This window comes from Plecotus auritus (genome assembly GCF_963455305.1).
Source record: "Plecotus auritus genome assembly, chromosome: X".
Lineage (NCBI taxonomy): Eukaryota > Metazoa > Chordata > Mammalia > Chiroptera > Vespertilionidae > Plecotus > Plecotus auritus.
This window is the reverse complement of record NC_137784.1, coordinates 133126460-133260617: the sequence shown is the minus strand read 5'-3', so window position 1 is coordinate 133260617 and position 134158 is coordinate 133126460. Positions and strand designations below refer to the sequence as shown.

The window sequence follows — 134158 nt, the reverse complement described above, 5'->3', positions numbered from 1 at the left end:
TGGACCCCCGTGGCTCTTTCCGCAGTTCCTCTTTGCATAATTGGAATAAACACAATTGGCTGATGGAAAAATTCCCACAGGGGCTCCCTGACTCAAGGGCTGAGGACAATTATGAACAGAAAGGTCAAAAGGAACCCCCCCACCCCCACACTGTCCCTTCAGTGCTCTGGCCCATTATCATAATTAAGTCCCCAGGGGGCTGACTTGATCATCTAATTGTCTCCCAAGGCATCCTGCTGGCTGGTCTATGGCATTAATGACATCATGCTGACTGGGCCTGGTGCATAGGAAGTAGCAAATATTTCACCACAGGATGAGAGAAAAGCCCCAGGAACATTCAGGGGCCCAGCACCTCTGTGAAGTTTCTAGGCATCCAGTGCACTGAGGCATATCGAGATGGTCCCTCTAAAGCAGTGGTTCTCAACCTTTCTAATGCTGCGACCCTTTAATACAGTTCCTCATGCTGTGGTGACCCCCAACCATAAAATTATTTTCGTTGCTACTTCATAACTGTAATTTTGCTGTTATGAATTGTAATGTAAATATCTGTGTTTTCCGATGGTCTTAGGCGACCCTGCTAGCGGCGACCCACAGGTTAAGAACCGCTGCTGTAGAGCCTAAGACCATCAGAAACCACAGATATTTACATTACGATTCATTAACAGTAGCAAAATTACAGTTATGAAGTAGCAACGAAAATAATTTTATGGTTGGGGGTCACCACAACATGAGGAACTGTATTAAAGGGTCGTGGCATTAAAAAGGTTGAAAACTGCCCTGACTGGTTTGGCTCAGTGGATAGAGCGTCGGCCTGTGGACTCAGGGGTCCCGGGTTCGATTCCGGTCAGGGGCATGTGCCTTGGTTGCGGGCGCATGCCCAGTGGGGAGTGTGCAGGAGGCAGCTGATCGGTGTTTCTCTCTCGTCGATGTTTCTGACTCTCTATCCCTCTCCCTTCCTTTCTGTAAAAAATCAATAAAATATATTTTTAAAAAAAGGTTGAAAACCACTGCTCTAGACAGTGGTCAGCAAACTGCGGCTCTGTTGACTAATGAGTTTGCCGACCACTGGGATAGGGGCTTAAATCACAAGGAACAACAACAGCCTGTAATTATTGGAATCGAGAGTCTAGGTCAGTGGTCGGCAAATTCATTAGTCAACAGAGCGGCAAACTTCGGCTCGCGAGCCACAGTTTGCCGACCACTGCTCTAGCAATATCCCAAGTCTTGATTGCTGTAGCTATATAATAAGCCTTAAAATTGTGTAAAGAGCTTTGTGTAATGATCTGGCATCCTGCAGCCTTGTAAAACTCATTAGTTATGGAAGTTTTTCTGTAGATTCCTTGGAATTTTCTATGAAGACAATTCTATCATCCGTAAATTGAGACAGTTTTATTTCTTCCTCTCCACTCTGTGCCTTTTGGTTTCTCCTCCTCCTCCTCCTTCTCCTCCTCCTCCTCCTTCCTCTCCTTCTTCTTCTCCTTTTGTCTTATTTTACTGGCTAGAATTTCCAATACTATGCTGAACAAGAGTAGTGAGAGTGGCCCAGCCGGCGTGGCTCAGTGGTTGACCATTGACCTGTGAACCAGGAGGTCAGGGTTCGATTCCTGGTCAGGGAACATGCCCGGGTTTCGGCCTCAATCTCCACTGTGGGGCATGCAGGAGGCAGCCAATCAATGATTCACTCTCATCATTGATGTTTCTATCTCTCTTTCTCTCCCTTCCTCTCTGAAATCCATAAAAAATCTATTTAAAAAAAATAAGAGTAGTGAGAGTGGATATCCGTGCCTGTTCCCAATCTTAGGGGGAATGTATCCAGTTTTTCACCAGTAAGATGTTAGTCATATGTCTTCTGTAGATGGACATTAACAAGTTGCGGCCAAGGCCGAAACCGGTTTGGCTCAGTGGATAGAGCGTCGGCCTGCAGACTGAAGGGTCCCGGGTTCGATTCCGGTCAAGGGCATGTACCTTGGCTGCGGGCAAATCCCCAGTGGGGGGTGTGCAAGAGGCAGCTGGTCGATGTTTCTCTCTCATCGATGTTTCTAGCTTTCTATCCCTCTCCCTTCCTCTCTGTAAAAATATCAATAAAATATATTAAAAAAAAAAAAAACAAGTTGCGGCCAAAACTGGTTTGGCTCAGTGGATAGAGCGTCGGCCTGCGGACTGAAAGGTCCCAGGTTCGATTCCGGTCAAGGGCATGTAACTTGGTTGCGGGCACATCCCCAGTAGGGGGTGTGCAAGAGGCAGCTGGTCGATGTTTCTCTCTCATCGATGTTTCTGACTATTTATCACTCTTCCTTCCTCTCTGTAAAAAATCAATAAAAAATATTTTTAAAAAAAACAACAAGTTGCGGAAGTTCCCCCTCTATTCCTAGTTTTATGAGAGTTTTGTCATGAATTGGTGTTGGGTTTTGTTAAGTGCTCATTCTGCATCAATTGATAGGATCATGTGATTTTTCTTCCTTTGCTTGTTAATGTGGTGGATTGCATTGACTGGTTTTTATATATTAAGCTAGCATTGAAACTCTAGGATAAACCCCACCTGGTCATGGTGTGTAAGTCTTTATATATTTGTAAATTCTACTTGCCAGTATTTTGCTAAGGAGTTTTCTGCATTAGGCATTTTGGTCTGTAGGTTCAAAAAATTATTTTTACTGTATTTTTTTCTGGTTTGGGCATCAGAGTAATACTGTCCTCATAGAATGAGTTGAAAAGTGTTTGATTTGGACTTGTGACAGCATTTTTTTTCCTCATTAAACTTTGTTTCAATGGGTCTCAACATTCTGTGACATATTTTTGGTCAAGTTGTTTCTATTACAAAGTACTGATTGTAGAGACTAATCACTCAAAAGTTGCCACACAAAGAAAACCAAATGGTCCACAGAACATTCTCTTTTCCTTCTGAAATTTTACGATGCATTGTAATCATTAACCAGTCTTCTACTGTTAAACGTAAGTGGCCAATTGAGACAAACAGTTCTTGCCTCTGTGTGTGTGTGTGTGTGTGTGTGTGTGTACGCACACGTGTGTGTAGGGATTTTTTTGTTTGTTTTTTCATTTTGACGTTTCAGATGCAATTTATTATTATATTTGGGATTGCTTTATTAAACCATAACACTTGGGACCTGTCTGTCATTTTTTTATGGTTGCATATAGAGACAAACAGTTCTGAGACCGTTCTTCCACCACTAATTAAGTCCGCGGTGGCAGCGTTGGGAATAATATTCATTTAGCTTTCCGAGCTTTCTGGGCAGACGTGGTGACTTTGCCAGCTCCAGCTGCCTTCTTGTCCACTGCTTTGATGACACACCCACAGCAACTGTCTCATGTCATGAACAGCAAAGTGGTCCAGAGGAGGAAGGTAGTCAAAGAAGCTCTCAGCACATATGGGCTTGCCCCAGGAACCATAGCAACAGTGGCAGTATCACCAGATTTTAAACACTTGGAGCCAACTTCCAGCTTTTCCCCAGAACGATGATCAGCCTCCTCCTTCGGCTCAGCAAATTTGCAAGTGATGTGAGCTGTGTGACAATACAGCACAGGTACATCCCCAGCACTGGTTTGGCCTGAATGGTTCAGGATGAGTTTTGTAGACCTCCTAGAGCAGTGGTCGGCAAACTGCGGCTCGCGAGCCACATGCGGCTCTTTGGCCCCTTGAGTGTGGCTCTTCCACAAAACACCACGGCCTGGGTGAGTCTGTTTTGAAGAAGTGGCGTTAGAAGAAGTTTAAGTTTACAAAATGTGGCTCTCCAAAGAAATGTCAGTCGTTGTACTGTTGATATTTGGCTCTGTTAACTAATGAGTTTGCCGACCACTGGGCTAGAGGAGCGGACCCAAGGACTTGTCAGTTGGACGAGTCAGTGGCTGGATGCAAACCAGAGCTTCAGGCAGTGCGGTTCCAATGGCACCGCCATCTTCACGGGGGACTTTCCATGCCTTGAACCAAGGCATGTTAGCACTTGGCTCCAGCAGGTTGTCACCATTCCAACCAGAAATTGCTGCAGATGCTATTGTGTCAGGGTTGTAGCCCATTTTCTTTTTCCTTCTTTTCTTAAATATATATATATATTTTTTAAATATATTTTATTGATATTTCACAGAGAGGAAGGGAGAGGGATAGAGAGCTAGAAACTTCGATGAGAGAGAAACATCGATCAGCTGCCTCCTGCACACCTCCCACTGGGGATGTGCCCGCAACCAAGGTACATGCCCTTGACCGGAATCGAACCCGGGACCTTTCAGTCCGCAGGCCGACGCTCTATCTACTGAGCCAAACCGGTTTCGGCTCTTAAATATATTTTTGATTTCAGAGAGGAAGGGAGAGAGAGATAGAAACATCAATGATGAGAATCGTCCATCAGCTGCCTCCTGCACACCCCCTACTGGGGATCGAGCCTGCAAAACCCGGGCATGTGTCCTGACTGGGAATTAAACTGTGACCTCCTGGTTCCTAGGTCCACACTCAACCACTGGGCCACACTGTCCAGGGCTGTAGCCATTTTTTTAAAAAATATATTTTATTGATTTTTTACAGAGAGGAAGAGAGAGGGATAGAGATTTAGAAACATCGATCAGCCGCCTCCTGCACACCCCCTACTGGAGATGTACCCGCAACCAAGGTACATGCCCTTGACTGGAATGGAACCCGGGACCCTTCAGTCCGAAGGCCGACGCTCTATCCACTGAGCCAAACCGGTCAGGGCATGTAGCCAATTTTCTTAATGTATGTTCTGACTTCCTTAATGATTTCTTCATATCTCTTCTTGCTGTGGGGTGGCTCAGTAAAATCCATTTTGTTTCACGCCCAGTGTGTAAGCCAGAAGGGCATGTTCCCAGGTCTGCGCATTCTTGGAGACACCCCCTGCCACTTCAGCAACTAAACTGACCAATAAGATTGAACCAGGGGCATGGAAATGTGGAACCGACTGGAGAATCTCAGAGGGAAGCGGGGAGGCGGGGCGGGAAGAGATTAACCAAGGAATTTATATGAATATATGCATTGCCCATAGACACAGACAATAGGGTGGTGAAGGCCTGGGGCGGGGTGGGAACCGGGTGGAGGGGGATACTTGGGGGGGGGGAGGGGAGACATCTGTAATACTGTCAACAATAAAGATTTTTTTAAAAAATAAAAAATAATTTCACCAACGCCAGCAGCCAGCAATCAGGACAGCACCGTCAGCCTGAGATATGTTGTTGATGAAGTCTCTATGTCCTGGGGCAGTGGTCGGCAAACTCGTCAGTCAACAGAGCCAAATAACAACAGTACAACGATTGAAATTTCTTTTGAGAGCCAAATTTTTTAAAACTTAAACTTCTTCTAACTCCACTTCTTCAAAATAGACTCGCCCAGGCCGTGGTATTTTGTGGAAGAGCCACACTGAAGGGGCCAAAGAGCCGCATGTGGCTCGCGAGCCGCAGTTTGCCAACCACGGTCCTGGGGCATCAATGATGGTCACATAATCCTTGCTGGTCTCCAATTTCCACAGGGAGATATCAATGGTGATACCTGGCTCCCGTTCAGCTTTCAGTTTATCCAAGACCCAGGCATACTTGAAGGAGCCCTTTCCCATCTCAGCAGCCTCCTTCTCAAATTTTGCGATGTTTTTTTTTTTTTTTTGGTCCACACTTGTACATCAGATGGCCAGTAAGTGGTAGACTTGCCCAGATCTACATGTTCAATGACCACGATGTTGATATGAATCTTTTCTTTCCCATTTTGACTTAGATTTACAGTGATATTCACCTGTATTCTGCTAGCAAACCTGTTGGGGAAAAAGCCATACTATTGCTCAGCCAGCATGGCTCAGTGGTTGCGTGTTGATCTATGAACCAGGAGATCACGGTTCAATTCCTGGTCCGAGCACATGCCCAGGTTGCTGCCTTGGTCCCCAGTAGGGGGCGTGCAGGAGGCAGCAGATTAATGATTCTCATCATTGACATTTTTTAAAAAATATATTTTTATCAATTTCAGAGAGGAAGGAAGAGGGAGAGAGAGATAGAAACATCAGTGATGAGAGAGAATCATTGATTGGCTGCCTCCTGCATGCCCACTACGGGGGATCGAGCCTGCAACCCGGGAATGTATCCTTGACCAGAATCGAACCCGGGACCTTTCAGTCCGCAGGCTGACTCTATCCACTGAGCCAAACCAGCTAGGGCTCGTTGACGTTTCTATCTCTCCCTCCCCCTTTCTCTCTGGAATCAACAAAAATATGTATTTTTAAAAGGCCATACTATTTTAAATGTAATAATAATGGATATGACGTCAGGATTTTTTATAAGATGTGAAAAAGACTACCATTGGTAATATATTTTTAAATATTTTTTATTGATTTCAGAGAAGAAATGAGAGGGAGAGAGAGATAGAAACATCAATGATGAGAGAGAATTATCGATTGGCTGCTTCCTGCACGCCCCCTACCGGGGATCGAGACTGCAACCTGGGCATGTGCCCTTAACCGGAATCTAACCTAAGACCCTTCAGTCCACAGGCTGACGCTCTGTCCACTGAGCCAAACCGGCCAGAGCCCACTGGTAATATTAACGTCAAATTTCATATTCCATATGATAGCGGGACCTATGATCTGATAGATAGAGCACCTGAATTAATCTGAAAAAGTATCATATTATTTTAAATCTTAGAACACATATACTTATGTGATTAGGGGGTTACATTTTTAAGTTTCCTTTTTAAGGCCTGTGTGAAGCAATTAAGGAGGTGACTCAGCTGTGAATCCAGCAAGCAGAACCGATAAGCAGGGTCAGAGTGACCCACCAGAAGTCAAAACATCATCTCATCAACATCATCTCATCCCCTGATGACTAAAGACAACAACTGATGTCTGTGGACCCCCAGGGCTGCACGTAGCACCCTAGCCCCTTTCCCTTTATAATCCTGTCCCCTGCACCTTGCTGGAAGGCAGGATTTGATGCTTGTAAGTGCCCTGTCTTCTTGATTGGCTGGCCTTCTCAATAAACGCCTTATATGATTCAACCCTGCCTTCGTTATTGGACACAGCGACAGGCAGCCCGAGCCCAACCAGAGGTTTCCCCGGTAACACATATAGAAGGTAGGTTGCTTTCACTCTCAGAAAAACACTTTGTACGTACCACGGTGGTCTAGGCGTCTAATTCAGACTTCACAGAGTAGTTGAACAAGAGGTGGGGAATATAGGAAGGCACAGCCCTCCTCCCTTATTATTGGCCTTTCACACACATGTAAGCTATCTCCCCATGGATGTCCCTGATCCGGAAATTGGAGAAACATTTTATTTTCAAATGTTCTCTCTTTGCACAGAAAATAAGGTAGCTGCATGGCCACTTTGCCCATATAACATAATTGAAATAGAAACTCTTCCGCCATAGTGCACATTTATTTATTAATATATTTTTATTAATTTCAGAGCGAGAGGGAGAGATAGAAACATCAACAATGAGAGAGAATCATTGACTGGCTGCCTCCTGCACGCCCCCTACTGGGGATCAAGCCCGCAACCTGGGCATGTGCCCTGACCAGGAATCGAACCGTGACCTCCTGGTTCATAGGTCTACGCTCAATCACCGAGCCACTTATAATTAGAACTGCCAAACTAAACCTATTGTAAATCAATAATAAATGGGGGTGCCGAAACCGGTTTGGCTCAGTGGATAGAGCGTCAGCCTGCGGATTGAAAGGTCCCGGGTTCGATTCCGGTCAAGGGCACGTACCTTGGTTGCGGGCACATCCCCAGTAGGAGGTGTGCAGGAGGCAGCTGATCGATGTTTCTCTCTCATCGATGTTTCTAGCTCTCTCTCCCTCTCCCTTCCTCTCTGTAAAATATCAATAAAATATATTTAAAAAATAATAATAATAATAAATGGGGAAGCCACAAAGAGAATCCAGGTACTGAAAACCACTTCCTATTGAAAGTATCTCTTGCCAAAACCGGTTTGGCTCAGTGGATAGAGCGTCAGCCTGCGGACTGAAAGGTCCCAGGTTCGATTCCGGTCAAGGGCATGTGACTTGGTTGCGGGCACATCCCCAGTGGGGGGTGTGCAGGAGGCAGCTGGTCGATGTTTCTCTCTCATCGATGTTTCTGACTATCTATCACTCTTCCTTCCTCTCTGTAAAAAATCAATAAAATATATTTAAAAAAAAAAAAAAGAAAGTATCTCTTCTCCCCAGGCTGGAGTGCCAAGAAGCTGGGACGGGGGCTTAACAAAAGGAGAATGAAAATTGTGATATAAAGACGTCATCTCTCCCTAGAAATGTAGGAGGAGTGCTCATGAAGCAATTTGGGTTCTTCTGGAAGGGAGAACAGGACGCTCTCAAAGATGCAGGAATCACATCCTTATCTAACCTACCTGGTTAGCCTGGCGATGAATAGTGTGTAATTGCAAAAGTCATCAGGCTGTGCCTCGAATTGAAGACATTCTGGATGATGTTGTTTTCCTAGAGCAAATCAACCCAGACCCTGGCACCTGGTAAGCGGCTATTTGTCTGACAAATGCTCTTCTCTCTATCCCAATCAGCAGAGACTATCAGAATCAGCTCGCTTTCATGTGGAAGGAACAGAAGTCCAACTTTAGTGCCTTATCTCAGGGCTATATCTGTCCTCTGGCTCACTGTCATCCTCCAGGGTGAATGGAACTTGATTGCGGCGACAATCATGATGAACATCATGCTGGTCCATTACATTGAAGACATTTTGCTTACTGGACCTGGTGCTCAAGAGATAGCAGAAATAGCCCTAGCTAGCTGGTTTGGCTCAGTGGATAGAGCATTGGCCTGTGGACTGAATGGTCCTGGGTTTGATTCCAGTCAAGGGCACATGCCCGGGTTGTGAGCTTGATCCCTAGTGTGGGGTGTGCAGGAGGCAGCCGATCAATGATTCTCATCATTGATGTTTCTATCTCTCTCTCCCTCTCCCTTCCTCTCTAAAATCAATACAAGTATATTTATTTAAAAAAGAGAGAGAGAGCATATATAGCTCTAGCTGGTTTGGCTCAGTGGATAGAGCATCAGACCATGTACTGAAGGGTCCCAAGTTCAATTCTGGTCAAGGGCATATACCTCGGTTGAGGGCTTGATCCCCCGTGCAAAACAGGGGCATGTACAGGAGACAATCAATGTGTCTATCTCTCATTGTTTCTTTCTCCCTGTCTCTCCCCCTCCCTTCCACTCTCTCTAAAAAAACAAACAAACAAACAATGGAGAAATATATCCTTGGGTGAGGATTAAAAAAGAGAGAGAGTATAAATGCTTTATTAAGACACATGTATGCCAGGAGATGGGAGATAAAACCTATGAGAACTCAAGAGCCTGACCCTCGATGTTTGGAGATGGTCTGGACCAGCGGTCGCCAATCTTTCGGACCTCACGGACCACCAGTGGTCCATGGACCACCGGTTGATGACCGCTGGTCTGGACCATTGCGGGTATTCAGCAAGTTGCTGTACCTCATACCACCTACCGCTAAGAAAGAGGCACAGTGTGTGGTTGGCTTTTCAGATTCTGCGGACAACACATGCTACATTTAATTGTCACACCCATGCATTCAACAAGTAATCCGTAAAATTGCATGTTTTCAGTGAGACCCAGGGTAAAAAAAAAAAAAAAAGGCTCTGCAGCAGGTCCAATGCACTTGACCTTGATGATCACACAGATTCAACATGCATAGAATCCTTTGACATACTGGGAGGCTACATGAAGTCTCTGGCAAATCCCAAGAGGAGAAACATACAGTTAATCCTCACCAGAGGATATTTTTCCATTGCTTGTCAGAGAGAGTGGAAGGGAGGGAGGAAGGGAGAGAGAGAGAGAGAGAGAGAGAGAGAGAGAGAGAGAGAGAGAAACATTGACGTGAGAGAGACACATCAACTGGTTGCCTCCAGCACTCGCCCCAACTGGGGGGCAGGGAATGAACCCACAACCCAGGTACCTGCTCTTCTTGCCTGGGAATTGAAGCTGAGACCCTTCAGTGCATGGGCCAACTCGCTAACCACTGAGCACACCGGCCGGGGCATACCCCCAGAGTTTTGAAGCAAATCATGTCCTCTAGCACAAAAAAAGGACTTTCCTTTTATCAGCAGCTTCTGGCTTGCTCCCGGGCTGTGGTGAAGTGTGAATGTGATAAACTGGGTGCTGACATCCTCTACAAGTGGAATATTTGGGACCAGGACTCCAGCAGGTCTGGAAAGCACAGCAAAGTTGCTCGAGCAGGTGGCTCCCATTTCTGTGGCCCCTACTGCCATGTGACACCCTTTCCTTTGACTCACACCTGTGACATCATAGGGAGTTCTACATGGCTAGGTAGGTAGATTGGTCAAGGTCTCAGAAGGAAGCAGATGGTAGACTCAGTGGATTGAACTGGGGAGAGTATAATGAGGGGATTTTTTAAAATTTTATCTTTATTATTGAAAGAATTATAGATGTCCCCCTTCCCCCCCCCCCCCCATTGACGCCCTCTACCCCACTCCCATCCCCTCCAAGGCCTTGCCTGCAATACTGTCTGGCCATGGGCTATGCATATACATATATAAGTTCATTGGTTAATCTCTTCCCGCCCCCCCCCCTTCCCTCTGAAACACATCCATCTGTTGTATGCTTCAATGTCTCTGGATCTATTTTGTTCATTAGATTCCACATATAAGTGAGAGCATGTGATACTTGTCTCTCTCTGACTGGCTTATTTCACTTAGCATAATACTCTCCAGGTGAGTATACGGAGGCACGAGCGAGCTGAAGGGAATTAGTAATGAGTGGTGAGGCTCCCGGGGACTGGCATCAATTGGTATGGTCACAGCCACTGCCACTGCTATGTACTCAACCTGCCCACAGCAGAGACCAACACTGAGCCCCCTATAAGGTAATATCCCTAGGGGGGGTCCAGCCAGCCCCATGGTGACAGATTGATGGAATCAAACCACATTTATCTGGAAGGGGCAGCAATTTGTACTCGCTTGAATAGGCACTTATTGTTTTATTATTATTATTATTATATTTTTATTAATTTCAGAGAGGAAGGGAGAGGCAGGAAGAAACATCAATGATGAAAAAGAATCATTGATCATGCCCACTACTGGGGATCAAGCCCACAACCCAGGCATGTGCCCTTGACCGGAATCGAACTCCAGGACCCTTCAGTCCTCAGGCCGACGCTCTATCCACTGAGCCAAACCAGCTAGGGTGTTTTTTTGTTTTGTTTTGTTTCTGAATGTTCATAACAGCTTTATTTGAGATAGCCAAAAACTGGAAACCACCTCTATGTCCTTAACTGGAACAATGAGCGTACCCTGGAAAACCACGCAACCCTCAAAAGGGACGAGCTGTGGACACCCGCAACCACCTGGATGAATATCCAGGGTACATGTTGAGAAAACCCAATCCCAAATGGTTACATATTATTCAACCCCATTTATACAACATTCTTGAAATTACAAAATCGAAGAGATGACAAACAGATCAGGGGTTGCTAGGGATTGGGGGTGGCGGCTGGAGGGGTTGCTGTGGCTCTAAAAGGGTAGTTAGAGGGACATCCTGATGGTGATGGGACAGTTGTGTCCAGACTGTAGTGGTGGTCACACAAAGCTACACATGAGATGATACATAACTAACCATCCTCCCTGCCCAGTGTCCATTCCTGGTTTGATACTGTATTATAATTAAGATATAACCATTGAGGACAAACAGGGTGAAGGGTCCCTCTATCTTTGCAACTTCCTGTGAATCTGTAATTTCAAAACAAATAGGTAGGGGAAAAAAGTAATAGCTCTAAATGCAAATTGGAACCCTGGAATGGATCCTGCAACTGAGAGGGGACATTAGAAAAACTGGTAAAAGAATAGGCACTTATTGTAACCCACATGTCTGTCAGCATTCCCACCCGTAGATTTATTGCCCCTTACTCACTTTCACAGTATCTCACACAACAGCGCTTCCGAGCAAGGAAATCATTATAAAACAAAGCCATGTGCCAGTGTGCTCATGCTAAGCAACTGCACTAGTCTCACCATGTACCCCACTGCCCTGAAGCATCAGGGATGGTTGATCTATTGAAGACTGGCCTGGCTGGTGTGGCTCAGTGGTTGAGCATCAACCTATGAACCAGGAGGTCACAGTTTGATTCCTGATCAGGGCACATGACCTCGTTGTGGGCTCGATCCCCAGTGCGGAGCTGCAGGAGACAATCAATGATTCTCATCACTGATGTTTCTATCTCTCTCTCTCCCTCTCCCTTCCTCTCTGAAATCAATAAAAATATATTCCGAAAAAGACTCACTTACTGCACTAGTCAGGTAAAAATACCCTGAAAGGTGGAGGTTCTATCTTACACGATGAGGTGACTACATTTGAACTGGTGATCTATATAGGATGCTTTTTCTCCATAGCCACAATCCATGGGTCTAGGAATTAAGAGGTGAATGTGGATGTGACTCTTCTCACTATCATACCTACTAATCCTCTCTCAAGGTGCCTCTTCCCATCCCCACAGCTTTTGAAAAATATATATTTTTATTGATTTCAGAGAGGAAGGAGAGGGATAGATAGAAACATCAATGATGAGAGAATCATTGACTGGCTGCCTCCTTCACGCCCCCTACCGGGGATCAAGCCCACAAACCACGCATGTGCCCTTACCGGAATCGAACCTGGGACCCTTCAGTCTGCAGGCTGATGCTCTATCCACTGAGCCAAACCAGCCAGGGCTATCCCCACAGCTTTGAGCTCTGCTGGTCCCCACCATAGGAATGCTTCTACCAGATCCTCAACATAGGTTTCATAAAATTGTAAGGTGAGATTCCCACCTGGCCCTTGAGGCTTCTTTTTGTTTTTAATATATTTTTATTGATTTCAGAGAGGAAGGGAGAGGGAGAGAGAGGTGGAAACATCAATGATGAGAGAGGATCATTGATCGGCTGCCTCCTGCATGCCCCACACTTGGGGTTGAGCCCGCAACCCGGGCATGTGCCCTTGACTGGAATCGAACCTGCGACCCTTCAGTCCCACAGGCCAACACTCTATCCACTGAGCCAAACCAGCTAGGGCAGCCATTGAGGCTTCTTTATGCCATTGTACCAAAAGGCAAACTAGGAGTCTACTGAGCTAGCTTGGATGGTTGATGTTGACTATCCTATGGAAACCGGGTTACTGGTAAACAACAGGATGAGAAGGGCTATGCCTTGAATCCATAGTATGCTCACATCCTACTGCTATGTCTAGCAAGACCACTGAGGATTCAGACTCAATGGGACTAAAGGTTTGGGTCACTCACCAGATGGAGATTTCTGACCAGCTGAGGTCCTGGTTGCAGAGCAAAGGGGCTGGTGGGTGGGGGGTGGGGGGGGGACAGGAGGGTAGTGGGAGAAGGAAGTTATGAAAACCAGTTCTAGAAATAAGGATCGTAGTAGCTGTGTGTGTGAGTGTGTGTGTGTGTGTGTGTGTGTGTGTAAATTTGTCCAATCTTCCTTCTCTCTCCATCTTGGTATACACGTCAAGTTATAGAATAGAGGTTATAGAATATTGAGGTGGGGTGGTATCTGAACTAGAAGATGAACCCTAGAGGTGACTGTTGTAAGGAGTGCTTTTTTTTTTTTTTTTTGTTAATCCTCAGTAGAGGATATTTTTCCATTGATTTTTAAAAACATATTTCATTGACTTTTTACCGAGAGGAATGGAGAGGGATGGAGAGTTAGAAACATGGATCAACTGCCTCCTGGACACTCCTTACTGGGGATGTGCCCGCAACCAAGGTACATGCCCTTGACCGGAATCGAACCTGGGACCCTTAAGTCCGCAGGCCAATGCTCTATCCACTGAGCCAAACCGGTTAGGGCTCCATTGATTTTTAGAGAGAGTGGAAGGGAGAGGGAGAGACAGAGAAACATCGATGTGAGAGGGACACATCCATTGGTTGCCTCCTGCACACACCCCAACCAGGGCCAGGGAACCTGCAACCGAGGTATGTGCCCTTGACCAGAATCGAACCCGGAACCCTTCAGTCCTATCCACTGAGCCAAACCAGCTAGGGCAGGAATGCTTTTTAAAGTAGGTTTTTCCATCTGAATCTCTTAGGCAAGAAAAGGGGGGGGGGAGGGTCAAAGGTTCTTTCTGAGTCTTTTCTTTCTTTTTTAAGTTCATTTTTTATTGTTGACAGTATTACAGATGTCCCCTATTTCCTCCCCTCTCCCCTTCCCCCCTCCACCCAGTCCCTGCCTCACCCCAGGCCTTCACCACACTATTGTCTGAGTCCAGGGGCTATGCATATATGCATACAAGTTCTTTGGTTAATCTCTTCCCGTCCCCCACACCCCACACCCCTCTTTAGGGTCGCCGTTTCCTGGCTGAGTCTTTTGTTTCTTAATAATCACCTTAAAATTAGTATCCCAAAATGCAATGTTTAAAGAACCACTTTTCTGCAAACAATCAAGTGGCTCCGGGAAGTCATTTACTGCCTAACTATATCCATGGCAGGTGCGAAGCACAGGTTTAAGCTTTAGGGACTCCGAGGCGCCTGGACCAGCCCTTTTGACGTGACTGGGCGCGGGGGACAGTTCCGCGCTGCGCTCTCTTTAGGTCGAGGGGCTTCTTTCGTGCGCTCTCTGGTGGTCCGGCCACAGACCACTTGGCTGGGCTCTTGCTCGAAGGGGCTCCCCGGGCTCTGCCGCCTACTTCCCCCGCTGACTCGCGCCGCGGGCGGTGGCGCCCGTCCGGGGGGGGGGCGGGGGGGGAGCGGCCGGAGGCGGGGGTCGCGGGGCCGCACGGGGCGGTGCTGGGCGGGCGGGCGGGCGTTGGGCCCGCCCCGTCGGAATCCCTGGCCCGACTTCCTCCTGCCGAGGGCGGCCGACCCAGCTGGAGGAAGGGGCGGCGGCGGCAGCGGCGGCCACGATGAGCGCAGGCGACGCTGTGTGCACCGGCTGGCTCGTCAAGTCGCCCCCCGAGAGGAAACTGCAGCGCTACGTGAGTAGGGGCGCCACCCGCCCACCCTCGCGTCTTGGGGTCCCCGCCCGCGGGGTGGCCGCCGGGAGCCCCGGGCTTCTCTGCGCCCCAAACTCAACCGCTCCCAGCTTTCGGGGCTGCAGGCGAGGCCGATCCACCGAAAGCGAAATCGCACGTCGAGCCAGCGTCCCAGCGGCGGGCAGGGGCCCGGGGACTCTCGCTCGCGGGACCGGCTGCTCCGACCGCCGCTGACCCTAGAGGAGGAAGGCGGGTTGGGGCTGCAGCGCCGGGCTCGGTGCACGAGCGGCCAGAGAGAGAGACATCGCGAAAGAGTGCCCTGTCCCCGGAGAGGGGTGGCCCCGAGTCCCATTGCCCAGCGAGGAGGACAGGGCAGGGGGTAGGGAGAAGCACAGCGGGACCGGGCCTGCATTCCACTTGGACCGTAAGGAGTGCTCTCCCTTGTAGTTGTCATCGGACACTCCTATCTGGAACCTTCCACGGAGTGTAACTCGTTTCTCATGCTGTCTCTTCTCAGCTTTTTCTTTATGCTGACACGTCGCTTTTTTTCCTAGTACCAGCAGGAACCATGGACTTCTGCTAGTGTGCAATAAGGGAAGGACACATCTCCCTATCAGCACATCTTCCTACATAGTCCATTACCATTTTAAATGCACTGCGCACAGCTCAAACGTTCATTATCTCCATCAGCACCCTCTGCATAAGGTCTTAAAAACATTCCCCTTCAAGACTTGATTGCTACTGAATGTTCTTCATCCATTAGGAAGAACCACTTCAGTCCTCAGGGAGTTGCATATAAATAGATACCAGGGCTGGCTTTTTTTAGGCTGGGAGTAGCCTGATGGATCCATCTTGTTCAGAATTCCCAATTTCTCTGCAACTCCGGAGCAGGGTGCTAGCAACACACACACGCGCGCGCACACACACACACACACACACACACGCACACACACACACACACACACACTCATACACTCATACACTCATGTCTGCTCCGCTCCCCAGCAGCCCACCCACAAATCTCTTGTGTATGGCATCCTCCCAAACTGGTGTCCGAGTTGCAGCCAAGTTCCCCCACTGTTTTCGTTGCTACATTTATGAGGCACATACTGTGTGGAAGTGGAGGAGGTGGGATTAGAAAGAAAACTTGAAGCGTGGATGTATCCTTCTAGAAGGCGCCCCAGCAGCCTTTCTTGGTCATATTTAGGGCCCCTTCCCCACTTGACCCTACGCTAGACGGTATCCTTCTCTTAGGAGTCTTCAGGAAGGTGTTTCTTTTCTTTGTTTTTTAAATTGTTGTTGTTTGTTCTGCTGAGCAACAGTTTGCGGGAATGTTGTTCTATTCAGCATGCAGATGTCACAGATCCGATGTATACATTCCGAGATTTTTCAGCTGGCCTCCCAGTGTGCCCCTTCTTGATTCTTTTTGAGTCCCCAAGTCCGTAAACACAAGGTCCAATATTTCGCAGCCTCTGAATCACCCAGCTGCTTCCCTAAAAAACAGTGAAGCTGTTTTGCAGACTCATTGATATTCAAAGGAGGCAAGAGAAGAAAACCTGTGCCCCGCGATCCTTCTGGGCAGGTGAGGGTTTGTCACAGCGGGTGATACTTACCAGGCCGGCTTCAGGTGGTTTCCTTGTCGCCCTTTGGAATGGGAGACATTTTCAAGATTTATTAGATATTTTCAGAGTGTCCCCCTTTCTTTAGTAGATGAGGCAGAAAGATGGTGAACCTGGAGGGCGAAGTTTATGGACTATTTTTTCCCCCAGTCCTGTTTTGTATCTTGTCCTGTCCAAACTGGCTTAGGAAAGTTGATTAGTATTTCATCAACGTTGGGAAGGCGTGAGTGCATATACCTATTATCACACGTGCTTCATTCTTTTGGGGTGAACGGAGGTGTGGCAAGTGCGGACTTTGAACAGCTTCTAGGTAGGTGTTTGCGGCGTTGGGATGATGGAGTGGTGATAGAGAAGACTTAAGACACAAGAGTACCTAGATGTCATGTCATCAACACGCAAAGACGTAACCCTGGACCTTTTAGCCCAGGCTTGGGGATGTCTTTTCATTAGGGTCATAGCTTTAGTCCATGCTGTTTTGTTGAAAGGTGTCTGGAACATACACCTCAGAAAGAAAAGTCCCCTTCCTCTCATTTCTAAGTCCTGCAGGAACCACTGGTTGCCACTAGATGGCGATCGTGTGTCAGTTCAACGGGGTTATTATTCACAGTCAACTTTAATTAAGATCTTGTCATGTCCTTTTAATTGAGTGCCAGCTCTGAGCCAGGCCCTGTGTCACGGGCTGGAGATACAGAGGAAGAAAGACTTGCTCCCTGACCTCAATAACTCCACAATCTGCCATTTGTACCACAATCACATAACAAAGCGAGTTTGTCGCACAACCAGGGCAGTAACTCGGTTCTTTGCACTGCCAGGCCAACAAGCAGCACGCCTGTAATGTTTGTTAAATTACAAATGGAAGATGAGTCTGTTTTTAGTTAAGTCTTTCAGTCCAAGGTAAGCTTGTGCCTCACCCTCGACTCCGTGAGCCAAGGCAATCAGAAAGTTATTTCTATCACTGCTCTTTGAAAAGATAGTTGGTTCTTTTCTTTAGCCTTTTTTTTGTTTCACAAAATAATATAGGAATATATTGTCAAAATGTAACCTATCTAGGACTAAATAGAGTCACAAGTAAAAGGCCCTCTTTAATTTTCCTCCATATGCTACCTATTTGGTGCACCGCTCCTTATCCTACTCCCTTCCCTAGGGATAACAACTGTTAGCAGTTTAGTGAGTATCATCCTAGAAAAATTTCTACAAAAGATACAATTTTCTTTTTTGCACAAATGAGATCATGCTGTAAAATTGTCCACTAATATTCTTTTCTTTTTTTTTCACAACAATCCTGGACATGTCCAGGTTAGAGTATATAAATTTACTTCATTCTCTTCAACCAATGCTTAATCTTCCTTGTAATAGATGGAACATAATTTAACAATTTCTCTGTTGATGAGCATTTGCCTTTATTTTCTCAATTTTAAAGGATGCTCACGCAGCAATGGTAATACAATTATAATAACTGAAATTTACTGAATTGTGTGTATGTGCCAGGCACTATGCTAAGGACTTCACTTATTTTATCTCAGTCAGTCTTCAAAGCCACGCCAAGCGCCCAGGTACTGTTTTTATCTCTGCATACAAGTTCTTTGTGGCTATATAATTTGAAAATATTTTCTACTTCTATAGTTGTTGTTTTTTCATTGTATTTATTATATCTTTTCTAGAACAAAGATTTAAAAATTTTGATTAAATCCAATTTATCAAATGTTCTTTTATGGATTATGTTTTTAGTGTCAAATCTAAGAACTCTTTGCCTAGTCCTAGATCCTGAAGACTTTTCTCCTATGGTTTTTCCCCTAAAAGTTTTAGTTAGTTATTTCTTCTTCTTCTTCTTCTTCTTCTTCTTCTTCTTCTTCTTCTTCTTCTTCTTCTTCTCCTCCTCCTCCTCCTCCTCCTCCTCCTCCTCCCCCCCCTCCTCCTCCTCCTCCTCCTCCTCCCCCCCCCCCCCTCCTCCTCCTCCTCCTCCTCCTCCTCCTCCCCCCCCCCCCAGGATATTTTTTCATTGATTTTTAGAGAGAGTGGAAGGGAGGAAGGGAGAGAGAGAGAAACATCAATGGGAGAGAGACACATAGATTGGTTGCCTCCCGCACATGCCAGACCAGGGCTGGGGATGTGCCTGCAACCTAGGTACATGCCCTTCACTGGAATCGAACCTGGGACCCTTCAGTCTGCAGGCCGATGCTCTATCCACTGAGCCAAACTGGCTAGGGCTATTCTTATTTTTTTAAAAATCTGTATTGTTGAGAATATTACAGATGTCCACTCTTTCCCCTCCCATTGCCCCTCTCCATCTGGTTCCCGCCCCACTCCAGGCCTTCACCACCCTATTGTCTGTGACTATGGGTAATGCATATATGCATATAAGTTCTTTGGTTAATCTCTTCCCATTCCCCTCTCCCCCTTAAAAGTTTTATAATATTTTATATTTAGATCAGTGACATATTTGAGTTAAATTTTGTAAAAGCTGTGAGGTTGATGTTGTTCATTTTCTTGTAAAGCAATTTTATTTCTTCCAGTACCATTTATTGAATAGCCTGTACTTTTGGAACTTTGTTAAAAAGAATGAATTGGTCATACTAATGTAGGTCTGTGTATTCTCTAGTCTGTTACATTGATCTCTTCGTTCATTGATCTCATGACGATACATTTATAATAAACCTTGAAACCAGGCAGGTTTAGCCCTCCAACTTCACTTTTGAAAATTGTTTTAACTATTCTAGGCCCTTTGTCTTTTTATATCAATTTTAGAATTAATTTATTGTGCTCACTTTGGCAGCACATACTAGAATTAGTTTATCAGTTGATTTTTTATTTCCTAAAAACACTAAATTTATTCAGTAATCTAGTAAAAGTTGTGATCGTAAGTATCAATCAGTATAAAAGTACAAAACGGATTTGTAGATTTCTAATCTACTAATACAAAGTTCATGACTACATACATACAGTACATCTTACAGGGGAGGAGAGGTGGAAGGGGGAAAAGAAGATTGGTTGAGGTCTAATAATGATCCATATTATGTATATTCTACCACCAATACTACAGCCAAATTGGAGAGAGAGAGAGAGAGAGAGAGAGAAAGAGAAGGAGAACCATTTCAAAATAACTCAGGAGGAAGATGATAATGACTGGGACTCAACCCAACTCACTATGTAGTCTGTGCATATAGTGGCTTGGAGTTTTATCAGGTGATTTTTGTATATTAACCTTGTATTCTGCAACCTTGCTAACTCACTAATTCTAGTAGCCTTGTTTACAGTTAGAACCTGTGGTACTGTCTGTGCTACATAGAAATGTTGTCAGCAGTCATCCTTTATCCTGATCTTACGGGGAAAGCATTTAGTCTTTCACTTTTTTAAAATACATATTTTATTGATTTTTTTACAGAGAGGAATGGAGAGGGAGAGGAATAGAGAGTTAGAAACATCGATGAGAGAGAAACATCGATTCAGCTGCCTCTTACACACTCCCTACTGGGGATGTGCCCGTTACCAAGGTATATGCCCTTGACCGGAATCGAACCTGGGACCCTTCAGTCCACAGGCCGACGCTCTGTCCACTGAGCCAAACCGGTCAGGGCAGGGCAGTCTTTCACTTTTTTTTTTTTAAATATATTTTATTGATTTTTTACAGAGAGGAAGGAAGAGGGATAGAGAGTTAGAAACATTGATGAGAGAGAAACATCGATCAGCTGCCTCTTGCACACCCCCTACTGGGGATGTGCCCGCAACCAAGTTACGTGCCCTTGACCGGAATCGAACCTGGGACCCTTCAGTCCACAGGCCGATGCTCTATCCACTGAGCCAAACCGGTTTTGGCTAGTCTTTCACTTTTTAAGTATGTTTTCTGTAGGCAATTTGAAGGTGCTTTTTATCAAGTTCCCTAGTATTGCTAGTTTGCCGAGACTTTAAAAAAAATCATGAATTGGATTTTGTTAAATACCTTTCTGCGTCTATAAAAATACTGATGTGCTTTTTTTCTGTCCGTTACTATGGTGAATTATTCTGAAATTTGCATATTGAGCCAGCCTTGAACTTCTGGGATAAGCTCCACTGGGTTGTAATATATTATCCTTTGCATATACTCCTGGATTTAATTTGCTAATATTTTGGTGAGGACATTTATGTCTTTGTTTATGAAGTATACTGGTCTGTAGTTTTCCTCTTTTGTGTTATCTTTGACTGATTTTGATATTAGCATAATGCTCACCTCATAAAATGAATATTGGGAAATGTTCTTACCTCTTCTATTTTCTGAAAGATACTGTGCAGAATTGGTATTCCTTCTTCCTTAAATGTTTGATTAAAGTCACCATTTTAAAATATATTTTTATTGATTTCAGAGAGGAAGGAGAGGGATAGAGAGATAGAAACATCAATGATGAGAGAATCATTGACTGGCTGCCTCCTGCATGCCCCCTACCGGGGATCAAGCCCATAAAACAGGCATGTGCCCTTGACTGGAATCAAACCTGGGACCCTTTAGTCTGCAGGCTGATGCTCTATCCACTGAGCAATACCAGCCAGGGCCTAAAGTCACCACTTTTAACAAATGAAATATATTAGAAGTTTATTACAGCAGAGCCTTAATTTATTTTTAAAATTTTTCTTCAAGATTACTTTTTTAAATTGAATTTATTGGGTGACATTGGTTCACAAAAAAATTCACCATTGAAACTATCTGGACCTGCACTTTTTATTTTGTGAGACAGTTATTAACTATAATCTCTACTTCTTTAACAGATACAGAGCTATTCAGGTTATGCATAGCTTCTTTTTTTTTTGCATAGCTTCTTTAAAAAATATATTTTAATATGTTTTTCTTGATTTCAAAGAGAGTAAGGGAGAGGGAGAGAGAGAGAGAGATAGACACAGCAATGATGAGAGAATCATCAGATTGGCTGCCTCCTGCACACCCTCCTACTGGGGATTGACTCCAAAACCTGGGCATGTACCCTGACCTTGAATGAAACCATGACCTCCTGGTTCATAGGTCCACACTCAACCTCTGAGTCACACCGGCCAGGCTATCCATAGCTTCTTAAATGAGCTTTGGTAGATTTATGTTTTTCAAGGATTTTCTCTAATCCAGTTCTTGCATTTATTGTTCTAAAGATGTTTATTATATACCCTTATTATTCTTTTTTTTTAAGAAAACATACCTTCCAACTAGTTTTATTTTTTTATATATATATTTTATTGATTTTTTAAAAAAATATATTTTATTGATATTTTACAGAGAGGAAGGGAGAGGGATAGAGAGCTAGAAACATCGATGAGAGAGAAACATCGATCAGCTGCCTCCTGCACACCTCCCACTGGGGATGTGCCCGCAACCAAGGTACATGCCCTTGACCGGAATCGAACCGGGGACCCTTCAGTCCGCAGGCCGACGCTCTATCCACTGAGCCAAACCGGTTTCGGCATTTTATTGATTTTTTACAGAGAGGAAGAGAGAGGGATAGAGAGTTAGAAACATCGATGAGAGAGAGACATTGATCAGCTGCCTCCTGCACGCCCCCTACTGGGGATGTGCTCGCAACCCAGGTACATGCCCTTGACCGGAATCGAACCTGGGACCCTTCAGTCCGCAGGCCAACGCTCTATCCACTGAGCCAAACCGGTTAGGGCCCTTATTATTCTTTCAATGTCTGTAGAATCTGTAGTGATGCCTCCTCTTTCATTTCTGACACTGTAGTTTATTTCTTCTCTACTTTTTTTTCCTGAACAGTTTGGCTAGACTTTTATCAATTTCACTGATATCATCTAAGAACCAGCCTTTGGTTTCATTGATCTTCTCTATTGATTTTCTGCTTTAAATTTTATTGATTTATCTCTTATCTTTACTATTTACTTTCTTGTGATTGTTTTGGGGTTAATTGTCTCTCTTCTTTATCTAGTTTCTTTAGGTGGAAACTTAAATTACTGATTTGAGATCTTTCTTATTTTTCAACATAAGCATTTTTTTTCCAGTATAAGCATTTACTACTATAAACTTCCTTCTAAGCACTGCTTTAGGTGCATCCCACAAAATTTGATATACTGATCTATTATGTTTTCATTTTAATTCATTTAACATATTCTTTAATGTCCCTCTGAGATTTCCTGTTTGATCCAAGGATTGCTTAGAAGTATTTTTAATTTCCAAATATTGGGGGATTTTCTAGATTATCTTTCTGTTATTAATTTCTAGTTAAATTCCATTATGGTCTAAGAACAAACTGTATGAGTTCTATTCTTTAAAATTTGTTACATTTATATTATGACCCACAATATAGTTTCATTTGAATATTACATGTGCACTTGAAAAAAATGTGTATTATTTTTGTTGGGTGGAGTATTCTATAAATGCTACTTAATCATGTTGGTTGATAGTGCTTTTTAATTGAATTTATTGGCATGACATTGGTTAACAATATTATATAGGTCTCAGAGGTATAATTCTATAATACATCATCTGTACATTGTATTGTATATTCAATACCCCAAGTCAAGTCTTCCATCACCATTGATACCCCCTTTACCCTCTCTTACCTCCCCCCACCCCTTCACCTTTTTCATACAGCTCCCCTCTGACAGCTGTCACTCTATTCATTCTATTCTCTGTATCTATGAGTCTGTTTCTATTTTGTTTGTTTATTTTGTTCATTAGATTCCACATATAAGTAAAATCATATGGTATTTGTCTTTTTCTGACTGGCTTATTTCATTTAGCATAATTCTCTCCAGGCCCATCCATGCTATTGCAAAGGTAAGAAAGATGTCCTTCATTTTTACAGTGAGTAATATTCCCTTATGTAAATGTACTACAGCTTTTCCCCCCACTCATCTACTGATGGGCACTTGGGCTGTTTCCAAATCTTGGCTATTGTAAATAACACTGCAGTGAACATAGGGGTGCATATATTCTTTTGAATTAGTGTTTTGTGTTTCTTTGGATACATTCCCAGAAATGGAATCACTGAGTCATCATGTAGTTCCATTTTTAATTTTTTGAGATAATTCCATACTGCTTTCCATAGTGGCTGCACCAGTCTGCATTCTCATCAGCAGTGCATGAGGGTTCCCTTTTCTCCACATCCTCGCCACCACTTGTTATTGGTTGATTTATTGATGCTAGCTAGTCTGACAGGTGTGAGGTGACATCTCATTGTGGTTTAATTTGTGTTTCTCTGATGATGAGTGACATTGAGCATCTTTTCATACACCACACTAAAAAGTTTTTGCACAGCAAAGGAAACCATCAACAAAATGAAAAGACACGCCAAAACCGGTTTGGCTCAGTGGGTAGAGTGTCAGCCTGCAGACTGAAAGGTCCCAGGTTCAATTCCAGTCAAGGGCATGTACCTTGGTTGCGGGCACATCCCCAGTTGGAGGTGTGCAGGAGGCAGCTGATCGATGTTTCTCTCTCATCGATGTTTCTAACTCTCTATCCCTCTCCCTTCCTCTCTGTAAAATATTAATAAAATATTTAAAAAAAAATGAAAAGACACAAGGCACTGACTGAATGGGAGAACATATTTGCCAATGATAGTGTTGTTTAGTTCTTTTATATCCTATTTTTTCTGCTTATTTTTATTATCAATTACTGAGAGAGGAGTGTGAAAGTTTCCCTCCATAACTATGGACTTGTCCATTTCTCCTTTCAGTTCTATTTGGTTTTGCATCATGTATTTTGATGCTCTGTTGTTAGTTGAAGATATTTAGAATTATTAGGTTTTCTTGAATAATGGACTTTTTCATTATTTAATGTTTGTATTTATCCCTGATGCTGTGTGCTGGCATGGTATACCTTTTCTCATTCTTTTACTTCTAACTTAGATGTGTCTTTATATTTATTTTTTAAATATATTTTATTGATTTTTTACAGAGAGGAAGGGAGAGGGATAGAGAGTTAGAAACATCGATGAGAGAGAAACATCGATCAGCTGCCTCCTGCACACCCCCTACTGGGTATGTGCCCGCAATCAAGGTACATGCCCTTGACCGGAATCGAACCTGGGACCCTTCAGTCCGCAGGCCGATGCTCTATCCACCGAGCCAAACCGGTCAGGGCTGTCTTTATATTTAATGTGAGTTTCTTATACACAGCATATAGTTGGGTCTTGCTTTCTTATGCATTCCTATCCTCTTTATTTTAATTGGTGTATTAATTCATTCACATAAAATGTGATTTTTGAAATATTAAAATCTATCAATGCTAGCTGTTTTCTATTTGTTTTATCTGTTCTTTGTTTCTTTTGTTCTCTGTTTCTACCTCGTGAGGTTAATTGAGCCTTTTTTATTATTCTATTTTATCTCTACTATTAATTATCAAACATAAATTGTAAAATTTTTAGTAATTGCCCTGGAGCGTAAAATATACATCTTGAATTAATTGGAGTCTTCCTTTAAATAATATACCACTTCATGAGCAGTGTGAGGACCTTATAACAGTACATTCCCAATTCTATCCTTATGTTCTTTGGGCTATTATTGTTATGTATTTTATTTTTACATATGCTACAAACACATAATAGATTGCTATTAATTTTGCTTTAGACAATTATCTTTTGAAGCAATTAAAAATAAGGAAAAAATTGCCCTGACTGGTTTGGCTCAGTGAATAGAACGTCGGCCTGCGGACTGAAGGGTCCCGGGTTCGATTCCGGTCAAGGGCATGTGGCTTGGTTGCGGGCACATCCCCAGTAGGGGGTGTGCAGGAGCCAGCTGATCGATGTTCCTCTCTCATCGATGTTTCTGGCTCTCTATCCCTCTCCCTTCCTCTCTGTAGAAATCAATAAAATACATATTTTTTAAAAAATAAGGAAAAAATCAAATTTACTTTCCTTTGTTTATTCTATTTCTAGCATTCTTTATTTCTTTGTAGGTTCAAGTTTCTGTCTGGTGTCATATTCCTTCTGCCTAAAGAACTTCCTCTAATATTTCATGTGGTTTATGTCTGCTGGCAATGAATGTTCTTAGTATGATGGTTTGTCTGAGAATTATCCCTGTTTTGAAAATATTTTCACTGGGAATGAAATTCTGGGTTGACTTTTTTTTTCTTTCAGCACCTTAAAGATGTCAGTCTTTTGTCTTCTGTTTTCTACAGTATTTAGGATAGGGGCTGTTTGTCAAAGCTTCTCTCTCAATGTCTGCATGCCCTTCAACTTTAGGTCTTCCTTTTGTATTTTCAATCTACCATCTTGCTAGTTATCTCATTTATTCTTTCTTCAATTTTTCCTCTTTTCTGTCCTGTTTTGGATTACTTAAATTTTGTAATTCCATTTTATCTTCTATGTTGGCTATACCTCTTTTTTTTAGTGGCTGTGTTAGAGGGTTGGTATATATCTTTAACTGTTTATAGTCTACCTTAAAGGAACAATTTACTTTCAACTGGCAAGGACAATAGTACATCTTTAGATCTTGCCTCAGGACTATGAAGAGTGTGCAGCTCTCTGCCATAATCTAGTCTTTGAATATTTTATAAAATTCACCTATGAAGCCATCTGGTAGAGAGGGCTTTTATTTGTTGTGAGTTTTTATTATTTATTTATTTTTATTTTAAAAAAATATATTTTATTGATTTTTTACAGAGAGGAAGGGTGAGGGATAGAGAGTTAGAAACATCGATGAGAGAGAAACATCGATCAGCTGCCTCCTGCACACCCCCCACTGGGGATGTGCCCACAACCAAGGTCCATGCCCTTGACCAGAATCGAACCCGGGACCCTTCAGTCCGCAGGCCGACGCTCTATCCACTGAGCCAAACCAGTCAGGGCTTATTTTTATTTTTTACTACTGCTTCAGTTTCACTAGTTGTAATCTGTCTATTCAGATTCTCTGATTCTTCCTGATTTCAGTTTTAGAACATTGTATTATTCTAGGAATTTATCCATTTCATCCAGATTGTCCAATTTGTTGGTATATAGTTGCTTGTAATGTTTTCTTAACAGTCTTTTGTATTTCTGTGGTGTCAGTTGCTACTTCTCCTCTTTCATTTCTGATTTTATTTATTGGGGTCCTCTTTCTCTTTTTCTTGGTGAGTCTGGTTAAAGTTTTGTCAATCTTGTTTATCTTTTTAAAAAATCACCTCTTGGTTTCATTGATTTTTTTTTTTTTTGGTATGATTTTTTTTTAGACCCTATTTTGTTTCTGCTCTAATTTTTATTATTTCCTTTCTTTTACTCACTTTGGGCTTTGTTTGTACTTTTCTTATTTCCTTTAAGTGTAAAGTTAGATTGAGATTTTTCTTATTTCTTGAGGTAGGCCTGTAATGCTACGAATTTCCCTCTTAGGACTGCTTTCACTGTGTCCCATAAGATATTAGATTGTTTGCTCTAGCTGGTTTGGCTCAGTGGATAGAGCATCAGCCTGCACACTAAAGGGTCCTGGGTTCAATTCCAGTCAGGGGTACGTCCCCAGGTTGTGGGCTTGATCCCCAATAGGCAGCTGATCAATGATTCTCTCATCATTGATGTTTCTATTTCTCTCTCCCTCTCCCTTCCTCTCTGAAATTAATAAACATATATTAAAAAAAAGATATTGGGTTGTTGTGTTCTCATTTTCATTTGTTTCAAGGCATCTTTTGATTTCTTTCTTGATCTCATTGTTAGCTCATTCACTGTGTAGTAATGTTATTTACCCTCCATGTCTTTGTGTGTTTTTCAGTTTTCTTGCACTTGATTTCTAGTTTCATGTCATTATGGTCAGAGAACATGCTTGATATGATTTCAGTCTTCTTAAATTTATTAGGACTTATTGTGGGGTTGAGACTCCATGCTTCTCAAGCAGAACCTTTGCAGCTGAGATATCCCTTTAGTCTCACAGCTGCCATCTGTGGGGGTGGGGCCAGCCCTTTACGAGTCTTTGCCCTTCCTACCAGTCTTGATGGGGCTTCGTCTGTAAATCCTTGGTTATAAGACTTCCGTTCAGCTAATCTTTGGTTGGTTACTCAGGTTGATTTTTTTTTTTTTTTTTGTATTTAGTTGTAATTACACTTTGGTCCTGGGAGGAGGTGAGTGTACCTCCCACCTACTCCATTCCCATCTTGCATTTCTCCCCACCAAGCTTGCTTTTGAATTGGTATTCTGGTAGTGAGTGTGGTGACTTCCAGTGACTCATGCCCTTTCTGCTGTCACAGCCATCACTCCATAGACCAGAAGGCTGATGTGGGGATTTGATCAGTTGCCAGGGATGTCTGTTCCAATTACACATTCGAGAACTGGAGAAATGGCCATAGACCCACTGTGAAATGGAATTAGGTCAAAACTCCATTTATCAATTGACCTCCCTAAAATACTCTTTTCAGGAGATATAGTGTTATAGTGGAGCTGCGTCAGTGAAAGGATCACACACGGGAAATCCACTACATCGTTCTGTCTTTCTATGCTTTTGTATTTCTCCTTTTACATAAAGACAAGGAAATTCTGGTATCTCAACCTCGCTGAATATAGTCATGATTTAGCCTAATGTTTCAGACAGGCAAACTGTTTGAGCTAACATTAAATTTAGAATCTCTATACCCATCTCAATACATTTAGCTTGATCCAATATTATATTCTGTCTTTCTTGGCCTAACATTCTTAGAACGCATTCCTACATATTCCAATGGTTGTTTCTGTTTTGTTTTTTAGAACTTAATCTTTTTTTTTTTTAAAAAAATGTTTTATTTATTTCAAAGAGAGGAAGGGAGAGTGAGCGAAACATCAGAAACATCGATGAGAGAGAAACATCGATTGGCTGCCTCCTGCTGGGGATCTGCAACCTGGGCACGTGCCCAGACTGGGAATCCAACTGTAACCTCCTAGTTCATGGAACAATGCTCAACCAACTGAGCCACACTGGCCGGGCGATATTCTAGTGTTTTGTTTTTGTTTTTTCATGTATTTTATTGATTTTTTACAGAGAGGAAGGGAGAGGGATAGAGAGTTAGAAACATTGATGAGAAAGAAACTTCGACCAGCTGCCTCCTGCACACTCCCTACTGGGGATGTGCCCGCAACCAAGGTACATGCCCTTGACCGGAATCGAACCTGGGACCCTTGAGTCTGCAGGCCGATGCTCTATCCACTGAGCCAAACCGGTTAGGGCAGTGGTCGGCAAACTGCGGCTCATGAGCCGCGGTTTGCCGCTCTGTTGACTAATGAGTTTGCCGACCACTGGGATAGGGGCTTAATCACAAGGAACAACAGCAGCCTGTAATTATTGGAATCGAGAGTCTAGGTCAGTGGTCGGCAAACTCATTAGTCAACAGAGCGGCAAACCTTGGTTTTTATTTACTTAAATTTTTTTGTTAATCCTCACCTGAGGCTATTTTTCCATTGCTTTTCAAAGAGAATAGAAGGGAGGGAGGGAGTGGGGGGGAGAGAGAAAGAAAGAAGTGGGGGGACATCAATGTGAAAGAGACACATTGACTGGTTGCTTCATGGGGAGCAAACTGGCAACCGACCTACGTGCCCTTGGCCTGCCCTTGACCAGGAATCAAACCTGCCACCCTTCAATGTGCAGGCTGACACTCTAACCACTGCACACACTGACCAGGGCTTTTGTTTGTTTGTTTGTTAATCCTCACCCGAGGATATTTTCCCATTGATTTTTAGAAAGAGTGGAAGAGAGAGGGAAGGACAGAGAGAAATATCAGTGTGAGAGAAACACATCGATTGGTTGCCTCCTGCACACGCCAGACCAGGGCCCCGGCGGGGAGGAGCCTGCAACTGAGGTACATGCCCTTGACCGGAATTGAACCTGAGACCCTTTGGTCTGCAGGCCGACGCTCTAACCACTGAGCAAGGGCTCCAATGGTGTGTGTGTTTTTTTAATACATTCCCATTGATTTCAGAGATGAAGGGGGAGAGAGAGAGAGAGAGAGAGAGAAAGAAACATCAATGGTGAGAGAGAATCACCAACCGGCTGCCTCCTGCACGCCCTCTATTGGGGATCAAGCATGCAACCCGGGCATGTGCCCTTGCCCAGAATCGAACCCGGGACCCTTCAGTCCACAGGCCGATGCTCTATCCACTTAGCTAAACCAGCTAGGGCTCCAATGGTTTTTAAAGACAGCTTTATTGAGGCACATACACACACACACATGCACACACGCATACATGCACACGCACACACGTGTGCTTTAGAAGTCATCTATTGTACATATACACTGAGTGGCCAGGTTATTTTGATCTCTGAATGCATAATAATCTGGCCACTCAGTGTGTGTGTGTGTGTGTGTGTGTGTGTGTGTATTAGAGGCCCGGTGCATGAATTTGTGCACAGGTGGGGTCCAGCCAGCCTGGCCAGGGGGAGGGGACATGGGCAGTTGGCCGGCCTGCCTGCTGGTCGAACTCCTGGTCGAGGGGACAATTTGCATATTAGCCTTTTATTATATAGGATTGCCACTGAGTGGCCAGATTATTATGTGTTCAGAGATCATAATAATCTGGCCACTCAGTGTATAGTTGGGTGCTTTTTAGTAAATCTATTGCTATGCAAGCATTACAACAGTACAGTTTTAGACCATTTCTACCCCCTCAAAAATTTCCTTGGCCTATTTGCAGTCAATCCCCACTCCCTCTTCTAGCCCCAGGAAAGAGCTAATCTGTTTTCTGTCTCTCTAGATTTGCATTTTCTGATAATTTCATAAAAGGGAATAATAGAATATATGGTGTTTAGGGTCTTCTTTACCTTATCCTTGACCACACAAGAGCCAGTACTCTGTCTGAAAGTGGACCTTGAGGCCATTGATTTGAGACCTTTCTTACTGTCTAATATAGGCAGTTAGTGCTATGAAAAAATTTTAAAATATATATTTTATGTTGATAGTATTATAGATATCTCCCATTTAGTGCTATGAATTTCTCCCTTGGCACTGCTTTAGTGGCATTCCACAAATTCTGGTATGTTGTGTTTTCATTTCTATTTACTTCAAGATATTTTCCAATTTCCCTTGTTATTTCTTCTGTGACCTATGTGTTATATTTGGTTTTTAGTTCTAATTTCATTTCATTGTGGTTAAACAACATACTTCGTATGATTTTCATCTTTGTAAATTTGTTGAGACTTGACCTAGCATATGGTCTATCTTGGTAAGTGTTCTGTGTGCACTTGAAAAAGAATGTACATTTTGTTGTTGTTGGGTGGAGCATTCTATAAATATCAATTAGGTCAAGTTGGTTAGTCGTGTTATTCAGTTCTATATCCTTGTTTATTTCCTTCTGTCTTCTTGATTTACCAATTACCGAGAGAGGGCTATTGAAATTTCAGATCATAACTGGATTTGTCTATTTCACCTTGAAGTTTTACCAGTTTTTGCTTAATATATTTTGAAGCTCTGTCAAGAGTTCCATACACAGCCCTAACCGGTTTGGCTCAGTGGATAGAGCGTCGGCCTGCGGACTGAAGGGTCCCAGGTTCGATTCCGGTCAAGGGCATGTACCTTGGTTGCGGGCACATCCCCAGTAGGGGCAGTGCAGGAGACAGCTGATCGATGTTTCTCTCTCATCGATGTTTCTAACTCTCTGTCCCTCTCCCTTCCTCTCTGTAGAAAATCAATTAAAAAAAAAAAGAGTTCCATACACAATAAGCATAACTAATGGACAAAGACAGTAGGGGGGTGAGGGCATGTGCGGGGGGGGGGGGTGGAGGGTGTGGGAGCGGCCACGAGAGGTCAATGTCTCTGAAAACAGAGACATATGTAATACTTTAAACAGTAAAGAAAAAATTACATTTAAAAAAAGAGTTCCATACACAGTTAGGATTGTTATTTTATCTTGCTGAAATAGCCATGCCAGCATTATGAAACCACCTTATTTATTTCTGGTACTGTTCTTTGCTCTGTATTCTACTTTGTCTGTTATGCAAGGTCATTGTAAAGGTTTATTTTCTAGGACTAGTTTTGGCACCAAACACACGTATCAGTCAGGCTTCAGACAGGAAAACAGAAGCCACACTAAGCATTCAACAGAGATAATTCAATAGCGTGTGTGGTTTACACAGGTGTTAGAAAGCTGAGAGAGCAAAAATAGGGCAACCAAATATTAGTAACTACAGAAACCAGCTACTATTGTAAGGACTCAAGCATTAGGGTGAAGGATAGCATGACCAGAACCTAGGAGCTTGGACGTGGGGGTCCTTGTAGCCGTGGATCTATTGCTCCAACTTCTAAAGAGAAGGGTGCTATGCAGTTCGCGCTGGTGCCTCAGAGGGGTCCTACTGAAGGAAGCTGGCAGCTGGAGCTGGTGCTGTCTTCTGCCACTGGAGAGATGCAGTTGGATGTTGAGAGTCCCTTCTCCCGTTTTCTTGCCTTGGAATCAGTCTTCTACCAGTGTTTCCCATGAGCAGAACTTAACAGGAAGACAGCCAGCAAGAGAGAGTCTTAGAATTGTGTTTGGTGGAGTCCCAGTCCCAGAATTAGAGGAGGCTGCACAGGGGTGATCTCAGGGTTGAGAAACAATAGAAACACTGGGGATAGCCTGTGACGTATTCTCTAGGTCCCAACATTTTTTCTCCTACTTATCCTGGGGTCCTTTTGCTCACTGTTCGGAGAGAATTTCTCAGGTCCAGCTGTGAGCTCATGATTTGCTCTTAAGTTGTAGACATTCTGCTGTTCAGCCCTGTGATTGGTAGTCATGTCATGTTTTTCATTTCGAAGAATGGTTTCCTTTTCACAGCAGCCGGCCCATCTCTTCTGGAAAGCCCATCATCCTTTGAGAGTTTCCCCTTGCATGTTGAGTATATCCTGGCTTCCTCCCTCACACTCATACAGACATTTAGGAGAACGGGTCTCTAGAAAGAGGGGACAGAAAGTGTAAAGACCCTGAAGCAGAAGGAATCTATTTGCAGTATTTGAGGAAGAGCTTTTTGAATCTGGTTTCACATTCTCAAATGCTTGGTTGTCTGCTGATGTATGTTTGAGGATCTAGATCAGCAGTTCTCAGTGGGTGTCAGAATTTGCCTCGGAGGTAGGGATGCCATATTTAGCAAAAAAGAAAAAGGTAGGTTTCTATTTCAGATAATGGAAACAAATGTGTTTGTATACATATGTCAACCCTATCTCCCTAGGAGACATCTGGCAATGTCTGGGGAAATTTTTGTTGTTAATAACTGATGGGGAGGTGCTATTGGCATCTAAGGGATGTTGCTAAACACCCTACAATGCATAGGACAGCCCCCACCACAAAGAATTTGGCCCAAAATGTCAATAGTTCCAAGAGTGAGCCATTTTGTCATTTTTTAAAAAAATATATTTTATTGATATTTTACAGAGAGGAAGGGAGAGGGATAGAGAGCTAGAAACATCGATGAGAGAGAAACATCGATCAGCTGCCTCCTGCACACCCCCTACTGGGGATGTGCCCGAAACCAAGGTACATGCCCCTGACCGGAATCGAACCTGGGACCCTTCAGTCCACAGGCCGACGCTCTATCCACTGAGCCAAACCGGTTTCGGCTGTCATTTTGTTTTATATGGAACTGTGAATTTCTTCAGCTGAAATGAGAATCCAGTTGACATATAGTTTTTTAAAAATATATATATATTTTTTTATTGATTTCAGAGAGGAAGGGAGAGGGAGAGAGAGATGGAAGGAAACATCAATGATGAGAGAGAATCATTGATTGGCTGCCTCCTGCACGCCCCCTACTGGGGATCGAGGCCACAACCTGGGCATGTGTCCTTGACCGGAATCAAACCTGGGACCCTTCAGTTCACAGACTGACGCTCTATCCACTGAGCCAAACCGGCTAGAGCTAATTTTTTTTCTGAGGTTCTTAAACTCTTGGTTTTATTCTTTTATTTCGCCTTGGTACTTACTCATTTCTGTTCTTTGCTTTTGACCTCTAGATGATCTCACTCTGAGTTATATATAGAGGACATGTTGGGAGTTTCAGATTTACACAGCCACTGTTACCTTAGGTGGTTTCACTTTAAAAACACTTTTATTTCTCTAATTCAATTGTTGTATTAGTGTAAGGTAAAGTGAGGGTATAACTTTATTGTATAGTTAATCAATTGATCCAACACCCTTTGTTGACACCCTTCCTCCATACATAGTTCCTTTGTTCCCAGAGAGAGTGTATTTTTAAGAAATATATGCACATGATTCAAAATCAAAGCATATTAAAGTGTGTACAGTGAAAAATAAGTTTCTTTCCTTCTCCCTTTCTCCCAGCCGCTCAGTTTCTCTCTGCAGCTGCAGGCATTGGGACCACCTTCTTGATTTTCATGTTTATTGCAACATTTTCCATAACATCCAAGCTATGGAAGCAGCTTAAGTGTCTACCAATGAATGAATGGATAAAGAAGTTTTGGTATATGGTACAATGTAATATTACTCAGCCATAAAAAGAATAAAAATCTGCCATTTGCAGTAACATGGGTGGACCTAGAGGGTATTATGCTAAGTGAAATAAGTCAGAGAAAGACAAATACCACATTATCTCACTTATATGTGAAATCTAAAAAAAAAAAAAAAAAAAAAAAAGAAAAAAAGCACACCAACTCATAGATGCAGAGGAAAGATTAGTGGTCACCAGAGGCAGGAAATAGAGAGTGAGCAAAAAGAGTAAAGGGGGTTAAAAGATACAAAATTCTAGTAATGAAATAAGTCATTAGGATGTAATGTACAGCATGGTGACTATGGTTAATAATACTGAACTTTTTTTTTTTTTAAATATATTTTATTGATTTTTTACAGAGAGGAAGGTAGAGGGATAGAGAGTTAGAAACATCGATGAGAGAGAGAGACATCGATCAGCTGCCTCCTGCACGCCCCCTACTGGGGATGTGCCCGCAACCCATGTACATGCCCTTGACCGGAATCGAACCTGGGACCCTTCAGTCCGCAGGCCGACGCTCTATCCACTGAGCCAAACCGGTTAGGGCCTGAACTATTTTTTTTAATTGATTTTTTACAGAGAGGAAGGGAGGGATAGAGAGTCAGAAACATCAATGAGAGAGAAACATCGATCAGCTGCCTCCTGCACACTCCCTACTGGGTATGTGCCCGCAACCAAGGTACATGCCCTTGATCGGAATCGAACCTGGGACCCTTGAGTCCGCAGGCCGACACTCTATCCACTGAGCCAAACCGGTTAGGGCATGAACTTTATATTTGAAAGTTGCTAAGAGAGTAGATCTTAAAAGTTCTCAAAGCCTGGTTGGTGTGGTAAAGTGGTTGAGCATCAACCCATGAACCAGGAGGTCAGGGCTCTATTCCCAGTCAGGGCACATGCCCGAGTTGTGGGCTCCATCCCCAGTAGGGGGCATTCAGGAAGCAGCCCATCAATGGTTCTCTCTCATCATTGATGTTTCTCTCTCTCCCGCTCCCTTCCTCTTTCTGAAATCAATAAAAATATGTACTTTTAAACATTTCTCAATAAGAAGAATTCTAGAATTCTCTCCATGTCAATAACCAGAGATCTTCATTTTTTAAAAAAATATATTTTAGTGATATTTCACAGAGAGGAAGGGAAAGGGATAGAGAGTTAGAAACATCGATGAGAGAGAAACATCGATCAGCTGCCTCCTGCACACCTCCCACTGGGGATGTGCCCGCAACCAAGGTACATGCCCTTGACCGGAATCGAACCCGGGACCCTTCAGTCCGCAGGCCGACGCTCTATCCACTGAGCCAAACCGGTTTCGGCAGAGAGATCTTCATTTTTGACAACTGGATGCTATTCTGTTGTGTGGCTTATACCACATTTATTCAACTACTTCCATATTTTGGACACTTGGGTTGTTTCCACTCTTGATATTTGCAACCATTGCCACAATTAATAATATTGTGTGTGACGTTTTGTGTTGTGTAGATATATCTGTATGATTTCCAGAGCTGGGGTTTCTGGGTCTGTGAATCTATAAATGGAGTAGATATTACCAAATGTCCGTTTGCATTCCTACCAGCAATGTAAATAGTGAATGTGTTGTCCAACTTTGGGATTTTGGCCATCCAATCATAAGAAATGGTATTTCTGTGGAATTATAATTTGTAGTTCCTTTATTCAGAGGGAGGTTGAACATTTCTTGATATTTTTGTTTATTTTCCTGTGACATATGTGCTCTTCCTTTATCATTGGTCTTTTTAGTCTCAATTTCTGGGAGGTGATTAGTCATTTGTGAGAAAAGTTATATAAAATTTCCCCCAGTTTTTCATTCTGTTTTGACTTTGCTTATGTTATCTGTGTGGGTGTATAAAAACGTATCTAGTAAAATGTGTCCATATTTTCTTTTACAGCATCTGGAGTCTCAGTCACATTAAGAAGGCCTTTCTACTCCCTGGTTTTAAAGAATTCACCTAGGCTTTCTTCTAGTGTTTCTATGGTTTTATTTTTTACATTTAGATTTGTGATCCATTTGCAGTTTATCCTGGTGCAGATGTTACTGTAAATGGATCCTCTCCATTATAGCTACTAATTGGTTGTTGTTTGTATACATAAGGCTATTGATTTTTTTCTTTGCCTGAGTTCCTTAGAAAACAGAATTTGAGCCAAAACTTGTTTGCCAACGCTTTGTTGGAGTTGTAATCTCAGTGTAGTGAGAGTGACAGAAAAGGGGAAGGAAGGAAAGAAAATACAAATTGGTGTGTTACTGAATTGGCCACAGCTTCATGAGAAAACACAGCCAGTTAGTTATTGGGTCATTTGCATGTATTTGGACAGGCTTTATAGAACCCATCACACCTTGAAACAGTCTTTTGCAGAAAGGAAGAGAGATACATTTATCTGCTAGTTCCCTTACGGTTCCTGTCTCTCACTGACCCTCTGGGCAGCGTCTGGGAAAGCGACATCCCATATTCTGTGCCATGGCATCTCCTCTGAATCCCGAAGTGTGGAAGGAAAGAAAGTGTTTCAGGGTTCGCTTGGGTTGGGTCTGGGCATAGGAGCTGCAGTGGCTTCTGCCATGGCAGACGTGATGGAAACTACACCAGAGCCCAGCCTTTATCCAGGCAGGCCAAACCAGGCAGTAGGGGAGGGACCCTCAGCAGAGGCCGTGGCTCTCCACTGAGCAAGCAACCAAGGCCTGGAAGGCAGCTGGGGCCATGCTCATCTGGGGATGCACAAAATTAGGTCCAGTATCATTTCCACATGTTAATATTCTGTCCTCCTACCTTTGAATTCTATTACTTTTGTAATAGTTTTTCCAGTTGATTTTTTTAGGTTTCCTGGGTATACAATCATGTCATCTGAAATAGAAGGAGTTTTACCACTTTTTTTTTTTTTTTGGTTCTTATATATCTCATTTTTTCTCTTGTCCAGATGTGTTGGTTAACAACTCAATGTGAAACCTTAATTTGATCTTGATTTTTTTTATGCATGCCTTCAATGTTTTCTTTCTTTTTTTAAAAAAATATATTCTTGCCCTAACCGGTTTGGCTCAGGGGATGGATGGAGCATTGGCCTGCGGACTCAAGGGTCCCAGGTTCGATTCCGGTCAAGGGCATGTGCCTTGGTTGTGGGTGCGTCCTCGGTGGGGGGTGTGCAGGAGGCAGCTGGTTGATGTTTCTCATCGATGTTTCTAGCTTTCTCTCCCTCTCCCTTCCTCCCTGTAAAAAAATCAATAAAATATATTTAAAAAAATATATATTCTTATTGATTTCAGCGAGGAAGGGAGAGGGAGAGAGAAAAATCAATGATGAGAGAGAATCATTGATTGGCTGCCTCCTACACGCCCCACACTGGGGGTCTAGCCCACAACCCGGGCATATACCCTGACCAGGAATCGAACCGTAACCTGCTGGTTCATAGGTCAGTGCTCAACCACTGAGCCACACCGGCCAGGCTCTGCAATGTTTACTTAAGAAAGATATTAGCCCAGCCAGTGTATTTCTTTGTATGTCAGTTATGCATTAACAAAGCTGTTCTTAAAAAAGAATGATATTGACTTTGAGGCTAGGAATGGAACCCATGACCTCTTGGTTCCTGGATCAACACTCAATCACTGAGCCACACTGGCTGGGCGGCCTTTGACTTTAAATTTGGCTTTATTTCTCTACAGTCTTTAGCAGGTTTTGGCATAAATGTTACACTTCGTTCATATAAAAATTTGGAAGTTTGCTCTATTCTAGAATATTTTAAGTAGAGCCGGAATTATCAGCACTTTAACATTTTGGCAGGGTCCGCCTATAGTTTATATCTGGAGCTTTTTGTGTGTGTTTAGATCTTTTTCAACTCTTATTTCTTTTATGGAAATTGATCTGTTTAGTCTATCTCGTCCTGAGTCAGTTTTGTAAATTATACTTTTCCTGGAAAAGTATCTGTTTCATCCTGGCTATCAAATTCATCTATATATAATTTTACAAAATGGTTCTTAGAAGTTTTGAATTTATTTTAGTCTTCCTGGAGTTATTTTTCCCCTGTTGTTGTGAATGTGCGTGGCCCACTTTCCCCCTGCTGAGTAGATTAACCAGTGGGTTTTCTATTTTATTGATTTTTATTTTTGCAGTGAGCCAGCTTTTGGATTAGTAGTGAATTTTACCTTTAACATTTTCTAACTCTTTAATTTCCTCTTTTCTATTTATTAATTTCTTCCTTCAGCTTCCTTGTATTTTAGAGGCGGAAACGTGGACTGACCACGCACTCCATGTAGATGTTGTACTAGTTAGGGATTTAACTTGCAAGCAACAGAAGCTGATCCTGACTGCTTTCAGCAGAGAAGGAGCTTATCAAAATGCTATTGGGTCGCTCACAGAAATGTTGAGAGGCCTGGAGAACTAGCTTTGAGGTTAAATAGCCAGGAAAGGAAAAAACACCCCAAACCACAACTCAGAACTAGTTTTGCTAAGAAATCCACTGCGGCTACTCCCTACCTGTTTCTTCTCTCTTGTGTCAAAGAGAATAGTTGCCAGGCCGTCTCAGTGATGCCACTTATCTCTAATATTGTCACGAGCCTACCAGGGGTCCTCAAACTACGGCCCGCGGGCCACACGCGGCCCGCCGAGGACATTTATCCGGCCCGCCGGGTGCCGCTGCCTGTCCTCCTTAGCAGCCGACTCGTCCCGGGCCCGCAGTGCGCATAGGAATTTGTTCATAGTTTTTTTTTTTTTAAACTATAGTCCGGCCCTCCAGCGGTCTGAGGGACAATGAACTGGCCCCCTGTTTAAAAAGTTTGAGGACCCCTCTGTATGAATTCAACTTTAAAGTTAACTCTCATCAACACATCCTAGATAAAAACAGGGAAAAGGTCCTGGCCGGTGTGGCTCAGTTGGTTAAAGCATTGTCCCATGCACAGTTGTTCCTGCTCAGGGCACATACCTAGGTTTCGGGTTCGATCCCTGGGCCGGGCACCTATGGGAAGGCAACCGATCGATGTATGTCTGTCTGTCTGTCTCTCTCAAATCAATAAGCCCTCTGGTGAGGGTAAAAAAACAGAGTAAGGAAAAGAAAGAAAAGAAAAAGAAAATTATTGCCCAGCCGGTGTGACTCAGTGGTTGAGCGTCAACCTAAGAACCAGGAGGTCAGGGTTCGATTCCCATTGTGCCTGGGTTGCGGGCTCGATCCCCAGTGTGGGGCGTGCAGGAGGCAGCCTATTCATGATTCTCTCTCATCATTGATGTTTCTATCTCTCTCTCCCTCTCCTTTCCTCTCTGAAATCAATAAAAAATATATATATATTTGAAAAAAAATTACTACAATGTCATATCAAGGCAGAACATATGAATGTTTACTGTAGTCTGATTCCTGTTCCCTTTTGGCTCAGCCAGTACCTCAACTGGCTGGTGAGGTGACCTGAACCTTCATTCCAGAGAAGTTTGATTCCTTGGTAGTCCTAGTGGGGTTCAGGGGTCAGGAGATTAGGGTACTCGGCATCATCCAAATGCCTTCAAAGGCCTCCATTCCAATTCTCAGGATCTTAAACTTGCTCTTGATTTCACGTAGAAGACCTGGTGGAATAATTTGGCACCTTGCAGTATTAAACCATGAGGTTTGTTTTGGGCTATCTCGGCCTGTGGTTGTAAGATGAGATTCATTTAGCACTGTCATTGAAAGTCTAGTTTTTCAACCATGCTTGAGCCAAGAATGTAGGTGTATCAGTTTTTCATCCTTTTTAAGATCTCCAGCACATTTAGAAGCAAATGCCTACCTTGGATGAGATTATCCACGGAGAGTGTAATGAGTAAGTCCTAGAATGCTTCATGACCTTCATTGCTATTCTGTGGTAGTGAACATGGAGCTCCTTCTCCCCATCGCACTCCTCAAAAACCCTTATCTTCAGCAGGCACATCATTTCAGGTAATTAGATGATTGTTTAATCAGGTGGCTAAACAAGTGTTGTAGGTTCTGCAGAAGCAATCTTTTTTTCAAATATACTTTTACTGATTTCAGAGAGAAGGGAGAGGGAGAGAGAAACATCAATGATGAGAGAGAAACATTGATTGGCTGCCTCCTGCATGCTGCTTACTGGGGATTGAACCTGCAAACCTGGGCATGTGCCCTTGACCGGAATCGAACCTGGGACCCTTCAGTCCGCAGGCCGATGCTCTATCCACTGAGCCAAACCAGTTAGGGCCAGAAGCAATCTTGAAACTAAACTGTCAGGAAAGATGAGAGTTTGCACTCTGGGTGTACGGGAGTGAGGGAAAAAGGGGGGTATAAATGGGAATGCAGCAGAAGGGGAAAATATGAGAATGGTTTTAGAGAGATAATCAGTGGGACTTGGGATTGCTTAATTAAAAGGTATTCGAGAGCCCGGCCAGCATAGCTCAGTGGTTGAGCGTCGACCTATGAGCCAGGAAGTCATGGTTCGATTCCTGGTCAGGGCACATGCCCGGGTTGTGGGCTCGATCCCCAGTGTGGGGCGTGCAGGAGGCAGCCGATCTATGATTCTCTCTCATCATTGATGTTTCTATCTCTCTCTCTCTCTCCCTCTCCCTTCCTCTCTGAAGTCAATAAAAATATTTTAAAAATAAAAAAATTAAAAGGTATGCGATTAAAAGGTATGAGAGAGAGAGAGAGAGGGGATGTTGAGCCAGGGTTATTGTCAGTCACCATTGCAATGCAGCGCTGTGAACTTAAGTGATTTGAAGGGATACTAACGGTAATCTGATTAAATGCTGGCCACGTTTTTGGCTAGTCATTTGTTATCTGGACACTTCCAGTGACAGGAAACTGGTTACATAACATGCTTCCCAAATAATTGTGTGATGGCTCTGACTGTGAGAATCCGGTCCTGTGTTACCTCTTTACAATACACAGAACACATCTCATTCTTTGTCACCTGGAGAGCTGTGCAGACAGCCAGTGTAAAAGTTGCCGCTGTACTCCGCCATTCCATCTGAGCTCCTACCCCATCCCGATGGCCCTTCTCTGAGCTGGTACCAGGACGGAACCTCCTCCGGATTCAGAGTGGCCAGGGCAGGGCCGAGCAGGGTGAGATGATCGCCGCTCATCTGGACGCTGCGCTTCTGAGAAGGCAGCTGGAGATTCCATTAGCTTTGTTCTGGCAGCCACACCACACCGTTGACTCACACTGAGCTTCCTGTCAAGTGAACTTAGTTTTCCTCTGTGCTTTTTTGCTAAGCTATCTTTTCTCCAGTCTCTTCTGGTGCTGCTGGTGTTTGTTTTGTTTAAGCCCGGGAAATGGGCCTTACGATTATTACTGTTAAATTTCATCTTTTTTTGTTTTGTTTTTAATATTAATCTATTTATTTATTATTTTTAAAAATATATTTTTATTGATTTCAGAGAGGAAGGGGGAGAGGGAGAGAGAGAGATAGAAACATTAATGATGAGAAAGAATCCTTGATTGACTGCCTCCTGCTCGTCCTCTACTGGGGATCAAGCCTACAACCCAGGCATGTGCCCTTGACCGGAATCAAACCCGGAACCCTTCAGTCTGCAGGCCACACTCTATCCATTGTGCCAAATCAGCTAAGGTTAAATTTTAAGTTTTTCTTTCTTTTTCTTTTTTTAAAAATTTCCTTTTTTTTTTGTTTGGTCCTTCTTGTTGGACCCTGATTAAGCCAGATATGACATATATGTGAGAAGGGGCATGGGAGAAAAGACAGTTTGGGAGCAAGTCTTGTGGCAGGCACGTTTAGACTGGAACATACTCAGTTTGAAGTAACTGTGGGTGGGACAGGCAACAATCATTTGGGTAAATTTGTCCTGAGCTCAGGGGTGGTGGGACCTGTGCATGAGATGGATTTTTGGTGATCACTGGGGTATAATTAATTGAAATAATGGGAGTGGATGAGATTATCCAAGGAGAGTGTGATGAATAAGAAGGAAAAGGACCTTGTACTCTGTTGGCGTGGCTCAGTGGTTGAGCATTGACTTATGAACTAAGAGGTCACGGTTTGATTCCTGGTCAGGGCTCATGCCCAGGTTATGAGCTTGATCCCCAGTAGGGGGCGTGCAGGAGGCAGCCGATCAATGATTCCCTCTCATCATTGATGTTTCTATCTCCCTCTCCCTTCCTCTCTGAAATTAATACAAATATATTAAAAAAAAAAAAAGGGAAAGGACTTGGGAGATGCCCACAGTTGGTAAAAGGAAGGATGTCAGTGAAGCGGAGCGCTAAGAGGAGAGAGAGCACTTGCAGAGGCTGCCTTTGCAAGGAGAGGACCAATCAGCCCTCCTGCCTCCCAGGGCTCTGAAGTGGAGAAAGCCACTTGGGCCTGACACCAAAGTGGGGCTTCCTACTTGTTCTGATGAAACTGATTCCATGGTTTAAGAAGAAATGGGGCCCGGCCGACGTGGCTCAGTGGTTGAGCGTCAACCTATGAACCAGGAGGTCACGGTTTGATTCCCAGTTAGGGCACATGCCCAGGTTGCAGGCTCGATCCCCAGTGTGGGACATGCAGGAGGCAGCCAATCAATGATTCTCTCTCATCCTTGATGTTTCTCTCTCTCTCCCTCTCCCTTCCTCTCTGAAATCAATAAGAAATTTTATATATACGTACATATATATATATGTACGTATACATATATATATGTGTGTGTGTGTGTACATATATATATAATAAAAAGAAATGGGTAGGGAGAAAAGTAGAAGTGTGGCAGTGAAAGAAAAGAGAGATAAGGCATTAGTTGAAAGCAAAGAAGAGGGGAGCATTTCATTCATTTATAAGATAAAGTAAACAGAAATTGAGTGACACAGGCCACAGACCGAGGCGTGATAGAAAAAGAAGTACAGCCCTAACCGGTTTGGCTCAGTGGATAGAGCATCGGCCTGTGGACTGAAAGGTCCCCGGTTCGATTCCGGTCAAGGGCATGTACCTTGGTTGCGGGCACATCCCCAGTAGGGGGTGTGCAGGAGGCAGCTGATCGATGTTTCTCTCTCATCGATGTTTCTGACTCTCTATCCCTCTCCCTTCCTCTCTGTAAAAAATCAATGAAATATATATTTAAAAAAAAAGAAAAGAAAAGAAAAAGAAGTACAGGCAAGTGACTAGAATGTATCACAGTAAGCACCTTTCCAGATGGGCACATGCATCGGCAGGACCCGAAGTGTGTGTTTTAGATGAGTTTTGCTCGTAGGTGTTGTGAGAGTGAGGATAGAGTGTATTGGTCAGAAGTAAGGCAGTGAACTGGTTCCTTTGTGGACCAAATGCCTCCTCTCCCCACCCCTGCATTTGGTCAAGAGCCTGCAGGTCCAGCGTAAACTTCTAGATTATAATAGTCAACACTCAAATATGTTGTTATTTTCTGAGAGACGAATATAATGAATCCATTACCTATCTCAGTGGAACTCATGGCCTTCCGAGGTGGGATTCGTTTACTTCCATTAGGAGGGAAATCATAACCGGTGGTCTTTTTGTAATTTTAGCAGTCACTGATGCTTCATATGTAAAGTGATGACTTCAGCCCTAGCTGGTGTGGCTCAGTGGATAGAGTGTTGGCCTGTGGACTGAAGGGTCCCAGGTTCAATTCCAGTCAAGGGCACATACCCAGGTTGCGGGCTTGATCCCCAATGGGGGGTGTGCAGGAGGCAGCCAATCAATGGTTCTCTCTTATCATTGATGTTTCTCTCTCGCTCTCCCTCTCTCTCAAATCAATAACAATATATTAAAAAAATAAAGTGATGATTTCATTAAGGATTACACATGGTGAGGTTACTAATTTACTCTTCATCAGGTTTTTGTCAAGGTTGACCAATGTCCTGCTTCATAGAGTTGTCATGAGGATTAAATGCGTTATTATATGTAAAGCACTTAGAACACTAGTAGACAACTTCATAAATGGTCAGTAAAGGTTACCAATTAATATATATTTTTTATATTTTATTGATTTTTTTCACAGAGAGGAAGGGAGAGGGGTAGAGAGTTAGAAACATCGATGAGAGAGAAACATCAATCAGCTGCCTCCTGCACACCTCCCACTGGGGATGTGCCCGCAACCAAGGTACATGCCCTTGACCGGAATCGAACCGGGGACCTTTCAGTCCGCAGGCCGATGCTCTATCCACTGAGCCAAACCGGTTAGGGCACCAATTAATATTTTTAAAAATATATTTTTATGTAGGCTGACGTTCAACCACTGAGCCACGCTGGCTGGGTTCTTCAATGAGTATTTGATGGAAATTTACTTTCTTTCCATTTAAAAAAAAATACATTTTATTGATATTTTGCAGAGAGGAAGGGAGAGGGATAGATAGCCAGAAACATCGATGAGAGAGAAACAGCTGCCTCCTGCACACTCCCCACTGGGGATGTGCCCGCAACCAAGGAACATGCCCTTGACCGGGAATCGAACCTGGGACCCCTCAGTCCACAGGCCAATGCTCTATCCACTGAGCAAAACCAGCCAGGGCTCTTTCCAATTTTTAACCATTATAAATCATGACATCAACACCCATGAATATACATCATTGTGCACATGTTTGAAAAATTTTTCGCCAGTCTGATGGGCAAAGGTATCACATTTTTTAAAAAATATATATTTTTTATTGATTTCAGAGAGGAAGGGAGAGGGTAGAGAGAGATAGAAACATCAGTGATGAGAGAGAATCATTGATTGGTTGCCTCCTGCATGCCCCCTACTGGGGATCGAGCCCTCAACCCAGGCATGTGCCCTTGATCGGAATCAAACCTGGGACCCTTCAGTCCGCAGGCCAACGCTCTATCCACCGAGCCAAACCAGCTAGGGCAGTATCACATTTTTAATTAGCAATTTCTGGATATATGAGTCGGGCTGTGTGTTTCTTCTTCTATGAAATGCTCATTCATATCTTTTGCCCATTTTTCCTCTTAGGTCATTTATTTTTTATTTTTTTTTTTAATATATTTTATTGATATTTCACAGAGAGGAAGGGAGAAGGATAGAGAGCCAGAAACATCGATGAGAGAGAAACATCGATCAGCTGCCTCCTGCACACCCCCCACTGGGGACGTGCCCACAACCAAGGTACATGCCCTTGACCGGAATCGAACCCGGGACCCTTGAGTCCCCAGGCCAATGCTCCATCCACGGAGCCAAACCGGTCTCGGCCTCTTAGGTCATTTATATTTATCTTAGTGTTTCAGAGAAGCATTTTGTGTGTTTTATTTATTAAATTACAGCTCCTTACATATTAATTCCCTCCACTTTGTTCAAGAGGTCTCTCACCATGTAGATGAAAAAAAAAATTTTTTTGTAAGCAAATCTGTACATCTCTGTTCCTTTGTAGTTTCAGTGACTTGGTCGGGATCTCCCAATGATAGTCACGTTATAATTAAACATAAAAATGGAAAGAAAATGGAGAAAAATATTTTTCTAATCTTGGCATGGAGAAGGCCTGCAATACTTGCGTCAGGCTGGGTGTGCGAGGCCCCGTGCAGCCTGGCCCCGGCGCTGCTAGGAAGCCCTGGCTGGGGGGCTCCACATCTGCTGTCTCAGTAGCTAAGGGCGGGGTGGTAGAGTGGAAACAGGGATCAAAGTCGGTTTCCTTCCCTTGCCGAGCACCCCCTCTGTTTACTTGTCTGTCTCCCTCCCTGTGCTGGGAGCCCTCAAGCACAGCGGCCTGGGTGGACTCCGCAGTGTCATCTCCCCAGGGGCCCGGACTGAGTGACATCAAAGTCTGCCTTCCTTCCCTTGCAGGTTGGTGCCCAGGGCCTGAAAACGCACTGTCTTCCTACCAAGTAGAGCCTCCTAAGTCTTGCTGAGGAGCAAAATGTGGAGGCGAAAACCTTCCCATCCTCATTATCAGGCCCTGGCCTGGCCTCGCCTCTCTTAACACCCATTGCACTGTGATGATTTGTTTGACTTTTTGTTACTGTAGTTGTTAATCCCTGCCCGAGGATATTTTTTTCCCATTGACTCTTTTTATTGTTTAAAGTTTTACATATGTCTCCTCCCCGCCCCCACTAACCCCTCTGCCACTCCCACCCCCGAGGGCAAGCCCCCATGCCCCAGTGTCTGTGTCCATTGGTTATGCTCATACGCATGCATACAAGTCCTTTGGTTGCTCTCTAACACACCCCCTCCCCTGCCATTTGTCTCTGGATTTATTTTTGTTCATCAGTTTATGTTGATCATTATATCCCACATATGAGTGAGATCATGTGATATTTATCTTTCTCCGACTGGCTTATTTCACTTAGCATAATGCTCTCCAGTTCCATCCATGCTGTTGCAAATGGTAAAAGTTCCTTCTTTATCACAGCAGTGTAGTATTTCATTGTGTAGATGTACCACAGTTTTTTAATCCACTCATCTGCTGATGGGCACTTAGGCTGTTTCCAAATCTTAGCTATGGTGAATTGTGCTGCTATGAACATAGGGGTGCATATATCCTTTCTGATTCGTGTTTCTAGTTTCTTGGGATATATTCCTAGTAGTGGGATTACAGGGTCAAATGGGAGTTCCATTTTCAGTTTTTTGAGGAAACTCCATACTGTTTTCCACAGTGGCTGCACCAGTCTGCATTCCAACCAGCAGTGCACGAGGGTTCCTTTTTCTCCACATCCTCGCCAACACTTGTCATTTCCCATTGACTTTTAGAAAGAGTGGAAGGGAAGGGGCGGGGGGAGAGAGAAACATCGATGTGAGAGAGACACATAGATTGGTTGCCTCCTGCACAAACCCAGACCAGAGCCGGGGATCGATTTTGCAACCGAGGTATGTGCCATTGATCAGAATCGAACCTGGGACCCTTTAGTCCGTGGGCCCATGCCCCAACGACTGAGCAACCAGCTGGGGCTGTTTGACTTTTCTTATATCTGTAGCCCCAGAACCTAAGTTTCCCTACAGACTTTCTATGTAGGTAATTCAGTGTATTTTGCCTTTTTTTTTTTTTAAATGTATTGATTTCAGAGAGGAAGGGAGAAGGAGAGATAGAAACATCAATGATGAGAGAGAATCATTGATTGGCTGCCTCCTGCATGTCCCCTACTGGGGATCAGGTCCGAAACCTGGGCATGTGCCCTTGACCGGAATCGAACCTGGGACCCTTCAGTCCGCAGGTTGACGCTCTATCCACTGAGCCAAACCAGCTAGGGCTATTTTGCCTTCTTTTTTACAGAGAAGAATTTTGCCTTGCTTTTCACTGAGAGGAGTGCCTTGCTGTTTCTTACTATAAGGCAGCAGCAGTAAATGCCAGCTAGGTCACCTAATGGGCCGCCTTGTGGTCCCCTCCCAGACCTCCTTTCGGTAGTTGTTTCAGTTCATCATCACCAGTTCTATTTCACAAGAAGCAAGTCTGTTGCCTTGTGGCTTTCAGTGCTAACAAAACACACACACACACACACACACACACACACTCACACACACACACACACCCGCCCCAACACAGTGCACAGTGGTTTGGGGTCTTTGGCCAAGAAAATGATATAATTAGAAATTGAACTGAAGTTTAAGTAGTAATTTAACCCTACCCAAATTTTGCCACCGAATGAGAATGCAACAGTATAAACTTGAAAGGCAAATAACCAAGGTGAAAAATGTTTGCAGCAGTCACAAAGAGATGGCAGGCAAAGAGTTCCTCTCCTTTACCGCTATGATTAATCCTTATCACTCATTAGGAAATGATCAGCATCCCAATTGAAAATTTGGCAAAGTATATGAACAGCAGTTTACAGAAGAAGGTCTACAAAGGAACATGACACATAAATAATTCCCAACCTCATTAGGACATCAGACAAATACAAATGTAAACAACATACTCTTTTTGCTTTGGTCTATGTGACCAGCAGAGCTTTTTATTTTAAATCTTTATTGTGTGTGTTTTTTTAATTTGATTGTTGAAAGTATTACATATGTCCCCTTCCCACCCCCCATTGACCCCTCCTAGCCCACTCCCATCCCCCACCCCAGACCGTCATCGCCCCATTGTCTGTGTCCCTGGGATATGCATATATGCATACAAGTTCTTTGGTTGATCTCTTCCCACCCAGCCACCACCCCCCCCCTTTGAAGATGGGGGGGGGTCACTCCTTCTCCTGCTCACGTTCCTCTCTTTTCTCCCCCCCCCCCGCCCGCCTTCCCTCTGAGATTCCACAGTCTATTCCATGCTTTTATGTCTCTGGATCTATTTTGTTTATCAGTTTATTTTGTTCTTTAGATTCCACGTATGAGGGAGATCTTGTGATACTTGTCTTTCTCTGACTACCGCCAGTGCTTTAAAAGGAGTTTCTGAGAAAGATGACAAAAAGTAGCATAGTTCTGAGTATATGTTTGCATAATTCCCTCTGTGAAACTCATAAAAAAAGAATGGAAAAAAATATCCAAAATAGAGAGGGAAAATCCAACCACATTGTGGAAAGACCCTAGGTCAGTTATAAGTCTTATCTCCTCCTTGGGAGGGCACCGTTTTGGCAAAATTAGGAGAAAGATTTCTGAAGGCTTCTAGTGAAAAATGCTTAGCATGGAAAGGCGAAGACTATGGCCCTAACCACTTTGGCTCAGTGGATAGAGCATCCTCCTGAGGACTGTGAAGGGTCCCTGTTCGATTCTGATCAAGGGCATATACCTGGATCAAGGGCACATGCCTGGGTTGTGGGCTCTATCCCCATTGGGGGACGTGCAGGAGGCAGCCAATCAATGACTCTCTCATCATTGCTGTTTCTATCTCTCTCAGAAATCAATAAAAATATATCAGAAAGGAGAGGACTATGGCCTGGGCTATTCCTCCATTTTGGACTCTCAGGAGTCATGAGCAGAAGGGGACAATGAGGAGCCCTAACCCAGTGGTCGGTTTGCCGCTCTGTTGACTAATGAGTTTGCCGACTACTGACCTAGACTCTCGATTCCAATAATTACAGGCTGTTGTTGTTCCTTGTGATTAAGCCCCTATCGGTTTGGCTCAGTGGATAGAGCGTCGGCCTGCGGACTGAAGGGTCCCAGGTTCGATTCCGGTCAAGGGCATGTACCTCGGTTGCAGGCACATCCCCAGTAGGGGGTTTGCAGGAGGCAGCTGATCGATGTTTTCTCTCTCATCGATGTTTCTAACTCTATATCCCTCTCTCTTCCTCTCTGTAAAAAAATCAATAAAATATATTTAAAAAATATATGTTAAAAAAAGAGAGAAAGGGACAATGAGGGGAAGAGGATGGAGGTTTAGGGTGAGAAGAGGTGTGCAGTGGTGCCTCAGTGAGGGGAAGCGTGCACTGAGGGACCACCTGAGGTTAGTGCTCTGCACACTGAATTGAAAGTGAGACTGGTTACTGTTTTGCATCTGGGGGGAAAGGAATGGTATCAGGGTCAACAGTGAGGAGGCCAAGAGAGTTTGCCTTGAACTGTGAACAATAAAAGGTTTTTCCCTCTAGAGATGCATGTGCTTTGAACCAAGCAAGTAACGAAACCGAGTTGAAACGGAGCCTTCTTTTCCTCTCAGGTGTCTGGGGATAAGCCTGCAGGCAGGCCCCCTCTGGGGTCTTAGCTTCTTCCCTGCTGAGACAGGAACTTAAATAAACACCGGTGGCCTGTGGTATGGGTGGAGTAGCTCCTACTGATTGACAGTTTATGTGCTGGCCAGAGACTGGGAGGTGGTTTTGGCAACTTCCTCCCGCCAGAAGAGTATTTCGAGCTGATGAACCACTTTGTAAAAAATCCCCCTGAGGCTGGAGCTGATTGCTTGATGTCCCAGCAACCCTGAGGCGCTGCCACAATAGAAGCTGGGACCCCTTTGAAGATGGGGGGGGGGTCACTCCTTCTCCTGCTCACGTTCCTCTCTTTTCTTCCCTCCCATCCTGCTCCATCTCAGGCGCAAGGGGGTAACACAGGTGTTTCAAGCATAGACATGTTTGCCTTTAGGAATTCATATATGCCACTGTTTTTCTTTCTAATTTTGACATGTTTTTTATGTATTTATTTATTTATATTTTTAATATATTTTTAATATATTTTTATTGATTTCAGAGAGGAAGGGAGAGGGAGAGGGAGAGAGAGATAGAAACATTAGTGATGAGAGGGAATCATTGATTGGCTGCCTCCTGCACACACCCTACTGGGGACCGAGCCTGCAACCGGGGCATGTGCCCTTGACCGAATGGAACCCGGGACCCTTCAGTCCACAGGCCGATGCTCTATCCACTGAGCCAAACCGGCTAGGGCGACATGTTTTTATTTTTTAAAAAATCTTTATTGTTGAAAGTATTTCCCATGTCCCCCTTTTCCCTCCTTTGATCCCCTCCCGCTGCACCCCTCCCCCCCACCCCAGCCCCAGCCCTTCAGCACCCTGTTGTCTGTGTCCATGGGTTATTCACATATGCATACTTGATGGAGTGACCTGTTTTTAGAAAGCCTTTCCAGATGCCAGTGTGAGGTAAATGTCCACCTCTGTTTTTTCAGTGCTGTTATAATTTCCTTATTTAAATGTGAATCTTTAATCCAGGCAGAATTTATTTGGATTATATGTGGAATGAGAGACATTTATTCATTCATTCAGCAAGATTTACTCAGCTCCCTCTAGGCACCATGCACTGTTGGGACATTTGAGAAAGATTTTCCTCAGCATTAAACCTCAGATTCCTTATAGCTACTAACACAAGAGACCAGGTTTTCTGAATGCTTTCCAAATTCATATTTTAGAAAAAAGAACGGGAAGACCTCTTGCTAGACTGTGAGCTCATTTTTATAAAATGGTGCTGTATTTTCTCCTTTCCTAGACCTTTTTAAAAAATATCTTTTTATTGATATCAGAGAGGAAGGGAGAGGGAGAGAGATAGAAACATCAATGATGAGAGAGAATCATTGATAGGCTGCCTCCTGCAGGCCCCACAGTGGGGAGGGAGCCTGCAACCTGGGCATGTGCCCTGACCTTGAATCGAACCATGATCTCCTGGTTGGTTCAGAGGTCGATGCTCAACCACTGAACCACGTCGGCTGGGCCTTTCTGAGACCTTTAATCCTAGACTTTGTAACCCAAATACACACTCTCCCACAACCCCAGTCGATTGGGCGTTCTAAGCTCTTTGACCTACATAGCTATTGTCAGGGGATAGCAGCTTCTAAGCTCACTGCAGCACGTGGTTAAGACCCAGGATCCTGAAGTAAGTGATCTGAGTTCAAAGCCCATCTCTGCCACATATTAGCTCTTGTGCTTAGGCAAGTTGTTTAATCTCTCTGCTCTTCAGTTTTCTCATCTATATCAAATGGCATAAACAGTGTATAGCGCACAAGGTCTGTGTGCAGGTTAAATGATTTCACTTAATCCATCCAGAGCACTTAGAACAGTTTGTGGGACTGTTGTTGACTATTATGATTGCTGCTGTCCATTTGGAGGGATCTGTATTACTTCAGGTCTGTTACTCTGGTGCTGCTATCCTCTCATTGTTTTGTTTTTTTTTAAATATATATTTTAATTATTGACTAGAGGCCCAGTGCATGAAATTCGTGCACGGGTAGGGTCCCTAGTGGCTACCTGCTGCTGGCTGGGGCCTCCCTTCCCCTGGCTGCCTGCTGCCACTGCTGCCCTCTGGTCAAACTCCCAGTCAAACTCCTGGTCGAACTCCTGGTCCAGGGGACAATTTGCATATTAGGTTTTTATTACACTGAGTGGCCATATTATTATGATCTCTGAACGCATAATAATATGGCCACTCAGTGTATACACACACACACACACACATATATATATTAGAGGCCTGGTGCATGAATTCGTGCATGGGTGGGGTCTGGCCAGCCTGGCCAGGGAGAGGGGACATGGGCGATGGCCAGCCTGCCTGCTGGTCGAACTCCTGGTCGAGGGGACAATTTGCATATTAGCCTTTTATTATATAGGATATACACTGAGTGGCCAGATTATTATGCGTTCAGAGATCATCATAATCTGGCCACTCAGTGTGTATAGGATAGTATTACAGATGTCTCCCATTTTCCCCCTTTACTCCCTCCTCCCAGTCCCTACCCACCTTCCCCAGGGCTTCACCACCTTATTGCCCATGTCCATGGGCTATGCATATCAGTATATAAGTTCTTTGGTTTATCTCTTCTTGTTCCTTCAACCCCTCAACCCCTCATTGAGGTACATCAGTCTGTTCCATGCCTCCCTGCTTTGGGTCTTATTTTGTGGATCAATTCATTTTGTTCATTACATTCCACAAATAGTGAGATCAAGTGGTATTTGTGTTTCTCAGATTGCCTTATTTCACTTAGCATAGTATTCTTTGGGTCCATCCATGCTGTTCCAAAAGGGTAAGAGATCCTTCTTTTTTACTACTGCATAGTATTTCATTGCGTAGATGTACCACAGCTTTTTATTCACTCATCTGCTGATGGGCACTTGGGCTGTTTCCAGATCTTAATTATTGTAAATTGCGCTGTTATGAACATAGGGGTGCATACATTCTTTCCGATTGTGTTTTGGGGTTTTTAGGATATATTCCCAAAAGTGGGATCACTGGGTCAAATGGGAGTTCCATTTTTAGTTTTTTTGAGGAAACTCCATACTGTTCTCCACAGTGGCTGCACCAGTCTGCATTCCCACCAGCAGTGCACGAGGGTTCTTTTTCTCCACACCCTCGCCAGCACTTGTCGTTTGTTGATTTGTTGATGATTGCCATTCTGACAGGTGTGAGATGGTACCTCATTGTTTTAATTTGCATCTCTCTGATGATCAGTGACTTGGAGCATGTTTTCATATGTCTCTCTGGCCATCTGTATGTCCTCTTTGGAGAAGTGTCTACTTAGGCCCTTTGCCCATTTTTTAATTGGATTGTTTATCTTCCTTTTGTTGTTCTGTCAATGGACTCCTTTGGAGACAGTCCCAGGAGTCCTCACACTTGAGTACTAAGCTTGAACAGTGGGGAATATCCCTAGAGGGGCATCCATGGTGTGACAGTAATATATTTTTTAATAGTAAAATATACATAATATAACAGCGATCAATTTAACCACTTGTCAATGTATAATTCGGCGGCATTAAATACATTGGTGTTGCTGTGGAACCATCACCACAATTTGTACCCAACATTTTGGTGTGAAGATCATGTTAAAAAGCTTTGCACGTACCCTCCTTCGAAGAGGCGCCCCTCAACCATTCCGGTCTGGTAAGCTCAGCTCAGTCGTCGCTTCCTCCACATTGTACCTTCCCCAAACCTTCCTCCAGACTTGATTACCCCCTTTGTGTTTCAGCTCCACCTCAGACTCTTAATCCATCACAGAACTTTAGTAACTAGGGTTTAAAATAACTGTTTATTCCTGTGTTGCTTTTAGCCCATTGTTCCACCATTTTGCATCCTGAGCCTGCTACCTAATGTATCGGCGACCCTCCCAGGTTTACAACACCTGCAGAGTTGATTAGTGGGTCCTTAATGACCTCTCAGCTCCTGCCACACAAGGAATAATGAGAAGCCAATCAGGACCGTTCAGTGGCACTTAGATTGACAATGCATGAGGAAGGTCAAGTCCATGTCATGTAGCGTGGCACACTTATCTCTGCTGAACATTCCTCCTCAGGATTCCTCCTTTCAAGGCCCAGCACATCGCAGAGATACAAGATTTTTCTGCCTGTGTTGACAAGCCGTGGAAGCAGATCCTGTGGGCCAGGCCATCTCTAGGACAATCACAGGAAGTTATTCCACGCCTGGGACAAGACCCAACTCTATCTGGCAGCGAGCAGAAGGTTACAGGCCATCAGGCTGAAGGGTCACCAGCAATCCCAGCGCTGGTGGCACCGAGCCAGGATAGAGAGGAGCCATGTAACCTGCTTCTGGAAATTCCCGACCTGCTGCCCTTGGGTTCCACAGCCTTTGTGCCCCCACCCCCCATCCCGGCCCCCCGGCAAAGAAGCAAAAGGTGGAGAGAAAGGACCCTTTTGAGTAGAACACCACAGAAAATAGAACATGAACCAGAATTCTGGTTCTTCAATGATATTCACATTTTGCAACACATAAACACACCCCACACTTCCCGAGCGTTTTCAAGGTGAAACGGCTGGGAAGAGAATGGGAGCGAGGCTCAGAGAAGCAGATTTGGGGAAGTTACCGAAAATCTCAAAGCCGTTACCAAATGCTTTCTTTCATCTCATGTTCCGGGACCACATCCAAGATTCCTGGGGGCCTCACAAATGGCAGTCAGTGGTGGAGTTGTTGCATTTTCTAAACACCAACCAGCATTTACTAAGTAGATGTCAATAGCAACACGAAAACAAGAAAAACACAGCGGGGGGGAAACCTGTTTGGAGAGGCACAGGGCTGAGGGAGGATGCAAAAGGAAATGGAAAGTCAGTAAATCAGACCAGAGCAAGTCTTAGTCCTCTTTCCGTTTTTCCTTCTGTGTCTGCTGGACTCCAGAGAAGAATGTTTGCACATGAAGGGACAGCAATGTTCCACTTCGGAATGCAGACCTCAATCAGGGAAACGGCTTGGTCAGACCTGATAGGACGATCTTTGCTGAAAGTGCTCTAACATGTATGTGACTTCTAGGGTTATATGCTCTGTTAGCTGTTTCCTTTCAAATGCCTCCCAGCAAACTACAGGAGTGGCAGGAGCAATCCAGCTTGAAAACCTGCCTGATAATAGAAAAAATATTTTTTTTTATTGATTTCAAAGAGGAAGGGAGAAGGAGAGGGAGAAAGAGATAGAAACATCAATGATGAGAGAGAATCACTGATCGGCTACCTCTTGCACGCCCCACACTGGGGATCGAGCTCACCACCCGGGCATAGGGAATCGAACCATGACCTCCTGGTTCAGAGGTCAACGCTCAACCCCAGAGCCACACCCAGCCAGGCTCTTTTCTCTCCTTTGATTTCAACTAATTCTAGTTCAGTTTCTTAAATGAAACAGTGTCCTTGAACACTGAAAGGAAGACATGAGACTTGGATCAGTGAACAAAGCGCTTCATCTCTTTGAGGACCAGCTTTTTCTGGAAAATTAGCTGCCTTGACCACTTCACAAGATTATTAATTTATGTTGATAGTACCTGATAGTACCTGCCCAGTAGCCAATGAGAGCCTCTGATTCAGCCTAAGCCCTCCCTCTCCCTCATGGCTCACATGCAGTTGGTGAGCCAATACTATCAATTCTACCCCCACCATGTCTTCCACCATCTGGTGGCTGCCAGCTCTCTACCTTTGTCCTCTGTCACTCCAACTGTCCTGAGAGTTATAAATTTGGACATGTGGCACATTCTGTCACAGAACTTGGTCCATAAGACCACTGTGAGCATCATAAGAACAGGGCCTGGGTCATATTTATCTCTGTGTCCCTTGCACACATCCCATTCAATAAATATGTTTTCACTAGATGATTTAGTCAGTTTCCATTTAATGTAATTATTGATGCTTTTGGATTGAAAACAAGGACCTTATTTTGTGCTTTTCATTTGCTCTTCTAGGCTTCCTTTTCTGTACTTTTCTTTTTTTAAAATTTAATAAATCTTTATTGTTCAGGTTATTAAAATTGTTCCTCTTTTTTCCCCCATAGCTCCCCTCCACCCGGTTCCCACCCTACCCTCTGCCCTTACCCCCCCTCACTGTCCTCATCCATAGGTGTACGCTTTTTGTCCAGTCTCTTCCTGCACCCCTCCACACCCCTTTTCCCCGAGAATTGTCAGTCCACTCCCTTCCTATGCCCCTGATTCTATTATATTCACCAGTTTATTCTGTTCATCAGATTTTTTATTCACTTGATTTTTAGATTCACTTGTTGATAGATATGTATTTGTTATTCATAATTTTTATCTTTACCTTTTTCTTCTTCTTCTTCTTAGAGAATACCTTTCATCAGTTCATATAATACTGGTTTGGTGGTGATGAACTCCTTTAGCTTTTTCTTATCTGTGAAGCTCTTTATCTGACCTTCAATTCTGATAGCTTTGCTGGGTAGAGTAATCTTGGTTGTAGGTTCTTGCTATTCATCACTTTGAATATTTCTTGCCACTCCCGTCTGGCCTGCATAGTTTCTGTTGAGAAATCAGCTGACAATTGTATGGGTGCTCCCTTGTAGGTAACTAACTGTTTTTCTCTTGCTGCTTTTAATATTCTCTCTTTGTCTTTTGCTCTTGGCATTTTAATTATGATGTGTCTTGGTTTGGTCCTCTTTGGATTCCTTTTGTTTGGGGTTCTGTGCGCTTCCTGGACTTGTAAGTCTATTTCTTTCACCAGGTGGGGGAATTTTTCGGTCATTATTTCTTCAAATAGGTTTTCAGTATCTTGCTCTCTCTCTTCTTCTAGCACCCCCATAATTCGGATGTTGGTACGCTTGATGTTGTCACAGAGGCTCCTTACACTATCTTCAAATTTTTGAATTCTTTTTTTCTTTTTGCTTTTCCAGCTGAGTGTTTTTTGCTTCTTTGTATTTCAACTCTTTGACTTGATTCTTGCGGTCCTCTAGTCTGCTGTTGGGTCTCTGTATATTATTTTTTATTTCAGTCAGTGTATGCTTAATTTCTAGTTGGTCCTTTTTCATATCCTTGAGGGTCTCGCTAAATTTATCGGCCTTTTCTAGGAAGTTCTTGAAAAACCTTATAACTGTGGTTTTGAACTCTATATCCAGTCATTTTCCTCCATTTCTTTCATTTGTGATCTGTTTCTTTGTCTTTGCATTTTGGCTGCTTCCCTGAGTTGGTAGAGTGGCTTTGTGTGCTAGGTGTCCTATAGGGCCCAGTGGCTCAGCCTCCCCAGTTACCTGAGGTGGACACTCTTGGTGCACCCCTTTGTGGGCTGTGTGCACAGTCTTGTTGTAGTTGTCTTGATTGTTGTTGGTATCACTGGGAGGAATTGACCTCCAGGCCAATTGGCTGTGAAGATCAGCTGTGTCTATGCTGGGAGAACTTCTGTGCTGGAGACACTTTTATGAGACAAGACTTGCAAAACTGCAAAAGCCTCTGTGCTCAGCTTGGATGGGGCGGAGTCTCAGGGTGGAGAAGACAGCCTTGGCTTCCTGTCAGCCCTGCCCTATGAGGCCCCTGGGTCTCAGTGTCCCTCGGTAATCACTGCAAGCACCTCTGAGAGAAAGCCACCCTCGAGTTTCGCCTGCTGCCAGACAGTCCAGTTTCTCCCAGAATGAGTCGGGGTTCCCAGAAACCTGCCCGGAACTGGAGTTCAGTGCAGTCGGGAGTTTCCATCTCCCTCCCGCTTTAGAAAGCCAGCTGCGCACTCAGCTTCCCATGCATTCAGCAGTCAGTCCTCTCAGCGCGCGCGCCTCCGGACCTCTGCCTTCCGCAGCTCCCGAGTCTCAGTGTGCTTTCTCTTTTCCTGACAGTCCAGATTCCACCCGAATGAGTCTGGTTTCCCAGCATCACGCCTGGGACTGGAGTTCAGTGCAGTCGGGAGCTTCCTTCTCCCTCCCGCTTTAGAAAGCCAGCCGTGCACTCAGCCGCCTGTCCTCTCCACATGCGAGTCTCCGTACCTCAGCCTTTTGCAGCTCCTCTGAGTCTCCGTGTGCTTTCCTCTTTTCTTCTAGTTGTAGAATTTCCACTCAGCCAGCTTTCCTGTGGTTCTGGATGGTGTCCATTTTGCTTTTTAGTTGTAGTTTTGATATTGTTGTGTGAGGCAGCAGTTTAGGTGTTTTCCTATGCCGCCGTCTTGATTTCTTCCTGTACTTTTCTTTTTAATTGATTCCTAGAGAGAGAGGAAGGGAGAGGTAGAGAGAGAGAGAGAACCATTAATGTGAGAGTAGAACATTGATTGGCTGTCTCCTGCATACCCCTCCCTGCTCGGGGATTTATCCCACAATGCAGGCATGTGCCCTGACCGGGAATCAGCAACCCTTCAATGCATGGAACGACACCCAACCAACTGAGCCTCACTGACAGGATTTTTGTACTTTCTTAACTTCTTTTGTACTATCTTATATAATAAAAGGCTAATGTGCAAATAGACCGAACGGCAGAATAACAGAACAACCAGTCACTATGACGTGCACTGATCACCTGGGGGTGTGCGCGGAACATGGCGGGCATTGGCCACGGTGAGATGGTGGAGTAGGTGAGTGGGGGTGCCAGACCAAGGTGAGGCACCAGTTGCTGTCATCAGGGCTAGCCTCTGGTGGTTACTGAAAATTCTTTGCTCAAGCATGCTGTGGTCCCGCCCGGCGCTTGGTGCCGGCCCCACTCGCACCCACTGCTGGCACTGGCCCCAATCGCTCCGTGCCTTCAGTGGATACGTGCACCATCAGTGCATGGGGGTGGCGGCGTTGGGAGCTGGGCCGCCAGCAGATGGGACTGGGGGCCGCAGCAGGAAGGGCCGGGCAGGGGGCATGGCGGATAGGTTGAGACCTGCCCCTGTGCCTACTGCAGCCTCACGGCCCACAGTTCCTTTCAAGGTGCATGAATTTGTGCACTGGCCCCCTAGTCTTTTTATAAACTTATTTAGAAACTTAATTTGATCTCCCGGAGGTTGTAAGTAAATGTACTGGAGGCCTCTGGCCTTTCCCCCAGTCCCCCCATGTGTCAGTATCTTGCACAATTTCAGTCCAGTCTTACAACAAGCAAATGACACTGGTATGACCCAAGATAATGCGGCAGGTTCCACCTGTTGTACATGCACTCATGTGCACGTGTGTGTGTTGTGTGTGTGTGTCAGTGCAACTTGATCACATGTATGGATTCATGTGACCACCACTGCAATCAATGTACAGATCTCTTCTAACACAAGGATTCCTCCTGTTAACTTTTTATAGCCACACCAGTCAGTCCATCATTCAGTTCCCAACAATGCTTTGAGTATGTATTGTATGACAAGACTTAAAAAAAAATCGTTATTGATTTCAGAGAGGAGGGGAGAGAGAGCAAGAAATAGAACCATCATTGATCGGCTGCCTCCTGCACGATCAGGGATTGAGCCTGCAACCCGGGCATATGCCCTGACCAGGAATTGAACCATGACCTCCTGGGTCATAGGTTGATGCGAGCCACCACAGCCGGGCATATGCCAAGACTTTTGAAGATGCTGGAGGTACTTCAAGAACCAAGACAGGTGACGTTCCTGCCATCACAGAGCACAAAGGCTAGGTCAGCAAAGGCTTAAGTCCCAAGGAGAGTGAGACCAGTTTGGTGTTCGTTGGCCATGTCTTGGCTTCTAGGGTTCCTTTTCTGCCTGTAACTTCACATGCTCCCCAAACCAGTTCCACTCAAACTCTGCACTTCTCTTCATGTGTAATAGTGAGAGATTCTCTGTCAGGCCATTCACGTATCACTTGAAAGCTTTTAACAATAGATTCAGGCCTTGGTCTCCATAGGTTCTCAGCAACATTTAAAGAAAGAATTTTATTGATTCCAGAGAGGAAGGGAGAGGGAGAAAGAGATGGAAACATCAATGACGAAAGAGAATCATTGATCGGCTGTCTCCTGCACGTCCCCTAACTGGGGATGGAGCCCACAACCCGGGCATGTGCCCTGGTCAGGAATCGAACCGTGACCTCCTGGTTCATAGGTTGACGCTCGACCTCTGAGCCATGCCAGCCAGGCTCAGCAACATTTCCCCCCACTCCTTGTTGTCCTGTAATCTGAAGCATCTCCTGCAGCCTGTCCAATAAGGCCACTGAAAAAGCTGCTCAGGAGAGCCACACCTGTAAGCAATCAGAACAATCAAAATTGGAGCACCAAATCCTAGAGCTCTGGACACTCTTGGCCGGGGCAGAACGGAGCGCGTCCATAAGTCAGGAGGGGAGGAGGTCCACCCACACCGTTACTTTTGGCAGGTGAAGTCGAAAACCGCCATTGCCGAAATGACAGCAGCCCTGAAGGCTCAGAACCTCGAGCTCCAAGTGCAGCGAGATGGAAGTTTTGTTCGCTCCGCCTGCGTTGGAAAGCCTGGCTCCGAAGGCAGGTTGCTGACCCATCCTGTGCACATGCGAAGGAAATGATTTCATAGCTTTGGGATTTCACCACTGCAGAGGGGGCAGGGGGCCAATTCCGTTGAAACAAAGGGACAGTAATCACTCTTGCCAGAAAAGCAGTTTAAATCAGAGGTGTCTCTTTACAGCCTCGGAGAATTTCAGGATGTTTCTCCGTTCATTTCAGTGTCTTTAGACAATGGACACAATCCAGACAGGCCACTTCAGTTTTATTGGAGTGAATTGTGGAACCCATGAAGTGAAAAAAAAAAAACAACCCACACACAAAAACCCAAACCTTGCTATAACGCAGCCAGGTTTCTTTTACTGTGCTAGTAGAAGGGAGTGCAGGAATAAAGTGCTCAAACTTCAGCCTTGATAACCTCTCTTATTAACTGGTAAAAGTTCGCCCTAGCGCCCTAACCGGTTTGGCTCAGTGGATAGAGTGTCAGCCTGCGGCCTCAAGGGTCCCAGGTTTGATTCCGGTCAAGGGCATGTACCTTGGTTGCGGGCACATCCCCAGTGGGGAGTGTGCAGGAGGCAGCTGATTGATATTTCTCATTGATGTTTCTAACTCTCCCTCTCCCTTCCTCTCTGTAAAAAATCAATAAAATATATTTTTAAAAAAGTTGGCCCTTGGTATGGTCAGCTGATCACTCTTCCACCCCAGTTTCATCCTGAACAGCATGCTGCGGTGTCTGGATAGAGCATTTGCTGTGTTTGAGTTAAAAGTCTGGTAAGGTCTTGCTTCCAGGCTGTGTCTGTCTGGTTCACAATCACAGCCCCAGCTCCTTGGGCATAAACATTTGATAAGTAAATCCTGATGACCAGGTTTGCTATGAATCCACAAAACTGGTTGTTTCTCAAGAGGAGGGTTTTAAACTGAGGTCTGTGATACCATGGAATTCATTCAACAAATCTTTTTTAAAAAAATACATTTTATTGAATTTTTACAGAGAGGAAGGGAGAGGGATAGAGAGCTAGAAACATCGATGAGAGAGAAACATCGATCAGCTGCCTCCTGCCCACACCCACCTGGGGATGTGCCCGCAACCAAGGTACATGCCCTTGACTGGAATCGAACCTGGGACCCTTCAGTCCGCAGGCCGACGCTCTATCCACTGAGCCAAACTGGTTAGGGCTCATTCAACAAATCTTTACTGAGCAACTATTTTGTGCCAAGCACTACTAGGCCCAGAGAGTCAAGACAGACAAGGCCTCTGCTGCTCAGGAGCTCACATTCTACTAGTGCAGTGGTCGGCAAACTCATTAGTCAACAGAGCCAAATATCAACAGTACAACGATTGAAATTTCTTTTGAGAGCCAAATTTTTTAAACTTAAACTTCTTCTAACGCCACTTCTTCAAAATAGACTCGCCCAGGCCGTGCTATTTTGTGGAAGAGCCACACTCAAGGGGCCAAAGAGCTGCATGTGGCTCGCGAGCCGCAGTTTGCCGACCACTGTACTAGTGGACAGGGAGGTTGGCGGGGGTGTCGGGGGAGAGGGGAGATACAGACACTACACCTCAAACGAAAGAAAAACACACTAGGTATTGAAAGAGGCATGTAATTAATATAGGGTAACATGGTACAGAATAACTGGCTGGCCCCTTGAATTTGGATGATCATAGAAGGCCTCTCTGAGAAGTTGACAATTAAGTTGAGATCTCAGTGACAGGAAGATGAGAGCTGAAAGACAGTCAAGCCAAGATCTGGGAAAAGAGTACAGCAAGCCCGACTGGCATGGCTCAGTGGTTGAGCATCGGCCTATGAACCAGGAGGTCACGGTTGCCCGGGTTGCGGGCTCCAACCCCAGTGGTGACTGTGCAGGAGAGGCAGCCGCCAATCAATGATTTTCTCTCATCATTGATGTTTTTTATCTCTCCTCCCTTCCTCTCTGAAATCAATAAAAAAATACTTATTTTTTTAAAAAGAGTACACCAAGAAGGAGCAAGTAAGTCAAAGACCCCAAGATGGAGCTTTTACATGTTCAGAAGACCAGTGTGAAAAAGCAAGAGAAAGGTTTCAATGAAGTTGCAGAAATGGGCAAGGCCAGTTCATGTGGGACTTGCTAATGAGTTTGGATTTTATGTTACCATTATTATTATTATTTTTTACAAATTTATCTTTGTTGATTTTTAGAGAGAGAGGAAGGGAGAGGGATAGAGAGAAACATCGATGAGAGAGAAACATCATTCATCGGCTGTCTCCTGCACCGCCCCTACTGGGGATTGAGCCTGCAACCTGGGCATGTGCCTTGACTGGGAATCAAACCGGTGACTTCTTGGTTTCTGGGTGGATGCTCAACTGCTGAGCCACACCAGCTGGGGTGGATTTTATATTATTGAGGTGTTAGGAAGCCTTTGGAAGGGGCTACTCAACGGAGCAACTCAGGGTCCTCAAACTATGGCCCACGGGCCACATGTGGCCCACCAAGGACATTTATCCGGCCCGCCGGGTGCCGCTGCCTGTCCTGCTTAGCAGCCGACTCGTCCCGGGCCCGCATTGCGCATAGGAATTTGTTCATAGTTTTTTTCTTTTTAAACTACAGTCCGGCCCTCCAGTGGTCTGAGGGACAGTGAACTGGCCCCTTGTTTAAAAAGTTTGAGGACCCCTGAATGCTGTTGAAAGGTATCTGATTTCTCTATTGAGAAGGAATTTATGGGGGAGTTGGGAGTGAATGGACAATGAGAAGCAGGTTCAATTACCCACGTGAGAGTCAATGGTGACTTGGACTAGGGGTGTTTTGTGAGTGGGGGTGGTGCATGAGAGAAATGCATTCACTGATTTGGAATGTTTTGAAAGTAGAGGCAACAGAACTTGCTAATGGTTTGGATGTGGAGAGTGGGAGCAATGATTGCTCCAAGGTTTGAACATGGGTGGATGGTGGCACCATTGACTGAGATATTGTCGGAAGGCTTGAAGAGGAGTAGGTTGAAGGGGCATGAAATCAAGGGTTTAGTTTGGGGCATGTTAAGTTTGAGAGGCCACTTAAGATGTAAGTGGAGAGGTCAGATGGTTGGCTCTATGTGTCTGAAGATTCTGGGAAAGATTTGGGTTGGCAACATAATTTTGTAAATCATAATTAAATAGATTGAGGCCATTAAACGAGTTCAATAAGGGAAGGCAGTCCAGAACTCTGTGTGTGTGTGTGTGTGTGTGTGTGTGCATGTACATGTTTCTGATGAGAGATGGTCTGTGTATTTCATTATGTTCACTAAGGGGTTCACAGCCCACCAAAGGTTAGGAATTCACTGCTGAAATGGTGCACTTTGAGATCGTGGTTCAGAGTTATATGTATTGTACTACTTCCTTTTTTCCCATCCTTGGCCTGAAAATGGGGCCGCCTTTATGCATGACAGACTGCACAGATGCATGTTAAAATGCACATTCCTGGGCCCCAAAGTCAGGCCTGATAAATTAGGCCATCTACAAGTGAGGTTCAGGGGTGTGCATTTTTAGCAGCTCCCTGGATAATTTTGTTAGTTCTTTCTTTCTGTGCTTCAGGTTCACCTAACCCCTCTTCAGTGTCTAATATGTTGCTATGCCCATCCAGTGATTTTTTTTTTCATTTCAGATATTACATTTTTTTTACTTTCACAAGTTCCATTTTGTTCTTGTCTAGATCTTACAATTCTCTCCTAATTATGTACATGTTTTCCTTTAAATCTCAAACATACAATAGCTGTTTTAAAATTCTTGTCTGCTGCCCTAGCCAGTTTGGATAGAGCATCAGCCTGTGGACTCAAGGGTCCCAGGTTCAATTCCGGTCAAGGGTTCATGCCTGGGATTGTGGGCTCGATCCCCAGTGGGGGTGCATGCAGGAGGCAGCCGATCAATGATTCTCTCTCATCAATGATATTTCTATCTCTCTCTCCCTCTCCCTGCCTCTCTGAAATCAATAAAAACATAATAAATAAAATTCGTGTCTGCTTATTCCATCATCTCTGTCATTTTTAGGTCTCTGTCTATTGACTATTCTTTCTCCTGATTATGAGCCGCATTTTCCTGCCTCTTTACATTTTCAGTAATATTTTGGGGTGTTTTACATTGTAAATATTATACTGTTGTCTGTCTGGACTTTGTTGTCTTCCATTAAAAAGATTTAAACTATATTGAGTAACGTTAGGATCAGCTCATTCATTCCAAGACTGCTTTTTTTTAAAATATATTTTATTGATATTTTACAGAGAGGAAGGGAGAGGGATAGAGAGCTAGAAACATCGATGAGAGAGAAACATCGATCAGCTGCCTCCTGCACACCTCCTACTGGGGATGTGCCCACAACCAAGGTACATGCCCTTGACCGGAATCGAACCCGGGACCCTTCAGTCCGCAGGCCGACGCTCTATCCACTGAGCCAAACCAGTTTCGGCCCAAGACTGCTTTTTAAAGCTTTCTTAGGGTAGGTCTAAAGCAGCCTATACTCTAGGGCTAGTTCAGAGTCTCTGCTGAATGTCCCAGGTTTCTCCTCGCTAGCTGGTCACAACTCAAATGTCTCTCAGCCCTGTGTGAGCTCTAGCAGCTATTCAGTTTGAGTCTTCAGTAGTTGCATGTTTTTTTAAATTATTTTTAAAATTATTGACAGTGTTAGAGATGTCTCCCATTTTCTCCCCTTTTGCCACCCTCCACCCAACTCCCGTCCCACCCCAGACCTTCCCCAGGCTGTTGTCTCTGTGTTGTCTGTGTCCATGGGTTATACGTACGTGTTCTTTGGTTAACCTCTGCCTGTTCCCTCCCACCCCACCCCAGTAGTTGTTTTTGGATTCCCCTCATGGGGTTTCACCCTACAAGGGCATGTTGCTATTCAGCCAAAGGCTCTCATGGGGGAACTTCTATGTAGATTTCGGGAGCTCTTTCTTTAAATAGCACCCTCCTCTCTATTATTTTGCTGGACAAATTTCAGCCGCTTCAACTATCCAGAATTCTGATCTCTGTCTTCTCTACTCTGCAAGACTGCCATGCTCCGTTTGGGGTGCTCTCCTGGCACTACATGAAATGTGACTACAGGCTGAAAGCCAGGATGTTCATAGGGCTTCCCCTCTTTTTTTTTTAAATATTGATTTCAGAGAGGAAGGAAGAGGGAGGGAGAGAGAGAGAAACATCAATGATGCGAGAGAATCATTGATTGGCTCCCTCCTGCATGCTCCCCACTGGGGATCGAGCCCGCAACCTGGGCATGTGCCCTTGACCGGAATCGAACCTGGGACCATTTAGTCCGCAGGTTGATGCTCTATCCACTGAGCCAAACCGGCTAGGGCGGGCTTCCCCTCTTTTGTTTCTCTTCTTATTCCTACCACAGCCCTGCACTGACTGCTGCCCAGTGTCTGAAAATAGTTGTTTTAGAAATTTGGTCTAGTTTTTATTTTTTGTTTTGTTTTAAATATATTTTTATTGATTTAGAGAGGGAGAGAGAAATAGAAACATCAATGATGAGCAAGAATCATTGATCGTCTGCCTCCTGCACACCCCCTACTGGGGATCAAGCCCACAACCCAGGCATGTGCCCTTGACTGGAATCGAACCTGGGACCCTTCAGTCTGCAGGCTGACGCTATCCACTGAGTTAAACTGGCTAGGGCTAGTGGGTCACTCTTTTTTTTTTTTTTTTTAATATATTTTATTGATTTTTTTACAGAGAGGAAGGGAGATGGATAGAGAGTTAGAAACATCGATGAGCGAGAAACATCGATCAGCTGCCTCCTGCACACCTCCTACTGGGGATGTGCCCGCAATCAAGGTACATGCCCTTGACCGGAATCGAACCCGGGACCCTTCAGTCCGCAGGCCGACGCTCTATCCACTGAGCCAAACCAGTTTCGGCTAGTGGGTCACTCTTGATCAAGAAAATGGTGAAGCCCTAGCTGGTTTGGCTCAGTGGATAGAGCATCAGGCTGCGGACTGAAGGGTCCCAGGTTCGATTCCGGTCAAGGGCACATGCCTGGGTTTTCGGGCTTGATCCCCAGTGGGGGGCGTGGAGGAGGCAGCCAATCAATGATTCTGTCTCATCATTGATGTTTCTATCTCTCTCTCCTCTGAAATCAAGAAAAATATATTAAAAAGAAAAGAAAATGGTGAAATCTGCAAGTTGGATTGGTTTAAGAGAAGAGGAACACAACTTTTACTGTCAGGAGGATGAAATTCAATTATTCCTCTAACAATGCCATAAAAAAAAAACCTAGATACACCTTCCTTGGAAGAGGTTTTATTTTAGAAAGGAGCGGGAATACCTCGCCACAAGGTTGCAGGATACTGCAGGTTTTTGTTGTTGGAGATGAGACTGGTGGGTGATAATGACTCAGCTTGGTGGCTGTGGCAGGGAAAAGCCAATGGGAAACTGATCTTCCGATGGTCAGAGCTGGAAAAGCCCTCGGAGTCCATCAGTGCACAGCGAGGAAGCGGAGAGAAGCAGCTTTGTGCCCTGGGGGCCAACAATCCAACTGTCATTTTATAACTTACTTTCAAATCGATAACGTTTTGCTATCCATTCTCATTGTAGTTCACTGCAATTACACCAAAAGGGAGGCTGGACAGGGTTTATTATCTTCATTTACAAATGACAGGATTGAGGTTTACAGCAGTCAAGTTAATTGCTCAAAGTTACCCAGAAAGTCTAAAGTAGAATCTGCCCAGTTGGCGTGGCTCAGTGGTGTTGAGCATCGAGGTCACGGTTTGATTCCCGGTCAAGGGCACATGCTTGGGTTGTAGACTCGATCCCCAGTCAGGGGCGTGCAGGAGGCAGCCGATCAGTGATTCTCTGTCATCATGGATGTTTCTCTCTCTCTCTCCCTCTCCCTTCCTCTCTGAAATAAATAAACACATTTAAAAAACAAAGTAGAATCCAAATTCAAATGCAGGTCTCCTGACTTTCCATTCAGCCTCCCTCCTCCCCATCCCCCGCCCCCTTTTTGTATTCTTTCTCTGAGTCATAACTGTGGGTGCTTGTTTGCACGGGGATTCTGCTTTCTAGATCCTCTTGGCCCAGGAGATGCTCATCTTCGCAGTCTCTCCTGAACTGTTGACCTCACCCTTTTCCATCTTGGCTTCCCAAGCTGCTCATGGGCGGCCCAGCAGCGGAGGCCTGAGGGGAGAAGGTGGAGTCCGTGCAGCTGTGGAAGCCTGCGATCCTGCACTTGTAAAATGTAAACATCTCCCGGGCAGAAGACAGCAGCTCTCAGGTCCTCGTGCCCTCTGTGAGCTTACCAATCCCCTGATGACACTCAGTAACTGTGGTGTGTTTTGTTTTGTTTTGTTTTTAAATCCTCACCTGAGGCTATTTTCCCATTGATTTTTAGAGAGAGTGGAAGGGAGGTAGAGAGACAGAGAGAGAGAGAATCAATGTGAGAGAGACATATCGATTGGTTGCCTCCCACACACATCGAGCCTGCAACCGAGGTATGCACCCTTGACTGGAATCGAACCCGGTCCGCAAGCCAACGCTCTATCCACTGAGCCAAACCGGCTAGGACTCAGAAAATGTTTATTGAATGAATCCATGAATATGTCCTCTCCGGAGGGATTGTTTTAAAATCCTTTTTATCATAAAAGAAAATATAGATAGAGCAAACCACACTTTAAAAATGTATGGCTCAATAAATGACTTTTATGTTTTTATCACTCAAATGGGCACCCTCTACACACTATAATTTACTCTAGGACATTGAAAAAATTTTAAAATACATTTTTAATGATTTCAGAGAGGAAGGGAGAGGGAGAGAGAAAGAGAAACATCAGTGATGAGAGAGAATCTTTGATCCGCTGCCTCCTGCACGCCCCCTCCTGGGGATCCAGCCTGCAACCTGGTCATGTGCCCCGACCAGGGGTTTTTAAATCTCTACCTAAGAGTTGTAATTATGCAAAAGCAGAAATGATGCCTTCTTGGAACTCTCTGTTAAGTAGGTGGAAGCAGAGGCTACCTACAGTCCTGTCCCGTCGGGCTTATCAGCTTTTGGAAGTGGGAGACATGTGACAAGGGCCTCAAACCAATGAATCAAGGAATCAAACCAATGAATCTTTGGGTTCATGGGTTGAAGCTCAACCACTGAGCCACACCTGCCAGGCATGATGTGACTCTTCGTCTTCGATAACTTCCTGTGGCACTGTTTCATAGGAAAGAGCTTCATTTTGGTATGGATGACTGCTTTCAGGGGCCCTTGTCACATGTCTCCCACTTCCAAAAGCTGATAAGCCCTACGGGACAGGACTGTAGGTAGCCTCTGCTTCCACCTACTTAACAGAGTTCCAAGAAGGCATCATTTCTGCTTTTGCATAATTACAACTCTTAGGTAGAGATTTAAAAAACCCGAGGGAGAGCATGCTGATTAGCTTGCCTGATTTAGCATGAACAGTATGCCGCATCCTACTCAGGTTACTGAGTGCGACAGTTCTTTTTTTTCTTTCTGTTCTGCTTGCCTCATGGCTCTGCCGAACTACCTGCACTTACACATGCTGTGCCCGCAGCCCCCTTTCAGTCTTAACTCAGCCATCGTTTCCTCTGGAAGCTTTCCTAGACCCACCGATCTGATAGCGATGCCTCTCTTGTGTGTTGCCATAGCATTTTGGCTTTCCCTTATCAGAGCGCTTATCTCACTGACTGCAATTGTCTGTTTATCCATCTGCCCACTTCCCCTGCTGCCCACAAGGCTGTGACAGGGCCTGTGGCTTGCTCACCTCCGTTTCCTCAGTCTCTGCACAGTGTCCAGCACGTTAGTGGCCTAGTTAACAGGTACTTGTTGAAAACGAATGAGTGAAAACCAGACTTAGCCATGTCATTCTCCTCTTTGCATTCTCCTCCTGGTTGACACCCCTACTGGCCCGCTCAGCACTCAGTACCCTATGAATCTACCCATTTCATATTCCTTCTTTTTTAAATATATTTTTAAATTCGTTTCAGAGAGGAAAGGAGAGGGAGAGAGAGAGAGAGAGAAGCATCAATGACGAGAGAGAATCATTGATCGGCTGTCTCCTGCACGCCCCACACTAGGGATCCAGCCCACAACCCAGGCATGTGCCCAGACTAGGAATCGAACCATGACCTGGTTCATAGATCAATACTCAACCACTGAGCCACGCGGGCCGGGCCCATTGCATAGTTCTTCACGTATCCCTACCAAAGTGGCCTTTGGAAAGTTTGGGGTAGCCCAGGCTCCCCATGAAAACTTTCCTTAGCAGGCATACGTGACATTCTTTCTTTCTTTTTTTTTTTAAAATATATTTTATTGATTTGTTACAGAGAGGAAGGGAGAGGGATAGAGAGCTAGAAACATCCATCAGCTGCCTCCTGCACACTCCCTACTGGGGATGTGCCCACAACCAAGGTACATGCCCTTGACCGGAATCGAACCCGGGACCCTTCAGTCCGCAGGCCGACGCTCTATCCACTGAGCCAAACCGGTTAGGGCATACGTGACATTCTTTCATCGCCAAGGCCCCTTCCTTGGGCCCACGTTGTCACAGGGAAGCCCATATTCCCAGGGGACACCAGGACAAGGCTCCTGTTTGCCTCAGGCACTGCCCACATTTCTCGTCTCCCTCACTCCAAACCTCACAGCGACTCTGGAGCTCCTTTCCTCATGGGTTAGTATCTCCACTCCACTCAATCCCATGTTTTTGCTACAGGGGTTTATCGAATCATTCATTTTGCTCTCCCTCCTGGATTACTTCCCATGAGCATACAAACATGCTCTTATTCCTCCCATTCTCAAAACAAGAACTGCTCTAGCTGGTTTGTCTCAGTGGATAGAGCATCAGCCCCAAAGACTGAAGGGTCCTGGGTTCGATTCTGGCCAAGGGCACGTACCTTTGTTGCAGGCTCTATCCCTAGGGAGACAACCAATCGATGTGTGTCTTTCACATCGATTTGTCTCCCCCTCTGTCTCTCCTCCTCCCTTCCACGCTCTCTAAAAAAAAAAAAAATGAATGGAAAAAGATGTTCGGTTGAGGATGAACAAAAATAAAACATTTTTAAAAAAATTGAAACAAATAAAAGAACTTCATCACACTGCTTTGTCTTCTGAGTGGCCAAGCATCTCTTCAGAGCTTTATACTGTCCATCATGGCAGAACCAAGCCAGGGCTCACCTGCCAGGCACTGCTTTCCCTCCCCTGGCCCAACCCGACATGGAACAACCCAACTGTCCTCCTTCTGACGGCTGCGCCCCCCCCCCCCCCGCCCCCGCCACAAGCTCAAAAGGGCTTTTTATTCTGAGGCATAATTGCAGGTCCTTTGTGCCCACGGGCCTTCCCCTCTTCAGTGCTTTATCAGATTCTCTGCTGCCTCAGATCTTGTTTCCTGGGCAGGGAGGGAGGGGAGAACACTCCAAACGGTGGCTTTCCCTTTCCCCCTGCTCTCTTGGTCAAAGCTGGTGGGTCTTATAAATGTGTCAGGCATAAGCTAGAGATATAAAAGACTTCCTGTCCCAGTGGTCACCATGCCTCCTGGCAGAACCCCGCACTTCCTGCTGTCACACAGGCCACTGCACAGAAGCGCAAACCACAGAGCATAAATCTCTCCACTTGCATTTGCCAACTGCAAACATCGGGCCCCTCCAATGGAAGAAAGCCCCGCTGTCGGCCCTTCAGCCTGTTCCCTTGGCCTGTGCTCCATTCTCTCCAGCAGAGAGCAAGCCATGTGCTGGCCACAGGCTGGCCAGGTGGCGGGCACTGAGCAAAGGGCACCGAATGGAAAAGATAAGGGACTCGAGGAGTATCCTCACTTCTTTCTCCCTGCCTCCAGGACACAGCACGGAAGTTTACAGATACTGAGGACTCTCAGAATAATGGTGTGGCTATGGCCCTAGCCCAGTGGTCGGCAAACTCATTAGTCAGCAGAGCCAAATATCAACAGTACAACGATTGAGATCTCTTTTGAGAGCCGAAAACTGACTTCTGCGCATGGGCCGCGAAGTTTCAATCGCACTGTACGTGCGCGCCCGCATGTGGTATTTTGTGGAAGAGCCATACTCAAGGGGTCAAAGAGCCGCATGTGGCTCGCGAGCCGCGGTTTGCCGACCACTGCCCTAGCCGGTTTGGCTCTGTGGATAGAGCATCGGCCTGTAGACCCCAAGGGTCCTGGGTTTGATTCCTGGTCAGGGCAGGTGCAGGAGGCAACCAGTCAATGTGTTTCTCTCTGTCTTTCCCTCTCAAAATAAATGGAAAAATATCCTCAGGTGAGAATTAAAAATAACAACAACAAAATTAGTGTGGCTATGGTCACTTGCAAATACCTCTTTCCCCAGGCCTCATACCCCAAAAGGTAGCTATCTATTTATCCGTTGGAATTTGCGCATCTTCTTGAGACTATCTGCAGCAAACATTCTAGGTCAAGGGTGAGTGGGGAGCCACAGAGGCTCAAGTTCCTCCTCAGTAGCTCCAGTGGCATGCGAAACAGTCTGCCTTTCTCTCAGCGCTGGTTTCTTTGCAGCATCGTTCTCCCCACCCCCTCCAATATTTTTATTAATTTTTTTTAGAAAGAGAGGAAGGGAGAGGGAGAGAGAAACATCAATGCAAGAGCAAAGCATCAATTGGCTACCTCCTGCACACCCCGTAATGGGGATCGAGCCCACAACCTGAGCTTGTGCCCTGACCAGTAATGGAACCAGCAACCTTTTGATGCATGGGGTGATGTCCAACCAACTGAACCACACTGGCCAGGACTCTTTTCTTTCTTGAGCATGTACTAAGCTTTGCTGGATCATCTTATCTCAAGATGGACTCTTTCTAAGATTTTTACTGCACGAAGGAAAGTTCCTTTCAATTGTTAAAGTGGTTCTCAACAGGGTGCTGATAGTTGCAAGCCAGACAATTCCTGGCCCTCCTGACTCCCGGCCTTTCTGACAAGCAAAACTCATTTGTTTGCAGATGTCCTGTACGGCATTTCAATCTGTGGTTGAGAAACACTGTGATTTAGGTCGGGGCGGGGCGGGGGGGAGGGCTGGGAATGCGTGTGCCTTCCATGTTTAAAAAATAATTCCTTGGGCCCAGAGTTCTCCCCTTTACAGTCAGACATCAGAGAGAATTGGCTGCAGATCCTCTCTACTTTTTTACTTCACATTCATTACTGATCCTTTGACCCTCACTTGAGTTCAAACCCATTCCTTATAGCACCGTAGCTGTATGACCGTGGGCACATTAGTTCCATCTCAGATTTTTCAGACATAACATGGACATAAAATAGGAATATCTCCTATAGTATAGATTTGGAGATTAAAGGGGTTGTGGTAAAAGACTTAGAACATGGTGTTCTCACATAAGAAATCTAACTAGCCACCTGTTACTTAATTCTCTTAGAACTGTATTTGTATTTTAATCATCTTGGGGGTATTCTAGAAAGACCATCATCAACATCAGATAATGGTAATCCTCTCTTCTCTCCAATGTGTATGATTTTTCTGATTGAGCAATTCTCTAGAAGTTATATAACAATGTCAGATAATACTGACAACGGTGAGCCCTCATGATTTGCATGTGATTTTAATGTATGATATTGGCTTTGGGGTTAAGATAGATAATGATAAGAAAGCTTCTTTTTTCGTTATTCATTAATACGGTGTTTTGTGACCTGAGCATAAATACATTTATATTACATGCCTTTGCTGCATTGATTGTATAATTCTGGTCCTTCAACCTGTGGGTGTGAATCCTATTACTACACTCCCCCCAAATGACCCATCCTATCATCATTGAATAAAGCAGACTTGAGACCCAGCTGATTTGGCTCAATGGATAGAGCATGGGTTCGATTCCGGTCAAGGGTTTGTACCTCCGTTGCAAGCTCTATCCCCCAATCCCCTCAGGGCCCATGCGGGAGGCAACCAGTTGATGTGCCTCTATCACATTGATGTTTCTTTTTAATTTTTTAATTTAATAAATCTTTATTGTTCAGATTATTATAATTGTTCCTCTTTTTCCCCCCATAGCTCCCCTCCACCCGGTTCCCACCCCACCCTCTGCCCTTACCCCCCGCCACTGTCCTCATCCATAGGTGTACGATGTTTGTCCAGTCTCTTCCCGCACCCCCCACACCCCTTTCCCCCCGAGAATTGTCAGTCCACTCCCTTTCTATGCCCCTGATTCTATTATATTCACCAGTTTATTCTGTTCATCAGATTTTTTTATTCACTTGATTTTTAGATTCACTTGTTGATAGATATGTATTTATTGTTCATAATTTTTATCTTTACCTTTTTCTTCTTCTTCCTCTTCTTAAAGAATACCTTTCAGCATTTCATATAATACTGGTTTGGTGGTGATGAACTCCTTTAGCTTTTTCTTATCTGTGAAGCTCTTTATCTGCCCTTCAATTCTGAATGATAGCTTTGCTGGGTAGAGTAATCTTGGTTTAGGTTCTTGCTATTCATTACTTTGAATATTTCTTGCCACTCCCGTCTGGCCTACATAGTTTCAGTTGAGAAATCAGCTGACAGTCGTATGGGTGCTCCCTTGTAGGTAAATAATTGTTTTTCTCTTGCTGCTTTTAATATTCTCTCTTTGTCTTTTGCTCTTGGCATTTTAATTATGATGTGTCTTGGTGTGGTCCTCTTTGGATTCCTTTTTTTGGGGTTCTCTGCACTTCCTGGACTTGTAATTCTATTTCTTTCACCAGCTGGCGGAAGTTTTTGGTCATTATTTCTTCAAACAGGTTTTCAGTATCTTGCTCTCTCTCTTCTTCTGGCACCCCCATAATTCTGGTGTTGGTACGCTTGAAGTTGTCCCAGAGGCTCCTTATACTATCTTCATATTTTTGGATTCTTTTTTCTTTTTGCTTTTCCAGTTGAGTGTTTTTTGCTTCTTTGTATTTCAAATCTTTGACTTGATTCTTGCGATCCTCTAGTCTGCTGTTAGATCTCTGTATAATATTTTTTATTTCAGTCAGTGTATGATTAATTTCTAGTTGGTCCTTTTTCATATCCTTGAGGGTCTTGCTAAATTTATCGGCCTTTTCTGGAAAATTCTTGACAAACCTTATAACCATGGTTTTGAACTCTATATCCAGTCATTTGCTTTCCTCCATTTCTTTCATTTGTGATCTGTTTCTTTGTCTCCGCATTTTGGCTGCTTCCCTGAGTTGATAGAGTGGCTTTGTGTGCTAGGTGTCCTATAGGGCCCAGTGGCTCAGCCTCCCCAGTTACCTGAGGTGGACACTCTTGGTGCACCCCTTTGTGGGCTGTGTGCACAGTCTTGTTGTAGTTAAGTCTTGATTGTTGTTGGTATCACTGGGAGGAATTGACCTCCAGGCCAATTGGCTGTGAGGATCAGCTGTGTCTACGCTGGGAGAACTTCTGTGCTCGAGACACTCTTATGAGACAAGACTTGCAAAAGCCTCTGTGCTCAGCTTGGAAGGGGCGGAGTCTCAGGGTGGAGCAGACAGCATTGGTTTCCCGTCAGCCCTGCCCTAATAGGTCCCTGTGTCTCAGTGTCCCGTGGTAATCGCTGCAAGCACCTCTGAGAGAAAGCCGCCCTCGAGTTTCGCCCGCTGCCAGACAGTCCAGTTACTCCCCGAATGAGTCTGGGTCCCCAGAGTCTCGCCCAGAACTGGAGTTCAGTGCAGTCAGGAGCTTTTGTCTCCCTCCCGCTTGAGAAAGCCAGCCGCGTACTCAGTTGCCCGCCCTCTCCGCACGTGCCTCGGTACCTCTGCCTTCTGCAGTTCCTCTGAGTCTCAATTGTAGAATTTCCACTCAGCCAGCCTTCCTGTGGTTCTAGATGATGTCCGTTTTGTCTTTTAGTTGTAGTTTTGAAATTGTTGTGCGAGGCAGCAGTTTAGGTGTTTACCTATGCCACCATCTTGGTTTCTCTTTCGATGTTTCTTTTTAAAAAATATATATTTTTATTGATTTCAGAGAGGGAGGGAGAGGGAGAGAGAAACATATGATGATAGAGAATCATTGATCTGTGGCCACCTGCACGGCCCCTACTGGGGACTGAGCCCACAACCCAGGCATGTGCCCTTGACCAGAATCGAACCTGGGACCCTTCAGTCCACAGGCCACCACTCTATCCACTGAGCCAAACCGGCTAGGGCTCACATCGTTGTTTCTCTCTCTCTCTGTCTCTCCTCCTCCCTTCCACTCTCTCTAAAAAGCAACGGGAAAATATCTTCAGGTGGGGTAAAGCAACAAAAGAATAAAGCAGACTTGAAGATGGCGCACTAGTCCTTTAATCCAAACAGGGTGGACTTTCATTCAGCCTTTCATTGTTCGAATGGCTGATTGACTTCCTTTTGCTGTCCTTGTCATGAAATAGGTGCTTGGCAGAGTGAGAAGCAGGAGCAATTGGTCCAGTAACTCCTTGTTGACTTGCCTCTCTGCAGGCCTGGCGCAAGCGCTGGTTTGTCCTCCGGCGGGGCCGCATGAGTGGCAACCCCGACGTCTTGGAGTATTACAGGAACAAACACTCGAGCAAGCCCATTCGTGTGATAGACCTCAGCGAGTGTGCGGTGTGGAAGCATGCGGGCCCTGGCTTCGTTCGGAAGGAATTCCAGAATAACTTCGTGTTCATCGTGAAGACTACTTCTCGTACGTTCTATCTGGTGGCCAAGACCGAGGAAGAAATGCAGGTGTGGGTACACAGCATCAGCCAAGTCTGCAACCTTGGCCACCTGGAGGATGGTGCAGGTAAGAGCAGAGTCCGGGTTCCTGTTGCTGAAGGGGTGGCCGGCTAATTTATATCAGAACTGTTTCCACCCACCAGATACAGTACCAGAAATTTCGCCCTTTCACCTGATTTTTTAAAATACATTTTTATTGATTTCGGAGAGGAAGGGAGAGGGAAAGGTAGAAATATCAATGATGAGAGAGAATCATTGATAGGCTGCCTCCTGCACGCCCCCTACTGGGGATCGAGCCTGCAACCCAGACATGTGCCCTGACCGGGAATGGAACCGTGACCTCCTGGTTCATGGGTCTATACTCAACCACTGAGCCACACCGGCCGGGCTCACCTGATTTTTAACTTCCACACACTGAGCATTATGGACTTCAATGGCTTCGAAGCTGCTCTGTGCCTTTGCTCTCATAAGCCACAGAGAATGCATTCAGTGAAAGTAAAACGAGGGTGAGGACGTCCTGTAGAGCGCTGACTTTTCCCGTGCTGCTGCTGCTGCTGATGATTCTTTAGAAATATTAGTATCACCATCTTTCAAAAACTCGTGGAACTCCAGCTTCTCTGTTACCTATTGTATTGCTTAGGATTAGATGGTAGAAAGATAGAACTTGGCTACTTATTATAGGCAGGGATGAATTCCTCAGATCTCTAATTGGTTCAAGGTCTGTGCAAGGGAAATTTGTCCCACGTTAATTCTGGGCCATTTCTGTGCAGTGGGAGCAAATGATTCATAAGGCTCTTTCTCCTCTCTTTATTCTCTCATGCTCTCTTACACACACACACACTGCCTTTTCTATGTAATATATCAAGTGTAATGCCCCTAGGATTACAATTCACTCCCCTTCATTGGTTTTCTGTCGAGCAGCATGCCCTGATCCTCAAACCATCTTATTTCTGAAAAAATATATTTTTATTGATTTCAGAGAGGAAGGGAGAGGGACAGAGAGATAGAAACATCAATGATGAGAGAATCATCGATTGGCTGCCTCCTGCACGCCCCACACGGGATCAATCCCACAACCCGGACACTGCCCTGACGGGGAATCGAACTGTGACCTCCTAGTTCATAGGTCGACGCTCAACCACTGAGCCACACTAGCTGGGCCCATCTGATTTCTTGTACCCTTAGTCTGGTAGACAACAACCTTACTCCTGAATCCTGTGGTCAACAGTTGCTTCAACATTTCCACTGTCACTGTATGCTTAGCATCAGCTGCTGCAGTACCTTCATTGAACGCTAGGTGGCGGTGTAGAGTCAGAGCTGCATCTCTGCAACAAGCATGTGAAAGTGTTTCTTCAGGACCAAGTCCCCCCCCCCCCAACCCCCCTTTTTTTTAAAAAAAACATATTATTATTGATTTCAGAGAGGAAGGGAGAGAGAGATAGAAACATCCATGATGAGAAAGAATCATTGATCGGCTGCCTCCTGCATGCCCCCTACTGGGGATTGAGCCTGCAACCTGGGCATGTGCCCTTGATTGGAATGGAACCCGGGACCCTTCAGTCTGCAGGCTGACGCTCTATCCACTGAGCCAAACCAGCTGGGGCAGTGGTCGGCAAACTCATTAGTCAACAGAGCCAAATATCAACGGTACAACGATTGAAATTTCTTTTGAGAGCCAAATTTTTTAAACTTAAACTTCTAACGCCACTTCTTCAAAATAGACTCGCCCAGGCCGTGGTATTTTGTGGAAGAGCCACACTCAAGGGGCCAAAGAGCCGCATGTGGCTCGCGAGCAGCAGTTTGCCAACCACGGAGCTAGGGCCTTTTTTTTTCCATGGAACCAGGGAAGCTCATTAAGTGAGGCTATTCAGGCACATTGTTGAGCTTTGACAGCACTCAGATAAAAGGAAATGAAGTGACGGAGAGCTCTTTGTCCTTGCTACAACAGATGAAGCTTATTAGCGAGTGGCAGTGAATGCGCCCTGGCTGGACTCTCACATGGCGAGCAAGCAGACTCCCTCCAGCCTTGTCGCTCACTCTTCGCCACCCTACCTTCAGCCCAAACTAGATATATATTTGTGTGTCATGTTATGTGTTTCCTCTCTCTCTCTCCTCACCCAGGAGTTATCCTAAAACAGAGATACATAACATGTTTCCTAATATTCAAAGAGGAACAGGAATGAGGAAGGCCCCAGGCAGGAAATGGAAAGCTCTGGCACGAAGTTGGAGGAAGCCAGAAACCCCCTATGACCTCTTTTATTCCCTGGATCTCCCCTGCGTTTTTAGAAGGATGTGAGGGCAGAGTCCTCTTCACTGGAGAACCACACCCAAAGGGCTCTCTGTGGCTTTTCACACATAGCGTTTGATTCTGTCTCCAGCAGCAGAGGCAGTCAGCAAATTGTGCAGACTCTGGCCAGGAGCTCCGTTAAATGCTTTTGCACATTAGCTCGTCTGATCCTAGATCCTTCTGCGTCTCCACTGTATAGAGAAGGAAACTCGGAGCAGGAAGCTAAATTGCCCACGTTCACAACAGCTAGACAGTAGAGCCTGGACTTGAACCCGGGCCTTTCTGAGTCACTCTGCCTCTGGAGTTCTGAACTCCTGCCAACTTGGTTCAAAGGGGAAATAAAAGCAGGCTTTTCGTTGGGAATTTCTGAATGTTATGCTCCTTGAGAAATGTGGGCTTCACTAACCATCACAACACCCCATTTTTCCCTTCCTTTTCCTTCTACGTCATTAACACTCTATCATCAACAGTGTTCTTTATTTATGTGTTACTTGTCTGTCTCCTGGGGTGGACAGTAAGGGCAGAGTCTTTGTCTCAGCTGTATTGGCAGAGTTAAAACAGTTCTGGGCCCATATTAGGTGCAAAGTAGGTGTTCTATATAGAGGGGTGGGCAAAACTAGTTTAAAGTTGTTTGCATGGAAAATATATAAGAATAAATAATAATACAAGAATAAATTTGCCCGGCCAGCATGGCTCAGTGGTTGAGCGTCAACCTATTGACAGCACTCAGATAAAAGGAAATGAAGTGGTCATTTCACGATTCGATTTTTGTTCAGGCCATATACCCAGGTTGCGGGCTCGATCCCCAGTGTGGGGTGTGCAGGAGGCAGCTGATCAATGATTCTCTCTCATCATTGATGTTTCTCTCTCTCTCTCCCTCTCCCTTCCTATTTGAAATCAGTAAAAATATATTTTAAAAAAAGAATAAACTAAGTTTTGCATGCTCACAACTGTAAATCTACTTTTGCCTATTCCTGTAGACATAGACATCTATCTATACATGTGTACATATACTGTGTGGCCAGATTATTATGATCTCTGAACGCATAATAATCTGGCCACACTGTGCGTGCGTGTGTGTGTGTGCGTGTGTGTGTGTGTGTGTGTGTGTGTGTATGTATATATATATATATATGTGTGTGTGTGTGTGTGCGTATATATATATATATATATATATATATATATATATATATATATATGTATGAGGCCCGGTGCATGAATTCGTGCATGGGTGGGGTCCGGCCAGTCTGGCCAGGGGGAAGGGACATGGGCGGTTGGCTGGCCTGCCTGCTGGTCGAACTCCTGGTCACGGGGACAATTTGCATATTAGCCTTTTATTATATAGGATATACACTGAGTGGCCAGATTATTATGCATTCAGAGATCATAATAATCTGGCCACGCAGTGTATATACACATAAAAATTCATATGTAAGTACATACATAGTACATACATATGTATCTGGCATGCATAAATATATATATATGTGTATATATATATATGTATATTTTTTGAGTGAATAAATAGTGATGCAGGCCTGAGGTTAGGCCATAAAGAAGCTGTGTGTAGACTATTTAACTGCAGATTTTTATACCATGAATGCTTGGGGTGGTTTTTTTTTCCCTCTTAATTGATTCAACACTTCACTCTTGGAACATTGGCCCTCTTTCCCAGACATTGTTTATAGCTTGGGGAAATGGTCTCCTCCATCAGTACAAACACCAGCTGTGATTTGCATCTTCTATTTGGCTTCTTTAAATGCTGTTTGAGAAATTGCTAGTGAGTGTTATAGCCATTCCTAACCGTTAACCTGGGAAATGATTCCTCCAGCAGATTCCGTGGAGAGCCTCACTCACACGCCCTCCTCCCTCCAGCCATCCCCTGCCAGCTTCCTTCACACCGCCCATGCTGTCAGCTCCCCCTTGCCAAGAGATGACCCACACTCTAATACCATAGCCACTGAGGAAACCAGAAGTGAGTCAGAGTTGCTCTTCCTTCCTGATTATCTGATTCTGTCCAACTGTGAGAGTGGAAGACTGCACCACGCCAGGTATGCTCATGCGCCAGACTCTCTGAGCCAGGCCTCTCCCACGCACTCTCCTCTGTTTGCAGAGCCCACGCTGCCTCCTCTTGCAGGGCCTGTCACTGAGATATGCTCAGTGCGCCTGCCCAAGTCAGCCCGTTTAGCTGTAGCATCTCCTAGCGGGTGTATCTGCCCTCGCTTCTCTTCCTGCGACTGACAAGGTGGGGCCAGATCACTGTCAACCGCTATGAAGGGTGAAGCATGCGTTATACTCAACAAAATGAGTCATAGATTTCAGCATTGTGGCTTTCACTTCTAACCTTGCATTTTCATATGAAAAAAAAACAACAACCACCAACTATTTTTTTTTCTGCATCCAGGGGTTGGTGTGGCTGAGGGTTGTAGAGGGAATGTAGCTACAGAAGTCAAATAAAAGCTGATCGTTGAGGATCGGGGAGTGAGGCCCCTCTGGGTTTTGTGGTGGGTGGATGGCTTTCTCCTTCAGATTTCTGCCAAGTCTGTATCAGCAGTGTCGCTGTGGGACCAACTACAGCGGCCAGGCACCTGCTCCATTGCAGTCAAATGTTCATGCTTTTCTTCCCTCAGTTTACCCACCAGATGTGACAGCTGGTCGAACTCAGACCGTTCATTGGAACAGACTTCATTCGATGATGTTTTTGTCGATGGCCTGCAGCCGCTGCCCTACATTAACTTGGCTTACCCCTCAGCCCAGAGGAATGGGTCTCAGGAGGCACCTCCCACAAGGCCTCAGGCTGCCCTGACCTGGAGCAGAGATATCAATGGGCCAGCCAGGGACCACTTTTCCTCACCATTGCTGGAAACTTCCTTAAATCCCACCCTTCAGGTAGATAAAAACCAACGCTCCTTACCCTACGGGGTAAAAGAACTAGACATTGTGTCCAACACGCCACCTCCCCGCCCGCCTAAGCCAATTCATCTCTCTGAACGGCGCCAAGAGGAGCAGCTACTGTGGAGTGGGCACAGCAGCATCAGAAAGCCAGAATGCACTGCGGCACCAAGAAGGATCTCCCTCTCTGGTTTAGATAACGTGAGAACCTGGAAAGGTAAGTGTTGGATGCAAATATTAAAGTACGGAGAGAAGCCTGGCTCTTCTTTTAAAAAAAATATTTTTTATTGATTTCAGAGAGGAAAGAAGAGAGAGAGAGAGAGAGAGAGAGGGAGAGAGAGAGAGAGAGAGAGAGAGAGAAACATCAATGATGAGAGAATCATTGATTGGCTGCCTCCTGCATGCCCCACACTGGGGATACAACCTGCAACCCGGGCATGTGCCCTGACCGGAAATTGAACTGTGACCTCCTGGTGCGTGGGACTATGCTCAACCAACTGAGCCACACCGGACAGGCAGAGTTTTCTTTATATTGGTATTATTTGGTGACCTCAGTAGGGATCTGGTCATGGAAAGGGAGTTAGGGGACTGTGTTCACATATTCTTTATCAACAACGTCCATAATAATTTTTAGGATCTAAGTACTTTATGCATTCCAGGCACTGTACTAGGCCCTTCGTGCGCACTAACGCATCTAACCTTTCCAGCAGTCCTATGCAATAGATTCTATTATTAGTCTGATTTTACAGATTACAAAATTGAGACACAGAGAGTGTAAGTACCTTATCCAGTGTCACACAGCTAATCAGTGGTGGGAGTAGAGATTTTAAACTATATAGTATGACTGCAGAGTAGCTTTTACCCCCGGTACTTCTGCAGCCTCGAAGACATAGAAGCGTACATACATACATATATGTGCATATATAATACACATTCTTTTTTTTTTTAAATATATTTTATTGATTTTTTACAGAGAGGAAGAGAGAGGGATAGAGAGTTAGAAACATCGATGAGAGAGAAACATCGATCAGCTGCCTCCTGCACGCCCCCCACTGGGGATGTGCCTGCAACCAAGGTACATGCCCTTGACCGGAATCAAACCTGGGACCTTTCAGTCCGCAGGCCGACGCTCTATCCACTGAGCCAAACCGGTTAGGGCTATAATACACATTCTTAATTCCATCAAGCTCCATCACATCTTTCGGAGATGGGAGTTATTCTCTCACTTTAAGATGATGTTGACTCTGGTTTATTTCTCAGAGACAGCCTGACCTTTGACATCTCCAATTTCTCGGGGGACACTTTGCTCTGGTCCGCATGTGCTAAAAGCACTTGCCTCACTTGCCACCAGCAGTCAGCATTGTTGGCCGTTCTCTCCTTCCTTAGGCTGGAAGGCCCTGCCCCTGACTTGCCTCATTACCCTGCGATTGCACCGTTGGAATGAGCCACTGCTCATCTTCCTGCTCTTTGAATATTGGGACTCTCTGGGTTTTACACTTAACATTTGCAACCTAGAGAATCTCATCTATTCTTATGGTTTTGGTTGACATCTTTAAACTGCTAATTCCCAAACATTATATCTCAAGAGAGTCGAAATTCATGCAAGGGGCTTGGCCCTCACAGCTCCAGGTTCATCCAGAAGGTCGTCTGGACGGTCATCTGGATAGTCATTCTGCTGTTCGGTCTAATTAGCATATTAGCTCTTTATTATATAGGATTAGAGTCTAGACCAGCCTTGGGCAAACTACGGCCCGCGGGCCGGATCGGGCTGTTCTATCCGGTTCTCTTGCTCTCCCCTCCGCTCCTTTACTTTGAATTTATATTAGTTCACACAAACACTCCATCCATGCTTTTGTTCCGGCCCTCCGGTCCAGTTTAAGAACCCATTGTGGCCCCCGAGTCAAAAAGTTTGCCCACCCCTGGTCTAGACCAAGAGTGGGGAATATCCGGCCTGAGGACTGTATAAGGCCCGAGAAATCCTTTGGTCTGGCCCTGCCAAGGCATTAGGGGTGAGTTAGTTAAATGTTTGACCAAATACAGCAGGCTCATTTTAAGTTGATAATTTTGTGTGGCCGTGAGTAATGTTATAAATATCCTAATGGCCCTTGGCAGGAAAAAGGTCCCCCATTCCTGGTCTAGACCCACGTATCTTGCTGCCTTATAGACATCCCCTCTTATTATTATTTTTTTTTACATAGTTACAAACATTTAAAATATATTTCTTTTTTTTTGTGTTGTTGTTTTTTCTTGTATATCTTTATTGACTTTAGAGAGGAAGGGAGAGGGAGAAAGCGATCGAACCTAAAATATATTTCTATTAAATAATGGTGATGGGTATAAGTTCAGGTTTTGTTCTTAATGTTCTTAGCACAATAAAAAGTCAGCAACTCCATGTTGATCACTAACTTTATTTTTTGATCTTTTAATTTTTTTAAAATTTTACTTCGTTTTAAACTTTACTTTTTTTATGGACATCTCTTTCAGTTCAACTAGTATTCTACATTTTTATGTCACACCCATCTGACAAGTTTCTAATTTGGTCTTAATTCAACTTTCCTCTCTCTCCATGCCTGTACCTGAGTAGCTGACTATTGCTGCACAAAATCACAGTCGCTGATTCATGGTCACAGATCTCAACCGAGCCCTCAGTGCTGCTGGGCAAATGCTGTCACTTCTCTGTTCACCCTACTCTCCTGATCAGCACCGGGGGTGTCTCACACCTTCTCCCCTCTCCTCAAACCTCCAGTTCTGTCTCCACCATCTCTAAGCTCAGAAAATTTATGTAATAAATACAAGCATTTGTTAATGACATGCCACATCTCTTCCTAACTCACAGAGACAACTAAAGCTATCATACACAAACTTCTTCCAAATCTGGTCTGATTTCCATCTGTTCTGACTGCCCAACTAGACTTGCTGTATAGAAACTGTTACGCTTCTCTGCCTCTTGGGAGCTGAGGCCAGGGTCCCAGAGTGCATAGGTTCTTGGACCCTAGTTGGTTCATTGACTGATTAATTGTTAAATATTTGTATTCATTTCAGAGAGGAAGGGAGAGGGAGAGAGAGAAAAACATCAATGATGAGAGAGAATCATCTATCGGCTGCCTCCTGCATGCTCCCCACTGGGGATCAAGCCTGCAACCCCGGGCATGTGTCCTGACTGGAAATCGAACCATGACCTCCTGGTTCGTAGGTCGATGCTCAACCACTGAGCCACACTGGCCCGGCCTGGACCCTAGTTTAAAGGGATGTTGTCCTGAATATCTCACCACCCCATCTTGTTTCTTACAGCTGATGTAGAAGGCCAATCCTTAAGACACCGAGACAAGCGGCTGAGTTTAAATTTGGTGAGTTTGGCCCTTTGAGTTCCTTTAAGCCCTTGAAGTCTTTATTTTTTTTTTTTTTGTTTTGTTTCATTTTATTTAGAAAGGCTAATCATAGCCATTTGTCAATATTTTCAGCTTTAAGGAAAATAGTTTCAAAAACATCAAAATGTCAATACACTCGAGTCACTGCTATTAAACAGTCTGAGCAGGCAGCAGATGCAGACTCTCTGAAGGCATCACTTTGTACTAAAAGCATTTGCATCCATTCATAACCGTCTGTCTTCCAGCATCAGATCTAGGAAAGTCATCACCTACCTCACACAATGAGTCCAGGAGCAGAGCTCGAGTAAGAGGCTCGTCTGACTTTCCTAAGGAAGTTCAGAGTTATTCTTGGATCACTGGCAACCGAAACCCTGTGCATAGATGAGGCTGCCCACCGGTCAGCAGTTTCCATGACTGTTCTGTGGTTTCCAACCTGTACCTGTTCTTTTGCAGCCGAGCAGGTTCTCCCCAATGTACCCCACAACATCAGCCAGTGCCGAGGACGGCTATGTGCCCATGGGCCCCCACATCGCCGCTGCTTGTCTCCGAACCCAGTGCAGCCCTGACGACTACATCCCCATGAGCTCAGGAAGCATCGCGAGCCCACTGCCCAAGCTACCTGCAGACCTGGAACCTCCTCCAGTGAACAGAGATCTCAAGCCTCAGAGGAAACGTAAGCCATTTGGCCGGGCCTGCTGTGTAGGAGAGGGGAGCAGCCATGGGGGGTTTCCTTCCTGACCCTCTCTGGGAAGGAAGCACTAGCAGGGTTCCTCAAACTTTTTAAACAGGGGGCCAGTTCACTGTCCCTCAGACCGTTGGAGGACCGGACTATAGTTTAAAAAAAAACAAAACTATGAACAAATTCCTATGTGCACTACGGGCCCAGGACGAGTCGGCTGCTAAGCAGGACAGACAGCGGCACCCGGCGGGCCGGATAAATGTCCTCGGTGGGCCGGATAAATGTCCTCGGTGGGCCGCATGTGGCCCGCGGGCCGTAGTTTGAGGACCCCTGCAGAGGAACCATCCTAGAGGACTGGCAAGTTTCAGAGTGTGGAGAAATGGCTGGAATTGAATGGGAAGGCCCGGGGAACCTTGCTGCCCCAGGTTACCATGATGAAAGGAGACAGCAGATTTACAGGTCCTGCGAATATAGCCTCCAAAGCCAAGTTCATTCCAGAGGCAAACGGCCCAGAAATAAATGATGGTGGATGGGAATGGGACCTACCTGGCGTCTCTTACTTAAAACAGCACCTGAATGTCTTCACAGTGCCCTCTTCCCACAAGGCAGCTGAGAATGGCCTTTGACACTAATTTCTTTTTTCTTTTTATTTTTAAAAATACATTTTATTGATTTTTTTACAGAGAGGAAGGGAGAGGGATAGAGAGTTAGAAACATCGATGAGAGAGAAACATCGATCAGCTGTCTCCTGCACACCCCCGACTGGGAATGTGCCCGCAACCAAGGTACATGCCCTTCATCGGAATCGAATCTGGGACCCTTCAGTCCGCAGGCCGATGCTCTATCCATTGAGCCAAACCGGTTAGGGCCACTAATTTCTTTTTTAAAAAATATGTTTTTATTGATTTGAGAGAGAGAGAGAGGGAAACACCAATGGGCTGCCTCCTATACGCCCTCTACTGGGGATTGAACCCGCAATGCGGGCATGTGCCCTGACCAGGAATCAAACTGGCAGCTTTTCTTCAGTGCATGGAGCGATTGATGCTCAACCAACTGAGCCTCACCAGCCAGGGCTGACACTAATTTCTGAATGTCAGACCTGATCATATGCAACTTACCATTCAGTGCCCTGTGCATGCCTATCAGCTGAGTTGCTTCAGGTGGCAGAAGACTTCGGCAGTGAGCAGTTTGGCTCCTGTGTGCACAGAGCTCCCTAAAGCCTCTGCATTGCTCCTAGGCAGCCTCTCTGGTCTGCTGAGCAGCATGGCCAGGCAGGGAGAAAGGGGAAGGGAGAAAGAGGAAAAGCAGGTCAAAGTCACTTTCTAATTTCATTCCACTGTCCACTGTCACCTGCCCAGTTAGGGCTATGTGATTCCCAGTAAATATTCGGTACCGTGACTGATCTCAGACCCTCACATCTGGTACATTCCCCCCTCTTTGCCCTTTGGGAAAACTACTCCTTCAGGCAGTCATGCCCAAAGCTGGTAACTAAATCCCTTACTCATGTCTGGTCCCTTCCAGTCTCACCCGTTCAATTTGAGTCAAATCACATTTACAGTGTGTAGAGTGCTATTTTGGGCACAGGGTGGGATGCAAAGATGAGGAAGCAAGGAGGGTTCTTCAGTCCGAGAGGAAAGAAGATATATAAAAAACATCTGGAAGGAGAAGAAGAATTATGAAGTCTGTACTAAATAGGAGAACAGACCCTGTCTTACGAGGTTCAGAGGAAATAACCATTCATTCTGGTCAGAAACTATTTAGCAGGGACCTGTAACTTTGAGGTAGATATTATCCTTTTGTTCGGTTAATTTTCTATAGCAATGCTGTCCAATAGAACTTGGTGTGGCTAGTGCAACTGAGAAACTGAATTTTAAATTTTATTTAATTTAAAAATATATATATTTTTATTGATTTCAGAGAGGAAGGGAAAGGGAGAGATAGAAACATCAATGATGAGAGAGAATCATTGATCAGCTGCCTCCTGCGCACCCCACTGGGGATTGAGCCCGCAACCCGGGCACGTGCACTGACTGGGAATCAAACCGTGACCTCCTGGTTCATAGCTCAGTGCTCAACCACTGAGCAACACCAGCCGAGCAGCAGGCTGATTTTTAAGTTGATAATTTTGTATGGCCCACGAATGATGTTATGAATATCCAAATGGCCCTTGGCAGAAAAAAAGGTTCCCCACCCCTGTGACTTAGAACCACGCCTGACATAGCATAATGAGTCCTTACTAAGTGTATATTGACTAAGTGTATGGCCTCATTGTTACCTCTAGCTGGTCATGTGACCATTTGCTCAGTAGTTGTCCTCTCTCTACTTCCAGTGAGGCAGGAAAGAGTAGGACAGTGAAATTCACACTCGTCATCGGTGTTTGCTTATTAGTCCATTTGCATTTGATGTGCTAGCTAAGTGCAATGTCAGAGTTTTATAGTCTTTAGATTCTGGCCTTGAACTCCTGAGAACTTACCCTCCTGGATATTGTGTGTGTTATCTTGTAGCACGGCCACCTCCGCTAGACCTGAGAAATCTCTCTACCATCCGGGAACATGCCTCTCTAACCAGGACCCACACTGTGCCTTGGTAAGTCTCTGATTGCTCAAAGGGGCCTCATTCAGCACAGACACTCCCAGTCTTGGTGTTAGACCTCTTCCATGAAATGTAGTTGAAGCACACTTGATGTAGCTTAAGCAAAAGAAGGGACGGGGTTCATGATCACAAGCCAGAAGTGATTGTAGGTCACGAAGGAAGGAATATAACAGCCTCTCAAGATGCTGGAATCAGGAACAGAATGCTGTCGGGAACCCAAGGAATCTCTCTCCATCTCTCACGTTTACTTCTCTCTTCACATTTGCTTGTTCCTCTTTCTTTGGAGAATTCTTCTTTGTTGCACAATCCTCATGGCCATAAATAGCTGTACTGTAGATCCGGACCTGATTTGCATGCTACAAGTCCGGTATCAGCAAAGATAGGCCCTTTTCTTTTTAAATATATTTTTTAATGATTTCAGAGAGGAAAGAGAGAAAAATGTCAATGATGAGAATCATTGATCGGTTGACTCCTGCACGCCCCACACTGGGGATCAAGCCTGCAACCTGGGCATGTGCCCTGACCGGGAATCGAACCGTGACCTCCTGGTTCATAGCTCGACGCTCAACCACTGAGACACACTGACTGGGCTCCTGGTTATTTTGAATGGAAACAAGAGAGCCCCAAAGGAGGAGTGGGTTTTTTTCTAAATGATCTGATGCCTTGGTCTGTTTCTAGAAAGCTCATGAGCTGTGTCACGAGGAGGGCCTGGAAAAAAAATAGCCTTTGAGAATTGGGAGTCATTTGCCCCAGAGTAGGACAGAAGCTGCTGGGCAGTCTCTACTGCTTTAAGAATTGCTTTGGCCGGAAGGAAGTTGTATCTGGAAGGGGAGGGCTGAAACCCCACAGGGGCCATGTCAGTTCCTGGCTGGCTTTCAGAGCAGCTGTAAGACATTGCTTTGACCTCATCTATATTTTTGTTCTTAGCAATCGGACCAGCTTTCTCTCTCCAGGAAGAAACGGTATTAATTCTGCAAGATTTTTTGCCAATTCTGTTTCCAGAGAAGAGGAAGAAAGCTACATCCAGATGGTAATCCTATATTTTTCATACTCTTCTTATTCTTCACTCCAATCTATAGTCTAAGAGTTCATTAGGAAGGAAACATATACTTCAGAAAGCCCCATACAATTTTAATACAGTCACTTGGTTGGAATAGGTTGCAGTGTTTTCTAGACTGCGAACAAATCGCTTGAAGGTGGTATTTTTCCCTGCGATATTTCGTTCCTTGTACCATTTTGAGGCCACCGTATTTCAAGAGTACCCAGGGTTTAGGCATGTGTCATGGGAAAATGGAAATGTCAGTCATTCTTTTCACCAGGGTTGTGATATCCTATTGGATCCCAATAGGTGTGTGGTTCCCTGGATATCCAGAATCTAAGCTGTGAAAACTCACACGTTGGATGGTTCCCTCCACCAGACCACAGGTGGCCCTGCCCTGGCTGCCCCTGAACCTTCCAAAGGATGAATCACTTAAGAGTCCCATTGAGTGGGGTTGCCCTGGGCTTTGCATGTGTCTTATTCTTCGGAGACTCCTGTTATAGGGGTCTTTCTGTAGATCTTGAGTGGATAGAGACCTGACATGTTTTTTTTAAAAATATATTTTATTTGAGAGAAGGAGAGAGAGAGAGAGAGAGAGAGAGAGAAATGTCAATGATGAGAGAGAATCATTGATCGGCTGCCTCCTGCACACCCCCCACTGGGGATCAAGCCCGCAACCCAGGCATGTGCCCTGACCAGGAATTGAACCATGACCTCCTGGTTCATAGGTTGATGCTCAACCACTGAGCCACGCCGGCTGGGCTAGAGACCTGACATTTCCGTCCTTTGATGAACCATTTATAGTTCTAGTCCTAACCCAGGGGTGGGCAAACTTTTTGACTTGAGGGCCACAATAGGTTCTTAAACTGGGCCGGAGGGCTGGAACAAAAGCATGGATGGAGTGTTTGTGTGAACTAATATAAATTCAAAGTAAAGGAGCGGAGGGGAGAGCAAGAGAACCCTCCGCTCTTTCGGCTCCGCGGGCCAGATAGAACAGCCGAACGGGCCAGATCCGGCCTGTGGGCTGTAGTTTGCCCACGGCTGTCCTAACCTCTCCCTCCTGTCCTCTCATATCCCTTCTATTCTCTTTAGCTTGGATTCTATTTGAGAGCATGGGTTTTAAAGAGAAGAAGGGGTTTTTAGCACTTCTGATAATTATCAGACCCTTTACCTGGAACTGTGCCCATTCCACAATTTAAAAAAGATTAACTGAAGAACTTAATATGCATAGACACAGACAATAGTGTGGGGAAGGCTTGGGGTGGGGTGGGGCCTGGGTGGTGGGGGAGAAGGGGGTGTGAAATAGGGGAATACCTGTAATACTGTCGACAATCAATAAATTTTAAAAATAAAATAAAGTAAAATGTAGGAACTCTAGAAATAATTCTCTAGAGAGAATCTCTGTTTGAACTATGAAATTTTGAAAAGGGATCTTGGACAGTGTTCAAGGCAATGTGACTTTATATACTTTTAAAATATGAGAGAGAGAGTGACTCATCAATGATAAGAGAGGATCATTGCTTGCCTGCCTCCTGCATGCCCCCTACTGGGGATGGAGCCCACAACCCACTTACGGGCCCCGACCAGGAATCAAACTGGGAATCGAACCGTGACCTCCTGATTCATAGTTCGATGCTCAACCACTGAGCCATGCCGGCCAGGCGCCCTATATACTTTTGAGAAGACAGTTCTGCCCGCCTATACATGAGGATAATAGGCAATTCGGAATCTGGAAACAGTGATCTCCAGTGAAGCAGTAATTAAAGGCTTTATTTTGCCTTTCTGTTTGATAAAAATTGCGCTGTAAGTGCACTTAACCATATGCAGATGGAAAGTGACTCATATACAAATGTGCTGTGATCTTCCCAATGTTTTTCACACTTAGTAATGGCCCTTGGGAAACTTGTAGAAGAAAACACTCTTATAAAGAAAGGATGCTGGACCAGCTGTGCTCTGTCTCCAGAGAACAGAAAAGGGAAGTGAATCTATAACAAAATAGAAGCAAGTGCATAGGCATTCCAGACACTAGCAGTTCATTTCTGATCTCTGAGTTTCTGAGAAAGACCAGTGAGCCCCTGGTAACCTCTATTCTACTTTCTGTCTTTGTAGATTTGCCTATTCTAGGTATCCTAATAGGAGAGGAATATGCTAATTATCCGTTACGCCTTGAGGTGTAACGACTGACCATGTAATGAATGGCCACGTAACGACCAGATAGATCATGGATCTGCAGGAGGATGGGGCAGCGAACTACAAGTGGGCGGCAGAGAGCTACAGGATAGGGCAGGGCAGCAAGCTATGAGGGGTGTGGGGAAGCTACAGGAGGGCGGGGCAGCAGGTGGAGAGCTACAGGAGGGCCGCAGCGACCTACTGGTGCACGGATTCGTGCACAGGGCTACTAGTCTCATATAAGTGGAATCATAACAATATTGTCCTTTTGTATCTGCCTTCTTTCATTTAGCATAGTATTTTCAAGACTCATCCCTATTGCAGCATGTATCAGAATTTCAGTTGTTAAGGCTAATAATCCATTGTATGTACACACCACTTATTATCTACCTATTTATCTGTTGGTAGACAATTGGGTTGTTTCTATCTGTTGGCTATTATGAATAATGCTGCTGTGAACATTGGTGTACAAGCATCTGTTTGGATCTCGGCTTTCGATTCTTTCAGATATATACCTAGAGGTGGAATTGCTGAGTCCCATGGTAATGTATGCATAATTTTTGAGGAACCACCAAACTGTTTTCCAGTGGCCAAACCATTTTATATTCCCAACAGCTATGCAAAATGGTTCCAATTTCTCTACACCCTCACCAACACTTGGTATTCCCATTTTTTTGTTTGTTGGTTTTGTATAATGGCCATCCTAATGTGTGTGAAGTATCTCATTGTGGTTTTCATTTGCATTTCCCTAATTACTACTGATGTTAAGCACATTTCCATGTGCTTATATCTTCTTTGGAGAAATGTCTAATTGAGCTCACTGGTCTTCATTTTTTTGTTGTTAATCTTCACCCAAGGATATGTTTATTGATTTTGAGAGAGGAGGGGAGAGAGAGGGAGAAAGAGGAGGACAAGAGGAGAGAGGAACATAGCATCAGCTGGTTGCCTCATATGGGACCGAACCCACAACCTAGGTTTGTGCCCTGACTGGGGATCGAACCCACGACCTTTTGGTGTATGGGATGACACTGCAACTAACTGAGCCACACTAGCCAAGGCTCCTTTGCCCATTTTTGAACTGGGTTGTTTGTTTTTGTTTTTGAGAGCTGTACAAGGTTTTTAAAAAATATATTATGGATATTAACCTCTTATCAGATATTTTACAAATATTTTCCCCCATTTCTGTGGGATGTCTTTTCACTCTCTTGATAGTGTCCTTATATGCACAAAAGTTTTTAATCTTGAAGTCAAATTTATTTTTTTCTCTTTTTGCCTGTGGTTTCTTATGTTGTAGCCAATAAATCATTGCCAAATCCAATGCCATGACGTTTTCCTTTATGTTTTCTTCTAACTTTTATAGTTCTAGCTCTTATGTTGAGGTCTTTGATCCATTTTGAGTTAATTTGTGTGTGTGTGAAACAATACTTCATCCATCCAACCAAAGTGACAATTAAAAGATTTTTAAAATTAAACCTTCGCTTTTCACTGGGATGATTTTATAGCATCTTCTTCTTCTTGCCAGTTTGGAAACTGCCAGAAAATATTTTCTTAATTGCAAAAGGAGACAATCTGTGTTCCACTGTCTAATTCATAACATGTAATGCATTCATTATTAGGATACTGCATGGAGGTTGAAAAGGACCATATTATTTGGAAAGCCTAGGGGATGGTAGGCAAGGAGGGAGAGGATGTGTTTTCAAACAAAACTCAACACAAGTCCTCAGAAGAAATATTTAACTAGAATTTGTACAGAAAAAGTCTACTTGTCTTGATAGACTAGCCTGCCCCTGTAATAAAACCTCCCAAAGTAAAAAAAAAAAGATTTTCAAAGGCAAAAATACAGAAAGCTACATAGTTGTAAAGTTTTTTTTTTAATAGAAAAGACTAATTTTTCTTAAGTATTCAGAGAAACCTGATAATGACAAAACATAGAATCCTTTTCTAGGCAGGTTACATTAAAGGTAAAGTAAAACCTTTGTTTACAATTAATAAGAAATTGAGTTAATTTTTGTATATTATCTAATGTTAGGGTGCAACTTTCATCCTTTTGCATGTGGATATCCAGTTTTCCCAGCGTTATTTGTTTGAAAGACTGCCCTTTCCCCGCTGGTCTTGGCACCTTCCTTGAAAACTAATTAACCATATGTGTGAAGGTTATTCTAGACTCTTTATTCTATTCCATTCATATATATGTCTGTCCTTATCCCAGTATGACAGTTTTGATTACTACAGCTTTATAGCAAGTTTTTTTTTTAAAAAAATTAGGAAACGTCAGTCCTTTAATTTTACTCTTCCTTCTCAACATTGACTGGGCTCCTTGATATTCCATGTGAATTTTAGGATGGATTTTTCTATATTTTGCACAAATGCCATTGAGATTTTGATAGAGAATGCTTTGAACCTATGGGTTGCTTTGGCTAATGTTGTAATCTTAATCATTAAACCTTCCTATCCTCCAATCCATGAATATAGGGTGTCTTTCCATTTATTTATGTGTGCTCAACTTCCTTTCCGCAATGTTTTGTAGTTTTCAGTGTATAAGTCTGTCCCATTGGCTAAATTTATTCCTAAATATTTTATTCTTTTTGATGCTATTGTAAATTAAGTGCTTTTCTTAATTTCCTTTTCAGATTGCTCATTGTTAGTGTATAGAAATGCATTCAAATTTAGGGTGAATCCTGGCTGAGTTTATTATTATTTTGAGTGGAATCTTGAGAGTTTTCTATATATAAGACCATGTTATCCGCAAACAGGTTACTTTGCTTCTTCTTTCCCAGTTCGGATGCCTTTCATTTCTTTTTCTTGCCTACTTGCTTTCCAATACTTCGTTGGATAGAAATTTTTCTGCAGGTGCACGAATGCTCATGGCACCATTGCTTATAACTGGAAGCAACTCAAATGTCATTGGTAGTGAAACAGTTAAGTCATGCAATGGAATCATCTATTCCAATGAAAATGAACAAAATAGGGCTACTGCATCGACATGGGTGAATGCAAAGTATGTAATATGAAGCCAAAATGGAAGCCACCAAAAATACATACCATATGGTTCTATTGATAGAAGTTCAAAACAGGCAAAACTACCAGTAAATAATGTGTGACTTAAGGATAGTACTTAAACACTCACAAAACCATATTTAAAAAGAAATGGAGTGGGGAAACACCAAATTCAAGAGAGTGCTTACCCTTAGGGGGGAGAGAAGGAGGTGTAAGGGGGAATAGGCACTTCATGGCTATTGGTAATATTCCATTTGTGAAGCTGGTGGTAAGTCCATGGGTGAGTGTTACATCCATGTTATCATTGTGTCGTATAAAGTATCTTTAAGTGCAATTGGGGTGACTTCACTAGAGCTTTAGTAAGTGTGGTTGATCTTTTCAGGATTTAATCTCTAAGGTATCATGGGCCCATCAGATCCATAAAACAAATTCTGCTTGGGGGAAGATTCTGGCTGTTTTTTAAAATTTATTTTTTATTGATTTCAGAGAGGGAGGGAGAGGGAGAGAGAGAGAGAAACATCAATGATGAGAGAGAATCATTGATCGGCTGCCTCCTGCACGCCCCCTACTGGGAATCGAGCCTACAACCTGGGCTTATGCTCTGACTGGGAATCGAACCATGACCTCCTGGTTCATTGGTTGATGCTCAAACCACTTAGCCACACTGGCTGGGCCTGGCCAACTATTTTTTGTTTCTTTTTTTTAATTGATTTTTTACAGAGAGGAAGGGAGAGGGATAGAGAGTTAGAAACATCGATGAGAAACATCAATCAGCTGCCTCCAGCACACCTCCTACTGGGGATGTGCCTGCAACCAAGGTTCATGCCCTTGACCGGAATCGAACCTGGGACCCTTCAGTCCGCATGCCAACGCTCTATCCACTCAGCCAAACCGGTTAGGGCTGGCCAACTGTTTTCATGGTGAATAAAGGGATAGCTTCATGTGAAGACTGGATTGGCTATTTTTTATTTCAAATGCCTCCTGTCACTCTAACATGCAGGATGAGCTGCACAGGGCTCATCAGACTAGTCTGTTATGATCTGACGGCAGCTGCTCAAGTGAAGACACGACTCACCCTCCTTCCCTTGGGCAGCCTGGCCAGACATTGTTAACCTGAGTCTGTGATGTTGGTTCCTAGGAGGAACACCGAACAGGCAACTCCCTGAGCGGTGGTTCTGTGATGTGGACAAAGAAATTCAGCCTGGATTACTTAGCCCTGGACTTCAATTCAGCGTCACCAGCTCCTGTACAGCAGGTAGGAAGGACTTTATGTCTGAGAATTACCAGATTTCATTTCTATTCAGATTTTTCTGATGATTCAACCATGCATGTTCTCTTTGAAAAGTCTTAAGCATACAGACATGTACAGTGAAGAATATTAAAACCTGATTCTGCCTTTTAGAAATCCTGCTGTATTTCCTCTAGGTTATGTTCTTTGGATGTATAGGCAGATATATATATTGATTTCAGAGAGGGAGAGAGGGATAGAAATATCAATGATGAAAGAGAATAATTGATTGGCTGCCTCCTGCACGCCCCCTACTGGGGATCCAGCCCGCAACTCAGGCATGTGCCCTTGACTTGAATTGAACCTGGGACCCTTCAGTCTGCAGGCTGACACTCTATGTCCGTGGTCGGCAAACTGCGGCTCGTGAGCCACATGCGGCTCTTTGGCCCCTTGAGTGTGGCTCTTCCACAAAATACCACGGCCTGGGCGTGTCTATTTTGAAGAAGTGGCGTTAGAAGAAGTTCTAAGTTTAAAAAATTTGGCTCAAAAGAAATTTCAATCGTTGTACTGTTGATATTTGGCTCTGTTGACTAATGAGTTTGCCGACCACTGCTGTATGTACTGAGCCAAACCAGCTAGTGCTAGGCAGACCTGGTTTTATTGCACTTCACTTTATTGTGCTTCACAGATGTGTTTTAGACAAGGCCTTTCACCAGCAAAACGATTACAACCCGCTTTATGGCGACACTTTCTTGCAGTGTTTTGGAATTGAACCTGCAATATCTTCAAGGTCGGCCTATATACATACACACGTTTGTAGTATTCGTACCCTTTAAAATTGGGACCATAAAGCTTACGGAAAAAAATTCTCTGGCAGAGATGAGGGTGAGGGAGAGGGCACTTCAGGCATCAGAAAGGCCTGCTTAGAAAAGGAGTCATGGTCTAGTGTGGCTAGGCTGGGGATTGGTGACAGGAGGTCTCAGTTGGAATTGGAATCCCTCAGTAAAGGGCCTCAAAGGCCAGGTTGGACAGTTTCAACTCTTTTGGGTAGTATTCTAGTCTGTAATGAGGGGATCAGAATAACACCTGCGTTGATATCTGTGGTGAGGATTAAATGAATAAGTACATGTAAGCAACATGTAAGAAGCCATTAATTAGTGTTGCCCATGAACTAGTGTTGCCCGTGTAACTAGTGTAAGCCATGGAATGAATGAATGGTAAGCAGTGGACAACAGCTGAATATTTTCAATCAAAGGGTGGTCATAATCTACACTGTGCCTAACAGTATATTGTTTGATGAGAAAAGCAACCTGCCAAGCAGGATATACGGTATGATGTGTGTGTGTGTGTGTGTGTGTAGGTGTGTAGGTGTGTAGAAAACAAAAGTCTGGAAGACTTCCCTTTCCTTTTGCGGGATGAACTCCCCCATTTCTCCTTTACCTCTAATTTCATTCCAAAAACCTGAACTGATATTCCAGAAAAGCTGGTCAGAAAGGTGAGACCAATAAGTAAAAAAGATGCATTAGTCCGTTTTGGTGGGCTGTTCAGTCAAGACAAACATCCCCCAAATCTCAGTGTCTTGCAACAGAAAAGGCTTTTTCGGTTGTTGCTACTGGGACAATCCACTACTAGTATTCTGAGTCATCTTCAATCCAGGGCCCAGGCAGAAGGAGCAACTCTAGCTGAGGCAAGCTGATCTCCTGGCAGGGGAAAAGGAGAGACTGCAGAATCACAGGATGCCTCTTTTCCCTAGCAGGGGTGGGGAACCTTTTTTCTGCCAGGCACCATTTAGATATAACACCATTCTCGGGCCATACAAAATTATCACCTTGAAAATGAGCCTGCTATATTTGTTCAAACATTTAATTAACTCACTCCTAATGCCTTGGCAGGGCCAGACCAAATGATTTCTTGGGCCTTATATGGCCCACGGGCCGGACGTTCCCCACCCCTGCTCTATAGGATCGGCACATGTAACTTGCACTCACATTACATTAGTCAAAGCAAGTCAGATGGCTAGAGCAAAGTTGAAGGGAGCAGAGGTGAAGAGCTATTCATATGCATACACAAAATATAATAACGCTTCTGCAGAGAATGACCCAGAAAGAAGGGGCAGCAAATACTTAACCCTGTAATATTCCGTGGAAGGACTGACCTTTTCCCGAATTTTTATTGAATGTAACGAAAACCTTTTTGTTTCTCCCCCTTCAGAAACTTCTCCTTTCAGAAGAGCAAAGAGTAGACTATGTCCAGGTGGATGAGCAGAAGACGCAAGCTCTCCAGAACACAAAGCAGGAGTGGACCGACGAGAGGCAATCGAAAGTGTAAGCGCTGTGGGCTTGGACCTGTGTGACACAGGGAAGCGTGGGGCTGGCTTTGAGTGTTTTCACTACAATCACACCGATGTTCAACACAGGTCAAGATGCAGAGAGAATGTGTAATGTCCGTGGGCTTGGCAAGAACCTGTGGGAGAGAGGATCTGTTTGTGTACATTCGACGGGGAGAAGAAGGAAGCAGCGTCCTCCCAGAGGGGGCTGTGATGGAGTCCAGCCCCTCTACACACCACCACCTGTCGCAGAAGTTTCCTCCTCTGGCCACACCGGCCCATGCCCAGAGCCTCAGGGATGCTAAGAGCTGGCTCTACAGTCACAAGAGGCGGAGATGGAGGATTGCACGGCCGTGGACTGGGATGGAGAAAACTTCATTCATTCAAACAGGGTAGGAACAATAAAAACAAAACTCAGGAGACTATTTTCCCAGAGTTTGGTGACAAATCTCTCCAATGGAGGATTTGGAGTGCAGATCGAAGCCAGTATTCCTAACTGACAGGAAGATATCCTTTGACTCCAATACCTGAAATTGACCTCTCTCCCCCATGCTTCCACTGAAATGATACATTTTCCCAGCAGAGAAGCCCCTGGAGACCGTTTTGTCCTGGCTCCCGAGGACACAGCTGAAGAGACCAAGCCAGCAATGGTGGGAGAGTCTACACTCCTTCCTCCATAGACTCCAGCAGATAGATCATTGTTATCCCCCAAAGAAAGACAATTTAAGTGACGAGGCAATGTTTCCTGGGCTCTGCGGTGGCCATATCAGATGACAACAGTGGCTCTGAGGATGTCATGGTTTAAGCAGCTACCTGTGGCCCGGTATTCCGTTGCTGTTGACCTGTTTCCGGCATGTTTTCACGTGTATCATCACCTCTCCCCCTAAAAGACCCCGGAAGCTCCGGTTGGCAGAAATTGTTGCTCCCACTTGAAGAAAAGCAAACGAGGGCCAGAGGAGGGCGCACTTTGCCCACGATCACTCATGGAGCCGAGACAGAGTCGGGTTTCAATAGAGTTGGCCAGGCTTGCCATTGCAGGTCCATTCTACCATCTCACACTGACTCTGAGGATTTAAAAAAAATACATATATTGATTTCAGAGAGGAAAGGAGAGTAGAGAGAGAGAGATCCAGAAACATCAATGATGAGAGAGAATCATTGATCGGCTGCCTCCTGCACGCTCCACACTGGGGATCGAGCCTGCAACCTGGGCATGTGCCCTTGATTGGAATGGAACCTGGGACCCTTCAGTCTGTAGGCCAACGCTCTATCCACTGAGCCAAACCAGTGAGGGCGACTCTGAGGATTTTGATGAAATTGATCAGTTTGGTCAAACTTGAGACAAGTGGGAAGCATTCACAGGACCTGAGATGAGTCATCATCTCCTCTCCCTTTCATAGGCTTTTGAGCAGGTGCTTTTATACTTGAAAGGTATTTTGTGTCCAGCCAGGGTTTCAGATGGGCAACGCTAACATAAGCAGTAATTACCATGAGAAATACCTCCTGACGACCAGTGCAAAATCCATTCTTGGATTGCACGGTCCCCTTGCGATGTGTTTCCCATAAGCTGGCTAATGCTGGTGGAAGAATTTTTGCCATCTTGGGAAGGCACAAATTGTCCCTGACTATCTTATGCTTTTCAGTGATAGAGTTATGATTAGGAAAAAAACACAAACAAACAAAAACAATGAGCTGCATCTTCACGTTTCCTGGCTAGTTTCCCCCTCTGCTTTATGGGGTACTGAGGTTCAGGGCACTCAGACGAAAGTCTCACTCGCACATGGGGCTGTACTTAATGCCCCTTCCTCATCCTTCCGAGCACCTGTGGCCAGAAGACAGATTGGAACAACTGGGAATGAAGCAGTTTCTGCAACATTTTCACTGACACTGTGTCCTCTGTATGAGGCTAGATCAAATAGGCAGGCAGGTCTATGACAGTCAGGGTTACACAGGGCAGCTGTAGGCTTTGCTGCGTGGTTTCAGGGTTTCAGAATGCCCTGCCGGTAAGTAAATGCCAAAGTCTTGTTTGTTTAGATCATAAAAGAAGTAATTTTGATGTTAAAAGCAGCAGGACCTGGTAACATCATTTTCTTCCTGGAGCAAGGTGGGGGGAAGTGCCGAGTTTTTTTGTTTTTAATTTTTTTTTTATTGATTTCAGAGAGGAAGGGAGAGGGAGAGAGAGAGAGAAACATCAATGATGAGAAAGAATCATTGATCACTCCACACTGGGGATTGAGCCTGCAACCTGGGCATGTGCCCTGACTGGGAATGGAACCATGGCCTCCTGGTTCACAGGTCAACACTCAACCACTGAGCCACGCCGCCTGGGCCTGCCGAGTTCTTTAACTGAGTCGAGTCCTTCGTGAGCCCAAACAGAGCAACAAGCGGGCTCCTCTCACCCCGTGGCCAGCTCCACATCATCACACAGGGAGGCTGGAGCCTGTAAAGAGCCGCCTCCTTCTCTGTGACTTGCAAAGAGTCACAGAGCTTCAGGCAAGAATCCCAGGCTGCTGATTGCCAGTTCCCATAGAGCAGGGGTGGGGAACGGCTGGCCCGAGGGCCATATAAGGCCTGCAAAATCATTTGGTCTGGCCCTGCCAAGGCATTAGGGCTGCGTTAATTAAACATTTAACCAAATATAGCAGGCTAATTTTTATATTGATTTCAGACAGGAAGGGAGAGATAGAGAGAAATAGAAACATCAGTGATGAGAGAGAATCCTTGATCGGCTGCCTCCTGCACGCCCCCCATTGGGGATCGAGCCCACAACCCAGGCATGTGCCCTGAATAGGAATCAAACTGTGACCTCTGAGATTTTTTTTTCACAGAAATCATCCCAGATTCCATTCCGAGTCAAGTGCACACGGCACGCCTGTACACTGTGCAGGGTGCTCCTTCTAGAAGACTTGGGAATCAACGCAACAGGACAGTGCAGTAATTAATCCCACATTGTTTTCTGCAGTTCCTTGTTTGTTTGTTTCCTTCCATCTTGTTTTGTTAGGAAATTCCTCCGGATCGGGACTTGTGAAGGGTCTCAAGCCTACAAGTCCCTAAGAACTTGGGGAGATAAGTTTTTCTTGAGGAGGGACAAGCCCTGAGGCCCAGCACACAGCCAGCTACAAAGGCATGGAGTGAGACTGTGGGAGTCAGTCGATGGAACAAGGATCAACTGAATCGACACCTTTAGGTCTGACTTGAGACTGAAGGCTCCCCACAGGCCTGCTTTCTCTTCTCAAGGCCTCCTCAGTCCCCAATTCATGCCATTTTTGTACCCACGATTATACTGATGTTAAAAAAAAATCCATTGTGTTTTTATTTCATTTCTGGCATTAATAAAAGTTTTGTAAGGAGGAATCATGACTTAAGTTCCTTATTTGTTTATAGTGATGGCATTCAGTATAAACATAGAACAAGTTTTGAAAGCTGAGTATGTGAAAATACACTTCATTGCTGTTTTCAATTGCAACAGACTTAACAATGAACTCACGTGGAATGACCGACATCCGTGCTATTTCACTGCAAGCAATTGAGCAGGTGGTTGTAATGAGTACTGCTTCTGCTCAGCCAAACCGTGTCTTTTAAAAAAAAATTTTTATTGATTTCAGAGAGAAAGGAAGAGGGAGAGATAGAAACACCAATGATGAGAGAGAATCATTGATCAGCTGCCTCTTGCACGCCCACACTGGGCATGGAGCCCGCAACCAGGGCCTGTGCCCTGACTTGGAATCGAACCGAGACCTCCTGGTGCAGTGGTCGGCAAACTGCGGCTTGCGAGCCGTGGTGTGCCTCTCTGATGACTAATGAGTTTGCCGACCACTGTCCTGGTGCATAGTTCAATGCTCAACCACTGAGCCGTGTGGCTGGGTTCAGCCAAACCATATCTTGACATATTTTTTCTTTTTTTTTAAAAATGTATTTTATTAATTAGTTACAGAGAGGAAGGGAGAGGGATAGAGAGTTAGAAACATCGATGAGAGAGAAACATCGATCAGCTGCCTCCTGCACACTCTATATTGGGTATGTGCCTACAACCAAGGTACATGCCCTTGACTGGAATTGAACCTGGGACCCTTGAGTCCGCAGGCCGACACTCTAGCCCAGGGGTGGGCAAACTTTTTGACTCGAGGGCCACAATGGGTTCTTAAACTGGAACGGAGAGCCGGAACAAAAGCATGGATGGAGTGTTTGTGTGAACTAATATAAATTCAAAGTAAAGGAGCGGAGGGGAGAGCAAGAGAACCCTCCGCTCTTTCGGCTCCGCGGGCCAGATAGAACAGCCGAACGGGCCGGATCCGGCCTGCGGGCCGTAGTTTACCCACGGCTGCTCTAGCCACTGAGCCAAACCAGTTAGGGCTTGACATATTTTTTCTTCATCAGACACAAGCTTCGATAATTGGCAATAAAGGGTGGGTGTGGGATGAAGGGAGTCAAGTGGGGGGGGATGGGACATGTGTGATACTTTCAACAATAAAGATAAATTAGGATGGGGAGAGAAAAAGGAACCCTTCTTCACTGCTGGTGGGAATGCAGACTGGTGCAGCCACTGCGGAAAACATGGCATTTCCTCAAAAAATTAAAAATGGAACTTCCATTTGACCCAGTAAACCCACTTCTAGGAATATATCCCAAGAAAACAAATACCAATCAGAAAGGACATATGCACCCCTATGTTCATTGCAGCACAATTTACAATAGCTAAGATTTGGAAACAGCCTAAGTGCCCATCAGCAGATGAGTGGATTTGAAAACTCTGGTACATCTACACAATGGAATACTACACTGCTGTAAAAAAGGAATTCTTACCATTTGCAACAGCATGGATGGAACTGGAGAGCATTATGATAAATCAGTGGTCGGCAAACCGCAGCTTTTGAGCCACATGCGGCTCTTTGGCCCCTTGAGTGTGGCTCTTCCACAAAATACCATGTGCGGGCATGCACGTACAGTGTGATTGAATTACCCTAATTAAGTTAATAACAATGTACCTACCTATATAGTTAAGTTTAAAAAATTTGGCTCTCAAAAGAAATTTCAATCTTTGTACTATTGATATTTGGCTCTGTTGACTAATGAGTTTGCCCACCACTGTGCTAAGTGAAATAAGCCAGCCAGTGAAAGAAAAATACCACATGATCTCACTCATTTGTGGAATATAATGAACAACATAAACTGATGAATAAAAATAGATACAGAGGCAAAGAAGCATAGAACAGACTGTCTAACTACAGTGGGAAGGCTGGGGAGGCTGAGAGGGGAGGTAAGAGATCAACCAAAGGACTTGTATGCATGCATATAAGCATAACCAATGGATGCAAGACACTGGGGGGCGGGGTGAGGGCATGTGCGGGGTGGGGGTAGGGGAGGCCAGGGGAAGGTCAATGGGGAAAAAAAGGAGACACATGTACTACTATTTGTAAAGCTTTAAACAATACACTAAATTTAAAAAGATAAATTTAAAAAACAGCCCTAGCTGGTTTGGCTCAGTGGATAGAGCATCAGCCAGGTGACTGAAGGGTCCCAGGTTTGATTCTGGTCAAGGGCACATGCCTGGGTTGCGAGTTTGATCCCCAGTAGGGGGCGTGCAGGAGGCAGCCAATCAATGATTCTCATCACTGATGTTTCTATCTCTCCCTCTCCATTCCTCTCTGAAATCAATAAAAAAAATATATATTTTTAAAAAATGAAAACAATTGCAAATTAAAAAAAATGTAACTGGCAATAAAGTCAAGGGCCTTCCCTGATGCCACGTGTAACATGGCCTTCCTCATTAGTGATGTTAAAAGGCCCTTGGCCTTCCTCTCCCCAGCAGGAGTCTGCTGTGCCACCACCTACCTTTTCTCCGAGAAGCTCTGGGTGCTGCTGGCTCAGCGGCATCTCTAGGACACGAAGCAAGGCAGGGAAAACTAGAGTAGTGGGGGCTCAGGTTTGGGGGACACAGGCCAGAGGCAAGAGAGAGGACAGGCCCAGGAAATCCTGGCTGAGAGAAAGGAAGAGAAGCCTCATGAAATTCCTCACCTTGGTGAAGTATGAGACCGACCACCTGATGCTTTTACCTGACACACCTCAAACCAAGCTCTTGAGCCAAAGAAGAGTAGGTTGGCCCGCAAGGCTGACCTGAAATCAGGCTGTGAAACCTAACCTCAAAGGTCTTTGAACCTCAGGCCCCTTATACCATGGTCCTTTTACTTTATCAGACACCTCCTTAAGTTTACAGCTTCCTGCTTCTTTATTTTATTTGATCTTCAATTGCATTATATATATTCTATACTAATAATAGCCTAGGGCCTTCACGATCGTTTGGAGGACCAAACAGTGGGCCCCTGGTTGCAGGAGTGATCTGTGGGGCCCAGGCCGCCGGGGCGTGGCGGCAAGGACGACCACTCCACCTCTCGGTCCCTAGCCGGCAGTTCCCATCCCCCAATGGCAAATGGAGAACCAGGGGTGGGTGGCAAGGGATATGGGCCATGCCAGGCCAAGGCCTCCACCCCGCCTGTCACCCCCCACACAGAGGGCGACCCTCAGTTGGGGTGGGCCGGCAAGCGGGTGGGAACGGAGGACCTCTAGGACCTCTCAGTCCCTCCCCCTGGCCTTCAGGCTCCAATCCCCGATGGCGAATGAGGAACTGGGGGGAATCTGGGGTGGGTGGCGGGCCATGCCAGGGCGCCAGGCCAAGGCCCCGCCCCCCATCACCCCACACACAGAGGTCGACCAGCACCAAGGGCAAGGCCGGTGAGTGTGTGTCGGGGGGCAGGGGTGAGTGGGGGGGAAATGGCCGACCTCTTGGCCCTTCCCCGGCCCACAGGCTCTGATCGCTATGGCATACCAGTTTCCATTAGAGGGAAGAAGATACAATAGAATAGCCTGGAAACGGCAAGTCTTTTTCTCTATTGATTCTTTATCGCTGGGCTCTAGAGAAATAATGGCCGGGTCCCCTGTTGGGTCCCTCGGAGCCCCGTCTCTCCTCCTCTGCTCAGCCCTGCTGATTATGGGGTGTCCCAGAGCAAGAGGGAGAGAAACGCTGGACTTAGCAACACCACCCATCCGAGGGTTGGGGATAGCAGAGGGACATGGTGACTTTGGAGTCACACAGACTCTGCCAGTTAGACCTGTGTAACCTCTCTGAGCCTCGGTTTCTCCATCTGTAAAATGGGTATGATAATAGTAGCAGCCTCGATGGAATGTTACAGGGTGTGCATAAGATTATGCACGTAAGGCTCTCAGCCCGGTGCCTGACAGGTACTAAGCACTCACTGTTGTCACTGATTATCTGCCCCCTGCCCTCACTGGGCTTACGAACCCCAGTGTTTAACTGGCAATGTAGGCAGGTGTGGAAATTGCCTGCTCCGTGTCCTGGGGGCCCCTGGGAGAACTCGGATTCCAGATTCCGGGTTCCTGAGCAAGATGGCTCTGCAATATGAACCCCCTGAGGGTCAAGAGTCCATCCGGGTCCCAGCATGTGCTCCTTGGGTCTCCGGGGCAATACCCGCTGCCTTCCTTCTCTTCCCGGCACTGTCCCCGTCCTGCCTCGGTTGTCACTCGCGCCGGGAATCACTGCGTCATCTGTGTGCACATCTGTTCCCCAGCAACCCCCACTCCGTGTGCCTCCCAGCTCTGCCCTGCACTTGCACAAATCACTCCACGCCTTGGTTTTCTCATCTGAAAGCTGGGAATAAGAGTGCCGGCCTCCTGGGGTTGTTGATCAAACACTTAGAAGAGTGCTGCGGCCTGTTTAAGTGGCGAGTCTCCTAGGAGTAGGGGTTCTGCCAGGTCCCACTGTCCTGTGAAAACCCTGAATGAGAATCTTCAGCCTCTTTCAGAAACTATGAGCTTATTAGCATAATAAGCCACCTGTGAAGGACCTTTGACTCTTATAAGCATTAACAACAAGGAGTAAAAAGCCCGAGGCCCGGGCCGGGATGTCTGTTCTGTATACCAGTAGGTTGCTGGTCAGGTTCCCTGTCAGGGCACATGCCCGGATTGTGGGCTCAATGTTTCTCTCTTTCTCCCTTTCTTCCTCTCTCTCTCTCAAATAAATCCGTGCAAGAGTAGGCCTTCCTTCCCCTGGCTGCTGGCACCGCCTTCCCATAAAATAAAGTTAGAGGTGAAGCCATTATGGCCCCATGGCTGCAAACTAGAAGAAAATATAACTCAACAAGAATAAGAGACTCTTAAAAAAATTATAGCAGTAAAAATAACATAGAATTCCAATGAGGAAGAAAACAGGCATCTAAAGGAATCCATGTGGCTACAGGGGAAATCGCTAATGAGCCTAGATTTTAAAAGTCAAACTGGGAAAAATGTATTTGCAGCAAATATTCGATAAATACTTAATATCTTTTTTAAAAAATATATTTTATTGATTTTTTACAGAGAGGAAGGGAGAGGGATAGAGTTAGAAACATCGATGAGAGAGAAACATCGGTCAGCTGCCTCCTGCACACTCCCTATTGGGTATGTGCCTGCAACCAAGGTACATGCCCTTGACTGGAATTTAACCTGGGACCCTTAAGTCCGCAGGCTGACACTCTAGCCACTGAGCCAAACCAGTTAGGGCTTGACGTATTTTTTCTTCATCAGACACAAGCTTCGATAATTGGCAATAAAGGGTGGGTGTGGGGTGGAGGGAGTCAAGTGGGGGGGGATGGGACATGTGTGATACTTTCAACAATAAAGATAAATTAGGATGGGGAGAGAAAAAGGAAGCCTTCTTCACTGCTGGTGGGAATGCAGACTGGTGCAGCCACTGCGGAAAACAGTATGGCATTTCCTCAAAAAATTAAAAATGGAACTTCCATTTGACCCAGTAAACCCACTTCTAGGAATATATCCCAAGAAAACAAATACCAATCAGAAAGGACATATGCACCCCTATTTTCATTGCAGCACAATGTACAATAGCTAAGATTTGGAAACAGCCTAAATGCCCATCAGCAGATGAGTGGATTTGAAAACTCTGGTACATCTACACAATGGAATACTATGCTGCTGTAAAAAAGAAGGAATTCTTACATTTGCAACAGCATGGATGGAACTGGAGAGCATTATGCTAAGTCAGTGGTCGGCAAACCGCGGCTTGTGAGCCAATGCGGCTCTTTGGCCCTTTGAGTGTGGCTCTTCCACAAAATACCACGTGTGGGCATGCACGTACAGTGTGATTGAATTACCCTAATTAAGTTAATAACAATGTACCTACCTATATAGTTAAGTTTAAAAAATTTGGCTCTCAAAAGAAATTTCAATCGTTGTACTATTGATATTTGGCTCTGTTGACTAATGAGTTTGCCCACCACTGTGCTAAGTGAAATAAGCCAGCCAGTGAAAGAAAAATACCACATGATCTCACTCATTTGTGGAATATAATGAACAACATAAACTGATGAACAAAAATAGATACAGAGGCAAAGAAGCATAGAACAGACTAAGTACAGTGGGAAGGCTGGGGAGGCTGAGAGGGGAGGTAAGAGATCAACCAAAGGACTTGTATGCATGCATATAAGCATAACCAATGGATGCAAGACACTGGGGGGCGGGGTGAGGGCATGTGCGGGGTGGGGGTAGGGGAGGCCAGGGGAAGGTCAATGGGGAAAAAAAGGAGACACATGTACTACTATTTGTAAAGCTTTAAACAATACACTAAATTTAAAAAGATAAATTTAAAAAACAGCCCTAGCTGGTTTGGCTCAGTGGATAGAGCATCAGCCAGGTGACTGAAGGGTCCCAGGTTTGATTCTGGTCAAGGGCACATGCCTGGGTTGCGAGTTTGATCCCCAGTAGGGGGCGTGCAGGAGGCAGCCAATCAATGATTCTCATCATTGATGTTTCTATCTCTCCCTCTCCATTCCTCTCTGAAATCAATAAAAAATATATATATTTTTTAAAAAATGAAAACAATTGCAAATTAAAAAAAATGTAACTGGCAATAAAGTCAAGGGCCTTCCCTGATGCCACGTGTAACATGGCCTTCCTCATTAGTGATGTTAAAAGGCCCTTGGCCTTCCTCTCCCCAGCAGGAGTCTGCTGTGCCACCACCTACCTTTTCTCCGAGAAGCTCTGGGTGCTGCTGGCTCAGCGGCATCTCTAGGACACGAAGCAAGGCAGGGATAACTAGAGTAGTGGGGGCTCAGGTTTGGGGGACACAGGCCAGAGGCAAGAGAGAGGACAGGCCCAGGAAATCCTGGCTGAGAGAAAGGAAGAGAAGCCTCATGAAATTCCTCACCTTGGTGAAGTATGAGACTGACCACCTGATGCTTTTACCTGACACACCTCAAACCAAGCTCTTGAGCCAAAGAAGAGTAGGTTGGCCCCAAGGCTGACCTGAAATCAGGCTGTGAAACCTAACCTCAAAGGTCTTTGAACCTCAGGCCCCTTATACCATGGTACTTTTACTCTATCAGACACCTCCTTAAGTTTACAGCTTCCTGCTTCTTTATTTTATTTGATCTTCAATTGCATTATATATATTCTATACTAATAATAGCCTAGGGCCGTCATGATCGTCTGGAGGACCGAACAGTGGGACCCTGGTTGCAGGAGTGATCTGTGGGGCCCAGGCCGCTGGGGCATGGCGGCAAGAACGACCACTCCACCTCTCGGTCCCTAGCCGGCAGTTCCCATCCCCCAATGGCAAATGGGGAACCAGGGGTGGGTGGCAAGGGATATGGGCCATGCCAGGCCAAGGCCTCCACCCCGCCAGTACCCCCCCACACAGAGGGCGACCCTCAGTTGGTGTGGGCCGGCAAGCGGGTGGGAACGGAGGACCTCTCGGACCTCTCGGTCCCTCCCCCTGGCCTTCAGGCTCCAATCCCCGATGGCGAATGAGGAACTGGGGGGAACCCGGGGTGGGTGGCGGGCCATGCCAGGGCGCCAGGCCAAGGCCCCGCCCCCCATCACCCCACACACAGAGGTGGACCAGCACCAAGGGCAAGGCCAGTGAGTGTGTGTGTGTGTGGGGGGGGGTTTAGGGGGGGGGAAATGGCCGACCTCTTGGCCCTCCCCCGGCCCACAGGCTCTGATCGCTATGGCATACCAGTTTCCATTAGAGGGAAGAAGATACAATAGAACAGCCTGGAAACGGCTAGTCTTTTTCCTTATTCTTTATCGCTGGGCTCTAGAGAAATAATGGCAGGGTCCCCTGTTGGGTCCCTCGGAGCCCCGTCTCTCCTCCTCTGCTCAGCCCTGCTGATCATGGGGTGTCCCAGAGCAAGAGGGAGAGAAAAGCTGGACTTAGCAACACCACCCATCCGAGGGTTGGGGGTAGCAGAGGGACGTGGTGACTTTGGAGTCACACAGACTCTGCCAGTTAGACCTGTGTAACCTCTCTGAGCCTCGGTTTCTCCATCTGTAAAATGGGTATGAGAATAGTAGCAGCCTCGATGGAATGTTACAGGGTGTGCATAAGATTATGCACGTAAGGCTCTCAGCCCGGTGCCTGACAGGTACTAAGCACTCACTGTTGTCACTAATTATCTGCCCCCTGCCCTCACTGGGCTTACGAACCCCAGTGTTTAACTGGCAATGTAGGCAGGTGTGGAAATTGCCTGCTCCGTGTCCTGGGGGCCCCTGGGAGAACTCGGATTCCAGATTCCGGGTTCCTGAGCAAGACGGCTCTGCAATATGAAACCCCTGAGGGTCAGGAGTCCATCCGGGTCCTAGCATGTGCTCCCTGGGTCTCCGGGGCAATACCCGCTGCCTTCCTTCTCTTCCTGGCACTGTCCCCGTCCTGCCTCGGTTGTCACTCGCGCCGGGAATCCCTGCGTCAACTGTGTGCACATCTGTTCCCCAGCAGCCCCCACTCCGTGTGCCTCCCAGCTCTGCCCTGCACTTGCGCAAATCACTCCGCGCCTTGGTTTTCTCATCTGAAAGCTGGGAATAAGAGTGCCGGCCTCCTGGGGTTGTTGATCAAACTCTTAGAAGAGTGCTGCTGCCTGTTTAAGTGGCGAGTCTCCTAGGAGTAGGGGTTCTGCCAGGTCCCACTGTCCTGTGAAAACCCTGAATGAGAATCTTCAGCCTCTTTCAGAAACTATGAGCTTATTAGCATAATAAGCCACCTGTGAAGGACCTTTTGACTCTTATAAGCATTAACAACAAAGAGTATAAAGCCCGAGGCCCGGGCCGGGATGTCTGTTCTGTATACCAGTAGGTTGCTGGTCAGGTTCCCTGTCAGGGCACATGCCCCGATTGTGGGCTCAATGTTTTTCTCTTTCTCTCTTTCTTCCTCTCTCTCTCTCAAATAAATCCGTGCAAGAGTAGGCCTTCCTTCCCCTGGCTGCTGGCACCGCCTTCCCCTAAAATAAAGTTAGAGGTGAAGGCATTATGGCCCCATGGCTGCAAACTAGAAGAAAATATAACTCAACAAGAATAAGAGACTCTTAAAAAATTATAGCAGTAAAAATAACATAGAATTCCAATGAGGAAGAAAACAGGCATCTAAAGGAATCCATGTGGCTACAGGGGAAATCGCTAATGAGCCTAGATTTTAAAAGTCAAACTGGGAAAAATGTATTTGCAGCAAATATTCGATAAATACTTAATATCTTTTTTAAAAATATATTTTATTGATTTTTTAAAGAGAGGAAGGGAGAGGGATAGAGTTAGAAACATCGATGAGAGAGAAACATCGATCAGCTGCCTCCTGCACACCCCCTATTGGGTATGTGCCTGCAACCAAGGTACATGCCCTTGACTGGAATTTAACCTGGGACCCTTAAGTCCGCAGGCCGACACTCTAGCCACTGAGCCAAACCAGTTAGGGCTTGACATATTTTTTCTTCATCAGACACAAGCTCCGATAATTGGCAATAAAGGGTGGGTGTGGGGTGGAGGGAGTCAAGTGGGGGGGGGGTTGGGACATGTGTGATACTTTCAACAATAAAGATAAATTAGGATGGGGAGAGAAAAAGGAACCCTTCTTCACTGCTGGTGGGAATGCAGACTGGTGCAGCCACTGCGGAAAACAGTATGGCATTTCCTCAAAAAATTAAAAATGGAACTTCCATTTGACCCAGTAAACCCACTTCTAGGAATATATCCCAAGAAAACAAATACCAATCAGAAAGGACATATGCACCCCTATGTTCATTGCAGCACAATGTACAATAGCTAAGATTTGGAAACAGCCTAAATGCCCATCAGCAGATGAGTGGATTTGAAAACTCTGGTACATCTACACAATGGAATACTACACTGCTGTAAAAAAGAAGGAATTCTTACCATTTGCAACAGCATGGATGGAACTGGAGAGCATTATGCTAAGTCAGTGGTCGGCAAACCCCGGCTTGTGAGCCACATGCGGCTCTTTGGCCCCTTGAGTGTGGCACTTCCACAAAATACCACGTGTGGGCATGAACGTACAGTGTGATTGAATTACCCTAATTAAGTTAATAACAATGTACCTACCTATATAGTTAAGTTTAAAAAATTTGGCTCTCAAAAGAAATTTCAATCGTTGTACTATTGATATTTGGCTCTGTTGACTAATGAGTTTGCCCACCACTGTGCTAAGTGAAATAAGCCAGCCAGTGAAAGAAAAATACCACATGATCTCACTTATTTGTGGAATATAATGAACAACATAAACTGATGAACAAAAATAGATACAGAGGCAAAGAAGCATAGAACAGACTGTCTAAGTACAGTGGGAAGGCTGGGGAGGCTGAGAGGGGAGGTAAGAGATCAACCAAAGGACTTGTATGCATGCATATAAGCATAACCAATGGATGCAAGACACTGGGGGGCGGGGTGAGGGCATGTGCGGGGTGGGGGTAGGGGAGGCCAGGGGAAGGTCAATGGGGAAAAAAAGGAGACACATGTACTACTATTTGTAAAGCTTTAAACAATACACTAAATTTAAAAAGATAAATTTAAAAAAGAGCCCTAGCTGGTTTGGCTCAGTGGATAGAGCATCAGCCAGGTGACTGAAGGGTCCCAGGTTTGATTCTGGTCAAGGGCACATGCCTGGGTTGCGAGTTTGATCCCCAGTAGGGGGCGTGCAGGAGGCAGCCAATCAATGATTCTCATCATTAATGTTTCTATCTCTCCCTCTCCATTCCTCTCTGAAATCAATAAAAAAATATATATATTTTTAAAAAATGAAAACAATTGCAAATTAAAAAAAATGTAACTGGCAATAAAGTCAAGGGCCTTCCCTGATGCCACGTGTAACATGGCCTTCCTCATTAGTGATGTTAAAAGGCCCTTGGCCTTCCTCTCCCCAGCAGGAGTCTGCTGTGCCACCACCTACCTTTTCTCCGAGAAGCTCTGGGTGCTGCTGGCTCAGCGGCATCTCTAGGACACGAAGCAAGGCAGGGACCACTAGAGTAGTGGGGGCTCAGGTTTGGGGGACATGGGCCAGAGGCAAGAGAGAGGACAGTCCCAGGAAATCCTGGCTGAGAGAAAGGAAGAGAAGCCTCATGGAATTCCTCACCTTGGTGAAGTATGAGACCGACCACCTGAATGCTTTTACCTGACACACCTCAAACCAAGCTCTTGAGCCAAAGAAGAGTAGGTTGGCCCGCAAGGCTGACCTGAAATCAGGCTGTGAAACCTAACCTCAAAGGTCTTTGAACCTCAGGCCCCTTATACCATGGTCCTTTTACTCTATCAGACACCTCCTTAAGTTTACAGCTTCCTGCTTCTTTATTTTATTTGATCTTCAATTGCATTATATATATTCTATACTAATAATAGCCTAGGGCCTTCACGATCGTTTGGAGGACCAAACAGTGGGCCCCTGGTTGCAGGAGTGATCTGTGTGGCCCAGGCCGCTGGGGCGTGGCGGCAAGGACGACCACTCCACCTCTGGATCCCTAGCCGGCACTTCCTATCCCCCAATGGCAAATGGGGAACCAGGGGTGGGTGGCAAGGGATATGGGCCATGCCAGGCCAAGGCCTCCACCCTGCCAGTCCCCCCCCACACAGAGGGCGACCCTCAGTTGGGGTGGGCCGGCAAGCGGGTGGGAACGGAGGACCTCTTGGACCTCTCAGTCCCTCCCCCTGGCCTTCAGGCTCCAATCCCCGATGGCGAATGAGGAACTGGGGGGAACCCGGGGTGGGTGGCGGGCCATGCTAGGGCGCCAGGCCAAGGCCCCGCCTCCCATCACCCCACACACAGAGGTCGACCAGCACCAAGGGCAAGGCCGGTGAGTGTGTGTGTGTGGGGGGGGGGGGGGTTAGGGGGGGGAAAAATGGCCGACCTCTTGGCCCTCCCCCGGCCCACAGGCTCTGATCGCTATGGCATACCAGTTTCCATTAGAGGGAAGAAGATACAATAGAACAGCCTGGAAACGGCAAGTCTTTTTCCTTATTCTTTATTGCTGGGCTCTAGTGAAATAATGGCCGGGTCCCCTGTTGGGTCCCTCGGAGCCCCGTCTCTCCTCCTCTGCTCAGCCCTGCTGATCATGGGGTGTCCCAGAGCAAGAGGGAGAGAAAAGCTGGACTTAGCAACACCATCCACCCGAGGGTTGGGGGTAGCAGAGGGACGTGGTGACTTTGGAGTCACACAGACTCTGCCAGTTAGACCTGTGTAAGCTCTCTGAGCCTCGGTTTCTCCATCTGTAAAATGGGTATGAGAATAGTAGCAGCCTCGATGGAATGTTACAGGGTGTGCATAAGATTATGCACGTAAGGCTCTCAGCCCGGTGCTTGACAGGTACTAAGCACTCACTGTTGTCACTAATTATCTGCCCCCTGCCCTCACTGGGCTTAGGAACCCCAGTGTTTAACTGGCAATGTAGGCAGGTGTGGAAATTGCCTGCTCCGTGTCCTGGGGGCCCCTGGGAGAACTCGGATTCCAGATTCCGGGTTCCTGAGCAAGACGCCTCTGCAATATGAACCCCCTGAGGGTCAGGAGTCCATCCGGGTCCCAGCATGTGCTCCCTGGGTCTCCGGGGCAATACCCGCTGCCTTCCCTCTCTTCCTGGCACTGTCCCCGTCCTGCCTCGGTTGTCACTCGCGCCGGGAATCCCTGCGTTAACTGTGTGCACATCTGTTCCCCAGCAGCCCCCACTTCGTGTGCCTCCCAGCTCTGCCCTGCACTTGCACAAATCACTCCACGCCTTGGTTTTCTCATCTGAAAGCTGGGAATAAGAGTGCCGGCCTCCTGGGGTTGTTGATCAAACACTTAGAAGAGTGCTGCTGCCTGTTTAAGTGGCGAGTCTCCTAGGAGTAGGGGTTCTGCCAGGTCCCACTGTCCTGTGAAAACCCTGAATGAGAATCTTCAGCCTCTTTCAGAAACTATGAGCTTATTAGCATAATAAGCCACCTGTGAAGGACCTTTTGACTCTTATAAGCATTAACAACAAAGAGTAAAAAGCCCGAGGCCCGGGCCGGGATGTCTGTTCTGTATACCAGTAGGTTGCTGGTCAGGTTCCCTGTCAGGGCACATGCCCCGATTGTGGGCTCAATGTTTCTCTCTTTCTCCCTTTCTTCCTCTCTCTCTCTCAAATAAATCCGTGCAAGAGTAGGCCTTCCTTCCCCTGGCTGCTGGCACCGCCTTCCCCTAAAACAAAGTTAGAGGTGAAGGCATTATGGCCCCATGGCTGCAAACTAGAAGAAAATATAACTCAACAAGAATAAGAGACTCTTAAAAAATTATAGCAATAAAAATAACATAGAATTCCAATGAGGAAGAAAACAGGCATCTAAAGGAATCCATGTGGCTACAGGGGAAATCGCTAATGAGCCTAGATTTTAAAAGTCAAACTGGGAAAAATGTATTTGCAGCAAATATTCGATAAATACTTAGTATCTTTAACATATAAGAGCTCACACAAATCCTATATAATAAAAGCCTAATATGCAAATCAACCGAACTGCAGAAGGACCAGTGGAATGACTGGTCACTATGATGCGTACTGACCACCAGGGGGCAGATGCTTAACACAGGAGCTGCCCCCTGGTGGTCAGTGCGCTCCCACAGGGGGAGCGTCGCTCAGCCAGGAGCTAGGCTCACATTTGGCTAGCGCAGTGGCAGTGGCAGGAGCCTCTCCTGTCTCTGTGGCAGCACTAAGGAGCAGTGAGCCAAGAGGTAAGGAGCAGCGAGCAGGCGGGTGGTAAGGAGCGAGGGGTCCTGGACTGTGAGAGGGATCCCGGACTGCGAGAGGGCACAGGCTGGGCTGAGGGACCCTCCCCCACCCCTACCCCCCAGTGCACGAATTTCATGCATGGGACCTCTAGTATATTAATAAAAGCATAATATGCTAATTAGATCGGATGTCCTTCTGGATGAAGCTGGCTGCGAGGGAAGCCTGGGTCCTGGGTGCCTGCCAGTGGCCAGAGGGAAGCCTGGGTCCTGGGTGCCGGAGGGAAGCCGGTGCCAGCAGCCAGGGGAAGGAAGGCCTACTCTTGCATGAATTTCGTGCATCAGGCCTCTGGGGTGTGTGTGTGTGTGTGTGTGTGTGTGTGTGTGTGTGTATTTTGATTTCAGAGAAGAAGGGAGAGGGAGAGAGATAGAAACATCAATAATGAGAATCATTGATCGGCTGCCTCCTGCACGCCTCCTGGGGACAGAGCCCTGACCAGGAATCAAACTGTGATCTGGTTCATAGATTGACACTCAACCACTGAGCCATGCCAGCCGGGCTTCAATTGCATTTATTGTTATTTTCTTCTTTTAATCATGCCATTTTGTAGGGAGCTGTTATAGGGTTAAGCCTAGGACTGACCTTCTGGCAAAGCCTCAAACAAGTCCCAGCTTAGAGGGCACAGCCCTTTAAGTATAATTAAGCTTGATCTTGTGACCCTCCCTAGATCTCTCCTGGGTAGCTAATGGGCTGCGGGAGGTGCAGCAAGTGCTGCCAAAACAAGTGAAACTCACAAGAACATTGTAAATTACCTTGTTTACCTCTGACTATAAATAAACCATCAGCTTGCAGTCTGGATCTGTTCTGTGGTCTCAGTTATGCACAGAAGATCCACTAGACCAGCTGTGGGCAAACTATGGCCCACGGGCCGGATCCGGGCCGTTCGGCTGTTCTATCCGGCCCGCGGAGCCGAAAGAGCGGAGGGTTCTCTTGCTCTCCCCTCCGCTCCTTCACCAGCATCAGTGTTAACATGGCAACGTCGGGGAAACAGGGCCGCAGCTCCTTCTTCTGAGTGGGCAGATTTATATCCGCCCATTCAGTAGAAGGAACAACCTCTCAATCTTCCAGAGGCTCCTTGTAATGCCCGCGGACGCGTCCCTCGACATCACCCTGGGAATGCGTAGACACGTTATCGTGGTGATGTAGGGAGACACGCCCCTGGAGAGCACAGTATCAGAGCATTAGCTAAAAAGGAGACCAACAACACTGTTCCCACTGAAGTTGATGTTTTAAAGACCAAAAACCTTTCAACCCAGTCTACATTGCCATCTACATCTACGGCCCGGGCATCATTTGGAAGTTGCACTAAAGAAAATGTTTAATTTACTGTTTACACATTTTGTTCTTTTCTATTTGTTTTAGTTTTAAATTATTTTATTATATTTAAGTTTAATTTGAAAGGCTTTTGTACCTTTCCTTTGTTAGGCAATTTTATTTTGCCTTTGCCATCTTCAATATAAGGTATGTTATTGTGCTATGATTCCTCCATTTTTTTAAAATATATTTTATTGATTTTTTACAGAGAGGAAGGAAGAGGGATAGAGAGTTAGAAACATCGATGAGAGAGAAACATCGATCAGCTTCCTCTTGCACACCTCCTACCGGGGATGTGCCCGCAACCAAGTTACGTGCCCTTGACCGGAATCGAACCTGGGACCTTTCAGTCCGCAGGCTGACGCTCTATCCACTGAGCCAAACCGGTTTTGGCTGATTCCTCCATTTTTTGAAGTTTCAAATTATAATAATTAGTGTTTACATTCTTCTTGTTAAAATGTTTGAAATGAATAAAACCATTGAAATAAAAAAAAAAAAAAGACCGTACCCTTTTATGTAATGATGTTTACTTTGAATTTATATTAGTTCACACAAACACTCCATCCATGCTTTTGTTCCTGCCCTCCGGTCCAGTTTAAGAACCCATTGTGGCCCTCGAGTCAAAAAGTTTGCCCATGCCTGCACTAGACCCAGCTTATTCTCTGTCTTTTCTTCATCCTTCGCCGGCCCTCCTTCAGGCTCGCAGAACCCTTGGCTGTGCTGGCGCGGCACACCATTTGTTTTAGAAATCTAGTTTATGTTTTCTGCAACAGAGTGTGGCATTGGTGCAGGCTGGACCAATGGGAGAGAAAGCAAAGCTGGGATGAAGACCCTCACATGTACAGGCACTTTTTTCATGACAGAGGGAACGCTGAAGAGCCTCAGGGAAATGATGGCCTTTCCAATGAAGGGGGCTGGGTCATTGGGTGGAAGTCCACGCAGACAATAATGAACCTTGACCACACGGTGCTGCCATGCACAAATAGCAATTCCAGGTGGACCGCAGTGCAGAAGGACGGTCACTTTGATGCGCCCCCTCAGCTTTATCAGACCCATTTTGCGCTTACCCGCCACTGTTGTTTTGATCTATGTTTCATGGTTGAAACCTCTAGTTTTAGTGTTTGGCTTCATGTAAAAGAACAACCTAATCTATACTAATAAAAGGGTCATATGCTAATTAGGGCAGATGTCCTCTGGACGTCCATCTGGACATCCATCTGGACAAAGCCACAGCGGCTGCAGCAGCGTGATGGGGGCGGCACCTTCTTCTGATCAGCCTGGTCGCCTCCTGCAGAGGGAGGCCAGACTGCGGTTTAGGTCCGCTCCCCACGGACATCCCCTGAGGGCTCCAGGACTGTGAGAGGGGGCAGGCTGGGCTGAGGGACCCCCCCCCCAAGTGCATGAATTTTTGTGCACCAGGCCTCTAGTTGTTTTATGTTTGTCTTGAAACTTTAAATGATTTTAATGATTTTGTTCTTCAATTTGAAACTTTTAATTCATTTTCATATTCTATGGTGATAAGAAGTCAGAATAGTGGTTACCTCTATGGGGGAAATTATTGATTGGAAAGGGGCCCAAGAGAACTTTCTGGAATGATGAAAATATTTTGTGCCTTAATCTTGGTTCTGGGTATATGGGCATATACATATGTAAAAATTTATCAATCCATAAAGTTAATATTTGTACACTTCACTGCATGCAAATTATACCTCAACAAACCAGTTAGCATTAAGGGGAAAAGGGCTCTAAGGGAATTAAAGTTAATGTAAGAAAACACAACCATAAATCATATTTAGAGCCCTGGCTGGGTGGTTCAGTTGGTTGGAGCATTATCCCCGTACAACACACACTTCTGGGTCAGGGCACATACCTAGGTTTCGAGTTTGATCCCCCATCAGGGCGCACAGGGGAGGCAACTAGCTGATCAATGTTTCTCTCTCCCGTCCTCTCTAAAAAAAAAAAAAAAGAAAGAAAAGAAAAAAATCAGAAAAAAACTGCAGGAAAACTTCTCATTGTCTTGGGTGTGAAAGACCTTTAGTGGCAAGGGAAAAAGAACAAAACAAAACAAGCAATAAAGGAAATACTTCTTTCCTTTGATAATTCCATTTAATTCAACAAATACTCAGGGACCACCTGCTATGTCACTTGTACTCTTTTTAAAAGTATATATATTTTATTGATTTTTTACAGAGAGGAAGGGAGTGGGATAGAGAGTTAGAAACATCGATGAGAGAGAAACATCGATCAGCTGCCTCCTGCACACCTCACCTCCCACTGGGGATGTGCCCACAACCCAGGTACATGCCCCTGACTGGAATCGAACCTGGAACCCTTCAGTCCTCAGGCTGACGCTCCATCCACTGAGCCAAACCGGCTAGGGCTGTCACTTGTACTCTTGTAGGCGCTGTGGACCTGAGTGAGTGAAAATGATCCCTTTCCCTAAGAAGCTTGTGTTCTGGCAGCATGGGAGGGCACTGTTGGTGCTCTATCCAAATCCTCTAGGACCTATCACCATTTTTAATATATATTTTTATTGATTTCAGAGAGGAAGGGAGAGGGAGAGAGACAGAAACATCAATGATGAGAGAATCATTGATCGGCTGCCTCCTGCACGCCCCCTACTGGGGATTGAGCCCACAAACCAGACATGTGCCCTGACCTGGTATCGAACTGTGACCTGGTTCATAGGTTGATGCTCAACCACTGAGCCACACCGGCCAGGCTAGGACCTCTCACTTTTTGATGTGCCCCTTTCTGGCTTGAACGTGCTTTTGCTTCCAACAGCCCATGCCTGGGACTCTACCTCTCAGAGGAAAGCCCCTTGGGCAGTTACTGGAGCTGCTTTCCCTGCAAAAGCAGAGGGCTGGAAGTACCTCGGCATGGCCTATCCCTGCCCTTCCCTCTGAGGGGTACAATATTCCACAAGCCCAGCTCCTTTGCCTCAGGTTGTGACAAAGTCTAAGTAGGAATGACCCTCCGGAGCTCCCGGGTGGGATCTGGCAGGGTCTCTCCTCCCTCGGAGATTGCCCCCTCCCTTGGACTCCTTCCCGGTCCCGATTCCCCCACTCTCCTGGTGTCATGCAGCAAAGGCTCACAGCCCAACATGCATAGAAGCCAATATGGCACCAGCTTCTGAGAAAAGGAAAAGGGTTTTGCTGTGAGGTCAACCAGTGAGGAGGCAAAAAGCACGGCTCAAGTCTTGTCTCCCCGATCCAGGGCCCTTCACTTCTGAAAGGTTCTGGTTCTGGTCACATCCAAGTCCTTTGGTTCTGTGTGGGGGAGCAGTTAAGGGTTCACAAGTGTTACTCTTTTTAAAAAATATGTTTTTACTGATTTCAGAGAAGGAGGGAGAGGGGGAGAGAGAGAGAAAGAAATAGAGAGAGAGGCATCAATGATGAGAGAGAATCATGGATCGGCTGCCTCCTGCACGCCCCACACTGGGGATTGAGCCCACAACCCGGGCCTATGCCCTGATCAGGAATCAAACCGTGACCTCCTGGTTCATGGAATGATGCTCAACCACTGAGCCATGCTGGCCGGGTGAAAAAGTTACTCTTTCAGTGGTGTATCCAAAGTTTAAACTTTGGTTCTTGTTAGACACAGGATAGGACCAATTTGAGCTGGTTCTGTGGTTACACTGGTCTCAGCCTATAGTGAACCCAACTGGAGTACATTGCATTCTGGAACAATGGTCACAAAGATATCTGCTGCCCCACTTGCTCTTCCAAAATCTGGTCATTCCCCGCTAGGAGGTGGAGTCTATGTCAACTCCTCTAGAAGCCGGGGAGGACGGCACAGTGACTGCTTTGCAACAGAGCGCAGCAGAGCGTACACCATGATGTCTGAGCCTGGGCCATACAGGAGATACAGCTTCTGCCAGCTCTCTCTCTAGGGATATGCACCCTGGGAACCCAGCCATCATGCTGTGAGGAAGCATCTATCCAAACCTGGACATGGGCCAGGGCAGAGTAGGTGTGAGGGGCCCTGTTGGGCTGGCCCCCTGGTCTCCCTCCCTCTACCTCCACCTCACCTGAGGGGACCCCAGCTTCGACCAGTCAGGCTTGAGATAGTAGATGATGCCATCCAAGGCGCCAGGCAGCAGCACTCCACGTACCAGCAGCACCACAAGGACCACGTAGGGGAACGTAGCGGTGAAGTACACGATCTGGGGGGCCATGCTGCTCAGAGGGGCCCAGCAGCACCCACCTCCCCCTTCGAGGCCCCTGGCCTGAGCAGCCTGAGCCGGGCAGGCCACGGTCCCCCCCCACTGGACAGTGTGTTCAGAGGTAAGGAATGAGGCCAGCCAGCAGCCCCCCCTTAAACTCCCCAGAGCCATGGCTCCTTCCAAAGGAAGCCAGGTGCTTGGCTGCGCATTAGCAGCCCCATGGCAAGTGCAGGTCGGCCGCAGAGGGAGGGGAGAGGCAGGGCCCTCCCTGGGCAGAGAGTGGGACAGCAGCCTGGAGGCAGGTCCAGGTCATCCTCCGCAGAGAGGCAGGGTCCTCGGTAGCTGGGATTAGAAGGGGGCCAGCCAGAGACGGGCAAGAGTGAGACAGACGGCAAAGGCCTCTGCCTTCCATCCAAGTGGGACCGCCAGCTCGGGAAGCGGCTGCTCTTCAGACCCTGCTGGGGAACGAGCCAGCCCTCCAGGGACCTGGCCATGTCCCACAGCCCTCGGCACACTGTCTTATTATGCGCCTGTTCACACATTTGTCTCCCGAACTGACAGCGAGCTTCTGGGGAAGGCATGTGTCTAGACTCGACCCTGGGCCAGACAGGCAGGCAAGAGAGCCATACAGCAGGTCCACCCAGACTGTCCAAAGAGACTCAGGTGGTGAGTGAGGAATAGAGAGGAACGAGGAAGGAGGGAGGGGACGGGGATGCCCAACACAGGGGAAGGACAGCTGCTGCCTGCGCTTCTCCCCCTCAAGGGGGAAGGCTGCTAGACCTGGATTTGGAGGGTGGGGTGGGGATCACGTGGCTTGGACTGAAGTACCTGCCTCCTACTCAGGTCTAGGCCCTGGCCCAGTCACCTCCTATTGCAACAGTGGTTCCTGGCAGAGATGCGCCCCCTAGGCAGTGCTGCCCCCCAGCCCTGCCATCACCCCCAGCCCTGCCCACCTCCAGCTGTACCTTTCCTGTTGACTTGACCCCATTCCAGACACAGAAGTAGACCAGCACCCAGCAGGCCAGCAGACACAGGGTCACCTCCCAGTTGAGGGCACCTGGCACCTCCAGTCCCCTGGAGAGCCGCAAGACTTTGTTCCTGGGGAGGCAGAGCCCACGAGGGCTGTGTGAGCAGTGGGCAGAGCCACTGGGAGCTGTCCCAGGGCTGGTGCTCCCGCTCCTGCAGCCCTTGTGTCCAGCTGGTCCCTCCTGAGCACCTCGGTGGGGCCCGGGCCCAAGCCTGTCACGTGGAGACAACACAGTATGTGTGCCTGGAGCCCGGGAGGAGCCCCTGGACAGAGGTGGTGGGGCTAGTGCAGGGGTGGGCAAACTTTTTGACTCGAGGGCCACAATGGGTTCTTAAACTGGACCGGAGGGCCGGAACAAAAGCATGGATGGAGTGTTTGTGTGAACTAATATAAATTCAAAGTAAAGGAGCGGAGGGGAGAGCAAGAGAACCCTCGGCTCTTTCAGCTCCGCCGGCTGGATAGAACAGCCAAACGGGCCAGATCCGGCCCGCGGGCCATAGTTTGCCCACGGCTGGGCTAGTGGCTGTCCCAGCACACACAGCGGTACTTCCCCCTCCCCTTGTCAGGCACCACGGAGTGACAGCACCCCAAGTGAGAAATGGTGCTGAAAAAACAAGGTCCATCCAGCCCGGCTCGCGCAGGGACTGCCTGGGGGTCCCCCAAGGACAGGCAGGGCCCAGGAGTGACTCGGGCTGGGAATCCCCCCAGGGCCTGGCCCCACCCAACCCACGCAGATTCGGTGTGGAGCCCAGAGAGAGGCGCAGGCTGGGCCTGGTCCAGAGGCGCCTGACTTACTCCCAGAACTCGATGACAGGGGACCGGCGGTCAGCAAGCTCGTCACCCGTGAATGGGTAGCTGGGCTTCACCGGCTCAGGCTTTGAGGCTCACCCCCAAGCTTGGGGGCAGGGCAGGCTTGGCGGGAAACAGTCACAGCCACGTGGCCAGAGACCTCTGAAGACGGGTTGGGGGCGGGGGAAAATGGCGCAGGACCGGCTTGCGCATGCGCAGGCGCTCAGGGTAGTTTGAGTGATGTCCCCATTAGGGGGCGGGGCTTCTGAGGGAACCGAGTCGCCTTGGCGGGTGTAGCGGGCTCTCAGCCTTCACCAGGAGGGGCCATGGAGGCTGAGGGCGGAGGTGCACGCGGTGTGGCCGAAGATGGAGCAGGCCAGGCCAGTTCAGGAGACCCTGGCAGCCAAGATGGCCCTGGAGGCCACGAGGGCCCCGGTAGAGGCGACAGCGGGGAGGCCGGTGTTTCAGACAGTGTAGCAACACAGGTTGCGCTAGCACTTATCACTTCCGGGCTGGGCGCCGATGCCTGGACGGAGCCAGATGGACATGATGAGTCCAATGCCAGAAGGCCAGCAGGACATCGGCTCCAGTTGTATCCTATTTGAGGAGTGGCCGAGCGAAGCCATGGGACGGGGAGGAGGGGGGGTCAGCCCCGGGGTACTGTGTGAGGACGGGAGAGGGGACGCTGGGGTGGCTGAGGGGATGGGCCAGATTAGATGGCGGAGGAGGCCACCTCAGAGACCAGGAAAGGGTTAAGACGGGGCTGAGGAGAAACCGCAAAGTGGGTATTGGATGGTACCTTAACTGAGTCTCCACTAGCTACCTCATGGTGCCTTTCCCGTCGCCCATGGAGGCAGAGATGGCCAGCCGGTTGCTGATACCACACATCCAGTCTCAGGAAGGGACGGGTGTGAAGGAGATCACAGTGTCTGACAATCATCTAACTGTGTTAGTCCTAAAGAGGGCCATGTGGGGAGTGGTGGCAGGTGGCCAGGATTGGTCCCCAGAGGTCCCCCTGCTGTCCTGGGCTTGTCACCCCCTGAGGGGGCAGAGAGAGCTCGGTGCAGAGCTATCACATTTAACCGGCTTTTCTTTTTTCCTCATTTAGCCGACTGACTGGCGAAGACCCTTTTGAAATCCGAAATTATATCAACTCCTGTCTTGACCAGCTGTCCCTGATGGCTTTGCCCCCATGTTTTTTCATTGAGCCTACACTGGAAAAGGGGGCCTAAGGCTAACCTAGAGGCCAGCCCCAGGCAGCGCTTCCTTCCCTGGGGCGTGGCTTCCTGCAGAAGTTGCCACTTTATTCTGGGGCCTAATTGTTTGTATTGCCCCTTCTAACGCTCAACACTACTGTTTTCCCCATTGCTGGAGAATGGGGTTCTTACTTGTTTGTTACAGCAGAAAATAAAATGGAACTTCCACTCTTGTCTGAGATGATTGTCAGTTATTCGGCCTCCACATTTTCTTACATTTGTCCCTGGTTTGGAGGGGAGGTGTGGGATTCAGTTATTCTAGTCCAAGCATGTCAAACCCTTGGCCCACAGGCCACATGCGGCCTATAATGAATATTTTTGCGGCCCAGCCAATATAACGGTATGTAAGAAACGTTTTAATAAAATTTTTGTAACTTAATTTTTACAATATCCTGTTATACATAATTATTAATAACGAACTACAACGTTTGCTAATGACTGATGATTATAATCGTGTTGCATTCATTTCCCTTATGCGCCTTATGCGCAGGCGCACCATTTCTCTCCACTCATACTAGCAGCGAATATTTTAGCAGCTGATGGCCACGTCTTTAGTCTTGTATTGACTTGTGTGGTGTGTGCAAGAGGAAATATTTCGCTTTCAGAGAACAAGAAAAATAGATTTATCTGCGTGACGCTTATTAATTTGTGCATTTATTCGGTGTCTGGTAAGTTAATGTTCAAAAAATAATTTTTATTAAAATGTTCTATTATTTTATGTGAACAATGACTCATTTATTTCAGCCCTTTGTATTCAGCATGTCTCTATCGAAATAAACCTACGTTTCTATGAAAATGGAAGCTTTTATTTTTTTGTGGCCCACATACACTTCAACCTTGTTTATGTGGCCTGTGTTAGCCTTTGAGTTTGACATGCTTGCTCTAGTCAATTGATGACAATTTAGGAAATGGAAGAAAATGAAAATGAATTGTGTCATGTCATTCAGCATTAATAGCTGATGGTATTTTGAAATAATGTCTTAGTTTTATAGTTGCATTTATATATTAAATTGACAAAAATGACATATAGTGTATAGTTTTTTTTAAGTTCAGGATTAAATATTTTCTGAACTATTTTCATTTAACATATGAGCTTTTTCTTTTTCTAAGGGAAACTTCATTTATTTATAATATATTTTATTGATTTCAGAAAAGAAGGGAGAGGGAGAGATTGAGAGAGAATCATTGATCAGCTGCCTCTTGCACGCCCCACTGGGGATCGAGCCTGCAACCCAGACATGGTCCCTGACAGAGAGGTTTATAGGTCGACGCTCAACCACTGAGCCATGCCGGCTGGGCAGCAATAAAGTATTTTTTTTCTTTATTGATTAAGGTATTACATATGTGTCCTGATCCCCCCAGTGGCCCCCCCCCCCCCCCGCTCATGCCCTCACCCCCTGGTGACTGTGTCCATTGGTTAGGCTTATATTCATGCATACAAGTCCTTTGGTTGATTTCTCCCCCTTACCCCCACCCTCCCCTACCTTCCCTCTGAGGTTGGATGGTCTGATCAATGCTTCTCTGTCTCTGGGTCTGTTTTTGTTCATCAGTTTATGTTGTTCATTATATCCACAAATGAGTGAGATCATGTGATATTTATCTTTCTCTGACTGGCTTATTTCGCTTAGCATAATGCTCTCCAGTTCCATCCATGCGAATTGGCAATGAAGTATTTTTAAATTAACGTATGGACATTGTTTTTTTTTAGTTTTTTTTTTAGGCATAATGTTTTTGTACACTTAACAAACGACAGCATAGTTTTATATGCACGGGGGTGGGGGGGGATTGTGTGATTCATTTTATTGCAATATTGGCTTTATTTGTGGCAGTCTGGAACCAAACCTGCAATCTCTCTGAGGTGTGCCTCTATTTGTGAGCTCAGGCAATATAACAAAATGCCAGACACTAGGTGGCTTAAACAACAGAAATTTATTTTCTCACAGTCTGGAAACTCGAAGTCCCAGATCAAGGTACCAGCAGGGTTGGTTTGTGGTGAGGCCTCCTCCTTGAGCCACCTTCTTACTGTGTCCTTACATGGACTTTCCTCTATGTGTATGGAGAGAGAAAGGGAGGCCACCCTGGTAGAGGCTAACCATTATGACTTGATTTAACCTTAATTACCTCCTTAAGTCCCTATCTCCAAATACGGTCACATTAGGATTTCAAAATGTAACTGGGGGAGGAGGGCAATTTAGTCCATAACACACCCCAAAGAAAACATTTTCAACCTTTCAAATCTTTGCCCATATAGTAACTTAAATCATATCTCAATATTGTTTCATTTTTTTTTTTTTATTTCTAATGTGGCTTACCAATTCATATGACATTTGACTAGTGGTGTCTCTTCTTCTGAGAACTGTCCATTCATATCCCTTGTCTACTTTTAATTGGAATAATCATAGTTTACTTATTGATTTTTTTAAAGACAGTGCACCTCCCTGCTTTAGAGGGAAGACAGTAGAGAACTTTTATTTTTTTTAAATATATTTTATTGATATTTTACAGAGAGGAAGGGAGAGGGATAGAGAGCTAGAAACATCGATGAGAGAGAAACATCGATCAGCTGCCTCCTGCACACCTCCCACTGGGGATGTGCCCGCAACCAAGGTACATGCCCTTGACTGGGATCGAACCCGGGACCCTTCAGTCCGCAGGCCGACGCTCTATCCATTGAGCCAAATCGGTTTCGGCAGTTTACTTATTGATTGCTGAGCGCTCTATATATTAAAAAAACCAAGTCTTTGTCATAATTTGAACATACTTTCCTTCATCATTGCTTCCTTTTATTTATGCTTTTAATTCCTTTCTATATAGAAATTATTAAAAATTTTAAATGTTACTTAAGTGATCAATTTTTTATGATGATTTCTGCAGTTTCTGTCCAATGGAAAGCCTCAGTCACTACAACGTTATAAAATTTGACACTCATAACTTTAATATTTTAATCCACTAAGAATTTATTTTGGTGTGAAAAAATGACATTGATCTATTTTAGTTCCTCCATCGGAGTTTAGTCAGGTGTCTCAACATCATTTACCAAATAATTCAGATTCCTCCAGTGAGTTGAAATGCTGTCTTCACTAAATTCTAAATTCCCATCTTCGTTTATTCCTTGCAGCTTGGGTTGCATTCCCAAGGGTGCAGGGAGAAACATGAGGATAAGAAGCAAATTACACAGAGAAGGTTAGGGCATGAACGGACTAGAGGACTGTTGCTTTGGGGATACTTGAGCATTTGGGTTTTAAAATATATTTTTACTATTATAATTGACTAGAAGCCTGGTGCATGAAATTCATGCACAGGGGGGTCCCCTCAGCCCAGCCTGCACCTTCTCCAATCTGGGACCCCTCGGGGGTGTCTGACTGCCGGTTTAGGCCTGATCCAGTCGGACATCCCTCTCATAATCCTGGACCGCTGGCTCCTAATTGCTCACCTGCCTGCCGCTGGCTCCTAATTGCTCACCTAACTGCCCCCCCTGCTGGCCTGGTCGCCCCTAACTGCCCCCTGCTGCCATCCAGGTCACCCCCACCTGCCCCCTCCCTGCTGGCCTGGTTGCTCTTAACTGCACCCCCCCCCCCGCAAGCCTGGTCATCCCTTACTGCCCCCCCTGCCAGCCTGGTTGACCCCAACTCCCCTCCCTGCCGGCCTGGTAGCCCCACGCAGCCTTCTTGTTCAGTCATTTGGTTGTCCCTCACTAACCACCCTGCTGGCCTGGTCGCCCCATGCAGCCTACTTATTCAGTTGTTTGGTCATCCATCACTAACCCCTCCTGCCGGCCTGGTCGTAGCCAGCCATCTTATGATGGTCAATTTGCATATTACCTCTTTATTATATAGGATGTTCTACCAAATATGTTTAGATATGCATATTTATGTAAACATACACAGTCCAAGTTTTAGTGGTGAGAAAGTTTTCAGATTATTGAGTTCATAATTTTGCAGGAAGTATAAATTCCCTCACGGCACATTTCACCAGATCTCTGTAAGCTCAGTACATTACCTGGTTAGAGAATGAGGGAACATTACTCTAGCATGTAGTAGAGTGAAGGATGGATGGGGAGAAAGGCCAAGATATGTAGATGCGAAGTTGATGCCCAAAATCAAACACAAGTGTCACTTCCTCATGGGAAGATAGGGTTTCTCAGCCACAACACCAGCAGATGTGTCCTAAGGGACCAAAACTGATATGTGACTAAAGTAAAGAGTCAATAGCCAAAGCGAAATAAGCCAGCCAGAGAAAGACAAGTATCACATGATCTCTCTTATATGTGCAATCTAACAAACAAAATAAACTCACAAACAAAAAAGATCCAGAGATACTGAAGCATGCAACAGACTGACATATTTCAGAGGGAAGTGGAGGGAGAGAGATTAACCAATGAATTATATGCATATATGCATAGCCCATGGACAGACAAGAAAGCAGGGAAGACCTGGGGAGGGGGTGGGAGTGGAATGGAGGGGATCATTGGGGGAACGGGAAGGAAAGATCTGTAATACTTTCAACAATAAAGATAAATTTAAAAAAAAAAGTCAGTAGCCAGAGTCAAAGCAAAGAATACGTAAAGAACAAGAATGAAATTACTTGGATGACTTACGTTAGAAGGAAAAGAAAGCTGGTCATGACCTTGCTTTTTATGGATAGTAAATTTCTCAAAGAATCAAAGTTTAAATGGGGAAGAAATGAAAGCATACAAGTAGAAAATATCTTATATAATAAAGAGGTAATATGCAAATTGACCATCACTCTAACACACAAGATGGCCGCCCCCATGTGGTCAAAGATGGCCACCCCCATTGGACACAAGATGGCCACCACAAGATGGCCTGCAGGGGAGGGCAATTGTGGGCGATCAGGCCAGCAGGGGAGGGCAGTTAGGGGTGACCAGGCCTGCAGGGGAGGGCAGTTGTGGGTGATCAGGCCTGCAGGGAAGGGCAGTTGGGGGCAACCAGGCTTGCAGGGGAGGGCAGTTAGGGGGGACCAGGCCTGCAGGGGACGGCAGTTGGGGGTGACCGGGCCAGCAGGGGAGGCCAATTGGGGGTGACCAGGCCTGCAGGGGAGGGCAGTTGGGGGTGACCGGGCCAGCAGGGGAGGCCAATTGGGGGTGACCAGGCCTGCAGGGGAGGGCAGTTAGGGGTGACCAGGCTGGCAGGAGAGGGCAGTTGGGGGCAATTGGGCCGGCAGGGGAGCAGTTAGGCATCGATCAGGCTGGCAGGGGAGTGGTTAGGGGGTGATCAGGCTGGCAGGCAGAAGCTGTTAGGGGCAATCAAGCAGGCAGGCAGGTGAGCGGTTGGGAGCCAGCAGTCCTGGATTGTGAGAGGGATGTCTGACTGCCTGTTTAGGTGGGATCAGGCCTAAACAGGCAGTTAGACATCCCTCAAGGGGTCCCGGATTGGAGAGGGTGCAGGCTAGGCTGAAGGACACACCCCCCTACCCCGTGCACAAATTTCGTGCACCAGGCCTCTAGTGAAACTATAAAAATAAAAGGAGAAACATTAATGTAGAAATTGATGCATGACATGAAGCCCAGAAGGCATGTATGAATAAAAATCAATGTCTGAATACAAAGAAATAAGTGTATTTATAGCAGAAAACACCAGAAAAGCATCAAATTGGGAATCAATCAGAAAAACTATTTATCAGGCAAATAGTAAAGAAAGCAGGATACAAAATCCAGAAAACAAAAATTAAAATCAATATCTAATTACAGAAAAGTCTGAAATTCTGTTTTGAAAGGAATCACCAAAAAGAAAGTGAAAAGACAATTTAGAAAAAAATTTAGTGTCTTTAAAATGAAAGTACCTTTTAAAAATCAACACATAAAAAGACAACCCAGAAGAAAAATTCTACAAATGACAAGAACATGGAATTCATGGAATGAGAATTACAGACAGCCAATTTAGATGTGGTATGACCTTATTTATGTAAAAAATATTGTATTAAAATGCAGGTTAGTATAGCCTAAGAAAAAGTGGAGAAGAAAACACATAAAACTGTTCATAGTGGTTAGTACAGGACTCAGATTATGAGAATTTTTTTTCTCCTAACAACTCACCTTTATATCAAGCATGATTTTATAATAAGCATATATTACAGTTGAAAAAATGAAGTGTATCCAAGCATACCATAACTGTAAGTACATTCTTTTTAAGTATATTTTTATTGATTTCAGAGAGGGAGAGGGAGAGAGAGATAGAAACATAAATGATGAGAGAGAATCATTGATCGGCTGCCTCCTGCATGCCCCACACTGGGGATCAAGCCCACAACCTGGACATGTGCCTCGACCAGGAATCGAACTGTGACTTCCTGGTTCATAGGTCGATGTTCAACCACTGAGCCATGCTGGCCGGGCTGTCAATACATTCTGATTGCAATTGTGTTTTCCTGTTTTAAATATGCATGGACACACATTTGCAGTTCACAAAGTAACCTGAAGGAAACCATCAAAGTTCACATTGGTTCTCTCTAGATGGTAAGATTGTGGAACGTATTTTTTTCATCTTTTTATACGTTTCTGTGACTGCACAACTTCTCTAATGACCATGTTTTGCTTCTCTCGGTGGAAAATAACGTTTTAGAATAAAAAATATGCCACAGAGATATTTTGAGCTTTGCTGGATGGGGGAAAACCTGCCACACAAAACAGGATTCTCCAAATGTATCATCTACGTTAAATTCCAAGCTCCTCGGTTGTTGGACTCACTCCCAAAGCATCAGGCATGTGCCAGCCTCACCGTGGAGAAGGAGTGTGGCCTTGATTTGATGTGCCTACCGCCTAGGAGGCACTGTCCTTCCCAAGGACCTTAAACAAAGCCCTCTTCACCTCCTTGTTTCGCATGCTGTAGATGATGGGGTTGAGCATGGGCGTGAGGACCACATACAGCACCGAGAGCACCCGGTCTCGCAGGCCAGAGTACGCAGAGCTGGGAAGGATGTAGCAGAGGACCGAAGTGATGTAGAAAATACACACCACAGTGATGTGAGCGCCACAGGTGGAAAAGGCTTTCCTTCGGCCCTCGGCAGAGTTCATCCTGAGAACAGCAGCTACAACGTGTATATAGGAGATCACGACCAGGGCACAGGGTGCAAGAGCCACCAGGAAACTAAAGAAGAACAGGGCGAGTTCATTCGCCTGTGTGCTGGAGCAAGAGAGTTTGAGCAGTGGAGGCAGGTCACAGAAGAAGTGGGTGATGAGGCGAGGCCCGCAGAACTTGAGCAGAGCTGCAAGGATGGTGTGGGTGAGTGCATTGGTCAAGGCAAGAAGGCAGGAGATTGAAGCCAGTCCTATTCGGGTCCTTTGGCCCATGAGGACCAGGTAGTGCAGTGGCTGGCAGATGGCTGCATAGCGGTCATAGGACATGGCTGTGAGCAGGAAGCACTCCCAGGGTGCCAGGAAGTGGAGAAAGAATATCTGGGTAAGGCAGGCACGATAGGGCATGGCCCGCACCGGTGCCAGCAGATGCACCAGCACCTGAGGCACCGTGTTGGAGATATAGGCAGTGTCCAGCAGTGACAGGTTGGCCAAGAAGAAGTACATGGGAGTGTGGAGCCGGGAGTCCATTACGATAAGGCTGACAATACCCAGGTTCCCAACGATAGCCACTATGTAGACCAGCAAAAAGATGGCAAAGAGCAAGGGCCTCAGCTCCTCTGTGTCAGTCAATCCTTCCAGAAGAAACTGGGACACTAGGGTCCCATTTTCCAGCTGCATGGAACCACGTACAGAAACCTACACCTGTAGAGTCCAAACTCAGAGTCAGATGAGGGTCTAAGTTTGGTGTCCCAGTCTACAAAAGGGACTAGGGGAGGGAAGGTCCAGAGACAAAGAAGACAGGTTTCAAGCTTATAGGAATAAGACTCAGAATTAGAGGAATGAGGTTAGGCTCAAGAGGCCAGTGGTAAGGTACAGGCCAGGAGCATGGAAATGGTAACCCCATTAGCCCCACAACAAGAGGAGGGGCACAGACCTTGAAGTTGCAGTGCATGCAGCTCCTGTAAGGATATCAACGTCAATCCCTCAGCAACTTCTCCCTGAATAAATGACCCTGGACCTTGTAATGATCTGAAATGACCTCCTTATTTCACCAGCACCAACCCAGCGGAACCCCAGTCCAGGATCAGTGATAAGACATCAGTCAGGTCCCTCATTCTCCTTTTCTGAACTTTTCAGTGCCTCTCACATCACTCAAAGTCAAAGTCAAAGCCAAAGCCCTCCCGCAGCCTGCCAGGCCCTCTGTGATACACCTTTTCCTCTCTCCTCTGATCATCAAGAGGACTGTCAGCTCCTTGCCTAATAATACATCTTCAGACTTATTCACAGCAGCCAACATCCTTGCCTATTCCTGCCCTGGTGGAAGAGGGCTCTGCCCTCCTATCCAAGGCTCATTTCTCTAGCTGCTCTCTTGGTCTCAATCCTTAGAAATTCTTTTACATGGGAAAGTACTAAATGCCACTAAATTGTTTGCTTTAAAATGGTTACTTTCATGTTATTCAATTTTACCTCAATAAAAAAAGCAAAGTAAAAGTCTTTTTTTTTCAGACATATAAAAGCAGAGATAATTTGTTATCAGCAGGAAACCTGCACTATAGGAAATGTTAAAGACAGTTTTCCAAGAGAAAGGATGATACCAAATGGAAACTTGGATCTACATGAAGGAATGAAGAGTCCTGGTAATAGAATATATGTAGGTAAATATAAGTAATTTTTCTCATTTTTATATTTCTCATTTTTATATTTCTCATTTTTATATTTCTTTAAGTCATAGAAAATTGTTTAAAGCAAAAATATTAATAACATAGTGTGGGATTTATAACCTCTGTGGAAATAAGATGTATGACAACAATAGTACAAAGGACATCTGTGGGTAATGGGAACTATAATGTTCTTGCAACATATGCGAAATGATTTTCAATTATTTGAAGGTAGTCTATTATAAAATACATAGTAGAAACACTAGATCTAAATATGTATTAGAGATAAAGTAGAATTCTAAAAATTATACAATCTAAAAGAATTCGTGAAAAGATGGAAAGAGGAACACAGAACACATGGGAGAAATATTTAAAAAAATAACAGGGTGATAGGTTTAAACTCAACTATATAACTAATTACATTAATTGTAAATGGTCCAAATGCTGCAATTAAAAAGCAGAGATTGTCAGACTGTATACAAAAGCAAAACAAAAAAATATGCTTAGCATATAAAGACATAGATATGATCAAAATAAAATGGATAAAGATATGCAAACTATAACATAAGAAAGTTTGAATGGCTCTATTAATAGCAGGCCAAGTAGCCTTCAGGACAAGGAATATGATGGAATGGAGGACATTTGCCAATGATAAAAGGGTCAGTTTGTGAAGAAGATATAACAACTCTAAATATATATGCACTACCTATATATTTTGCAGCACTTTTACTACTTAACGGTAAAAGACAGAATTCTGTTCAACATTGGTCCTGGAAATCCTAGGCAGTGAACTATGAATGAAAGAGAAATAAAAGTCACACAAATTGGGAAAAAAATGAAAGAGAAGTATCTTTATTCAGAAATGACATGTTTGTGTATGTAGAAAATCCTATCTACAAAAAAAGAAAAGTGAAACATTTAAAATTACTCTCCTTCATAATGGCATTCCAAAAATGAAATTAGTGATGTACTTAAAAAATGTGCAAAATAGCCCAGCCGGTGTAGCTTAGCAGTTGAGCGTCAGCCCAGGAACCAAGAGGCCACCAGTTCGATTCCCGGTCAGGGCACATGCCTGGTTGCGGGCTCAATCCCCAGTAGGGGCGTGTAGGAGGCAGCCGACCTATGATGCTTCCCCTCTCATCAATGTTTCTATCTCTCTATCCCTCTCCCTTCCTCTGTCTTTAAAAAAAATCAATAAAACATATTTTTTTAAATGTGCAAAATATTTACAATGAAAACTGAAAACAGTGGACAAGAGAAATTCAAGAAAATCTACATAAGTGGAGAAATAGATAATGTTCATGGATTGGTACTCACCACACCCTTCTATAAATTTGATGCAAACCTAATAAAAATCCTGACTTTGCAGAAATTGACAAACTGATTCCACAATGTATGTGGAAGTGCAAAGAATCCAGAATAGGAACATCCACCTTGAAAAAGAAGAATAAAGTTGGAAGGTATAAGGGTGACTAAATGAGAATACAGACAAAACGAAAAGCTCATAGTTTGCTGGTGGGAATGTAAGCTGGCATCTTCATATTGAAAAACAGTTTTTCAGTTTCTTTTTTTTAAAAAATATATTTTATTGATATTTTACAGAGAGGAAGGGAGAGGGATAGAGAGCTAGAAACATCGATGAGAGAGAAACATCGATCAGCTGCCTCCCGCACACCTCCCACTGGGGATGTGCCCGCAACCAAGGTACGTGCCCTTGACCGGAATCGAACCCGGGACCCTTCAGTCCGCAGGCCAACGCTCCATCCACTGAGCCAAACCGGTTTCGGCTCAGTTTCTTATATAGTTAAATTTCCACTTAACTGCATGACCCAACAAGGCCACGTCTGCTATTTACCTGACAATTAAAAACATTTGTCTTCACAAAGACTTGTGCACAAATTTTTGTATCAACTCTATTAATAATAAGCCCGATTTGGAAACAATCCGACTGTCCATCAACAGGTGAATGGTTACACACATCTGTGCATGGAACAGCACTCAGCAATAAAGAGGGATAGATTATTGAAACACCCACCAACTTAGATGAATCTAAAAGAATTATGCTAAGTTAAAGGTGGTAGGCTCAAAAGAGTACATACTGTAAAATACTGTTCAAATGAAATCCCAGAAAAGGCGAATCTAATCTGTATTTGTCTGGGGGCAGAATGTAAAGGAGGGGATCTACTGTGAAGAAGCTCGAGGGGAATAGTGAGAGTAATGGCAATGTTTTCTATCTTGACTTTTGTTGTATATGCCACTGTCATAACTCATAACATTGTATACTTAAGATGTGTGCACTTGCCTTGGCCAGTTTGACTCATTGGATAGAGCGTCAGCCTGCGGACTGAAGGGTCTCGGGTTAGATTCTGGTCAAGGGCACATATCTCGGTTGCAGGCTTGGCCCAGGTTGGGGTGCATTTGGGAGGTCACCAATCGATATGTCCCTCTCACATCAATGTTTCTCTCTCTATGTCTCTATGTGTCTCCCCCTCCCTTCCACTCGCTAAAAATCAATAGGAAAATACCCTCCGGTGAGGATTAACAAAAATGTGTGCGCTTTTCCATATGTACATTTTGCCGCAACTAAGTTGAGCAAAAAGAAAGGAAGAACAAAAAATGAACAGCAAAATGGTAGATTTAAATCCAACCATATCAGTAATATATTAAATGTAAATTTGCCCAATAATCCAATTTAAAAGCAGACATTATTGGAAAGATTTTTAAAAGGCCTGCACTACAGGCTGCCTATAGGAGTCAATTAAAATATAAGGACACTAGCCAAAACCGGTTTGGCTCAGTGGATAGAGCATCGGCCTGCGGACTCAAGGGTCCCGGGTTCGATTCCGGTCAAGGGCATGTACCTTGGTTGCGGGCACATCCCCAGTGGGAGGTGTGCAGGAGGCAGCTGATCGATGTTTCTCTCATCGATGTTTCTAGCTCTCTATCCCTCTCCCTTCCTCTCTGTAAAATATCAATAAAATATATATTTTAAAAAAATGTAAGGACACTAATTGGAAGTAAGAGGATGGAAAACGACATACAAAAGTAAATAGTAA

At 45.4% G+C, this 134158-nt stretch overlaps 2 protein-coding genes across 2 annotated transcripts; one reads left to right on the top strand and one right to left on the bottom strand.

Annotated features, from left to right (window-relative positions):
• Positions 1 to 14846: 14846 nt before the first annotated feature.
• GAB3 (GRB2 associated binding protein 3) lies at positions 14847 to 96781 on the top strand (the record flags this gene model as incomplete). The annotated part of the gene is made up of 10 exons (XM_080652941.1): positions 14847 to 14938; positions 74966 to 75269; positions 79321 to 79540; positions 80120 to 80598; positions 83673 to 83728; positions 84203 to 84422; positions 86933 to 87014; positions 87948 to 88050; positions 94364 to 94480; positions 96665 to 96781. The coding sequence occupies exons 1-10, from the start codon at positions 14867 to 14869 to the stop codon at positions 96779 to 96781; spliced, it is 1770 nt and encodes a 589-aa protein (XP_080509067.1). The 5' UTR covers positions 14847 to 14866.
• A 32405-nt stretch (positions 96782 to 129186) lies between these two features.
• LOC308240324 (olfactory receptor 3A1-like) lies at positions 129187 to 130122 on the bottom strand (the record flags this gene model as incomplete). Its single annotated transcript, XM_080653208.1, has 1 exon — positions 129187 to 130122. One exon carries the CDS (start codon positions 130120 to 130122, stop codon positions 129187 to 129189), a length of 936 nt encoding a protein of 311 aa, XP_080509334.1.
• Between the last annotated feature and the right edge of the window lie 4036 nt (positions 130123 to 134158).